This window comes from Anabrus simplex, chromosome 2 (assembly GCF_040414725.1).
Source record: "Anabrus simplex isolate iqAnaSimp1 chromosome 2, ASM4041472v1, whole genome shotgun sequence".
Classification (NCBI taxonomy): Eukaryota; Metazoa; Arthropoda; class Insecta; order Orthoptera; family Tettigoniidae; genus Anabrus; species Anabrus simplex.
This window is the reverse complement of record NC_090266.1, coordinates 360,268,486-360,412,664: the sequence shown is the minus strand read 5'-3', so window position 1 is coordinate 360,412,664 and position 144,179 is coordinate 360,268,486.

Here is a 144,179-nt window from a genome sequence, read left to right as displayed (position 1 = left end):
TAAATTTCCTGAAGAAATTCACCATACCAATGAACCTAGCAATACCTTTGATGTCCTTAGGAGGCTTGAAGTCACGGATGGCCTGTGTTCTAAAGTGATCGACTGCAACACCATCGGGCGACACAATATGCCCCAGGAATGACATAGAAGGCTTAACGAAGGCGACCTTGGACAACTTCACAGTTAACCCAGCCTTACGAAGGCGATTGAGAACTTCTCTCAGATGATCTAGGAGTTCTTCGAAGGTCTCCGAAAATAGGACGACATCATCAAGATAGTGGTACAAGTACTCTAATTTGATGTCGGAGAAGACCCTATCTAGCAGTCTCGTAAGGACAGCTGCTCCCGTGGTGAGCCCAAAAGGCAAGCGGTTGTAATCATACAAATTCCAATCCGTGGCAAACGCTGTAAGATGTTTGGACTCCTCTGCTAACGGTATCTGATTATAAGCCTGGTTAAGATCTAAGATGGTAAAGAACTTAGCCTTACGAAACCATGAAAAACAAGAGTGAAGGTCTGGGAGGGGCACAGATTGTAACACCACCTTCCGATTGAGAGCCCTATAATCAATCACAGGCCTGAAGCCACCTTGGGGTTTCGGGACTAGAAAAATAGGCGAAGAATACGCCGACTTAGAGGGCCGAATGATACCATCCTTTAGCATCTGATCGATGATTTCCTTCAAGGCCTTCATTTTAGGAGGAGACAGCCTATAAGGTGGAAAACGGACCGGAATCGAATCAGTAACCTCAATCTTGTATTCAATAAGGTCAGTAACACCAAGAGTATCAGAGAACACCTCTGGAAACGACTGACACAACTTACGAATACTGTCACCCTGCTCCTCAGGTAGATGTCTAAGGTCTAACAACATCACATCCTGGGTAGGCGAAATAGATGAACATGATACAGAACCACACTTTAACGAAGGGATTTTACAATTAGAAGCAAATTTGAATGTGCACGGCCTGCTCTGGATGTCGAGCACTAGACCCGTAGAAGACATGAAATCCGCTCCCAATATAATTGGGCAAGACAAGTGATTAGCCACAAACAATTTTATTTTCCAAGTGAATTTAGAAATACGAATTTTGGCATATAAAAAACCTAAAATTTCTAATGGAGAAGAATTAGCCGAATCATATTGAACTGAAGATGAGCAATAGTCAGGAAGTTTACAAACAGTTTTCAATTTGGAGTACCATTCAGCCGAAATAATAGAACACACACTGCCCGAATCAAGTAAAGCTGTTACAGGTTCATTATTCACCTCAATTTTGAGAAATGGAACAGGTGCGGGGCTATACGCCGCAATCCTAAGACATTCTTTAGGGCCTTCAAAAGCTAAATTCGAAAACTGAGTTTTCCTTGGGAATTCGGCAGTTTTACTTGGGGCTGAGCCTCGGAATGGAGAGTTGGTCGACTCAGCCGAAGTCACTAGTCATTTTTGATTGTTGTTGGAAGTTGCACCAGAAGTTGTGCAGGAGGCGGTGCTGTTCGAATTTGGGCAATTCTTGGCGATATGGGAAAACGCGCCGCATTCAAAACAACCTTGAGATGACCGCGCTCCATTCCTTGTCCCACTAGACTTAATCAATGGACATGTATTGCGAAGATGGTCAGGCGACCCGCAAGCGTAATATTTACGGGAAGTGACGGGTCGGCGAGGTGGAGGCCGAAAACTACTAGAGGATGGAGGGGGTTCTCTCGCGACACGCAAGGTATCGGCGTATCTAACTCCTTCGGTAGAGACAGCCATAGCCTCTAACTCAGCAAAAGTTTGCGGACGCGACGCGATACACAAGTATGATCGGTATGATGGAGAAATACCTTCCACTATGGCCTGAACAATTTGATCTTCGGGAAAATGAAGGGCAAATACCCTGATATAGAATTTGATGTCTTGTATGAAGACTGCCAGGTTTTCATCAAGTCGCTGCACTCTATAATAATACTTCTGAATTAGAGATGACCTAGCTCGAGCTGGAATAAAATTAGCTAACAGATGGGCGTGGAATTCTTCTATGGATGACTGTTCGGCAACTGCCCTAACTATTTTGTCCGATAGAACACAAATAGAATACGGGTGAATAATCTGAAGGATTTGACACGGAGAAAGAGAAAAAAACAAGGGCATGATCTTGGAACTCAACTAAAAACCTTAATAAGGCAATGACATCGGTGGTGGAGTTAACAGAAAACTTTGAAATCCCTCTGAGGAACATAGCTAATGGATGGGGTAAACTGCTGAAACTAGGTGACATAGTAGAAAGGGGTCTAAGTGGTGGAGAAGCCGATTCCGATGGTGCCCTATTTAACACAAAGGGTGGAATGGACGTGCGACAATCGGACTCAGTTTCTAATGGGGCAGATGTTCGTTGGGCAGTCGCCTCAGTACTACTTCCTTCCTTTTTAGAGGAATCCTCCACATTTACGATATTTACGACCATAGGCTGGTCGACTTTAGGAATAGCAGATCCGGATAACAAATGGCTAACTTTACTAGACATTTTAGACAAGTTTTCGGCAAGGACGCTAGCTTCTTTACCCTGAACGTCATTTAACTTCAGAAACAATAGATTACACACCCTATTATAAAAGTGGTACAACCTGGCCTGTACTCTTTTGAGTTGATTGGGAGATGGATCACTTACTTCAAAAAAACTAACTACAGATGCTAGCTCAGTAGTATTAGCATTGATCGTGGAGAGAGCATCGTCAATCTCTTTTTCTCCCAAATTCGGGATGGTAATAGGCAAATCAAGGGAATCTTTTAGCTTATTAGTGCTTATCGCAACCGTGCCTCCAGATTGAACAATTTCTAATGGTTAATTCATAAATTAATTCCTCCTTGCGCAAACAGCCGGGGTAGAGGACTTCGCGAGAGCCGGACATGATGACAAAAAATTAACAGTTTTGAAAAATCAGAAAGAAAGATCCAGCGACAGAGAAAATTGTTAGGGTTCGAAAGCAAAGCAATGTTTAGCCGTCAAAACGGGCTAAATTGAGACCCATTCAACCACGCTCTGCTACCACTAGTTCCGAGGTATCTGTGGAACAGCAGAGGTGAAAGAAGGTGTTGGTGGGAATAGGTCTCAACTTACGAAATTAAAGTTAATTTAAAACTTTAACAAAGGTTATATTTTCTTTTCAAGATAAATAAATAACAGAATATAACAGGTTCTAAGTAGCAGATCAACAAATTAAGAAAGTACAATTACAGTTTGTTACTGGATTTGGGCTTCGAGCCCCAGAATCACAATCCCTGAGCTATAAGCCCAACTTTACCTATATACAAGGTTCAACAAAGGGGCAGAAAGCCCCAATCATGCCAAGGAGCACTTGCTCCCAATTACCCAGTAAAGCCTCCTCGAGGCACACAGAAAATCCACTTTTAAGAAAGAGCAAACCCGCTCTCAAAGATCAAGCCTATTCAAAGGCCACACCAAACTCCACCTTCAATCTGCCCTCCAGGCACACAAGAACAGGGGTAATAATACCCAATCTACTGAGGCCTATTAAGTAAAGAAACAGGTCAATTACATGGCCCAAAATTCTGAGTTGACTGGAGGCGTAACTTGCACTCCTAATACATTTTTAAAACCTATTCGGCACTAGGCCGCGTATGCAAGGGCTAATCCCATACTAAAGAGGTGACTTGTATAAGAAGACTTTATTACATTAAGAAAGGAAGAAACGGTTGTGAAAACAAAGTCACCTGAAAACAATAGGAGTGGGAGCTCGAGAGGGTTTAGCACTCTCTATCCCATTTTATAGTTCAAGAGTCGAAGTTTTACCAAGTGTCTATTACATTTTAACGATAGGTTACATGAGAAAAGTTTTCGAACCTGCCCCGAGGGTTAAACTGCTGAGCTAGCAAGAAATAAAGTTATTAAACGGCCATTACCTTGTGGATGAACTGCTGCCCGAAGAAAGAGGCGCTTCCCGCCCCCTGCTACATAATCACACTAGGTGAGATGTTACTGAAGCGGCCCGGAGACCAGAAAATCAGCAGTTTATATACCCTCGTGGAAAATTCGAGACGTTTCATGAATGATTACAACCCGCCTACAAAATGTTATTGGATAAAAGCAAAAACTAATACACCAGACGAAGAAGAAACACCTTATTGGTGGAAAATTAATTACAGAAATTCCTCATTGGTCAAATTCAAAACTGGCGGAAAGAGAAGGTTTATACTGCCAACCCAAACAATGACTGAAAGAAATTTAACAAAGAACAAACTTATGTATAGCAAATTTCTTCAAAAAAAGTTCCTTCACTTCGCACTAGGGTGCACAATTGTAGTTCTTAAGTAGTGCCATCTACAGTAGAAGAGAATGTTCACACTTCTTACTACAGAGAAAACAAAAACAAATCGAAATCGATATAGTTCAGAACACTTCAAAATTTACAGTAAAGACATCTTCTGAGAAACCTTACAATTAATGTGGTTGTTAAACTTCAGGCTTTTTCCAGTAGAGGAGTTTCAACTGGCGCAATGTTTGAATTAGTGGCGTGGAGGTGTACCGCCCGGTACACTTTTTATGCGTGGTTATTCTATGTCACTAAGATCCTCATTTATATCGATCTTAAAGGATGCCGTGTTTCGGGTTTGGTCCTAAAATTGTATACTTTAACGTTCTACTGACATGGGTTTCCAGTATTTGAGTAACCTTAACTGCCAACAACTGCAACATGATTCGATCACGTATCCCCGACTAAAGGAAACGAGCACCTTACCTCCTATGTTATGCGTCGACAGTGTTTGGAATATAACACCCCAACTAGCAACAATATACACTGACTGACAGAGCAAATGCAACACCAAGGAGGAGTGGTTCGAAAGGGATGAAAGTTGGGGAAAAAACAGAGTCGGCACGGACGAATAATTGTTGTTTATTTCAAACCGATATGCAGGTTACACAATGCGCACGGCATCGACTCAGTAGGATGTAGGACCACCGCGAGCGGCGATGCACGCAGAAACACGTCGAGGTACAGAGTCAATAAGAGTGCGGATGGTGTCCTGAGGGATGGTTCTCCATTCTCTGTCAACCATTTGCCACAGTTGGTCGTCCGTACGTTGCTGGGGCAGAGTTTGCAAACGGCGTCCAATGAGATCCCACACGTGTTCGATTGGTGAGAGATCCGGAGAGTACGCTGGCCACGGAAGCATCTGTACACCTCGTAGAGCCTGTTGGGAGATGCGAGCAGTGTGTGGGCGGGCATTATCCTGCTGAAACAGAGCATTGGGCAGCCCCTGAAGGTACGGGAGTGCCACCGGCCGCAGCACATGCTGCACGTAGCGGTGGACATTTAACGTGCCTTGAATACGCACTAGAGGTGACGTGGAATCATACGCAATAGCGCCCCAAACCATGATGCCGCGTTGTCTAGCGGTAGGGCGCTCCACAGTTACTGCCGGATTTGACCTTTCTCCACGCCGACGCCACACTCGTCTGCGGTGACTATCACTGACAGAACAGAAGCGTGACTCATCGGAGAACTCGACGTTCCGCCATTCCCTCATCCAAGTCGCTCTAGCCCGGCACCATGCCAGGCGTGCACGTCTATGCTGTGGAGTCAATGGTAGTCTTCTGAGCGGACGCCGGGAGTGCAGGCCTCCTTCAACCAATCGACGGGAAATTGTTCTGGTCGATATTGGAACAGCCAGGGTGTCTTGCACATGCTGAAGAATGGCGGTTGACGTGGCGTGCGGGGCTGCCACCGCTTGGCGGCGGATGCGCCGATCCTCGCGTGCTGACGTCACTCGGGCTGCGCCTGGACCCCTCGCACGTGCCACATGTCCCTGCGCCAACCATCTTCGCCACAGGCGCTGCACCGTGGACACATCCCTATGGGTATCGGCTGCGATTTGACGAAGCGACCAACCTGCCCTTCTCAGCCCGATCACCATACCCCCCGTAAAGTCGTCTGTCTGCTGGAAATGCCTCCGTTGACGGCGGCCTGGCATTCTTAGCTATACACGTATCCTGTGGCACACGGCAACACGTTCTACAATGACTGTCGGCTGAGAAATCACGGTACGAAGTGGGCCATTCTCCAACGCCGTGTCCCATTTATCGTTCGCTACGTGCGCAGCACAGCGGCGCATTTCACATCATGAGCATACCTCAGTGACGTCAGTCTACCCTGCAATTGGCATAAATTTCTGACCACTCCTTCTTGGTGTTGCATTTGCTCTGTCAGTCAGTGTATATATTAACAATTTGCTTTACGTCGTACCGGCACACATAGGTTTTATGGTGACGATGGGATAGGAAAGCTCTAGGAGTGGGAAGGAAGCAACCCTGGCCCTTATTAAGGCACAGCTCCAGCATTTCCCTGGTGTGAAAATGGGAACCACGGAAAAGCATCTTCAGGGCTCCCGATACTGCGGTTCGAACCCACTATCTCCCGCATGCAAGCTCACAGCTGCACCCCCCTAACCGCACGACCAACTCGCCGGGTCAATTAAGGTAGAGCTCCGATACTTGCCTGATGTGAAAATGGGAAACCATGGAAAAATATTTCAGGGTTGCCGAAAGTAGGGTTCGAACCCTCTACCTCCAAACTGCAAGAGCTGGCAACTACGTGATCTAAACCACGCAACTACTCGCTCGGTGGACTAGTAACTATCCTAGCCCCTTTGACATATCTCACATATCACGTACTTATTTCATTTACCGGGCGAGTTGGCCGTGTGGTTCGAATCCCACTGTCGGGAGCCCTGAAGATGGTTTTCCGTGGTTTCCTATTTTCACACCATGCAAATGCTGGGGCTGTACCTTAATTAAGGCCACGGCCGCTTCCTTCCCACTCCTAGGCCTTTCCTATCCCATCGTCGCCATAAAACCTATCTGTCGGTGCGACGTAAAGCCACTAGCTTATTTCATTTCTTGCTTTGATTCTCCCATTTAAAAAGCGAGGTGCACAGTAAGTTGCAATGAACTGCAAAATATTATATAACATCTCGTCTGCAGAATCTCAAACTTGCTTCTATTCATAGAGATCTAACTCCGAATGAGCCAATGTTCTTATTTTATTTGTATTCTCGAGTTTAATATCTGGGAACTTAATCAAAAGTTTGTGTATAAGTCATACAAAAACAGCTGAAATGAGATGCTTGTATGAAGAAGCTTTATTAACATTTCTGTACACAAGAAGATGGTGGAATGGTAGCAGAATGCCCTTGCTTTCAAAATAACTTCAGAGAGAAATATACTGAATATGGTGTACTAAGGGATACGGTGAGAGAACTCGGGTGTTATTGAATTCCATTTGGAAGTACACTGAACGCTGATTCACGCCTACCCATCTCAGGGGCCTAATAACTAACATTGAATACCTTCAATAATAATAATAATAATAATAATAATAATAATAATAATAATAATAATAACAATAATAATAATAATAATAATTATTATAATAACGTGTTTGTTGTTTGGGTCATTAGTCCACAGACTTGATTAATTCAGCTCTCCATGCAGAGATTGATCTATAACAGAATCTCAGCTAGAGTACCTCAGCACATTCCAGTTGAAGAGGCAGGATTCAGACCTAACAGGAGCTGTTGTGATCATGTTTTGGCACCAACCAGCCATACTGAGCACGGCTTCCAAGAAGAAATGAAAACGGTTGCCGTGTTTGTGGATTTATCATCAGCCTACGATACAGTCTGGCGAAAAGGGATGATTCTGAAGTTCCTGAAAATTATCCCTTGCAAGACCCTAGCTTCCTTGCTCAACAACATGCTCTGCAATTTCCTAATTCGAGTATATCTCAATGGAAACATAAGCAGATCCTACAGATTAAATGATGGATTGCCGCAGGGTTCTGTTTTTGCTCCACTTCTCTTCAATCTCTACACAGCAGATCTGCATCTACTGCGTGCCGAAAGTTTATATAGAAGGGAATCGGGTAATATGGAATAGTCGGGCAATAAGGAATACCACAATATCTTGCCTGTAAGGTACTGCTCTCACGTGGAAACTCGTCGAATTACGGTAAATGCTTTGTTTTCAGTTTCGACATGTTCGTGAGTGAGGTTAGTGCGTGGAGCAAGAATATTTGTTTTTCATATTTGAAAAGCTTTTGCAGGTAATTCTTTTAAAGCTTGTATTAATTACCGAAACTGAGTTTAGTCCTGGGAAATCCTATGTTACATATTGTACAAGAGTTGCTTATATTGCTACACCGGTGTAACTTCCTTGTTGTGCAAAATTTAGGGCATGACGAATCCTTTAATTCAAACATGGTGTGTCGGGATATATGGAATACTGTTTTAGTTTCAAAGTAAAATGACGTTTAAAATTAATTAAAATTAATTAAAATTAATTAAAATTAATTGCATTAATCCTGGTACGTTATAACATTTAATTACCTATAGATCTCAGTTTCTGCATCTGTGACTTTTGTCACTGAATGAACAAGTGACTGTAAAAAGAAAACTCTGAATAATTAGTGTATACAGATTATCATTTAAGTTAATTACTAATTTTATTCTTTCGATTTTTAAAATTTCTGTACGTCCACCTGTAAGAACGTTCCTTAAATATAACTGAATGAATTTATTGAAGTTGTATTTTAATTTACATATTATTTACCCTACTATTCCATATTAGCCGACTATTCCGTATTACCCACCAAGTGCAACTTTTTGAAAGAAATAATTTTGACGTGAAGACATTAACAATTTACAATTTAAAAATATAGAGAATCTTGGCTAATTATTTGAATTTTCAAACCATATTTATTTATATTTCATAACTGATTTCGGTAAGAAGTTATACTGCCAAAAGTATATGGTATTCCACATTATACGACTCTCCTCTATGCTGAGCACAGACCACAGACTTTGTGACCGCTGAAGCCATTCTCACACAAGATCTCCTAAAATGGATAGATACTTCAACACCTGACGATTGAAACCCAATGTAAACAAAACAGAGATTAGTACCTTTCAGCTAGACAATAGGAGAGCCCATTACATTCCACAAGTTCCATTCAGAGGCCAACAGCTAAAATACTGTGTTCATCAAAGTACTTGGGTATTGTGCTGGATCGCTCTTTGGCTTTTAAAGAACACCTCCGCATAACAGCAGCAAAGGTTAAAACACGTAACAACATCCTTCACAAAGTCAGTGGCACTAGTTGGGTAGCAAATGCTAATGTCCTCCGAACAACAGCTCTTGCCCTAGTATAGCCAGTTGCAGAGAATTGCAGCCCTGCATGGATCAACGGCGCACACATAGGAAAAGTTGATGTCCAGCTGAATGATACCATGAGGACAGTGTCTGGCACACTCAAATCCACACCGTTTAAATGGCTGCCAGTATTAAATAACATCCATCCTCCTCACCTTAGAAGGCTAACTGTTCTGAAGAAGGAATGGTTAAAGTGTACTGCAAATACACTCTAGCCGATTCATCAGGACTCCAACCCTCAGAAGCGTGGAAGATTAAAATCTCGAAATCCATCATGGCAACTAGGAAAGAGACTGGTTGAATCACAGTACAACATGAATAATGCTTGGAGGGAAGAGTGGGCTGCTTCAAACCCTAACCAGCTAGGGATGATATCTGATCGTGCGGGAAACTTGCTGGGGTCAACTTGCCAAGAAGAATCTGGGCTTCGTTGAACAGAGTGCTGACCAGTCTTGGAAGATGCAACTTCTGGCTCCACAAGTGGGAAAAAGTTTCCAGCCCTCATTGCGACTGCAGTGACGTGGCTCAGACAGTCCACCATGTTGTAATGATGTGCCCACTTAGGAGCTTCCAGGGAAGATACCACGAACTTCATGCGGCAAGTGAAGACGCAGTGAACTGGCTAAATTCTCTGGACATTAAATTATAAGTTATATTACCATCCATTGATCATTTGTCCGATTGTTGTTCTATCTACTTTAAGTGTATAGTCCGGTTCCATGGTTAAATGGTTAGCATGCTGGCCTCTATTCACAGGGGTCCCGGGTTCGATTCCCGGCAGGGTAGTGAAATTTAACCATCATTGGTTCATTTCGCTGGCACATTACATTCCCATCACGACGCGCAAGTTGTCTACGGGCGTCAAATGAAGAGACCTGCACTAGGCGAGCCGAACTTGTCCTCGGACACTCCCGGCACTAAAAGCCATACGCCAATTCATTTTTTTCTATTTGTTTTACGTCGCACCGACACAGATATGTCTTGTGGCGACGATGGGGCAGGAAAGGCCTAGGAATTGGAAGGAAGCGACCGTGGCCTTAATTAAGGTACAGCCCCGGCATTTGCCTGGTGTGAAAATGGGAAACCACGGAAAACCATCTTCAAGGCTGCCGACAGTGGGGCTCGAACCCACTATCTCCCAATTACTGGATTCTGGCCGCACTTAAGCGACTGCAGCTATCGAGCTCGGTTTTCATTTTAAGTGTATATAGTTTAAGTGTATATAATAGACATATATATAGAGTGTCTCTGTACCCTGTATACGCCGTACGAAATAATAATAATAATAATAATAATAATAATAATAATAATAATAATAATAATAATAATAATAATAATAATAATAATAGTAATAATAATAATAATAATAATAATAATAATATATTATTACTATTATTATTATTATTATTATTATTATTATTATTATTATTATTATTATTATTATAACGGCACGCAGTCTTCGAAAACTACTTTCTAATTCCAATATCAATGTACAAATTTAGCAGATTTCTTTTCTTAAGAAATACCTTCCTTGCTTGTGCTAGTCTGCATTGTATGTCATCCTTACTTATGCCATAATTAGTTCTTCTGCTAACTAAGTAGCAATAGTTATCTACTTCCATTAAGACTTCATAACCTAATACTTCCTGCATCACCTGATTCACTCGACTGCACTCCATTACTTTTGTTTTGGATGTATTTATTTAAATCTGTATCCCTTTTTCTAGGACTTTTTCCATACCATTCAGCAATTTCTCCAAATCTTCTGCAGACTCAGATAAAATAACAATATCATAGGCAAATCTCAGAGTTTTCATTTCCTCTGTTGGACTGTGATTCCCTTTCCTAATTCCACTTTGATTTCCTTTACCGCCTGTTGTGTATACACATTATAAGGGAGAGGAGACGAAGTGGAGCCCTCGGAGACAGTCCGAGCCGGATCACGATAGACACGATGGCGAGGGGGGTATTAACCATCGCCAGGCCTGACATCGCTTTCCATCTGAGGAAAGGGCCATATACCTAACCTCTGGACCACATGGATCAGCAGCGGAAGTGTTACACAGCCTCCAGCCGGGTGCCACTTACGAAGGGATTGTGCGAGCGCTTGACAGATTGTCCAGCTGAGAAGAAGGACCAAGCTCAGGAGTTTGCAAAAGATCTGGAGCAGCAAGCCAACAAGGCGCTATATGGGCTGCCTCAGGACCACATTCAGCGGGAGGCAGCCTATACATACATTTATTGGTGGGGAACAGCGGTGCCGTCGCTATGGTTACGAGGCGTGAGAAGTGAGGACACGCCGGAAACTCGCCGGGTCATAGGGGAACGACGCACAAGACGCCGACGATCCTACGAGATCACCTGTTGGAACTGCGGCGAACGTGGCTACCTGCGGATGAACTGCCGTGTTGAGGCGTCCCCTGATATGAAAAACGAATAAGGTCGACAAAAAGAGGGATTTGTCGGCACCGTCACCACCATCACTTCACCTGTCAGCGATCAAGCTGTCGTTACGCCTCGGCGTCTCCGAAAACCGTAAAAGTATTTAGTGGGAATTAAAACCCATAATGATTATTTCGTGAATATCAATTTTAAAAATGAAGCTGTTGGCCTAAAGGAAGAGGCAACCCTCTATAGAGGCCACTTCTCTCGATAGTGAAGAATGAAATATAAAGAAAAAGCAGCCCTTGATCAGTTGTTTTGGCGCTGGTAAAGGCTTGGTCTTCGGAAACATAAGCTGGTCGTAGCGAAAGCGGTCCCACTTCTCCTGTGTGGCAATGGGCTAAGGTTTATCGGATCATGTTCTAGTAGCAAAGTGGCGTTGTACGGGCCTGACAAGTTCTCTGTAGTTATCAGACTTGAAGTTTCCTAGAATGTTCTTTACAACTTTTTTGAATGAATGCCATGCAGCTGCTTCTTGCATATTTAAGTGGTTTTCAAATTGCATATATTTCATCAGTTCTCTTATTTGAGGGCCAACAAATAATCCTTTTTTAATTTATGCATCGCTGATCCTTGGGAACTTATTTTTTAGGAAAAGAAATTCACTGACATCACGATTCAGAGCTTTCACACAATTCTTAAAGAAGCCTTGTTTGATATGTAGTGGAGGCAATAACATTTTCTCAGGTTGTACAAGTAGCAAGTGAAGAAAATTTCCATGTCCTGGATTAAGTGACTCTCTTTCTGGCCAGTTACTTTGAATATAACGATTAACTTTATCTCTGCTATTCCACTCGCAAAATCCCCACGTATCTGCAAGAAAAATCGTCATACTTAATAGCAGAAAGTAAGAGCTTCATAATAACATAATTTTGCTTCAGACCAACTGCATGGGCTAAAGGAATGGAATGCTACATATTTCCATTATGTAGTAATACTCCTTTCAAACTTGTTTTCGAGGAGTCTATGAAAAAAGGCCAATCATCAACTTTGTGCTCAACACCGAGTAGCTGGAATAAATTCTTATCATCATTGCAGAAAACTAGGTCCTCTTATTTAGAAAACACACGCTCCAATTACTTTTGGCGCTTGCGGAGAAAACTTACCTTGGCGTCAGTCTGCAGAAGCTTCCATCCTTTCAATCTTGAGGAGAGTCATTCTTCCTTGCTTTTACTTAAACCAAGATCACGAACCAAATCATTTAAATCCTCCTGTGTTACAAAGTTAGGTTCATTTATAATATCATCTTCCGCAAAATCTGGATCCTTCTGTAAATCATCCTGATGTTCGCAAAATTGTGGAGTTGGTATGGGAAGTCCTGACCCATGAGGCTGAATCCAAAGATGGATATTTAACAGTATGTCTGGACTTCCAACTTATTCCAGCTACATTTTTCAAGCCGAAGTAGAAGCCTGTCACATGATCCTTAGGTTTGCGCCATACCATAGGTATTGCAAAATGTATATGGCGGGATCCTTTCAACCAGACAGTTAATAGTGTTCCACATTTCGTACAACGTATTTATGGGGCCATGTCTTCTGGTCTATTTTGTTGTTAAAATAAAAGTGAAAAGCCCTTCTTATAAGAGGAGTAAACTTACGTCTCTGTGCTTTGAAAGTCAGTTCACCGCACAAGTAACAGGAGTTGTTTTTATCATTTATGCACTTTCGAGACATATTTATTATACACACTACAAACACAATACACTTTACACTACTCCTTATAACGTGAGACCTGTGTAGAATCTCTTTTAAAGATTTTCTATATGATGTGGAAAGTTGTTGTAGAATATTTTATTTGTTAATCTTTTAAGGAAAACTTACTGTGTGATGTGGAGTATTGTGGTCGAATATTTTATTCATATTCCATTTAGCTACCTAACCTGGATGGTGTAAAATTTGTAATATGTTTTATTTGTTATTCACCTTATCAACTTAAGTAACTACTAGTTTGTGAATTGTTGTTGTACTATAATAGCTGGAACAGTCCAGAAAGGTTGTGACGCGGACTTTTAGAACAGGGTGTGTTGACCCCTGTCAGTTGTGGATTCTAGAAATATGTCGGGAAGATTGTATAAACATCGCGACTGGAAGAGTTGTGATTGGTGAGTCTGGGTGGCGATAGGCAAACTCCTGCGTTCTGATTGGTCACTCGATAATCAGACCAAGGCCAGTCTTCCCTTTTAAGTGAGCGAGGCAGCATTGCGTGGTCTTTAATTCTCTCGTGAGTCCAGCAGTTTTGACGCATGTCAGCGTGTCCTCGCTCCCAGGATGGGCTACCTTGGGGTAAGCACGGTTAATTTCAGTCCCGTTTTAATTTGCATTTATGGTTCGTTGGTGTTATCACATAGGAGTTTGCCCTAGTCACCACTTTATTGCTCATATCTTCTGAAAGCACGTTTAGTTCACTCTGAGTTATATTTGTATCTTGTGTGCCTTGTTACCTTCAGTATCGTATTGTAGAAATTAGGTTATGCTAAGATGTTTTTGGTTAACTTCTTGGCCTAATAGGAACGCTCTTGTCAAACAACATCTAAACTTGTATTCGTAAATTATGTATCTGTATCGTGGAGGATAGATGCATTTTGTTCGAAACTCACTTTGTAATGTTCATTTTGAGAATAATATTTTGAAAACGAGACATCACCGTTGATTTTCTGTAAACCCGCAACCTTTACATTTCTATGGCCCTTGGTAGGATCCCATTCCCCGTTCCGCTTTCCTTGTTCATAGTCGTCAAGTTGTTTAACCTGATATTTGTTGATGTGTATTTGGCGCAGTTCATCGGATGTTTATTGCGTGTCTAGGGTTTAAGGTACCGTGTAATTTGATTTATTTCCCCCCCCTTTTATCTGTGTATCGTGTAACTGCTGAAGTACCGGTGACATAATGCACTACTATGGATTGTATTACACATTTCTATCACGATCCAATTGATAACGGAAGAGAGCACAGGATTCGCTTCTTCCTTTTAAGAAAGCTCCAACACGGGTTCTCTGAAATTCCGATATACTCCGCCACGCAGTGTCGGAAGATAAATTCTAACAAGCTTTCTCCCAATTTGCAAAAATTTTGGAAATACAATTGCGAATTTTGCCATTTTTCAACTCGATTCCTCTTCGAAGTTGTCTTGTTTTCAATTTGTGGACAACAAGAAAAACCTTTTCAAGTACTAATTCTGCTCCTTGTTTCCGATCGTTCGCTGTAATTTGTCTAAAATTAATGAGACTTTATAGAACTAACTTACCTCTTGGTGTACTAGACTCATTTACAATACGCTAGTTAACAATTTAAAGTACATTGCAACAACACATTCTGCTACCGTTGGGCACACTGACTCATCTGCAAACTTTACCTTAAAATCATTGTTTTTTAGGAAAATAAAACTGTTGTAACTCGCGAACTCAAGGAAACAAACACCCAACGTTATAAGTCCACTGTTGACAAAATGAAATTAAATTTAAATGTAAAATACTCCTTCTAATCAGCAACCTCTCGAACTGGTGCCGTACTTGGAAACTTATCCCCAATCCACAAAAATGCAGCCACATGACCATAACACTACATAAATCTCCTCTACCTACCGCCTCCCAACACTCTTTAACAATATTAACAGGAGACAAGAACTTGATATAGCATCAAATAAAAGTGTATTCAAAAGGTGTGTAAATAGCCTCTTAAAGATAAGTTGATGTGAAGGGATTATACCGCCATCTTGACCCACGACGACTTGGCTATGAATATGGACATTCTTATGGTTTTCGATTTGGACAGTTGTTATTAGTAGGCTGAGTACCTGATCTTGTTATATTTTGTTATGTTTGTTATATTTTATTATGAAAGTTTACGTTTGTTAAATAGTATGTTGACAGTGCAAGTGAAATTTGCTCAGTGTAGCTGTATCTTGTGCTTCGTGAATAAATAAATAAATAAAACCTATATACCTTCAATGCTAATAAACAGGAAAAACATTGTTTTCAAAATTACAAAAAAATGCTGGGTGATGGGTAATTCCTGACTACCTTTTTGGAATTATCAGATGAAATACATAAGAAACACCTGAATTTCTTTCTGTAACAAATTCATTGTCGACCAGTGTTAATAGATCACCTCGCTATAGGCCATGGAGATATCGTAATTCGCGCGGAAAGTGATTAAGTCACGTTTTCCTGTGTGGAGGCGAGGGACAGATCCGCGTATATAGCGAGCTCAACGCCAGGTATGATGCTAAATACGTTGTCACCTCTCACAAAAGTAGTCTCTTTAGAGCTTACCTCACACGATACCGCGATTCTGTTGAGATTTTGAAAACTCTCAACGCCGAGATTTACGAACAGCTTTTGATTCACTGGTTGATTCCAGCATTCATTTATTCCGAATGATGGCGTATTAGCTTCCAGCAGGGTAATCATCTAGTTCATGCCTCAAAGGCAATTCCGCGATGGTTTAGCTCACATTCAAGCGTTGGGATGATACCTTGACCTCCGAATAGCCCTGACCTGAACTCCGTGGAGAAATTCTGGAATATAATTGAGAGGACTTTGCTGGAACGCCGTCGTTGCCGGAGCTAAAAGAAAGGGCTTTGGACAATGGTGCTCAACCTTTGGGAAGAAATAGCTCTTACGAAGGGGTTCTTGCAGACCGTCCCTTCTTCTCTGCCTAATCGATTTCCAGTGGTCATCCAAAAGAGGTTCGGCAGACCCGATTGTGATTGATGTTTACATCTTTGTATCTAGTTTGTTTTCTGTTGGGAAAAATGACTTTAAGACTAACAGCATATTTTCTTTCCTTTCTTGTTTAGTCCTCGAAATCAAGGAAAGAAACTCTAGGGAACGAGTAAAAATACTTGTAATAAATACGTTACTGTCCGTGTATAGTAACATCAGCATCTCGACATTGAAAATAAAACCCATATATCTTGTTAGGAACATTTAGACCAACACCAAATCCCAATTGCCACACTGTCTTTCCCGTCTGTGCATCTACGCGCACAGCTAACGTGACTTCTGCTAACGGCGTTTCTCTGTGAACTATTCTCATTTTCTTTTATTTGAAAGGACTGAAGTTATGTCTCAGGGCACGTTTTCTAAATTTTCTTTTTTGTTTACTTCTGGCGCTCAGGACCAAAACGTAAAGGAATGAGTGATTAACCTCGCGATATACACCTATAATCCCTGACACTGCTGTAAAGTTGATCGTGTAAACCCACCTTTGGGACTTAACAAAAACAATTACGCTGGGTGCGTTCATTTATATGTTTGGGCGAATGTGCAAACCACTCGGGCGAAACTTTCGAATGCACATTCGATCTAAATTTTTCAGAGGAAGCAATTTTATTTTCCTTTTAGTTTCTCCTTTCCTCATCCTCTTTTGCAATTTTCTCTCGCTTTTTCTCTCTCCTTCTTCTGTCTTCCAGAGATTTCTTTTTAGACTGTCATTTAAATTTGGGCTTCTACCATATATTCGCATAGTTTGTCGTCCTCATCCATTTATTTTTGTACGATAATGAAGTATGAATCTTTAACTTTTTCATGCAAACAACCGGTCTATCATTTGGTCCCCAGCTGACTCGTGGAATGGGGGGTGGGATAGTGGGTTCGACCCCCCTGAAGATGGTTTCCCGTGGTTTCCCATTTTCACACTAGGCAAAATCTGGGGCTCAACCTTAAGTTAAGGACACGGCCGATTCCTTCCCACTCCTAATCCTTTCCTGTCCCATCGTAGCCAGAAGACCTATCTGTGTCGGTGCGATGTAATGCAATTTGCAAAAAAGAAAAGTCTCATGGTTCAGCGCGAATGCATTCTTCTCGATGCACTGCACATTCGAGAAATTTAAAAGACCCTATATAATCCTCTGCTTTCGTTGAACAGCCTTAATTACTATTACGACCAGGTACTACACAAGAACTAGGCATTCGTACGCCCTTAACTACGGTATAAAATTTTTTACTTATCCTTAAGTGGGAAGAATGCAACACGACCGCTCGGTTACTACTTTGAAGTGAATGGCGCAAACTGCCAATATTCACGACGTTTTGAAACTTTTCACGCCATGACCGTGAGCTACTAGGTATAAACGGCTGTAACTTATTACAACTCTTCTATAGCCTACGTAGAATATTAGAAGCGTTAACCACCGGCTCACTTTTTATTACGAATGACACGCAACAATGGCGTTGTCACCTTTATTATTCTCCAACTGTCGTCGTCTTCACTCTGTGAAGTAAAAATCGGGATGCATTATTTCAATGTTGTCTTGCTACAATGCTGTCCTCGAGAACATCGTTGTGCACTTCAGCGTTGTACCACGAATCACAGGCCTGCACATATTGATTCACAAATACACACTTAAAACCTGCAAAATTAAATGACGTAACAGCGCCTGAGACAGCAGGTACGTGCACAAGGCCCACAAGGCCAACAAGGCTCACGAAATTGGGGGAGGGGTGTGTTGGAGGCGACGTTATAGAATTGTAAAGTCGTGCTTGTTGCTGGTGAAATGGCTATGCCGGCTTGCCATTAATGTTAGATGGTAGCGCTATAACAGGGCCGGCTATACATCTGGATACTGTACTGTTGTTGGTTCAATGTACGTAACTACTGGGCAGACTTTAATATAGTTCTTGAGTACTTTTAGGTGACTGTTGATATACTGATCATAGCCATTTGATTTCGTCAATGTTGACGTCCATCATGTGTTGCTGGTAAAATAATAGTAACTTAGGCAAATTTTCTACACTTTTTCACGGGTTTTAGCTGACAATAACTGTTCCTACACGATAGAAAACGCTCGAACAATGTAATTCATTTATCATTTGAAGAGCGTACTAAGTATAATTCCATGTCCGACTCGGCTGAATGGTCATCGCACTGGCCTTCGGTTCAGAGGGTCCCGAGTTCGATTCCCGGCCGGGTCGGGGATTTTAACCTTCATTGGTTAATTCCAGTGGTCTGGGGGCTGCGTGTTTGTGCTATCCCCAACATCCCTGCAACTCACACACCACATATAACACTATCCTCCACCAGTATAACACGCAGTTACCTACTAATGCCAGATGCCGCACACCCTCATCGGAGGGTATACCTTACAAGGGCTGCACTCGGCTAGAAATAGCCACACGAAATTATAAATTATTATTTAATTCCATCACCGAGCGAGATGGCCGTGCGGTTAGGGGAGCGCAGGTGTGAGCTTGCATTCGAGAGATAGTAGGTTCGAACCCCACTGTCGGCAGCCCTGGAGGTAGTTTTCCGTGGTTTCCCATTTTATGACCAGGGAAATTCTGGAGCTATACCTTCATTAAGGCCACGGCCGCTTCCTTCCCACTCCTAGCCTTTTCCTCTCCCATCGACGCCAGAAGACCGTTCTATATCGGTGTGACGTCAAGCCAATTGTAAAAAGATTAAAAATAATATGGAGGGTGGAAAATTATTCAACTTCGTAAGTACAACGTTAACAGTGATAATCAGTTTTGATTTTCTTTGCACACTTAATGTGTAATAACATTTCTTTCTCATTTTCAGGTAAGTGTTCCTTTCCAATGAGAGAACGACTGGTCCTAAAAAAGATATGGGGCCGATAACCTTCGATGTTAGGCCCCTTTAAACAACAAGCATCATCATCATCATCAGCAAAACAGGTATGTACGCCCAAGACCAAGACCTCTTATTAAGTTACTGAAAAGGCCCATGAATCGTAATTTTCTTCTCGTCCGTTTCCTGGTTATCTGGCATCGGCACGTTCTATGGCAGGGCCATCCAAACAGCGCTTCCCGAGCGCTAGCGCTCTGGCCGTGCTCTAAGCCAGTGCTCCGAGCGCTTTGGGGAAGGTAGTTTCGGTAGTCGTGGGAGGAGCTTGGCTGGCTGAGCGAGCGGTCTGTCCGCCGTGCCGAAGCGAGCAGCCGATCTATCAGTCGCTAGTCTTGTCCAATGCACCTTGTTGACAGCGTGTAACTATATCAGTTTCGCAGTTGTCATGACTGAACGCACAAAAAAAAAAAAAAAAAGTGGTGAAGCAGCAGCCTTTAATCCAGAATGGGAAATTTCATTTTTCTGTACAGCTTATAAAGGGCATGCCAAATGTTTAGTGTGCCACCGAGATTTAATGTGTTAAAAAACACAATTAGGAACGGCACTACAGTGCCAAACACAGGGATGCTATTTTGCTTTACGTCGCACCCGCACAGATAGGTCTTATGGCGACGATGGGATAGGAAAAGCCTAGGAATGGGAAGGAAGCGCCCGTGGCCTTAATTAAGTTACAGCCCCAGCATTTTCCTGGTGTGAAAATGGGAAACCACGGAATACCATCTTCAGGGCTGCGGACAGTGGGATTCGAACCCACCATCTCGCGGATGCAAGATCACAGCTCCGTGCTCCTAACCGCATGGCCCACTCGCCCGGTAACACAGGGATGATTATGGTGATTTGACAGACGCCAGTTGCCAATCGAAGTTGGAAGAATTGAAAGGAAATTTCAAGCAGCACTGTTCTGTAAGTATTATTGTTTTAATTTTAAAATGCTTGTTTACAAACGGGAATGAAGAAATTATTGAATTATCCGAAGAACACTAAAATTGTGACTTGCCGTATTTTTGTCTGACAGGAGATTGAAGAGAGTGAGATGTATGGACTAATTTTACGAGCAAGCTACAAATGTTCACTGTGTATTGCCAAAGCTGGGAAACCCCTCACGGAAGGGAATTTAATCAAGGAGCGCCTGATAGACTCATGTATTTGTCCTATGGAGCCAGTTGAGAAATTTGACAAAATCTCTCTTTCTCCTCAAAGTGTGGCTCACAGAATAGGTGATATGGCCGTTGATATGGAACAGCAATTAATGGAGAAGGCAGCAAATTTTGTATCACTTTCCATCGCCCTCGACGAATCAACAGACACTGTGGACACAGATCAGCTCGTTGTTTTCATTCGAGGGGTGGGTGACGACCTTTTGTGACATGAAAGGGCGGCCCGAAATTCTTTTGCGTGATTCTAAGTGGGTGGCGGACTTGACATTTTTTAGTGACATTACTGCCTATCTGAATACTTTAAACACTTCGCTTCAGGGCAAATAGCACAATACCTACGATTTGGTCGAAAAAATCAAGCGTTCAAAAGAAAATTGATTTTGTGGGAAAACCAGTTGCGTGCAAGGAACACAGGAAATGTTCTATTGCTTGAAACAGTGAAAGAAGGTGTCGACTTTGATGAGTACTCGCAGGTAATTCGTCAATTACAAGAAGAGTTTGAAAATTGATTTTCAAAATTATCGGAACTCCAAGCGGTGTTAGATGTATTTGTTCCACCATTTTCTCTTAGTGCAGACAGTGCTCCACAGCTATTTCAATTAGAGTTGATTGACCTGCCGTGCAATGTTCGTCTTAATGACCGCTTTCTAATGTCACGAATTTTACAGCGGCTTTCCGCAAGAAGAATACCCCCTTTTGTATAAATGTGCATGTAAAGTTCTGTCACTATTCGGCTCAACGTACATTTTTGAGCGTTCCTTTTCGGTTCTTAAGATTACCAAAAAATAAACATCGTGCAACGATGAGCGACAGAAACTTGCGCAATTGTTTAAGAATAGATGTGACCAGAAGTATTGTATGCAGTTTGGAGAAGATTGCTCCAAAATGAAAAGCTCGTAAAAACGACTGAGCAAAAGTCGCTCAAGGTCTGTAGTAACTGTTCATATTGGTAAAATGTTGTTGAATTTTCCTCTCAAATATGTTCAAATTTCAGTTTTGAATAAATAACATTATGCTTTACTTAACACTTTATTTCGTTTCCTACATATTCCATACATCGGAGTACCTTTCGATTTGCATATGCGGTATATTTGTTATGGCAAAACAGTCCTATCAATATGATGCCAACAAAACCACAAAAGCCGTCGGCCGCACGACCGCACGTACGTATCTAGTCAGGGTGGTCCGAACATCGTCCGTCTGTCTCAGGTCTCCTCGCTGCCACATTGTAGTGGTGGTAGGGGAAGGAGCGCTAGTCTGACTGCTCAGTGCTCCCCGAGCGCGGGCGTGCTCTTGGAACGCAATGACTGGATGGCCCTGTTCTATGGCTTAAGCCTAGTTTTACGGCAGGTCACTTTTCTGACACCAACCTTATGTTGGGAGATGTACTCACTATTGCGTGTGTGTGTGTGGTGATTTGTAGTGTGATGTGTTGTGTATGCGCAGATGAAAATGTCTATCGAGGCAAACACAAATAACCAGTCCCCGAACAGAGGAAATGCCTATTCGCCGTTAAAATCCCCGACCCAGCCAGGAATCGAACGGGACTATCTCGACCGAAAATCAGTACGCTGATCATTCAGCCCAGGAGCTTGGCCGAAAAGGACCATGAATGTGCATAGGTAAAGCGGAAAGTATGAATTCTTTCATTATCCCGTAAGGGCCGCTTCACACCCAACCAGCCAGCAAGTCCCAATATTCATAACGATTTCTCAAGCAACGGAATATCTTTGATTTTCTTATACAGTAACCTTAAGAATTATATCGAATATTTACAGTGGTGTGCAAATTTGAAAAGAGCATCTCCTTCTTCCTGGCCTTTCTTTACCAATATCTTTGGTTTGGTACTTGGCGCAGATGTCGCCCCGTTTTACGACGGGGTGCCCTTCCTTACCGCAACCCTACGTGGAGAGATGTTTACACTGTTGTGTGTTACTTTGCTGGTTGGTAGAGTGCGGTGTTGTATGCAGATATGCAGATGGAGAGAAGTGTATTAGAACGAACACACACACTCAGTACCCAAGGCCAAGGTACAACATTAACCATAAGCGATTAAAATCCTCTGCCGTAAATCGAACCCGGGGCCCTCTGAACCGAAAGCTAGGACACTAATCATTCAGCCAAGGAACCAGATAGGTTTTAAAACAGTTTAAATTATGAAATTCAATGTGCCGTTTCTGAATTTTTAATAAAGTGAGCATTATTATAGACGGGAAATATAATGTATTGTGAAATGCATAATTTTGTGCCGTTATTTATGGTGACAAGTATATAAATTAAAAACCCATGATGCACCTGCCTATTAGGGCCTGCCAAGTTGACTGCTGTCCAGCCAGATGGCCTTCAGGTACTGGAGTCACCCGGTCAACGTAACGACGTCCTCAGAAGTATTGCTTGGCTTCCTTGACCGGGCCCGCTGTCTCGCGTATCGAAAGTTCCTCAGTCGATCACTTGAGTCTGAGTGGAAACCGTTGCAGACTTCAGTTTAGAAGTCAAATCCCTGGACTGGCCGGGATTTAAACCCGGAAAATCAGAGAAGGGACAGGCAGGCTTGCCTTACCCCACGAGTTTGGCGTAAAAATATACAAACTTATGATTTCTGTGAATGGAATCAAGGAGCGATTGGCTGCGTGGTTTGGATCACGTAACAGCCACCTTGCATTCGGGAGATTGTCGGTTCGATCCAAGTTCGTTGTTGAGCAACGTAATCAACGTGTATACGGGAACCCAAAAGATGGGTAATATCTTGAGCCGTAGTTCGTACCCGCAGCCGCATTGCGCTCAAAATAAATGGGTGGTTCCCTTCAAGCACCGAGCAAGTGATTTCGCCATTTGGGTCACGTAGCTCTCAGCTTGGATTCGGGAGATAGTGGGTTCGAGCCCCACTGTCGGCAGCCCAGAAGATGGTTCTCCGCGGTTTCCCATTTCCACACCAGGCAAATGTATACCTTAATTAATTAAAGCCACGGTCGCTTCCTTCCTACTTCTAGGCCTTTCCTATCCCATCTTCGCTATAAGACCTATCTGCATAAGTGCAATGTAAAGCAAATTGTGAAAGCTTCATTTCAAAGGAAAAGCAAGGATGTTTACGACAAGATTCCCCACACACTCCCATCCACAAGTTATGGATATAATTAGTAAATGAAAACCTCTATTGGCGTATTGGCGAAACCTCAATTATACTAAATATTAATAAAAGTAAGGTAATTTGTAGTATGCACAGTTGCGCTGTACATTACTATGTTTACTTACAGATCTCGTTTATTTTCTGTGTTGTTCTTTCTTCAAAGTAGCTGAAGAACTGTGTCATCATTTAAGACCACGCATTTTTCTTCTCAGTTTTGTTGTTGTTCAATTTACACATGGCTGCAATTGTTCAGTTTGATTAATTTAATCACCTGTGTCTATGAGGTCCACTTGTCTGGACAGATCATTCATGCATTTTTATCCGATGTATCAATATAATTAGAAAGAATGTGACAGCGCAAAAATACGTGTTATTATTGAAGGTAGCACGAGAAAACTGAAAATATGCATTGCAATTCCCTGGAAACCCCTGCTGTAACGCAGCTGAAGCTATGTTATGTTACGGGGTAGTCTAATATGAATACAAAGCATGTCCCATCCGGTGCTGCGAAACCTAGGTTAGCTTCTAGTAGCGGAACTGAGGTGCTTCAAGGTCAGTCGCTGGGCTTCATTTTGGAGCCAGCTACTGATTCGCCAAATGTGAAAAGTATAATTTAAAACAATAATCTACAAAATGTGAGTGGCTATCAGGTGCCTAGTGTGAAGCGGGCCTATCAAAGACACGCTGCTCACTGCAACTTGTGTGCTCGTTATATCACACAACTTAACTAGCCACCGTAACACTAATACAGCGAGTTTCTCTCACCGGTTGGCCGGCAGGCGCGCCCAGGTTATCGGCCTCCATCCACTCTCCGCTCCGCGGCATAGCAACAAGGTCAGCACTTCGCTCACTTTATCCGTGCATGACATGAGATAACAATTCAAATTAAGAAAATAAGAATTAAGGAAATAACCTCGTATTTATGACAGGAGATGTTGGAAATATTCTCCTCCTGCATCCATATATTTCTGGCATCGTCTTAGGAAACTCCGATTCACACGCGTAAGTGCGTCTTCCGTAATTGAGGCTATTTCTCTCCGGATATGTTCTTTCAATTCGTGTCCAACGTGTGAGGGTTTCTTGCATACACTTTATTTTTTAAGCTCCCCATAAATAAAAGTCACAAGCAGTTAAATCTGGTGGCCGTTGACGGTCTTCAAGAATGTCCTCAATTAAGTTTAACGTGTCATTTTAACATTTTAGTAGCCTACCACTCTGAGCTCTTCGAAACCCCGGTTTCTTGTCCAAGTCTTCTGGGGGTTTTGTAGGCGAATTTTCTAATTTTTCTGTAATTTCACTTACTTTTTCTCGTTAAGTACACGTTTTTTTAACACCTCGCTTCTCACCGAGTAAAGAACCAGTTCCACTCAATTTGTTTAAGAGTTTCCGCGTGGTATTTCCATGTGGAGGGCGTACACCAGGAGATTGTGTTACAAATCGCCTAACGACTTCCCGGCAAGACTCTGTTTTCACATAATTATCGTACATAAATACCCTTTCCTCTACTGTGTACATATGTGAAAGCACTATGAGAATTATACTCCGAAGTAACACTTCACAACTCGAGAACAGTTGGAGCGACAGATCAACACTTAACATACGTTCTAAGCACGGACCTGAACTGCGAAGTGCGGGCATTCCCGTGCTGTCGCTACGATGCGTAACGGGAAGTCATGAGTCAACGGGAAGCAGATAAGCTGGGCGCTCCTGCCGGCCAACCAATGAAATAAACTCGCTGTATTAAAGACCTACATACCGAATGAGCGGCCATTCGATGCAAAGCGTGCGGATAGTCACTGATGGATTATGCCCTTTATTAACCTTCAATCACACGCGGATAGTCTGTGAGTCCGCATCTGCAATTAACGGCTTGTAAGTTCGACAATAATGCTGACACCCATTGCCTTAGAGGAAGTGAGTGTGATGCATGAAACGAACTTGTCAGTCTCTAGTGTTTCTTGCGGTCGCACATTCTACGCACGTGCTGTTGTACGTTCTGATTTTACATAATTGATTTTTGCCTACATCATACAGAACTTTTATGAAAGTAATTGTGGATGTCCTCAATATAGTTGGAGATTGATGGTTGTTCAAAGCTTTCAGAATAAGTTTAAGTGTATTTTGTTCAACTTAAAGGTATACATGATTTCTCTCAAAAAGCCATGACTTCCTGAACTTTTGTCAAAGAAACAATCAATTTCTTTACAATTTTATTTCATTCTACAATAATCGTTAGGCAAACACTTTGTTTATAACAATAGAAAATAAAAATTATATGAATCCTGAAATATAATTTCGTAGTTGTTACAAAAATAACGCGGTCATCAATTCCGCTCGCTTGCAACTATGTTCCGATTAGAGGCGCGTGCTGAGAAAGATTAATGCGAAACAAAGCCATCTCCTTATAGGCCATGAAGACCAATAGAGTAGTTGACGGTATGTAAGCTCGACACTTAATTTAACTTTCCAGGAGATACTGGGTTCGAAACCCACTGACGAGAGCCCTGAAGATGGTTTTCCGTAGTTTCCCATTTTCATGTGAGTCAAATGCTGGGGCTGTACCTTAATTACGGACACAGCCATTTCCTTCCCACTCCTGGCCTTCCTTATCCCATCGTCGCCATAAAACCTATCTGTGTCTGTGAGACGTAAAGCTAATTGAAAAAATAACCTTCTTCATTATACACGTAATTAGCTACTGAGTCTTTTTATTGTGTGTTAAACGTCCTACATAAAGGGACGAATGACATATATTTTCCTACTGCCATGTACAACATCATGGTGGTCAAAGTTGTGTCAATGAGTAAAGCGGTAACAGACAGGATAACAGCTAGGTTGTGCATCACCATACCACTCTGCCAAATGGCGTTCTGGTAGGAGGTATCACTAAATTATTTTAATGTTCTCGTCTAGTAGAGTGCGCATTCCCGGAACATTGACCAGCTAAAATTACATTTGAGTGGTTTTGGAATCTGTTGTTGACGCTTATCTGCAGGGGCTGCCTGCCACCATTTACCAACAGGAAAACCCTCGGCCGAACTAGGCACGCGACAATTGGCAGTTCCTGAACGGGTATGTTATTTATGCTCCATTTCTTGCTCAACCACACGTTCATGTGATCTGTTACCTATTGAGCGAATCGGCTTCACGACTGCACAACGTGTGACACCACACATCATTAATGTCTACAGCAGATAACCTTTGTCAGTGTATCGAAACCGGAAGTCTGAGATCACCCAGACACAATCAACGTCTATTTCACTGTATGCCACACCTTGTAGCAGCAACTGTTGCTGCCTCCGGCGCATACACCACTGACATCTGTTCGTTCGTTACACTGAACCGAAATGTAAGATTAATTATTTATCATTTGTACTATGGCACCCCTGCATGAGGAAATTCCTCTTTTGAAACGTTAACATTGTTATAGCCATTCTAGCTAAAAGGGGGAACTCTTTCTGAGAATGTGGAAATGCAGCAGTCCGGTTCACGTTACTCACAGATTCAGTAACGTCACTAAAGTGAGTAAAACATTAGATTGTTTTTTTATAATTGGCTTTAAATCACACCGACACAGATAGGTCTTATGGTGACGATGGGATAGGAAAGGTCTAGGAGTGGGAAGGAAGCGACCGTGGCCTTGATTATGTGAAAATGGGAAACCACGTAAAATCATCTTCAGGGCTGCCGAAAGTGGGGTCCGAACCCACTCTCTCCCGGAAGCAAGTTCACAGCTGCGTGGCCCTTACCGCACGAGCAATTCGCCCGGTCAAAATTAGATTGGCAACTTCAGGAAGACGAAGGCTAATTCAGAGCTTCCCAAGAATTCGACGGGCGGTCAATGCGAAGCTTTTCTGGAATACAATAATTAACCACCACAAACACTCAGAAACGTAGTCTGAATCTACGTGTATACGCTGATATATTCTGTATCCGTCTTCATCCAGCGTACCTACAACCTTGTTCATCTGCCCAAAGAGTATTCTAACCGCTGAATATTTTGGAGGACACCTTCTCTTTATTTTAAAAGGGTTCAAATTTAATTTCAGAAAATTTTGGTTGTATTACACAACATGGCAGTTCGATCTGAACTACGCCGGTTTTGTTATAATATTTCGTAATAAAATTTTTGCTGTTTAGTTTTAAAAATTGTTACTTAATTACCGAAACAATTATTTCCTACTGAAATCACCAAATCCCCACCTCGTCAGCCTAAAATTACAAGCCAGTTTATCTGGATAATGTAACATATGAAGAAAATCGTTAGTGGTTGCTACACAAATGGTGTATTTTGAGTGCTCCAAAGACATCATTACTCCTCACGCTGAGGGGGCGGATTCCTCCGCATGGGGGCGTGGCTATGACGTTACAGGGGCTTGATTATTACGTTAACGGGATGTGTCTATGACGTCACAAACGCGGGAAGTTTGAAAAGTAGGAACCTGTGGCCTTCAGTAAGGAGCCTCGGATACGTATGGAAGCTTAACCTAACGCTAGTTAAGAGCGCAGGCATAACCAAACGGTGCGTTAACGTAATCAGTTGCCCTTCCCGACACAGCTCGCATGCTTTCGGCGCAGGTCAGGGTGACCTTCGGGCTTTAGGGCCGAGCTAGTGTGTGGGCCTCACCCCACGCCAGGTAAGAGTATAGGCTTAACCTAACGCTGACCGTGTGTTAACCTAACCGGCTGCCCTTCCTGACACCAGGTTAACCTTCCTTACACTGACTTGATCTACTAGGCAAGAGGGCAGCTACACATGGCCTATATGGAAGGTTTTATGGGCATGTTTAACCTCACGATGCCTCAACCTAACCGGCTGCCATTCCCTATTCCACCTCGTAGGCTTCTAGAGCTAGGGCTCCCGAGGCAAGATGACTGCTATATGTTGGTTATATGAGACTGACTAACCTACAGGATAGTGTGTATGGGCTTATTTTAGCTGTTTCTTCGTCCCAAGCGGATGCCCTTCCCAATCTATGAGTGGTGTAAGGGTGATGGAATACTGACGATTAAAAGGATAGCCTAAGAGTTCTAGGCTGATAACTACCGTCCTCCCAGCTGATCCTGGCATTATTTTAGTTATTTAACTTGAGAGATGTGCTTATTCCTCACTTTCTTTCCTGAGGAGGAACTGCTTTTCACTGTCTCCTGAGTAGGGACTGCTTCTAACCGCCCCCTGTGAGGAGGGACTTCTTCTCACCGCCTCCTCTGATGAATGCTTACTCCACACTGCTTCTTCTCAGGTGGGAATTTTCTCACTGCCACTTCCGAGGAGTGCCTACTCCTCATTGCCTCCTGAGGAGTACTTATTCCTCACTGTCTCCTCTGAGAAGGGACTGTTTCTCACTGCCTCCTATGAGGAGTGCCTACTTCTCTCCACTTCCTCCCAGGAATGCCTGCCCCTCACTGCCTCCTCTGAGGATTGCTTACTCCTCAGAGCTTCTCACCGCCTCCCCGAAGAGGAGCTTCTTCTAACCACCTCCTCTGGAGAGGGACTGATTCTCTCCACGTCCGCCGAGCACCTACTCCTCGTCGCCTCATGTAAGGAGCACCTGCATCCTCTCACCTCTTCTGAGTATCACCTGCTCCTCACCGTGTACTCTGAGGATTACCTACTTTAGGCGAAGATCGCACTCAAAACTTGAATTACAACTGTGTTGGGACAAGTTAGCAAGGCATATCATGTGTTAGACATGCAGAGATTACGTGAACATGTTCAGATATTTTACGCTTATGATTTATAAGAGAGAATGCCCTTTTAGACACCAGTATTCCATCACCCTCAAGCCTGCAGAAACATTAAATGCTACTCATCACCCTAAAGGACAGGAAGAGCAGTCAATTTGGTGGATAAGGCCGTCGAATTAAGCCCATATACTGGAGACTATTTGTTAATGAAGTGGAAAAATGTACAATCCAGATAAACGCTTGTTTACCTATTCAGTGAAAGTTAAACAAATAAAATAATGTCTGACTCAGCTAGGGAGACGGTGGTCGCCGACGTAGACCTCTATGATTGAGCAGTATTCCACCACCCTGACGCTTGCAGAAAAGTTACATCACCCGAAAGTTGGGTAGGGAATCCGGCTGGGAGGATGAGTCCGCTAAGTTAAGCCCATACAGAGGAAACGGCTTGTTAATGCAGTGGACAAAATCTACAACCCATCCAAACACTTGTTTTCCAGTTCATTGAAAGTTAAAAACCAAAATACTGTCAGACTCAGCTACGGAGATAGTGGTCACCGGTCTATATCTCTTAGACTGACAGTATTCCACCACACTCACGCTTACAGAAAAAATTACATCACTCCAAAGGTTATCCAGTTAGCAGGATTAAACCACCAAATTAAGCCCATACGCAGGAAACTGCTTGTTATTGCAGTAGAAAAATGTCCACCCCGCTAAACCCCCGTTTCCCCATTCAGTGAATGTTAAACAACTAAATTAATGCCAGACTCAGGTAGGGACACGATGGTCGCCGGCTCAGAGCTCTTAGACTGACCAGTATTCTACCACCCTCACGCCTGCAAACAAAGTAAATGCTACTGTTACTACAACATCTCATCTAGAACTAAAGTTGGGAAGGGCATCCAGTCAGTAACATAAGAGCATCAAATTAAGCTCTCATACACACTAGCCTATGGACGAGTTAGTTTTATGTGACTCATGTATAGCAGCCAACTTGCGTAGTTAAGTGTGACTGAAATTTTAGTCGCCAGTATTCTGCTACCCTCTCGTCTGTAAAGAAACGAAAATTCTACTGACAGTACATCACCTCACCAATTCATCGGTTAACAGGAGTGCAAAAGGTGCTCTGGGTAAAAAATTTCGATTTTAAATTTTTTATGGAAAGTTGTTGTTTGGAGTTTTCTCTTTAATTTGCAGTACAGTACATTTTATTGATTTTGGGTGACTAAGTATTTTTAATTCATTTTGAAATAATATAACGCACAAGTAGCTTATACTGGATCCACGAACACTTGTTCGGCTAAGACAAGATATCTCGGGAACTATTTGTTCTAGAAGCCGATAAATTATATTGATTTATAGTAAATATGTTGATGCATAGGTTGGCTACATTGGTGGGTGTGATATTACTTCCAGTTTGTGGTATAAATCATGGCAGCCATCTACGTTTTGTAAGACGCATTACATTTTTCGATGTGTATAGTTGGATATGTTGCTCACTGAGTTGTGTTTGTCTCTTAAATATGACTCCACAAAAGGAAATATTTAAGAGGAAAAGAAATAAGGGAAATTGATTCTACATAACATATCCTGTTGGAAGTTTACATGAGAATGAGGTTAGGGTAAGTAACAATGAACGAACTTTCTGTTCTACACCCCGAAGTGCTTCCAAGAAGAAGCTTGTGAAATGTGATAAAGTGACATTGAAGCCAGTGCCAGTGATATCAGTTTAATAATAGATTTAATTGTACTAAAACTGCATGCTGTAATTTGTGTGGTGGAGAGATAAAAATGTCTGAAAATATCGTCAAAAGGAACGGTTTAATTTCTAGTTTGGAAGTCTCTTTTTAGACATTTGAGAGTAAGAAAGAATTTTGGACATCTGAAAAATGTTAAAAGATTAACATTTTTTAGACCAACGTCAGATATTCCTATGGGCTGAGATGCATTGGTGGATGCCCTAGGGCTGGAAGAACTTTGTGTGCTCTTATGAATTTGTCATGCCCCACTACTAATATTTCAAGAACCGGGCTGAGTGGCTCAGACGGTTGAGGCTCTGGCCTTCTGACCCCAACTTGACAGGTTCGAACCTGGCTCAGTCCGGTGGTATTTCAAAGTGTTCAAATATATCAGCCTCGTGTCGGTAGATTTACTGTCACGTAAAAGAACTAGCGCGGAACTAAATTCCGACACCTCGGCGTCTCCGAAAATCGTAAGAGTAGTTACTGGGACGTAAAACAAATAACATTAATTATTAATTAATATTTCAAGATACACAGCTACTTTAGGGGAAACAGTAAACGTAATTGCTGAAGAATCAATGAAATCTGTTACAATAGAAACAGTTGAAGAAAATGATGGCAACAGTGAAATTTGCATAGCATTCGATGCGTATTGTGCAGCTGCCATGAGTATTGATACGGGGAATGTGCTTGATGTTGAAGAACGGTAAAAATATTGCCATGGATGCACAAACGTGGGAACCGATAAAGACATGAAACAATTGCATGTACACAACTGTCAGAAGACATATGAGGGTTCCAGTGGAGGAATGGCAAGTGCCGCAGCTGTGAATATCTTTCAGCGCTCTCGAAAACAACGTAGGGTTCGCTATGCTAAATTCATTGGTGATGGTGATTCCGGTTAATTCAAATCGGTAGTTGAGAGCATTATCAGGATAGGACGTTGATACTCCCCTTAAATAGTCATCGTACTGCCCTTCAGTTCAGAGAAACACGGGTTCGACTCCCAACCGGGTCAAGGATTATAATTGCTTTTGATTTTTTCTCGGGAAGTAAGTGTTCGCGTTTGCCCAAACACTCTCCTCTTCATATTCAAACAATGAGTCCTACTACCAAACTACTGCACTGCCGAGCCGAACATGTCCTTAGACACTCCCGGTACTAAAAGCCATACGCTATTTCATTTTACTATCCCTGGAGTGGTTGGAGATGTAATGAAGCCAGTACATAGAGATTTGTGACATCCAGACCTGCTTAAGGAATGCCTCACAGGAAAAACTCTAAACGTAAATGTGTCTTTCAATAATGTTGTATGGCCCAGGCTGCCCCAAAACGTATTTGTGGGTTTCAAAACACTGAAGATTGGGCTCAATGATGCTGTTATCATCTTCAATGAAGGCAATGCAGGCAGAGTAAAGGTTCTGAAATGTCTTGGAATGAAGTCTGGTTATAACACGAGAACTGGGTAGAGAGCGAGTCTCCAAGGAAGAAATTAAGGTCAAAAATACACTGACTGACAGTGACAATGCAACACCAAGGAGGAGTGGTTCGAAAGGGATGAAAGTTGGGGAAAAAACAGAGATGGCACGGATGAATAATTGATGTTTATTTCAAACCGATATGCAGGTTACACAATGCGCACGGCATCGACTCAGTAGGATGTAGGACCACCGCGAGCGGCGATGCACGCAGAAACACGTCGAGGTACAGAGTCAATAAGAGTGCGGATGGTGTCCTGAGGGATGGTTCTCCATTCTCTGTGAACCATTTGCCACAGTTGGTCGTCCGTACGAGGCTGGGGCAGAGTTTGCAAACGGCGTCCAATGAGATCCCACACGTGTTCGATTGGTGAAAGATCCGGAGAGTACGCCGGCCACGGAAGCATCTGTACACCTCGTGGAGCCTGTTGGGAGATGCGAGCAGTGTGTGGGCGGGCATTATCCTGCTGAAACAGAGCATTGGGCAGCCCCTGAAGGTACGGGAGTGCCACCGGCCGCAGCACATGCTGCACGTAGCGGTGGGCATTTAACGTGCCTTGAATACGCACTAGAGGTGACGTGGAATCATACGCAATAGCGCCCCAAACCATGATGCCGCGTTGTCTAGCGGTAGGGCGCTCCACAGTTACTGCCGGATTTGACCTTTCTCCACGCCGACGCCACACTCGTCTGCGGTGAATATCACTGACCGAACAGAAGCGTGACTCATCGGAGAACACGACGTTCCGCCATTCCCTCATCCAAGTCGCTCTAGCCCGGCACCATGCCAGGCGTGCACGTCTATGCTGTGGAGTCAATGGTAGTCTTCTGAGCGGACATTGGGCGTGCAGGCCTCCTTCTACCAATCGACGGGAAATTGTTCTGGTCGATATTGGAACAGCCAGGGTGTCTTGCACATGCTGAAGAATGGCGGTTGACGTGGCGTGCGGGGCTGCCACCGCTTGGCGGCGGATGCGCCGATCCTGGCGTGCTGACGTCACTCGGGCTGCGCCTGGACCCCTCGCACGTGCCACATGTCCCTGCGCCAACCATCTTCGCCACAGGCGCTGCACCGTGGACACATCCCTATGGGTATCGGCTGCGATTTGACGAAGCGACCAACCTGCCCTTCTCAGCCCGATCACCATACCCCTCGTAAAGTCGTCTGTCTGCTGGAAATGCCTCCGTTGACGGCGGCCTGGCGTTCTTAGCTATACACGTGTCCTGTGGCACACGACAACACGTTCTACAATGACTGTCGGCTGAGAAATCACGGTACGAAGTGGGCCATTCGCCAACGCCGTGTCCCATTTATCGTTCGCTACGTGCGCAGCACAGCGGCGCATTTCACATCATGAGCATACCTCAGTGACGTCAGTCTACCCTGCAATTGGCATAAAGTTCTGACCACTCCTTCTTGGTGTTGCATTTGCTCTGTCAGTCAGTGTATAAAGAAGCAGCATGATCCCTTAGACGGAGAAAGAGACTGCATCTGGATGAAGATAAAATTACAGAGCTAGAGAGTTTTAAGCTGTCTATATATTCATTATTTAGTTTTCCTTTATTTCATCTTTCAAATGAGATTTCTGAAAAACTACATATGTTTACAACTGTTTCCCATTTTCTAAGAGACTGCTTTAGCTAGAGATCTGAAATGTTTACCGCATATTAAGAGCAGTATAATATGTATGTAGATCTACAGTGGTAGAGATATCCCTTACAGTGTAATAATGAAATTGTTTTTTCTAAATTACATACATGTTAAGGCCTTAATTGGGATATTCATACCTTGATTCCTAACAAACGTAGGTGCAAGATTGTGGATCAGTGAATGTAAAAGATATGACTCTATATCCTTTCAGATTTCTCTTTTATTATCTTAGATTGTTCCTGAGAAAACGGGATATAAATATGTTAAATTTAACAATATCAGGATAGAACATTGGTACTCCCCTTAACTAGTCAGCGTACTGTCCTTCAGTTTAGAGAAACACGGCTTCGATTCCCAGCCTTGTCAAGGATTTTGATTGCTTCTGACTTTTGCTCAGGAAGTAAGAGTTCGCGTTTGCTCAAACACTCTCCTCTTCATATTCAAACAACGAGCCCTACTACCAAACACGCAGTAGTGATTACATCCGTCTACATCAGGTTGGCGTCAGGGAGAGTATCCGGGCGTAAAACAGGGCTAAATCTATGCAGCTTGCACCCGCAAACATACAGGTGATTGAAGAATACACCACCATACCAAAGACTAAATATTAAAATTGCAGCCTGTTAAGAAGATACAGTAAAGCTTCCAAATTTTCATGCACACTAGCTTATAGGCCAGTTAGTTTCATATAACTTATACACTGACTGACAGAGCAAATGCAACACCAAGAAGGAGTGGTCAGAACTTTATGCCAATTGCAGGGTAGACTGACGTCACTGAGGTATGCTCATGATGTGAAATGCGCCGCTGTGCTGCGCACGTAGCGAACGATAAATGGGACACGGCATTGGCGAATGGCCCACTTCGTACCGTGATTTCTCAGCCGACAGTCATTGTAGAACGTGTTGTCGTGTGCCACAGGACACGTGTATAGCTAAGAATGCCAGGCCGCCGTCAACGAATGCATTTCCAGCAGACAGACGACTTTACGAGGGGTATGGTGATCGGGCTGAGAAGGGCAGGTTGGTCGCTTCGTCAAATCGCAGCCGATACCCATAGGGATGTGTCCACGGTGCAGCGCCTGTGGCGAAGATGGTTGGCGCAGGGACATGTGGCACGTGCGAGGGGTCCAGGCGCAGCCCGAGTGACGTCAGCACGCGAGGATCGGCGCATCCGCCGCCAAGCGGTGGCAGCCCCGCACGCCACGTCAACCGCCATTCTTCAGCATGTGCAAGACACCCTGGCTGTTCCAATATCGACCAGAACAATTTCCCGTCGATTGGTTGAAGGAGGCCTGCACTCCCGGCGTCCGCTCAGAAGACTACCATTGACTCCACAGCATAGACGTGCACGCCTGGCATGGTGCCGGGCTAGAGCGACTTGGATGAGGGAATGGCAGAACGTCGAGTTCTCCGATGAGTCACGCTTCTGTTCTGTCAGTGATAGTCACCGCAGACGAGTGTGGCGTCGGCGTGGAGAAAGGTCAAATCCGGCAGTAACTGTGGAGCGCCCTACCTCTAGACAACGCGGCATCATGGTTTGGGGCGCTATTGCGTATGATTCCACGTCACCTCTAGTGCGTATTCAAGGCACGTTAAATGCCCACCGCTACGTGCAGCATGTGCTGCGGCCGGTGGCACTCCCGTACCTTCAGAGGCTGCCCAATGCTCTGTTTCAGCAGGATAATGCCCGCCCACACACTGCTCGCATCTCCCAACAGGCTCTACGAGGTGTACAGATGCTTCCGTGGCCAGCGTACTCTCCGGATCTCTCACCAATCGAACACGTGTGGGATCTCATTGGACGCCGTTTGCAAACTCTGCCCCAGCCTCGTACGGACGACTAACTGTGGCAAATGGTTGACAGAGAATGGAGAACCATCCCTCAGGACACCATCCGCACTCTTATTGACTCTGTACCTCGACGTGTTTCTGCGTGCATCGCCGCTCGCGGTGGTCCTACATCCTACTGAGTCGATGCCGTGCGCATTGTGTAACCTGCATATCGGTTTGAAATAAACATCAATTATTCATCCCTGCCGTCTCTGTTTTTTCCCCAACTTTCATCCCTTTCGAACCACTCCTCCTTGGTGTTGTATTGTCACTGTCAGTCAGTGTATATGTATATATATATCAACCATCTTGCCTAGTTTGGTTAACATGTGGTTAGTTTAACGTTACGCCAGCACACACAGTAATCGTAAGGTTAAGCCTAGACTCTAGCTCAGCTCTGAACCCTAAGGTCTCCCAGAGCCATTTAGTTTCATATAACCATTGTATATTAGCTATCCTGCATAGTTAATTACAACACCCCAAATATTGCGAAGGCAAGCCGATTAGGAAGATAAAACCACTGAATTAAGCTCATACACACTAGTCTATTAGCCAGTAAGTCTCATAAAACCAATTTATGTCAGCCAACTTGCCCACTTAGGCTAACTACATCACCTCAGCAAGAACTAAGGTGCGGATGGGTAGCCGGTTAGGAAGTTTAAACTGCTGTCTTAAGCTCACACACACTACCCTACCCTATAGGTCAGTTGGTTTCATATAACCAACATGTAACAGCTAACTTGCTTCGGAAGCCCTAGCGCCAAAAGCCTACGAGCTGGTGTAGGGAAGACCAGACGGTTAGGATAATGCACAGTCAGCATAAGAAGTCTGAATACGTCCACGTAATCTCTCCATGTCTAACACCTCATCTGCCACGCTGTCTTGCCCTAACATAACTTTAGAATAAATACCTAAATGTGATCTCCGCCTCAACCTCCACCTAAATTTGGTAATTCTCACAGGATAGGGTGAGGTGGAGGCGATCCTCAGAGGAAATGGTGAAGAGAAGATAATCCTCAAAAGAGTTGGTCAGGAGCAGGTGACCGTCAGAGGAGTTGGTGAGGAAAAGGTGTCCTCAGAGGAGTTGGTGAGGAAAAGGTGTCCTCAGAGGAGTTGGTGAGAAGCAGGTAATCTTCAGAGGAGTTGGTGAGGACCAGTTGATCCTCAGAGGATTTGGTGAAGACCCGGTGATTTTCATAAGATAATGTAACAAGCAGGTGCTATTCAGAGTGGTGGTGGTGGTGGTGGTATTCAGTCCCTCCTCACAGGAGGCGGCTAGAAGCAGTCCCTGCTCAGAGGGGGCAGTGAAGAGTAGGCACACCTCCTCCGCCTCAAGTTAAACAACTTAAAAAATGCCAGACTCAGGTAGGAGGGCGGTAGTCGTCCCATACACTACCCTTTTAGTCACAATCGTTCCACCACCCTTAAGCCACTCATCAACTTAGAGGTTAGGAAGGGCAGTAAGGAGTAGGTGCTCCTCAGAGGAGGCAGTGAGGAGCAGGTGCTCCTCAGAGGGGACGGTTAGAAGCAGTCCTTCCTCAGAGGAGGCGGTTAGAAACAGTCCCTCCTCACGAAAGGCAGCGAGGAATAAGCACTCCTCTTCCGTCCCAAGTAAAACAAGTAAAATTACACCAGACTCTGCTAGGAGGATGGTGGTCGTCAGACTAGGAAACTTAGACAACACAGTTATTCGCCAGTATTCAACCGCAATTACACCACTCATTACCGCAAAGGTTAGGCAGGGCAGCCAGCGAAAGCACTAAATTACTCGCTAATCAATCATTTCAGTTTTCACTTTGGGAAGTAATAATTTAATTATGTTGATGATCACCGTTATACAATTCACACTCTAAGAGGTCATGGTTTCTTCACGTAAAATAAAACTGTCTCTTGGATAAAATGGAATTGTCTCTTTGTGAAATAAAGTGTGACTGTATACAGAATTCTGGTTTAAAATCATGTATGTGATAACACAATCATACTATGGAGATAAGGACACGTTCCTTCAGCGGGAAGTTGGATGCTCTCGCTTCAGTGTGAGTTGCTCGGTTTGGATAGCTGCAACGCAAGCTGACCTCAGTGGTTTAGTCGTTTTTCTTTGTCTTCCAGTTCCCGAAGTAATGAGTTATATTCCGACAGAGGTTGGTGGCACTTGAGGGTGTTTAAAGGGGACAACCCCGTTTTACTGGCCTGCGCCAAGTGAAATAACTACCACTGGACAAACTCTGAAACCCAGGTACCTCTTAAAACCCATAAAATTTAAGTAATCCAGATATTGTTATTATTCATGGTGTGGGTTATTACAATCACGTCCTAAATCGTGAACCATGGGCAACGGTTGAGTGGCCTAGTAAATGTTCCTGAGAGTCGGGCTACCATTTGCTACGGAATGCTGGCAGGCATCTCGGACTAATTCTGAGTCATGGACCTCCTTGTGCTCAGGCGGCTAGGACTATACAATCCACCGTGGTCCCTAACCCGTTAGAGGAGAGATCCTCACTTGTACTATGTGTAAGTAGGGTAGCATCCTGCATCACGAGTTTACCGAGCTCAGAATATTTTAAGCAAGCCTTGGACCTATGGGAGTAACGGAGTCCCATTCCCACTTGACAGGCGAGGGACTTCTTGGAAACAACCTACGGAACGAAAAGGAATTCGATGGGGAGCTATCACTATTAATGGGGCTTATGGAAGAAAGAAAGTGGAACTGGCTGAGTCAGCAAGGATAGTGCATCTGGATATGCTAGGAGCAAATTCTATTCGGCTAAGGGGAGATAACGAGGATAAAGATGGGGATTATAAAGGGCAAATTTTGGTGTAGAGCTGTTCACAAGGAACTTAGTTACTGCTGAGCAAGTAAATGATGTGGAGAGTTTTGGCAGTTGGACTAATTAGGACGAGAAATGTCTCAGTGTAAGCAGATGAGGATAAAGTTGACAAGTTTTAAGAAGCATTGGGCGTTATCGTAGTCAGAGCCAACAGCAAGGATAGGATAGTGTTAATGGGCGATATCAATGCGAGGGTTGGAAATATAACTGAAGGATACGACAGAGTGATGTTTGGTAAGTGTTGGGAATATATGGCAGCTAATAGAATGGAAAGAATTTGCTGCACTTTTGTGCTAGTATGGGTTTAGCAGTTACGAATACATTCTTCGAGCTTAAGGATATTCACTGCTGCAAATGGGAGGTAGGGGTACGAAATCCACAAAAGACTATAACTTAACCGACTTCGAATTCATGAAATCTGTTAGGAATGTGCTGGTATTCTGGGGCTCCTTCGAAGATAAAGACAACTACTTGATATGTACTGAACTAAGTATCTATAGGCCTAGGATAGAGAAACTGAAACATGTCTGCAAACGAACAAGGGTAGAAATTCTCCAGGACGGGGAAATTAGACAGAAATACATGGATATGATTAGTGAGAAGTTCCGAATAGTGGACAGTAAGCAGGTTCAGGGTACAGAAATAGCATGGTTGGCATACAGGGATGTTGTAGTAGAGACAGCAAGGGTATGCCTATGAAAAACTCTGTGTAAAGATGTTAAAAAGCGAACATCTTGCTGGAATGATGAAGTGAGAGCAGCATGTAAACGTAAAAAGAAGGCTTATCAGAAATGACTCCAAACAAGGCCTCATTCAGACAGGGAATTGTACGTAGATGAAAGAAACAGAGTGAAGAAAATAGTTGTTGAATCCAAAAATAAGTCGTGGGAAGATTTTGATAATAATCTGGAAAGGCTAGCTCAAGCAGAAGGGAAACCATTCTGGACAGTAACATAGAATCATAGGAAGGGAGGGAAAAGGGAAATCAACGGCGGTTTGGGTAATTCAGGTGAACTCATAATAGATCCAACTGGACAGGTGGAGGGAATATTTTGAACATCTCTGCGTAAAATGAAATATTCCTGGTGATGTCGCGAACAACCGAGCTCATGGACAGGTGGAAAATGGTGTAGATGAAATTACGCTTGATGAAGTGGAAATGATGGAAAATAAACTCCAGTGTCATAAAGCAGCAGCAATAGGTGAAATTTGACCCTAAATGGTGAAGTATAGTGGGAAGGCAGGGATGACATGGCTTCATAGAAAAATAAGAATAGCATGGTGTGTTGGAAAGTACCTTCAGACTGGACAAATGCAGTAATTGCACCTATCAATAAGCAAGGGATTGTTTGCAACAACTATCGAGGTACCTCATTGATTAGTATACCAGGTTGAGAGGAATTTGGATGAAAACCAGTGTGGTTTTAGACCACAGAGGCGCTTTCAGGATCAGATTTTCAATATGCGCCAGGTAATTGAAAAATGCTACGAGAGGAATGGACATATGTGTTTAGGTCTCGTAGATCTAGAGAAATCAAATGACAGGGTACCGATGGAAAAGATGTTCACAATACTGGGGGGTCATGGAAAATAATTGTAGATTATTAAAATCAATCAAATGCATTTATGTTGACTACAATTAGGCTGCAGTGAGAATTGATGGTAGAATGAGTTCCTTGTTCAGGGTACTTACAGGGGTTAGACAAGGCTGTAATATTTCACCTTTGTTGTTCGTAGTTTACATGGATCATCTGCTGAAAGTCATTAAGTGGCGGGGAGGGATTCAGTTAGGGGGAAATCTAGTAAGAAGTCTGGCCAATGCTGAATGCTTTGTCATAATGGCAGATTGTGCCGAAACGCTGCAGTCTACAATCTTGGAACTGGAAAACAGATTCAGTGAGTATGGTATGAAAATTAGCCCTTCGAAAAATAAATTGATGTCATTAGGTAAGAAATTCAACAGAACTGAATGTCAGATTGGTGATATAAACCTGGAATAGGTATATAATTTCAATTATTTAGAATGTGTGTTCTTCCAGGATGGAAATATAGTAAGTGAGATTAAATCAAGGTGCAGTAAAGCTAATGCAGTGAGTTCGCAGTTGTGATCAACAGTATTCTGTAAAAAAGGAATCAGCTCCCGGACGAAACTATCTTTACATCGGTCTGTTTTCAGACAAACTTTTCTTTGCGGGAGCGAAAGCTGGGTGGAGTAAGGATACCTTATTCATAAGTTAGAAGTAACAGAGATGAAGGAAGCGAGAATGATTGCTGGTGCAAATAGGTTGAAACAATGGCAAGAGTGTACTCGGAGTGAGGATATAAAGGCTAAGTTACGAATGAACTCGATGGATGAAGATGTTCGCATAAACCGGCTTCGGTGGTGGGTCATGTGAGGCGAATGGAGGAGGACAGGTTACCTAGGAAAATAATGGACTCTGTTATGAAGGGTAAGAGACGTAGAGGGAGACCAGGACGACGATGGTTAGACTCAGTTTCTAACGATTTAAGGATAATAGGTATGGAACTAAATGAGGCCACAACACTAGTTGCATACAGAGGATTGTGGCCAATTTAAGTAAGTTCACAAATGCTTGCAGACTGAATACTGAAAGGCATAACTGTCTATAGTGATGCATGCATGTTATTATTATTATTATTATTATTATTATTATTATTATTATTATTATTATTATTATTATTATTATTAACGGGTGCGAGTGTATTTACAGGGTTCACCACCATGTTGAGTGAATACATTTTAGCTGGTGATAGTCTATTTTCCCTGTAATTGAAGTGCCTATTATCAAGCTGTTCAGAACAACTTCAATATCTTCGGCATTAATGTGACGAAGACCTGAACGATATTCCGGATAAAGTGGCACTCAGAATTCATTAACTTTCACCCTACTGAGACTGTTCGCAGATCACTTCGTGGAACGTACCGTGGAGAATCTCAAGACTGAAGGTCCCGAGTTTTGGTATGATAAATTGAGGATGCCTCAGTTCCTCAATTTCATCTTAAAGAAGTTCTGATTGATGCGTAGTGATAAAAAAGGAATAAATCAATTCGCGTTCTTTGTTCCTTGGCTGTGTTAACACAACTCTTATCTACTTATACACTGGCTTCAATCTTTGCCTCAAGGGTTGATAGCGTTATTTTCCCTATTGTTTGTCTTTCTGGAGAATGGAACTATAATTTTTATTTTCAAGTAAACAAACAGCCTACAGAATTCACAGAAGGTGGAGTAACTTTCCCTTGATTTCCCAGTTCTAATTTATGTCTATATTTGAAGCAACTGATAGGTCATAAATTACAAGTACCTTATCGAACTTTTACTGCAAGAAATCAGAGTTTGGGAGAGCATATTAGCACTGCATTGGCAGTGGCATTTAACGTAAAATGGTACTACAAGTTAGATCGTGAGAACGCAGTCTTGTCCGTTAAGGAGGAGGAGAGATCGTCAACACATCTTATGAGATTCAAAAAGTGTTAACTGTTACGTCGCAGCAAGCGAGTGATACTGTACGAGGGTGTCTTATTGTTAGTTCGCGTAGACAGAGCTAAAGATTAAGAGACCATTGTAAATAATCATACCTCGAGGAGGGCGATACATTGACACTCGGGTCCTGAAGTACCTTTTATTATGTGTGAAGAAGATTTGTTAGGGTATATTTTTTGTGCTTTATATATATCATATTCTCAGGTTAAGTTAAAAAAATAGAAATCATAAGGATGTGGAATTTCATGTCGGAGATATATGAAATAGAAATTATCACGTACATGTTGCGTAATTGAACAGCGGAGGCCGATGGCGAGCTGACAAATGGGGACTGGAACGAGTTAACAACTTCTGTGCCTTAAACATTCATATCATTTAGTCCCGTGTATTTTGCCATGCTAATATTTCATTATGTGTAGATATATTCGTGCATTGTTCCATTTAGTGGAAGTTTAATTCATTTTAAGCTATTTGATTGCTGATAAGGATGTGGGTGAATTGAAATATTTTCGTGTGTTAGAAATATCACTGGGTTAAGATAGAAATGGTGCTTTCTATCCCGTGTGGAAATGTTAAATCTATATATATAAAATAACTTGTCCTGACTGACTGACTGACTGACTGACTGACTGACTGACTGACTGACTGACTGACTGACTGACTGACTGACTGACTGACTGACTGATTCATCATCGCCGAGCCAAAAACTACTGGACATAAAGAAATGAAATTTAGGGGATACATTCATATTAACACGTAGGTGCTCATTAAGGGAGGATTTTTGGATTTTCCGTCACTAAAGGGTTGAAAATGGGGTTGAATATTTGAAATGGGGATATCTATACTATGACCTTCCAATGACGCGTAATTACATGTCAGGGAGTCATTGAAGGTCATAAGTATGATAGGTGCATATGGACGGCATGGATGTAAAATAAACTGTTGATGCACGGCGAATTTATATATTCGTAAGATATGAGCCGACACAACTCGCGAATTGATAGTAGATCTTATGGAAGAGAATCGATAGATCAAGCTCAAAACCCCGTGGTATACATCGGACCGCGTGAAGAACAGTGTAGTCACAAGCGGGTATCAATAAATATTTGCAGTAACAGCTGAGAAGAAGATAGGCCAGACATTACTTCTAGTATAACAGACGTCAAGGAGGCCATGGATTGAGCCGGAATTATATACAGTTAATTATCTAACAGGCGTGTGGTGTGACGTATTTCAAGTGGAGAAGAATAAACAATAGTAGCAAGTGTTCCTTTGTGAATCTCTGTGATAACGTTTTCTCAATGTCAAAACCATATGTAAAGAAGTCAGGATCGTAGTTATGTAGTTTATGGAAAGCAGCCTCGTTATTATTATTGAAATAATGAAGTTTGAATTTGTTTTAATGTCAATTCTTGAGTAGTACAAAAAGGATCGTGAAGCAAATAGAGAGCTCAGCTCTTGTATGCGAATTAAAGCTCTTAAAATTTAAGAAGTCGAGGCCGAAATAACGTTAACAAACTAAGTATAGCATTGAGCGATACAAATTTACACAGGCCAGTATTAATCTATAACAGTGGATTAATAAATCTGTACGAATTCGCTCTAAATATTCTGTTCAAGTTTCAGGTTGAACTCAAGATGTTGCCTATATTTGTGAATAAGAAAGTCCATTTAGAAGAGATGTCCGAGTAAACCAGTAGGATCCTGGTGGATCCACACTCTACCGAAATGGACGAGATGGCTGAAAAATTAACCTGACTACCAATACCTATGGAGAAGCGAAGAAGTCAGATGAGTAGTCGAACCTTGCCCTTCTTGTTTACTTGTAGATGCTTATAGTAGAAGTAGATTTTTTTAAATGTCACACAGGTGATGTAAAGTGGAATAACTTGAATGCTCTAACGTGCTAACGGTGTTGGTAACGTCATATAATGCTACTCCGTATATTAGAATAATTTTTTCCGTTGGTGAATACTAGGGTTAGGCGATCTTTCCTGCGTTGTTTTCCGTGTTAGTGGAACAGCTATGAAGCGTGTGTGATCTTGAATGCCACAGGTAAGTTTTGATGTGCTGATGTGTGAGATATTTGAAGTGGTGATCTTATAATAATGTATAATTCTGCGGAGTGTTGTGATATGTTTAGTGGATCGATTCAGTGATGGTTGTATGAATAATAGTGAAGCTCTTCAAAGATATTTAGCTCATTTATGTAGGGAATGATGATTGTTCTCATTATGTGGCGGACATTGTGTGGCGTAAAATATGTAGGGTCATCTAAAGGTATAGTTGACGGTATAAGTAGAGAATGATTTATTGAGTGGGGAATTGCGGTAGTAATTTAATTCTTTGAGATGGCCAATGGTTAGGATAGTATTATTGAGAGGTATTTCCGCCGCGTATATTTGAATTTATTAGATGAGCGTGTTTCGTAGCGTTGATTGAGTGCTTTTCGAAGAGTTTGGTTAGGCATACGAGCTGACTCGAGTTTAATTTGGTATCACATGGGTAGCGGAATGTATTTACGAATATACGAGTAGGATCTTCGACAAGCTACTCGAACGATAATTAGATTGTGAGATTATTGTCACCTGTACTGTAGATCAACTTGTGGTATTGCTAGATGTAGTAAGTTAGCGCTGTAGAAGTATTTTCAGTAGGATGGAATGGAGCCGATGCAACGCAGATCGTCTGGCATTTGATAGTTTTCTTATTTATGTCAGTAGTTAGTACCTTATTTCAGGTGCAGCCACATGATGCCGTTGGTTGGATGGAGACATGCAGTTAATTGATTATGGAACACTAATATTATTATGTATTTGATGGATTTTCGGTGTTTATCATGCGCTGTTAGAAAATTCAAGTTATTATTCAGTTAGTTAGGTAATTATAATGAAGTAATAAGAAAAGTAGAGCAGGGAGGACAGGTTCGTCTAGTAATACGTCAGAAATGAACAAACAAGATGAACGAATAGAGACTGAAATTGCTGATTTTCCATTATATTAATTTATATTTATTTAAATGAATCAGTGTTGCGTAGTGATGAGATTTTAGCTTAATGACTGACAATTATTTTCCAAGATGGACTTGTTTCTTTTAATACGGTGCGATAAGAGATGCACAAAGATAATATTTTTTTACGTTGCATATTCAGTTGTTCAATTGTAGTCAGTTAATTTCATTTTAATAAAATTATTATACTTCCAGTTTCTCATTGCAAATTTTCATTTATGCTTAATTTAAGTGAACTTATTATCTTGAAACTGATGTTAGATCATTATCAGACTAATTATTGATATGATGTGACCGCTTTCTTTCCAAAGGGCCATGCCCTGAGTGGAGGATCATGTAAACCACTGAATTCTAGTCGAGCGTATCATAAAATTTATTATCATCTCCGAATTAGGCGTCCCACGAACGGTCACAATACCTCAACAAAAGTTTACAGATGTAAAAATTGGTATTTGGAATCTTCTTTGAAAATAAAGAAACACGTATTTTGTGTTTTTAGATAATCCGATGAATAGAGGGTGAACAGGTGTAACAAATGGGGTGAATTTTTAAAAAGAGTATTTCTGCAAGTTGTCTAAGACAGGTAACATATTACAGATTTGAAAACTGGTATTTGGAATTTTGTGTAAAAGTAAAGATACATAAATATTTTTTCGGAAAATCCACTTAAGGGGAACTGAAAAAGAAAGTGAATTTTTAAAATTAGTGTATCTAGAGTATATATCAAAAACTTAACATGTTGCAGACGTGAAAATTGGTATTTGAATCTCCTTTAAAAATAAGGTAACGCATATTCATGGTTTTCGGAAAATACTCTTAAGGGGATGGGGATGAAAGGATTGAAAAATTAGTTGAATTATTTGTATGAGAATATATACATACAAAGTCTAAAGATGTTAAAAACCTGAAAACTGGTATTTGGAATCAGTTTTAAAAATAAAGAAACACGCAAACACGCATTTGCGGGGTGGGGGTGGTTGGAATCAACTTGGTAGAGGGGAATGAAAACGGAGATGAATTCCTTTTAAGAGGATACATATATCTAAAAAAATTGAAGATGTTACAGAATTGATAATTGGCATTTGGAAGCTCCTTTATAAACAAAGAAACACTTTTTTTGTTTTCGGAAAATTCACTGAAGGGGGAGGGTGAAAGGAAGTGAAAAAATTTAATTATTGTTATGGAGAAACTAATATCTCAAAAAGTTAACGTTGCACACGTGAAAATTTTTACTTGGAATTTCCTTAAAAAATAAAGTAACACGCATTTTTGGAAGGTGGGGGTGGGGAATCAACTTATCGGGCTGGGGTGAAAAAGGAGTTGAATTATTTTCATGAGGATACTTATATCTCAAAAGCTGAAGATCTTAGAGGCATGAACATTTATATTTGGAATCTTATTTCAAAGTAAAGAAACACGTGTTCTTTGTCTATGGAAAATCCACTTAAGGGGGTGAATGAGTTGAAAAATTAGTTGAATTCTTTGTGTGTGGATGCTTATATCTCAAAAAATTAAAAATATTTTCCGGCTCCATGACTAAATGGTTAGCGTGCTGGCCTTTGGTCACAGGGGTACCGGATTCGATTCCCGGCAGGGTCGGGAATTTTAACCATCATTGGTTAATTTCCCAGGCACGGGGGCTGGGTGTATGTGTTGTCTTCATCATCATTTCAGCCCCATTACGACGCGCAGGTCGCCTACGTGTGCCAAATCAAAAGACCTGCACGTAGCGAGCCGAACCCTTCCTGGGATCTCCAAACACTAAAAGCCATACGCCATTTCATTTTACATTATATGTCAAAAAGTTAACATGCTAGAGACAAGAACCTTGGTATTTGGAAGGTACTTTAAAGATACAGGAACCTGTACCTTTTTGTTTTCGAAGAGGGCACTTAACAATGGGTGAAAAGTAGTGAAAATAGTTGAATTATTTTTTATGAGCATACTCATATTTTAAAGACTGAAAATGTTACCGACGGGAGAATTGATATTTGGAATCTCCTTTAAAAATAAGGAAACATGTATTTTTGTTTCCGGAAAATACACTTAGATGGGGGTAGGGGAAGGACTGATCAAGGGGTTGAATTCTTTTTATGGGGATACTTATCTATATCTAAAAAAACTGAATATGTTAGAGATGTGGAAATAAGTATTTGGAATCTCCTTTAAAAATATTGAAACATGTATTTATTTTTTGACTTGAGAGAAGACTGTTTCTCGCATGTACAGTTCTATGTCGCATAGTAGTCTTAGCCCCAGAAGGTAATACCACATACATGGTTTACAAAGAATTTCTGGGGTAAGTGAAACTCAATTTTTCTCTTAGTACAATGCCGAGGAACGATTACTCTGATCAAATTACGAAATCCACGCGAGCGAAGCCGCGGGTAATTGCTAGTTTATTATATTTCTCAAGGGATCCGTTCAGATATATTTGGAACGTGTTTACGACAGAACAGTGAAATTTAGAGCTTCTTCCGTGTTTAATGACGTTGAGGGACTTTTATGTACGTCATTTTCGACATATCATTCCATAGTCTTAGAGCCAGTTGCGTATGCGAATTTTAAGGTCTTAGTTAATCTGTAATTATGGAGATGTCATTAATAATAATCAAGTGTAACGAAGCGCGTAATAGTTAATATCCGTGTGTGAGAATGTGGTTTGAAAAGGTCATTTTGAGATAATTTTGTCAGGAGGTAATAGTTCCCGAGTTCAGTCTATGATGTATGAGGTCAACGTTGTACGTTGCTCATGTGTTTCTGGACTGTTATACTTCCAAATGATGGATTATTGTGTAGAGGAGTTTTCGTCGCTGTCCAATCCTATATTTTTGTTCTTGTTAAAGAGGTTGTACTTTGCCAGGCAATTGTGAACCACTGCGAATCAAATAGTGAAGTATATTCCAGGTCGAGATTCCTGATGTAATTTTTTAAAATAATGCTGAGTTTTTTGTGTGAAAAGGCCCGAGGAAAATTTGTTAGGGCAGTGTGACTGGAATGTGGTGTAATGTCCGTGATTCGGATTTTAAGTAGGATGGCATGCCCGGAGGATAGTTCTTTCATCTAGTAACTCCAAGCGAAACTCAGTAAACGTGTATAATAATCCACATATCTCATTAGACGTAAGTTCATTCGTGATGGTGATGATATTGACCGGTAAATTGTTTGAGATTTTGTGCTTTTTCGGATGTAAAATTCGCGGTAGTTAAAATTGTTTGGGACGAGATTGTTCGCTCACATAAGATACGAGAATTAGCAGGTAGAAACCCTTCAACCGAGGTGATAGCTGTTCACCTTGTTACAAGGCATAGACATTCCTAGGAGCTATAGTTAATAAATATCCAGTGTTATTCATAACTTTATTGGTGTTAAAAGTCAGGGAAGGCTCCTTGAATCTTCATTTCCCTTCCAGAGTAATATTTCAGTAATATTCACAATCAATTGGCACAGTGAAGCTTATTATTCAAGAGTGACAGTTCGTCATCCAATTGAGTGTTCTAATTTATTTTAGTGGAAGTTAGGGGGGAAATCTTTATATATTAGGGAATTACTTCTCTCTATCATACCCATGTTGCTAGTCGTTAGGGATCGTCGATGGTGTCTCATTAGGTGGAAACGAATGAGTGGTTGAGGAGCACGGAATGATTCTTGGGTTCTTGTAGGGCCGAGGAAATGATGCAGGTATCACACTCCCTCTAATTGAGAGTTGTGTTTCCTAGTTTTTTACATGGATTCGTTACCACATGAGATTTCAATAGAACGTAGGAGCACTCCAGCATTAGTCCACGGGATACCTGTGATTTATGTCCACACTGTACATAAAGTATTTGTAATTGTTCATGTTTACAATTTCAGTCTCGGGTTATAGATAAGCGGATGTAGTTGGACTCGGTGGCTTGATTATATTATGTTTACACATGAGTCAAAGTTAGTTTAATATTTCATTATAGGATTTATTTATTTTATTTATTTATGCCTTTTTTACATTGGCGAAGTTAGGGCTTGATCCTCTCTTACACTTAACCACATACTAATCAAAATCTTAAATAAAATACTGATATATTTAGAATAGTTATAACTACATACATTAAGAGGATTGAAAACAAAACTTACTAACTAAAATAATATTAAAAGTAAATAATATTACAAACTCTTAATAATGACTAATCCTCAGGCGCGCACACATTCATACTGCAACCATTCAGTCAGCTATCCCCAGCAGGTTGTCTCGGCAGGTGAACTTAAATCTTGGTAAAGAGCTCGTTTCTCTGACCTGATCTGGATGGGAATTCCTTAATCTGGCGCCGGTCACCATAAACGATCTATTAATTGTATTTGTACGGTGCACTAGAATAGAAGGAAAGGATCTGGAACGTGTATTTACGTTGTGAAACGATGATAAAAAAGTACATTTAGAAGAAATATACAGTCGCTGACTTCCAGCTAACACTCTAAACACCATCGCTAAAATGTGCAGCTGACGACGTTTATCAGGCTTCAGCCTTGAGAGAGCCTGATAGTGTGGAGTGACATGAACATCGTACCCGATATTGTAAATAAATTGCATGCAAGAAATCAGCGCTCGTTGAAGTTTAAGTGTTCTTCTCTCGTCATATCAACTAAAACAACGTTACAATAATCAAGAATAGGGAGAACAAGTGTCTGTATTAATTTGACCTTTAGCTCAAATGGAAATTCATCCCTTTGCCGTTTAAGAGGGTGAAGAACTCCACTCAAGTGTTTCATTCATAATTAAGCTGAGATTTTAAATCGTTCTGCTGTAGGGAATAATGTTACCATTCAGTAGGATAGGCGGGATTGCGACATTGTTTGAGCAGTTCAGTAATATTCGTGATCCAATTATGATTGTCTGAGATTTTGTGTAGTTTAGTATAAGAGAATTTCGTTGTGCGTATATACTGAATCGTCGGAGGTCATTGCTAATATCTTGTATTGTATCACCTAAGTCTGAAATCTTGCAGTGTCAACAAATTTGAAGATCGTCAGCATAGTGGTGGTGTGTGTTATTTCCTGTAACAGATGGTATGTCATTGATATAAGTACAGAATATTAAGGGTCCTAGAATACTGCCCTGTGGGGCACCGCTAAGTTTCATTTCCCATTTAGAGGCCTTGTCGTTTACTGTGACACGCTGGTGACGGTTACTCAAACATGAACTAAAAAACTTAAGCGCAGCCAGATCGAAATTTAGCAGTTCCATTTTCTTTATCATAGTCTGAATTTCTATAGTGTCAAAGGCGCTACTGAAGTAAAGAAGGTTAAGTGTAGTGAACAGTCGTTTGTCCATAGCACTTTTAATGTCTTCAGTAACCTTCCAAAGTGCTGTCGCGATACTGTGACCCTTTTTAAATCCAGATTGCAAAGGGTGAAAAAAGAGCAATTTTATTTAGGTACTTCCAAACTTGCTCGTATACTAAACGTTCAAAGCTTTAGAAAGCGCAGGGAGTACGGGCACAGGACAATAGTCAGCGGATGATTGTGGGTCTGAACTCTTAGGTATAATATTGGCTGTTTTCCGGACAGTTGGGAAAGTTCTGTTCAGTAAACAGTAGTTCAGTATGTGTGTCAGTTTAGGCAGGACAGTACCCATAATGTTATGTATAAAAGTAATATCATCTACATATGTGGCCTTTGATTTAATCGAGTACAGAATGTTAGCATGGTGAAAAGTGTACTTGTGCCCCGAATTTCTTTTACAGGTCTTCAAGGATATGTGTTCCAATATCTGACCCCAAACAAAATGTACGACGGAATTCAATAACATTATGTTCAGTTAATTGTTGTTGTGAGTTAACCACTTTACTGAAAACCACTTATTCGATAAGAAATAACGTTTATTTGCCAATCAGGGGTTAGCCTTAATAGTGATTTAGCGTTCATTTAATGAATTAGAATCGGCATGCATGTGTTCAGTTAAAGCCAAGTCTTAATACTGAAGTTAACCTGGAAGTTTCTCACTTGTAAAGTAACCTCAATCATGTTGCCATTGATGCTTTCACGGCCCAATCATTTTAACTTACCTAATGCCACTTGACGTTTGAGCATTTGGTGTTTGTAAAATGCAGTGTTGAATTTTATTTTATTTTATTGAATCTTTATGTGAATTCATTGGCACATGAGGTGTGTGAAAATTCAGAGCCATCAGTCACGTTCACTTGACCTTAACTTCAATAAGTGATAGTGATCGGTCCAAAACTTGAATTGGATGTTACTCATATTCAATTAAGGGTCCAGATGACTCGTTCAGCGCTGATTGTCAATTGGTGTAGGCTTTAATTAAGGGAAAGGTCCTGAGATCAATTCATGATATTTAGACGTTCCAGACATCAGAAGGTTAAAACATTAATTTCATCCTTAAATGGTCCAGTCTCAGCGTTGTGTTGAGGTCATTGACCTCGATTATTACATGTGGTCAAATTCTTTCAAATGCACTCGTCATTATTTGTATGTTTTGAGTTAATAAACATAGTTAGAGCATCCGAGCCGTTAATTTCAGGTAGGTAGATACTCCTTGAATTCCGATTGTCTTGTCAGCAAGGGATGAAGAGACATTAAATACCCCTGATATGAGAGAGTCTACAGTTTTATGCAAGTCAATACAGTGCTACATGGCTACTAAGGGGTTCAATATTTATATATGTACGTATATATTAAGTTATTAATATATGCTACGTTTAGTTCCACTAAATCTAATCTGTATACTTGTTATTGCCATTGTTATATTATAAACCAACAACACGGCGTGCCTTCACACCGGAGAATTTTCTAATTAACAGCAGTAGACCTTCTAACCGAAGCCTTATATACTTCATTGTACACGACGTTATTAATTTTTCTCTCTGGCTTCAACATGAAAGGATTTCGATTCTACATGAAACATGAAAAGACCACGTGAAGTTGCCCATGAAAGGATATATTCTCGATAATGGTGAACCTAAACCACATGAAGCTTTTCTTTCTGTGCTCCATTCATCGCCATATAAAAGCAAATCGTTACCGGAAATTGGACTGGCTTTGAATTGAATGGCAAACCCGATGCTATCATCAGGATTCTCAGTGTCAAAGCTATTTCTCCAGTAGCACAGCCAGTTAAAATAGCAGCTTCACGGAAAAGATTTTCAAAGTTCTTATTTACAATAACGTCCCATGGCATAATTGTAGTGAGTTTATATTATCTAATTATAAGGGTGTTCTGAAACATATGGGAAGTAATCGGGGATGGATAGTACACCTCAGAACAGCACATGAAGTCCCTACGGTCGATCGATAATAGCTAAGTCTGTTTAAGTTATGACCTAGAATGATTTTTCCTTTTTCATAGTTTGCTTTACGTCGCACGGACACAGATAGGTCTTACGGTGACGATGGGATAGGAAAGGTTGCCATCGAATACGTTCTCTGCCTAGAGCGTTCGAACAATCAATGAGGCGGCGAGTTCATGCGTGCATTCAGGCCCATGGCGGATATATTTAGCACTTCTTGTTTTAGAATGCAGTATCCCTGCTAGTACACCAACATGCCTACAGCTGCGTGACGTGGGATTTGCCAGATATGGTTATTACCAATACCTCCCTTATAATGTTGGAAAGTCAGTAAGTTGTAAACGATCGACCGAAGGACGTATATTCTAGGACCTTCTTGTGTTGTTTCGGGGGTAGAGTAGAATAAACTATCGTATTACTTCTCTCAACTCATCGCCAAAGGACCTGTGTGCGCCGGTGCGACGTAAAGCAAATTGTAAAAAAATTCTCACGTGTTTGGAAACACCCCTGTATACTCTAATAGAAGCCCCCGTATTAAAAACTACAGTCAGGGCATTGAATTTTAAGAGCAGTAGGTCGTTAATTTTACGAACTTAGTGATCTTTAGGCGAAAAGTTTGTTCTTTCTTTAAGTCATGGAAGTGACTTCTTTGCAAGCAAGTTTATTTCCGGTAACCATTTTGTATCAATTTTTGAATGCCACTCACCAGTGAACACCACATTCAGAACCATGTCAGCTCTTATATTAGTTTCGAATACTAATTTTGTTGCATCAGTACGAATGTAAGCTCCTTTAAAAATTAATCCAATTCGTCAACCCTCGTTTTCCACAACAAAAATTATAATGTTCATCATTAATCTCCAAGGAGCAAAACCTTCCAGCTACCCATACGTGTGTTCATATTACGCATAGTTCTGTCTAGGTTTCCGACTGTTATTCTCACCGACACAGATAGGTCTTATGGCGACGATGGGATAGGAAAAGACTAGGAATTGGAAGGAAGCGGCCGTGATCTTGATTAAGGTACAGCCCCAGCATTTGCCTGGTGTGAAAATGGGAAACCATGGAAAACCATCTACAGGGCTGCTGACTGTGGGATTTGAACCTACTATCTCCTAGATGCAAGCTCACAGCCGTGCGCCCCTAACCGCACGGCCAACTCGCCCGGTAAATCGGTCTGTTTACAGACCAACTTTGGTTTACGGGAGCGAACGCTGGGTGGACTGAGGGTATCTTATTCATAAGTTAGAATTAACAGACATGAAAGTAGCGAGAATGATTGCTAGTACAAACAGGTGGGAACAATGGCAGGAGGGTGCTCAGAATGAGGAGATAAAGGCTAAGTTAGGAATGAACTTTATGAATGAAGCTGTATGCATAAACCGGCTTCGGTGGTTGGAGTCATTTCTAACGATTCAAAGATAGGAGATATGGAACTAAATGCGGCCACATCACTAGGTGCAAATAGAGGATTGTGGCGACGTTTAGTAAATTCACAGAGGCTTGCAGAATGAACGCTGAAAGGGATATCGGTCTCTAATGGTGATGTATGTATGTTTGTTAGGTTAAAGCAAAAATGTGTCTTATTCTTAAAATGTAACTGTTTTTCGAAATGTAATTTTCAGTGACGTTTGTAAAATAGTCATGAAGTATTCAGGGGCGGCCGTACCTTATGTGCTGAAGTGCTGCAGCACATTGCCAATTGGGAAAATAAATTAGTTTAAAAATATTATATACAATCAAATACAGTGCATTGAAAAAGACGTCAGCCAAAGAATAGGAAACTATTCAACTCCCCTCACAACCATGTAACTACTGGTGCCCTCCACTCCGGGTGCTGTGCGATCACAGCTCAGCGAGCTTTTAGCCAGAAACCAGGAACTTTGCCTTTTGCGCATGCGTGCCGAACGTTTCCGATACAAAGAGAATGTGTTCTGATAGGCTGTGGAAACAACAGGAAAGACATCACCTCACAGCGATTCTTCGTTCGACCACAGAGAAGCAGTACTTGCACTAGTCACACTTGCACTACGAACGATATGACAACGTGGCAGCTGGCACCCTCTTGACTAAGTGGTAGTATTTAAGAGAGGATCGCTCTAAGCAAACGGGAAAACAAAATACTATACAGCTGTTCGCGCCGGGTCTTTTAATACCAAAGAGGATAGAATACCACCAACTTGCCTATTCCATAGCCACATTTGTAAATCGATGAACTATAAAAAAATGTACTTTTTATGTTGTCAAAATAAGGACATGATATTATGATTTTCTTTAATTAAAAATGTCTAGTTCATAAATGACACTATAAAAACTTAACATATAATTTTGCATTACGACGTTGCTGGTTTTATTTCAATGATGTTGGTAAAATTGGGAAATTCTGTTTTAGCGCGCTCACACCAAGTGTTTAAGTTGGTGAATATTTTGTCATTGCAGGTGTTATTGTGTGTTTAATTCTATAGTTTTATAGTTTTTATGAGGAATATGTATATGTGTTGGGGTTGTTTGCGTGTTTGTTCAGTGTGGAAAACTCAGTGGAGAGCCTCTTGAAAACCACATACCGGTATGTTTCTAAATTTTTTTTTATTTTTTGGAGTGGGGATGGGTTACAGCACACAACTGATTTTTTGCACCAGCCGCCACTGGAATTATTCAGTCGAATGGATTTATATGTAACGCAATTTTATACCTAAATTAAGTCAAATGGGGGGGGGTCCGTAATGATTTCAGAGGAAAATAACTGGTGGCACACTAGACAGTAAAAGGTAATAAACAACACCTTAATTGACACACTAGTCGGAAAACGTTTGCTATCCCTGCCCTAGATCTTCCCGCGGACTCTCCCTGTTTGCCTGCTTAGATGTCTTCGGTACGCCATCTATACACGACTCTTCGAGTTCTTTCGAACGTGCTTACAGAAAATGGAATGCATTTTGTCCTTTATTCTTATGGTCCTTGGTTCATACTCCTGCTGGCTACATATTGTGGTCATAGCCACGGGATCTCTAGTTTTGCGTTGAATCTGAACTACAAGTACATGACATTTCATTTCAAAATTCTCACATGCATTGAGTTGATAGCCTGAGAGGCACCGCGTAAAAGAAGTCAATAATAATAATAACAATAATAATAATAATAATAATAATAATAATAATATACCGGGCGAGTTGGCCGTGCGTGTAGAGGCGCGCGGCTGTGCAGCTTGCATCCGGGAGATAGTAGGTTCGAATCCCACTATCGGCAGCCCTGAAAATGGTTTTCCGTGGTTTCCCATTTTCACACCAGGCAAATGCTGGGGCTGTACCTTAATTAAGGCCACGGCCGCTTCCTTCCAACTCCTAGCCCTTTCCTATCCCATCGTCGCCATAAGACCTATCTGTGTCGGTGCGACGTAAAGCCCATAGCAAAAAAAAAAAAATAATAATAATAATAATAATAATAATAATAATAATAATAATAATACACTGGCGGAAAAAATATCCGAACACCATGAAATAAGGCATGTACAGTAGAATACGGAAATGTTGGCAATATATTAGTCGAGGTAACATATTTAATTGATTAACGTTACAAGACTACAGGTTAGAGATAAGCCATCGCAAATGTGCCGTGCTGGTCCAATAATAACCGGTGTAATCGCCTGACTGCTGAATGCAGACATGCAAACGTGCATGCATTGTGTCGTACAGGTGCCGGATATCAGCTTGTGGGATGGAGTTCCATGCCTGATGCACTTGGTCGGTCAATACAGGGACGGTTAATGCCGGTTGTGGATGACGCTGGAGTTGTCGTCCAATGGTGTCCCATACGTGCTCGATTGGGGACAGATCGGGGATTGAGCAATCCAAGGCAACAACTCGACACTCTGTAGAGCCCGTTGGATTACAAAAATATCATGAGGGCGTATATTATCCTGTTGGAAAACACTCCCGGGTATGCTATTCATGAATGACAGCACAACAGGTTGAATCACCAGACGGACGTACGCATCTGCAGTTATTGTGCGTGGGATAACCACGAGAGTGCTCCTGCTGTCGTAGGAAATTGCTCCCCAGACCAGAACTCCCGGTGTAGGTCCAGTGTGTTGATGCCACACACAGGTGGAATGCAGGCGCTCACCTGGCCTCCTTCTAACAAACACACGGCCATCACTGGCACCAAGGCGGAACCAGCATTCACTGGAAAACACAATGGACCTCCACTCTATCCTCCAATGACCTCTCGCTTGACACCACTGAAGTCGCAGATGGCGGTGGTTTGGGGTAAGTGGATTGCACGCCGCAGGGCGTCTGGCTCGGAGCTGTCCTTCAAGTAACCGATTTCGAACAGTTTATAGTGTCACTGTGGTGCCAACTGCCACTCGAAATGCTGCTGCAGACGCAGTCCTCTGCGCCACAGTCATACGCCAAAAACGGCGGTCCTCCCACGGGGACGTCCGGAGCCTGGTCTTCATGCGAGCGTACCTTCTCATGACCACTGCTGCAAGCACTCATGCACAGTGGAGACATTCCTGCCAGGTCGTTCTGCAATAGCACGGAAGGAAAATCCACTTTCACGTAGCCCGTTCAGCCAGGCCTCGTTCAGCCCTAGTGAGCTATTGATACTGCCCTCTTCATCGTCGTGATGGCATTCTTGACCCACTCACAGTCACTCCGTCCATTCCAACGGGTAACTAACGCTCTCATACAGTACAGCCCTTATTTAAAGCAAACGTGATGTTCAACGTCATGCGGACGCTACTAGCGCCACGCTAATGCGATTTGCGGGAAATTTGAAGCAACACTATCCTTCAGATACGTAAACACGCCTACCAACGTTCGTTAATCCAACACAACCCATTCTTGGTGTTTGGATAATTTGTCCGCCAATGTAATAATAATAATAATAATAATAATAATAATAATAATAATAATAATAATAATAATAATAATAGAGATAGGGAACAATGCTGAAGCCCACTTGATAAGGGAACTAAAAGGTAGAAATAATTAGATGAAGCACATGGCAACCAAGGATTTTGAGATCGGAGAGATATAACAACACTGCTAAACTGCAGATCTGGAAGCACCAAGCATTGATCGCACACACAATTATTACTACAAGAAATGTACGTGTGCTGATTTCCAGAAATATGTAGACAATGTCTACACAAACTTCAGCAGCAATCAGATACTGGATAAGTTAACCCTTCACCCGGTATCTACTGGCAGTAAAGTAGCCGACCTTAGATTCCTATGTAACGCTCTTAACGGTTTACTTCGTTTTCCTCAACCTGCATCGTTCCTTTCACTACATGTCCCAACTCGCAAAGCCAGGATAAATCCACCGCTTCGTATTCCTTATTGCCACCTCTCCCTTCTTCAAGGAACTTTATTTATCCACATTACAACCCTCCTTAACTCTTGATCCTCTCATAGGAACTTGGACGTTTCTTCTTCGTATGCCTCCTTTAATCGATTCTTCGATAACTTAGCCAAGCTCATTTCCTTCATATTCCTTTTTTCTCTTCCCATTTCTGTCCCCTCTATTGTACATAATTTATTATTTACTTTTTACTGTACTACACCGTTACTTAAGTGTCATACCTGTATTTATCATGCTGTGCCTAGCTATAAGTTCTTCTCTTCGCTTTACTTTCACTCTCTATTTTTCCTCGTCCTCTTCTTTTGCCTTAATGTTTTATTGTTAATTGTTGTGTCTTTATAGATATTTTGTTAGTTTTCAATTTTATTTCCACAACTTTTGTCATTAGATGCTTTTTCATCATTGCTGTTACTTATATTTTTATGTTTGCATTGTGTTGGATGTGCTACGAGCAAGTGTTATTCGGGTAAGGGGAGGTAACGAGGAAGAGATAGAAAATTATAAAGTGTACACGACGTGTGTTAAAAAGGGAAGGGCAGAGTCTCGGTATGGATGTTCATCAGAAATACTATTGCAGGCAACATTGTTTCTGTTATGCACGAAAACGAGCGAATGATGTGGGTAGATTTGGCTGTTGGAGGAATTAGGATGAGAACTGACTCAGTGTACTCACCATGTGAGGGTGCAGATGAGGATGAAATTCACAAGTTTTATGAAGCATTGAGTGACATCGTAATGGCGGTCAAGGACAAGGATAGGATAGTGCTAATGGGCAATTTCACTGCGAGAGTTGGAAATAGTACTGAAGGATACGAAAGGGTGATTGCTCAATGTGGGGAAGGTATGGAAGCTGATAGGAATAGGAAGCATCTGTTGGACTCCTCTGCTAGTATGGGTTTAGCAGTTGGGAATACATTCGTCAAGCATAAGGCTATTCACCTCTACACATGGGAATCTAGGGGTACAAGATCAATAATAGACTATATCTTAACCGATTTCGAATTCACGAAATCTGTTAGGAATGTACGGAGGTTTCGGGTATTTTTCGATGAAATAGACCACTATCTGATCTGTAGTGAACTAAGTATCCCTAGGCCTAGGATAGAGAGAGTGAAATCTGTCTGTGATCGAATAATGATAGTAAAACTCCAGGAAGAGGAAATTAGACAGAAATACATGGATATGTTATGTGAGAAGTTCCGAACAGTGGACAGTAATCAGGTTCAAGGTATACAGGGAGAATGGGTGGCATACAGAGATGTTTTAGTAGAAACAGCAAGGGAATGCCTATGAACAACTGTGTGTAAAGCTGGGAAAAAACGAACATCTTGGTGGAATGATGAATTGAGAGCTGCTTGTAAACGTAAATGGAAGGCTTAGAAGAAATGACTCCAAACAAGGCCTGATGCAGACAGGGAATTGTACGTAGATGAAAGAAACAGAGCGAAACAAATAGTTGTTGAATCCAAAAAGAAGTCGTGGGAAGATTTTGATAGTAACCTGGAGAGCCTAGGTCAAGCTGCAGGGAAACCATTCTTGACAGTAACAAAGAATCTTAGGAAGGGAGGGAAAAAGTAAATGAACAGTGTTTTGGCTAATTCAGATGAACGCATAAGAGATTCCATGGAATCTCCGGACAGGTGGAGGGAATATTTTGAAAATATTCTCAAGGCAAAAGGAAATCTTCTCGCTGGTGTCGCAAACAACGGAGCTCATGGGGAGGACGAAAATGATGTTCGTGAAATTACGCTTGAGGAAGTGGAATGGATGGTAAATAGACTCCATTATCGTAAAGGAGCAGGAATAGATGAAATTAGACCTGAAATGGTGATGTATAGTGGGAAGGCAGGGATGACATGGCTTCATAGAATAATAATATTAGCATGGAGTGTTGGTGAGGCACCTGCAGTTTGGACAAGAACAGTAATTGCACCTATATATAAGCAAGGGAACAGGAAGGATTGCAATAACTATCGAGGTATCTCATTGATTGGTATACCAGGTAAGGTATTTACTGGCATCTTGGAAGGGAGTGTGCAAACCCCCACGAAATGGATCGGCCTGATATCCACAAACCTGCGTCGCACGCTCAGCTGACCTACCCTGGTCTTTTCCTAGAAGCAGAAGGATTTGTTTTGGACATCCAAAACCAAGTAATTGCTACAGGGAACAACCGTAGATCAATTACTAATGATGAAACAGAACAGGTTGTCACAGACAACTGCCACCCCCGTTCCAGAAATGCAGAGAGCATACAGCAAGACATCTCTGGCTGCCCAAACTTAGCCAACACTGATTATAAGCACGGACATGTTCAGGTAGCTAAACTTATACACCAAAATCCTTCTGTGAAATGTGGATGTCTTCAGTTTTCAACTACATATTGGAAATACACACCTCCACTCGTTCTTGGAAACTCTTCGTACAAGCTTCTGTGGGACTTAGTTGTCATAACAGATGTTACGCTCGACAACAATAGTCCAAATATTATTCTAATAATAATAATAATAATAATAATAATAATAATAATAATAATAATAATAATAATAATAATAATAATAATAATAATGCTATTCGCTTTACGTCCCACTCACTACTTTCACGGTTTTCGGAGAATCCGAGGTGCCGGAATTTCGTCTCGCAGGAGTTCTTTTACGCGCCAGTAAATTTACCGACCCGAGGCTGAATTTTTGGGCACTTTCAAATACCACCGGACTGAGTCAGGATCGAACCTACAATGTTGGAGCCAGAAGGCCAGTGCTTCATCCGTCTGAACAACTCAGCCTGGCAGATATTATTCTAATTCCCGAGAAAGTAGCCGTGCGTTTAGCGTCGCCCATCTATGAGCTTCCATTCGGGAAATGGAGTGGGTTCGAACCCCACATCGGCAGCCCTGAAGATGGTTTTCCGTGGTTTCCCACTTTCACACCGCAGTTTTCCTTAATTAAGGCCACGGGCGCTTCCTTCCCTGTCCTAGCCCTTTACTATCCTTCCGTCACTATAAGACCTATGTGTGTCGGTGCGACGTAAAGCAAATTGTAGGCAACTCAACTAACGCGTGTATCATAGTCATCCGAAAAACATTAGTGCCTGCTTCTTTATATCCTTAGTTCAACTACACTGCTTATATAATGCTCGCGAATATGGCATAAATTATTAGCGGCAGTATTATTTCTATTATTTAAACTATAAGGAATATATAAAGCGATCACAGCTGCGAATAACACTATCTTACGTTTGGACAGGAAGTGTTCATAAGGACTACAACGTGCTTGCTGCGTACTACGGCTCGCAGTAGGTAAGGTGGCTAAATCACGCATTACTCCTATTGCATCAGCCAAGCTGTCAAGTAGTAGTTCGGTTCACAGGTTGGTACACTCTTTTTTTTTTTGTGTGTGTTAACGCCGTTTACAGTGACTGTAATACGGCCGCATATCATTCTGTCCACCTCTGCGGTGTAGTAGATAGCGTGATTAGCTGCCACCCTCGGAGGCCCGGCTTCGATTCCCGGCTCTGCCATGAAATTTGAACAAGTGATATGTGGGCTGGAACGGGGCCCACTCAGCCTCGGGAGGTCATCTGAGTAGAGGTGTGTTGGATTCTCTCCTCATCCATCCTCAAAGTGGTTTTCCGTGGTATCCCACCTCTCCTCCAGAAAAATGCCGGGATGGTACCAAACTTGAGGCCACGGCCGCTTCCTTCCCTCTTCCTTGTCTATCACTTACAGTTTTCCCTCCCCCCACAAGGCCCCCTGTTCAACATAGCAGGTGAGGACGCCTGGGGAAGGTACTGGCCCTCCTACCAAGTTGTATCCCCAACCCAAAAGTCTCACGCTCTAGGGCACTGCCCTTGAAGCGGTAGAGGTGCGATCCCTCGCTGAGTCCGAAGGAAAATCCAATCCTGGAGGGTAAACAGATTATGGAAGGAAGAAAACCATTCTGTTCCAAAGGGTGAATTTTTATTTGGTCCTGAACAGCACCGTTTTTATCCGATGTTACGTAGCGAGGTTGGACTACGACATGATGTTGTAGATAGGAAGTAGGGTACTCTGCATATTCAGTGTAACAAGTGTTCAGAATTTTGACCAACTTGTTTCATGCAGATTTCGGCTGACGAATTAAAGACATTCTTGCACGTTGTAACATGTCAGGTGTAACAGCTTGGCATGCCTCAGTGATTAGTTGCCAAAGGTGACCAGCATTTGTTTCGGGCTCCTGTGCATGCACTACCTGCTTTAAGTGACCCATAGGAAGAAATCAAGTGGCGTTAGATTGGGTGATCTGGCGGACTGGAGAATGGGTCTTCCGCTTCCTATCCAATTATTTGAGATGAAGCATGAAGATGGTTCCAGCAGACTACTGATCCGTGAAGTGGAGCCCCGTCCTGTTAACCACATTCGTAATCGCTCGTGCAGTGCCACATTCGCCAGCAACTGTGAGAGTTTATATTGAAGAAAATAAAGGTAGCGTGCTCCCACTAGATGTCCTTCGAGAAATACAGTATGGTCCGATGGGATAGTTACCCAAGATCCCACACAAGACAGATATTTACTCCCAACTACACTTGAAATGGGCCCTGTCTTACCCAGTGGGGATTCTCCGCGCTCCAATAGCGCATATTGAATATTCACGACGCCATTGATGTGAAATCGTTATTTGTCTGAAAACAGGACTCTTGATAAGAAGGCTGCATTATTCGTCACACTGAATGATGTCCATGGAAAAAATGTTACTCCGTAGAGTGCTGGTGTAACTACAGATGGTATGGGTGAAATTTATTTTTACGCTGTATACACATGAATGATGACCGGCTGATGTTAGTTTGTTGTGCAAGTGTTGAGAAGAAATCAGACACTGAATTCCAAAACTTCACATTCTGCACAACAATCTACCATGCAGCCCATCAACACGGCTTGCTTACTCAATACACCAACTGCCAAATTATCCGCTTAAGCTGATACAGTGTTTAGTCGACTCTTCTTCCAGAGAGTATCAACTACACATTTTGTTACTCAGACAAATTACATACCTGTATATTTTTATACAATGTGTCAGTTTACTTTGTGTTCTTTCTTATTGCCATAGCACTCGGTCTACAACCGTTATGTATCACCAGGACCTACTGAATTCCATGAGTCTATACATTTTAACTACACAGAGCACCTATTTGCACTTTTGTTCCAGAATTCTTAGCATGTATAATGTATTTGTATTAATTATTACTCACCTACATCACACGTAATATTTCATTTTCATTTGCAACATTTCAACGACACTTTATATTGTAAAACTAGCAAGATACCCGTGCTTCGCTACGGTATTATACTGAAATTTATAATTGAATGTTGTTTTAGATATATAATCAGCCGAAATTCGCGATCTGAATCGTTTTCTGCGAGAATCCGCCAAAATTTGCGATCTGACTCGTTTTCTAATAGATTACGGCAAGTTTCCTCCCATTTTTCAATCTTTCTTTCCAGCAATCGATTTCGTACTTCGCGGGCTAGGTCCAGGTATTCCACCCGGTCAGTTGGGTCCCTAAATCTATGCCATCTTTTCTTATAAGCATTTATAATATGGATCAAATCCTTCAGGTGATCCGGCGCGGTGTCGGTTTGGGTGCCTTGGCGGTACATAACCTGCGGCCGGACTGCATTCTTAATCATTACCCGTCCAGGACCCGTTTCCACCGCGGTCCGCACATTTGACGACGGTTCAAAACATTTTTTATTATTATTAATATTATTATTATTATTATTATTATTATTATTATTATTTGCTAGGCGCTTTACGTCGCACCGACACAGATATGTCTGATGGCAACGATGGGATAGGAAAGGCGTAGGAGTTGGAAGGAAGCAGCCGTGGCCTTACTTAAGGTACAGCCCCAACATTTGCCTGATGTGAAAATGGGAAACCACGGAAAACCATTTTCAGGGCTGCCGATAGTGGGATTCGAACCTACTATCTCCCGGATGCAAGCTCACAGCCGCGCGCCTCTACGCGCACGGCCAACTCGCCCGGTATTATTATAATTATTGTTATAATTATTATTATTATTACTATCATTATTATTATTATTATTATTATTATTATTATTATTATTATTATTATTATTATTATTATTATTATTATTATTATTATTATATAGATGTTCTGGACCCCACAGCAAGATGCAAGACCGCTACTTGGCGGTAAATTACATCTGCTGCCATTGTCATTGTTGACAATGTGACCAGCACCATTGTCACGCTTAGGCAAGTGTGCGGGATTTCTGGCGATACGAATGACATACTTCCATGCATTATTGACCTTATTATAGAGGTGAACAATTGGACGGTCAATCTCATTCCTACCGTTTATTTCAAATGTGTTTAAATTTTTATTCATATGCCAGGAGAATCTACTGTAATATAAGAACGTTCTCCGAAGGAAAAGATGGCTGTTGAAAACGAACCCAGGAAAGATTAAAAATGATCGGTTTATGATCAGAAGAAGTACATCGAAAATATACAGCCGTTTTCCAGTCATTCGACAGGGTCAGGAATGGAATGAATAAAGACCCCATCTAGCAGCGACAGTAGGAATTGTGTCGGCTGCCGAAGCACCCCTCTGGGGCAATGATCGATGAATGACAAATGAAGTGAATTATTGGACAGTGTTGCTGGAATGAATGATGACAGGGAAAACTGAAGTATCCGGAGAAAAACCTGTCCCGCATCCGTTTTGTCCAGCACGAATGTCATATGGAGTAACCGGAATTTGAACCACGGAACCCAGCTGTGAGAGGCCGGCGCGCTGCCGCCTGAGCAACGGAGGCTCCTTATAAGTACATTATGAACAGCAAAATCAATTGGTCTCACCTCTTTTTACACCCCACCGCCGTTAAGTTTATTTACCCCACCCCCACAAAAAAAATTAAAAGAAGGCGTGATTCTTTATGTTTAAAGGAGATTCCAAACCCCAATGTTCACGTCTATTACCTTCAGTTTTGAGATATAAGTATCCCCATAATAATAATTCACTTTTTTCACTTCCTTTCACACTCCTCCCCCTCACCCCCACCTTAAGTGAATTTTCCGGCAAAAAATACTTGTTTCTTTAACAGTAAAGGATCTTCTAAATAGCAATTATCGTGACTCTAACTTCTCAGTTTTTGATTTATGTGTTCTCATGAAAGGAATTCAACTCCTTTACACTCCCGCCCCACAAGATGGTTCCCGCCCCCCCCCCCAAACGCGTTTTGCTTTGTTTTTAAAGGAGATCAAAATACCAATTTTCACGTCCGTAACAACTTTAGGTTTTATTAGATGTATGTATTCTCATACAATTAAGTCAATTAATTTTTTAATTCTTTCACCCCCAACCCCCCCCTTCATTGGATTTTCCGAGAATACGCGTTTCTTTATTTTTAAGGGAGATCCCATATACAAATTTTCAGTTCTGTAATAAATTCAGTTTCTGAGATATGTGTATCCTCTTTAAAGGCATTCAACCCACTATTCACCCTTTTACACCCCTCCTGTAGGGATTTACAGAAAACGAAAAAATGTGTTCCTTTATTTTTAAAGGAGATTCTAAATACCAATTTTTACATCTGTAAACTTTTAAAATTTCATGATATAGACACACTCATTTTAAAAATTCCCCCCCCCCCCTTTTCACCCCCCCCCATTATTTGGATTTTCGAAAAACGAAAAAATACGTGTTTCCTTATTTTTAAAGTGGATCCCCAATATCAATTTTCAGGTCTGTAATATCTTCAGGTTCTCAAATATAAGTAGCCTCATTAAAGGCATTCAACCATTTTTTCACCCTTTTCCACCCTTCCTATCGGGATTTTCCGAAAACAAAAAAATACGTGTTTCTTTATTTTTAAAGGAGATTCTAAATACCATATTTTACATCTATAAACTTTAAATGTTTTGAGATATAGATACACTCATTTTAAAAATTCACCCCCTTTTCACTCCCGGCATTAATTGGATTTTCCAAAAACAAAAAAAATACGTGTTTCCTTATTTTTGAAGGAGATCCCAAACACCAAAATTCAGGTATGTAATATCTTCAGTTTCTGAGATATAGGTATCCTCATTAAAGGCATTCAACCCATTTTTCACCCCTTTTCACTCCTTCTATTGGGACTTTTCCGAAAACAAAAAATACGTGATTCTGTATTTTTAATGAAGATTCTAAATACCAATTTTTATATCTGTCAACTTTAAAAGTTTTGAGATATAGATGCTCTCATTTTAAAAATTCACCCACCTTTTCACCCTCCCATTAATTGGATTTTCCAAAAACAAAAAAATACGTGTTTCTTTGTTTTTAAAAGAGATCAAAAGTACCAATTTTCAGATCTGTAATATCTTCAGTTTCTGAGATATAATTACCGGTATCCTGATTAAAGGCATTCAACCACTTTTTCACCCTTTTTCACCCCTCCTATTGGGATTTTCCGAAAACAAAAAAAATACGTGTTTCGTTATTTTTAAAGAAGATTCTAAATACCAATTTTTACACGTGTATTCTTTTAAAGTTTTGAGATATAGATACACTCATTTTAAAATTTCACCCCCCTTTTTCACCCCCTTAGCGACGGAATATCCAAAAGTCCTCTCTTAGCGAGCACCTACGTCTTAATATAAATGTATCCCCAAAGTTTCATTTCTGTATGTCCAACAGTTTTGGCTCGGCGATGATGAATCAGTCAGTCAGTCAGTCAGGACAAGTTATTTTATATATATAGATCATATTTTTCATGAGACTCTTGCTGCTAGAAAACATGTTTTAGGATTTCGCCATATATTTTATGTATGTTTTAATATGGCTGATGATGACCCAGAGTAGGGTTTAAACTAGTCTCATGTAATGTAAATACTGTAAATACAACTTAGTATTGAATAGGTGGAAAACTCTACTGTGCATTATTTATATGTTATCTCAGTTCAATACTGACCAACAATACGAAGTTCATAACCCTTAATGAAGAGGAAGGAAGCGGCCGTGGTCTTAAGTTAGGTACCATCCGGGCATTTGCCTGGAGGAGAAGTGGGAAACCACGGAAAACCACTTCCAGGATGGCTAAGGTGGGGATCGAAACCACCTCTACTCAGTTGACCTCCCGAGGCAGAGTGGACCCCATTCCTGCCCTCGTAACACTTTTGAAATTTCGTGGCGGAGCCGGGAATCGAACCCGGGCCTCCGGGTGTGGCAGCCAATCACACTAACCACTACACCACAGAGGCGGACTCAAAATAAAATTCTGCGGAGTGAAATATGCTTCTGCCGAGCTCGATAGCTGCAGTCGCTTAATTGCGGCCAGTATCCAGTATTCGGGAGATAGCGGGTTCGAACCCCACTGTCGGCAGCCCTGAAGTTGGTTTTCCGTGGTTTCCCATTTTTACACAAGGGAAATGCTGGGGCTGTACCTTAATTAAGGCCACGGACTCTTCCTTCCCACTCCTATCCCTTTCCTGCCCCATCGTCGCCATAAGACCTATCTGTGTCGATGCGACGTAAAGCAACTAGCAACAAAACAAATGTGTTTCTATAAAGTTACTCTGTAGGGAATGTTTCGTGGCATATTTAAAGAACGTTTCTCTCTGCAATGGAACGTTAACTGCAATGTAGGCAGAAACATATCAGAGCGTGCGTCATGTTATTGGGCTCGTAATCGGAGTAAATTAGTTACGTATTTTAAAGTAGCAAGTGTCTTTCTTCTATTTCTCTGCATATATCGGCGACGTGAACAAAGATCCATTACAGTATTATACTTTTGAAATGAAGAGAAAAATCGCGAGTTTCATAAAAGGCGCCAGTCACGAAGTGACGCCATTTGAACAGAACAATAGTCGATAGACCGGGAGGCTAATTCAGGTGTTCGAGGCTGTTTTTGTATTATTATAAAGTTGTAGCGGAAACTCTTTATACGCCGTATCCCTTTGCTCCTGTTCAGCATTTGTAATGCCTCTTGAATGAATCTCATCCATCAACCTGAAGACTGTGTAGCCCTTTCAACTAAATCTTTTTCATGGACTTAGAGATGTTTTCTTTTCTAATTCGTTTAGCCTCCGTGGTTTGTTTTTCCCCGGACTCAACTCTACCGCCTGAAGAGCAGTGTCCTGAGAGCGAGATATTTGGTCGGGTATACAACTTGAGAGGAGGACCAGTACCTCGCCCAGGCGGCCTCACCTGATATGCTGAACAGGGACGTTGTAGGTGATGGGGAGATTGGAAGGGATAGGCCAGGAAGAGGGAAGGAAGCGGTCATGGCTTTAAGTTAGGTTCAATCCCAGCATTTGCCTAAAGAAGTGGGGAAACGACTTCGAGGATGGTTGTGGTGGGAATCGAATCCCGTCTACTAAATTTTCCTACCGAGGCTGAGTGGACCCCGTTCCAGTCCTCGTACAACTTTTCAAATTTCGTGGCAGAACCGGGAATTGAATCCGGGCCTTCGGCGGTGGCAGCTAATCACACTTACCACTTCACCACAGGGGCGGACGCCTTACAGGAATTATCTGTAAATCCGCCGAACAAGACTTCATGCATTGGACAAGTACATACCCGCTAATTAAGAACAAATAATAATCCGTGGAAAATTAAATGGTGTGAACGGAATAAAACAATGGAATTCGAAAACGTTTTACAGAAATCAGTAGGTACAAGTTCACAATACCACCATTCTGCATGTGGTTGATGAAAACCTTCATCCCAGTGACCGATGACCTTTTAAGAAGTAACTACTCAAGAAAGAACTGAGAAACATTTCGCATTGAGGTACCTATTTTAAGTGAACAAATGAGGGGTTGCCAGCAAGAACCCCACGAGTCGGGAAAACAAGGAAAACAGCATATCCTCGTCCCAGAAATAGCTATTTTTTTTTGTCTAAATACTCTGTAGGCATCATGGATGTTAGCATTGAGCATTGAGTGCTACCAAATGATATCCTCTGGGCGTGAAGAAGGAAAATGGATTGGACTAGTGGTATTTTTGTAGAATTCAATACAACACCATTAAGATAATACCTACCGATAATAATATTATATTTATTTACCATACAAATATAAATGATTATTTATTAAATAAAGAGGAGGAAAATGTGATATGCAGCATACGATGACAACTCAAAACATGAACCTTCACATCCATCACTATTGTCATCATTGTCTGTTTCATAGTCACAACTGGTTGTAGGTACATCCACTGATGCAGCTGTGCCAAAGGGTCTTGAGTAGTACTCTTTGCTTGCAGGATTTGCGAGGTATTCGGAAAGTTTTAATATGTTCTTAGCCTTCGCAAGTTTCACTGCAGGAGGGGATGGGAAAGCTCCTGGTAAGTTGATTGTGTCAGGAGTTTTGAACTTCGGATCTGTGATGATGTGACGGCTCCTAGGACCACGGTACGTTTACCGCAAATATATTTGAAGTCACACCGCATAGATCGAACACTCCGAAGCCTGAATGATGGCTTTGGTTCTTTTACAAAACTGTCAGTTGATTTTTAAAATCCTTGAAATCATTGTGGGTGAATATCTCCAAACCAATGGAGATGGACGCGTTCGGGCCTTAAAAATCCTTTCATCCCAGTCTTCAGGAAGTTCGGCGATGGTAGTCTTCCTGCGTCGAGCAGAAAAAAGTGAAAAGTCCTGGTCGTTTGGTAGGTAGCTGTGACCACGAATGGGAAAAGGTATGTAGCCCTTTTAAAAAGTTTGAGAAGAGGAAGTAAACCATTGTTTTATTTTTGTTTTGCCCAGGACAGCTGTCACTTATTAAAACCAGCTCATTCGTTAACTCGGAGTGTGGGATGCTATTTATGAAATGTAGCACCATTGAGATAACCTCATTGGACCATTTGTGTCCATATTAACGTAAAACCTTGGAGAACAGGAGTACAACCTGGAGGAATGCGGACAGTTGTAAACAAAAGTGCAGCTTATGAGTGGTTTATCGGGAATTGGACAGAGCGCTCTCGCAGCACCTGCCTGAAGCACCACTGACTAGTGGTGCTCTCGCTAGCAATAGTCCAGACTTGTGTTTTTTTTGTCGAATCGCCGTATGTTTAGAGGCTAATACAGTACAACTTAAGGTGTTTTAACAGAATCGGTTGTGTAATCACGTGCGTAATGCTCTACATTACAAGATGGCGCCTATAACTCCTTTTTTGTTTTGTTTGACTAGTGGGGTTCTCATCAACAACCCCTCAATTATTGTTGTCATTGTGACGAAAATTGGAACATTTGGATGTCTTTTAGGAAAACTTTGTCGGTAAAGAGGTCATGGGCATATACTGTCAGCTCTTATTCCGTCGTAAATTAATAACATCTCACACATCTTATGGTTCGAGAAGCCTACCATAATGTTCATTCACTGGCTCACTGTGTTCGTACCTGAACTGTACTGAACGGTACCGGTGTTTTAGTTAGATACGTCAGAACGTAGTTCAAAATTATTGTAGTGTACTGTACAATAGTATACGAGTAATATATTATTAGAAATTAGCATGCATATTTTATTATTGTAGAATAATTGTGTAGTATAGTAGAGGTATCCGTGGAAACTCTCCTACTAGAATTCTGTTGTTGTAATTAGGATAGGCCTAACTGTAGTTTAGAATTGTGTAATTCCTGTGTATTCCTTTCGGTATTCAGTAATTAACAGAAGTTTACATCCTGTTAGGGTGTTGTAGGATAAAAATAGAGTACGACTAAGCAGTATTGTAGTGTAGTAGTATGTGTTCTTCGAGTACTATTCTAGACAATATATCCTTCCGTTCATTTCGTTTGAACATAAGTTATTTTTATTTTCATTTTTTTCGTAGATAATGGCTAAGGAGTCCAACTGTGGGTGTGGCGAGGCATTGGGGGTATTAGGAAGGAGTTGGAGAGTTTGAGGGAGATAATTATTGTTCTCACAGAAGACAGGAAGGAAGGTAGACCTCCCTGAAACTATGTACAGGTTACAGTAGGTGTAAAAGGGGTTGGGAAGGAAAGGGAGAATTGTATAAGACAGGTGGTCTAATGTTCTAAGGGGAAGGAGGTTGCAGGGTAAGGGCTGTATTCAGCATCAGAATTCAGGACAAGTGTCTGTGAGAAATCGGTATGAGTCACTACAGGTAGAACAGCAGAGTGAAGATGAGGAACAGGGAACTGTTGCTGAGATGTGAGGAAGTAGCAGGAAGGGAAAAGGTAGGAGAGGGGAATGCAGAGTAGAGGATAGGAAAAGACAGGTGAAACAGGGTTATGAGTGGGAGAAAAGGGAGGAGGAAATAGCTTTTGCGGCTATCAGGAAAGATAGGGCTGAGCAAGAGGGGAGGGGTTCCAATGAGGTGGGCTGGGTTGAGGCTCACGTCATTCCATTGTTAAATATGTGGGGAAAGTGTATGGAGGAAAGGGAACCAGGGTAGAGTGTTATCCAGGAATTAGGTTGAGGCAGATGTTGATGAAAGTAGAAGAGAAAGAGGAGTGGAAGGAGAAGGTGGTATAGGTACCATCATAGTTGGGGATGCGTGGGATCTGGTAAATGCAGCAAGGGTGAAGCATAAGGAAGTTGAAATTGTTATCAGTGGAATACCGTGTAGGAGGGATACTGACTGGAGGGTGATTGTGGATTTAAATGAGACTATGGACTGGATTGTGGGAAACTGGGAGTGAAATTTCTAGATCCTAATGGGTGGGTAGGAGATAGGGATCTGCGCTCGGATGGCCTTCACATAAACCGCAGTGGTACGTATAAGTTAGGAAATTCGTTTGGAAGGGTAATAGGGAGGTACATTCAGGGAATCAGAGTGCTCTAGGGGGCGGCGATAAGGGTACAGACATCTGGAAGTCAAGCAGGGATGACATAAAAGTGATAGTGTTGAAGTGTAGAAGTGTTGTAAAGAAAGTAATGTAATTAAGTAATTTAATGCATATATATACACTGACTGACAGAGCAAATGCAACACCAAGAAGGAGTAGTAAGAACTTTATGCCAATTGCAGGGTAGACTGACGTCACTGAGGTATGCTCATGATGTGAAATGCGCCGCTGTGCTGCGCACGTAGCGAACGATAAATGGGACACGGCGTTGGCGAATGGCCCACTTCGTACCGTGATTTCTCAGCCGACAGTCATTGTAGAACGTGTTGTCGTGTGCCACAGGACACGTGTATAGCTAGGAATGCCAGGCCGCCGTCAACGGAGGCATTTCCAGCAGACAGACGACTTTACGAGGGGTATGGTGATCGGGCTGAGAAGGGCAGGTTGGTCGCTTCGTTAAATCGCAGCCGATACCCATAGGGATGTGTCCACGGTGCAGCGCCTGTGGCGAAGATGGTTGGCGCAGGGACATGTGGCACGTGCGAGGGGTCCAGGCGCAGCCCGAGTGACGTCAGCACGCGAGGATCGGCGCATCCACCGCCAAGCGGTGGCAGCCCCGCACGCCACGTCAACCGCCATTCTTCAGCATGTGCAAGACACCCTGGCTGTTCCAATATCGACCAGAACAATTTCCCGTCGATTGGTTGAAGGAGGCCTGCACTCCCGGCGTCCACTCAGAAGACTACCATTGACTCCACAGCATAGACGTGCACGCCTGGCATGGTGCCGGGCTAGAGCCACTTGGATGAGAGAATGGCGGAACGTCGTGTTCTCCGATGAGTCACGCTTCTGTTCTGTCAGTGATAGTCACCGCAGACGAGTGTGGCGTCGGCGTTGAGAACGGTCAAATCCGGCAGTAACTGTTGAGCGCCCTACCGCCAGACAACGCGGCATCATGGTTTGGGGCGCTATTGCGTATGATTCCACGTCACCTCTAGTGCGTATTCAAGGCACGTTAAATGCCCACCGCTACGTGCAGCATGTGCTGCGGCCGGTGGCACTCCCGTACCATCAGGGGCTGCCCAATGCTCTGTTTCAGCAGGATAATGCCCGCCCACACACTGCTCGCATCTCCCAACAGGCTCTACGAGGTGTACAGATGCTTCCGTGGCCAGCGTACTCTCCGGATCTCTCACCAATCGAACACGTGTGGGATCTCATTGGACGCCGTTTGCAAACACTGCCCCAGCCTCGTACGGACGACCAACTGTGGCAAATGGTTGACAGAGAATGGAGAACCATCCCTCAGAACACCATCCGCACTCTTATTGACTCTGTACCTCGACGTGTTTCTGCGTGCATCGCCGCTCGCGGTGGTCCTACATCCTACTGAGTCGATGCCGTGCGCATTGTGTAACCTGCATATCGGTTTGAAATAAACATCAATTATTCGTCCGTGCCGTCTCTGTTTTTTCCCCAACTTTCATCCCTTTCGAACCACTCCTCCTTGGTGTTGCATTTCCTCTGTCAGTCAGTGTACATACGTACCAGATATTGCAATAGGAGTTGAAACATGGCTGAGAGATGATATACAGTAATGGATGCAGAAAGTTTCTCACGGAATTGGAGTGTGTATCTTAGAGAAAGGATAGGAATGGGGGGGGGGGAGTATTCATTCTGGTGAAAGAAGAATATGTAAGCTACGAAAAGGTAAGGATAAATAACATGAAATTCTATGGGTAAGGCTCATTTCTAATGGTAATAGGCAACTTGCTATCCTTGGAGTGTACAGACCGGGAAACGGTAGCGATGGCACGGATGCAGAATTATTCGATAAGATAATCAGCTATGTGGGAAACGACATGGAAAGGGATGAGATCTAAATTTACCAAATGTCAATTGGAAGGAAATGCGGACGACAGGAAGCATGACCAACAAATGGCAAGAAAGCTAATATGGGAAGGACAGCTGATTCAGAAAGCGATGGAACCAAACAACAACGCATCGTGCTGCTATCTTTACAGCACTAAACCTTATGGTTGCTACCTTAGGCATGTAGTGGCGGCAATTTAAAAAATTCCACGTGCTTTTTGACAGCTGTCAGTCACTATCTTTAACTACATGCACATGGCTTACTGCTATCTTGATGTAAGTAAACTTTACACCGCGGGACTTAGCCACGCCGCAAGCAAGCAAGCAAGCAAGCCGCCCTTCTCAATTTACTACGATCTTATAGCAAGCTGCCCCCTTCTCAAAATACGTAACGAGCTGCCCTTCTCAACATACTATTATCTTAGTTTCTTAAACCAAGATAATGTTAGAGATGCTGACTGTGGGTTATTGCACATATTGGCGGCTATACACAGGCTCTTATGGAGAAAGCTAGCTTAGAGGCTACTGCACTAAATGGCGGCTATACAATAGGTTGTTATGAAGAAAGCTAGTTTAGAGGCTACTGCACAAGATGGCGGCTATACATAGGCTGTTATGGCCTTCTCCTCTGTTAAGGCATAGCTCTATCTAACATGCATCGCGAAGGTAAGAGTGTGCACGTGTTGCAGCGACGACGTCATCATAGTTGTGCATGTTTAAATTTGCAGATGACAAAAGAAGCGAATGAAAACAACAAAACTAGAATCGAACACTGTACTCGATGTCGTTAACTTTAACATGCGTTCAGAACATTGTTTGATGTGTTCAGATCACTAAATAAGTGATTAAAACATAACAAGACTAGAAATGAACACTGTACTCGATACAACATGTGTTTAGATCATGTTAGGGGATACCTTTTATCTAAGAAGATCAGATAACAAAAGAAGTGATTGAAACATAACAAGACTAGAATCGAACACTGTACTCGATGTCGTTAACGTCAGCATGCGATCAGAACATTGTTTGATGTGTTCAGAACACTAAATAAGTGATTATAACATATCAAGACTAGAATCGAACACTGTAATCGATGTACCGGATGCCCTGGTGAAACCAGTGCCGGCACATAGCTTACTCCTGTCGAATAGCACCAAGGGGCCTGCACAAGGCTTAACGTCCCCATCCGACAGATGAACCACCATCAACAGCGTTATATGCTCTCACTCTTTTGGAATTTAACACAGGCTTTTGGCACACACTCTAGTCATTATAAATTGTATACCACCACCTCCCCTACCCTGCCGGTTAACATTCTGATGTTTCAATCAACAGGACTCGAACCGGCTAACATCTTTGTCAGAGCGTTAACGTCCCCATCCGACGGATGAATCACTATCAACAGCTTTATATCTGCATGCATTACGTTTTAGTGTTGCTAGTATTCGGGAGATAGCGGGTTCGAAACCCCACTGTCAGCATCCCTGAAGATGGCAAATGCTAGGGGGTGGCTGGCCGCTTCCTTCCATTCCTAGCCCTTTCCTGCGCGATCGTCGGTTTTCCTGACAACAACGCTAAGATGTAATTACCAGAAATATAAGGATCTGTTTTATAGCTGGATGACCTTCCCGACGCAGAAGGTATAAGGGCGTTAAGTTACCGGGATTTGAATCGCAGCATCCATCATTTAATTTCAAACTAAATATAAGTGTCTGACTTGTGTATGCAGGAACAACGTAATGTGTATTTTTGCTGAGATAACATCTCACTTCCGTTCACGTTTTCGCAGCAGTAGCAGAAACTCACAGTCCTGCTCCCATTTGGTTTCATAACTTGGAAGACACAACATGCATACAAAATATTTGTGATTTATTCTTTTTCCCCCTCCCTTTTTACACGTAAGTATCTTAGGTAATTCAATATATATGTGTGTGTGTGTATAATTAGTATCTCGGAACATTCTTGTCCGTTTGTTCCGTTTATTGAGAGAAAGAGTGACATGTATGTGTATATCAGTGTTCTGGACGATAACCCGTGTTGTGATTTATTTGCAATTACTGAGCGTGTTAGCTGTGCGGTTTGTGTAACTACGCAGTATGGTTTTCTGTAGTTTTTGATTTTCGCATGACGTGCATGTGTATATCAGTGTTCTGGTCGATAACCCGTGTTGTGATGTATTTGCAATTACTGAGCGTGTTAGCTGTGCGGTATGTATGACCGAGGGAGTCGGATACCCAGTATGGTTCTTTCTAGTTTTTTTATTTTCGCACAAGACAAGGCAAATCAATTGAAGTTGTATGTTCGATATATTCATATTATCGTTTACCGAACGAGTTGGCTTTCGGTTACGCAGTATGGTTTTTCCATAGTTTTTGATTTTCGCACTAGGCAAATCATTGAAGTTGTACTTTTGCTGTATACATACTATCGTTTACTGAGCGATTAGCTACGCGATATGTGCACAATGTGTTTCCTTAGTCTTTTATTTTCGCACTAAGCAAATCATTGAAGTTGTACTTTTGCTGTATACATATTACCGTTTACCGAGCGAGTTAGCTACCCGATGTGTGCACAGTGTGTTTCTGTAGTTTTTCATTTTCCCACTAGGCAAATCATTGAAGTTGCACTTTTGCTGGATACATATTTTCGTTTACTGAGCGAATTGGCTACGCGATATGTGCACTGCCTTATGCATAACATCGCTTGTTATAGTAATGCATGTTCGATAGAGATATAAAGTAATGCCTTGACAGAGCAGGTAGAGGAGAAGGAAGTTATAACAGTCTATGTATAGCCGCTATCTTGCGCAAGCTGTTTAGAATTCTAGTCTTATAATTTTTCTCTTAGAACAAAGGAATCCCCTGACATGTTCTGAACACATGTTGTATCGTGTATCGTGTTCTATTCTAGTCTTGTGTTTTAATCACTTATTTAGTGTTTGACCACATCAATCAATGTTCCGATCACATGTTGAAGTTAGCGATATCGAGTACAGGGTTCGATTCTAGCCTTGTTACGTTTCAATCACTTCTTTTGAGATCTGATCTTAGAACAAAGGTATCCCTTGCTAACCAGTAAACATGTTCTGAACACATGTTGTAAGTAACGACATCCAGTACAGTGTTCGATTCTAGTCTTGATATGTTTTAATCACTTATTTAATGTTCTGAACACATCAAACAATGTTCTGATCATATGTTGAAGTTAACGACATCGAGTGCAATGTTCGATTCTAGTCTCGTTATGTTTCAATCACTTTTTTTGTAATCTGATCTTCTTAGAAGAAAAGTATCCCCTGACATGTTCTAAACATATGTTGTATCGAGTACAGTGTTCGATTCTAGTCTTGTTATGCTTTAATCACTTATTTGGTGTTCTGAACACATCAAACAATGTTCTGAACCCATGTTGAAGTTAACGACATCGAGTATAGTGTTCGATTCTAATCTTGTTATGTTTCAATCACTTCATTTGTAATCTGATCTTCTTAGAACAAAGGTATCTCCTAACATGTTATAAACACATACTGTGTCGAGTACAGTGCTCGATTCTAGTAACAAATTTTATCCGTGCGATATGTAATAACACCAGGGTCTCCACGATCTGATGTTGACGCTTCAGGAATATTTTATCAATGGATATTGCACAAACAGGTCAATAAAGCAGTCAGTTTCCCACGAACATCATTCAAGGCATGTTGGCTGTCCCATGGATTCACTTGTCATACAGGCGTTGCGACAGCAATGACCTTTCTCACGTATCACCACAGATGAATAACATGACAACTTATTCGTGCCGGGATACGTCGCTAGAGTAGGTTAGTGAAAACAATCATGCTCGTTTTCACTTCACGAGTGAACAAACAAACTTTGGGTAGCGACCATTTTTTATAGGTATAGTGTTCAGACAGTATATACTGTGTGCTTAACATAACATTGTCTTGTCGTGTCAAAGGAGACACATCCTTCCGTGCATGGCTGTGTACCTCAGACGGTAGAACGCTGGCCTTCTGAGCCCATCTAGTTAGGTTCGATCCTGGCCCAGTTCCATGGTATTTTAAGGTGCCCAGATACGTCAGCCTCGTGTTAATAGATGAAATATCATGTTAATGAAATCTATGTAGTTATTTATTTATTTAGCACGCTACAGGACCGTTGTCCCAATTACAGTGACTACTACATTGTATGGACAAAACCCATAAACAATTAAAATCGTGCATAAAATAATAGAGTACACCCTAAAGGATCGTAGGTATTTGGTGTTTGCCATTAGTCGCAAGGTTGCTCACAACATAACGAAATTTAGAATTTATAAGAGTAATAGCTCCCGCCAGTGGTGTTAACCGCTGGCGAGAGGAAATCCATTATAGTTAGGGACAAGATGAAGTATCTAATATGGTAAGAGTGGTTATCATGAATCGAGAAGCTACTCCTGATTTCGAAGGTATGAGGAAACTCAAGGTGGAATAAGTAGCACAGCATTATGCAGACTAATGACTATCGCTTGCTCATCTGTTTTGTGCGTGGTGCCAGCCGACCTAGTATCGTGAAGTACCACTATCGCTTGGCCCCGATAGCACGGAACCTTGTGCCGTGTAAGCTAGTCCCTTTTCTCTTTTTTGCTGACTCCAGTCTGCCTCCTAACAATTTAAACACCGATTTCTTTGATCACTTCCATCATCACTACTTACAACTGCGCAACCTTCTGAATACACTTTCTTTTCACACAGATACCTCACGGCACTTGGATATTTGTTCAAGTAGTTTTCACTGTTCCACTCCTTGATTAACCAAGCAGTTGCTCTTGGATTATCCTTCTGCTTGCACAACGCTATTTGTTTTTCACTTAAAAACTTTCCCATAACCTCCGTTTTCTCACATTCCCCAATCAGATATAGATCGTCCATCTTCTTTTCACATAGAATACATACTGAAACATCTTTTCTCTTGATCCACCCTTATTCTGATGCAGCCCCACTAACCACCAAATCAATCCCCCTTTCCATCTATTATTTCCAAAGAGACTTGGAGTACCTTGTAAAATACGCTCAGAGAAGCTCTCTTGCCGCATTTCTTTAACAACCCTTGGGTTACGATGTCCTTAATTCTGGCTATCGTCACTCTCTGGCCTCTGGTGCTCCCTTTCCCCTTCCATGTCTCCGTCCAGATATAACCTAACCCTATCCCCTCCACGTAGGTTTTAATTAACATCAACCAAATCTCTGTGTACATACTCTTTTCCTGCTGCTTAAAGGCTTCCTGGACCACTGCGCCACCCTGTCCTCTCCTCAATCTCATCAGATAGCTTAGAACCCTCCGAGCGCAATCCACTTCTATGTATTCACCACATAATAATGCCACCTCCACATTCGCGGTGCATTGAGGTAACCTCACACATATTTCACTAATCTTATAAGAAACCTGGTTTAACAAATCCCTTTTACCCATCCCCCAAATTTCTGCCCCATACAGTACTTTACTCATCACTATCGTTTTGTACACCAGTCTCAATATCCTATAGCTTATCCCCGAGAATTTTGAAATTAAGATGTTAACCACATAAAGTGCTGCCACCCCTGTCCACTTTGCCTTCTCGATATGATCTTCCCCCTTCTGTTCAGTATCACTCCTAAGTATTCTATCTTGTCTACTTCTTCTATGTATTCTCCCTGTAAATTCCCTCCCAGCCCTTTGTGTTTATCTGTACATATTGTTAAATCTCTTCGTTCCAAGTTGGCAAGAGTTACAAGTGACAAAACAAATTCCTCTGACGTCACTAGTCAATTTCAACAGCTACCTTATGTCGCCTCAAACCAGCTACCCTCTCCCGTTCCTCCGCTGTCCCCACTTCCCTCACCCTCCAGCGCAAACCTTGACAAAAGTACCGCTAGTATCCTCAAGAATACCGTCTCGCAACATCCCAGCGCCCTGCACGTCTGCCATATAAACGCGCAAGGTATATTAGGAGCCAACCGAGTGGACGAGATAGTAGAAATATTCACTCCACCTGTTTTCCATATCCTGCTAGTGTCTGAGTCATGGTTAACAGATAATAGTCAGTCTTCTTTGTGTCATCTTGAAGGCTACTCGCTTCTGAGAAATGACCGCACTCACAAACGGGGTGGAGGGGTAGGTGGCTATTTCCTAATCAGTGTCAAATCTAAGTTGTTAGGTCATTCACCAGGCAAGTATGAGAGGAAACCCGAATACATGTTGGTAGAAATAACAACGAACGGGATTAAAGCCCTTGTAGGAGTAGTTAACAAACCTCCGAATACAGGTCACTTAGAAGATCTTGAAGCTGACTTAACTAAACTACTGCCAGACTATCCTCACACAATAATTATGGGAGACTTCAATACGGACTTAACTGACGCAACTTCTTCGGAATCCACACGACTCGAAACATTGTTTCAAGGCTATAATATGGAAATCTTACCTCTCTCTCTGACTCACCATACATCTCATTTGCACACACTATTTGATCTTAGAGTTACCAGCAACTCAGACAGAGTTCTCAATGTAGGTCAAACCTCTGTACCTGGTATATCTGCACACGACGCAATATACATCTCGTATAACCCCCGGCCACCGAAACCTTCACAAAAATGTATCACCTATCGACCATTGAAAAATATAAATAAAGATAGACTTTTATAGGACGCAGGCAAAATACCCTGGCATGACATAACGTACTATAACAATCTAGACGACAAAGTTGACTTCTTTAATAGCAAAGTAACGGAACTATTTGACAAGCATGCCCCAAAGCGACGAGCGAGAATATCGAAAGGAGCCTCCCCATGGTTAAATGACGAAATTAGACAATTAATTAAACAAAGATACTGCTCTCACAGATAGTACAGAAATGACCCTATCGTACAAAACTTTGACGATTGTAGGAAGTTACGAAATAAGACAACACAACAAATACGAAATGCTAAACTGCGACACGCTTACAGTTTAATTACGCCTGACGGTAGAACAGTGATGACATTTTGGAAATCTATTAACAAGCTTGGACTTACGAAGAACAAGACCAGAGAAGAAATTACAGTACATCTCGAGACTCTTGACGAGTACTTGACTGCTAATTGCTCCGCAGTACGACCTGACGACAAACAGAGACTTATGAATTATTACGGTACACAACCTACCCCTGACAGAGAGAAAATCTATTTCAGTCACGTGACGCCCATCCAAGTCAGAAAAGCAGTCCTCAGAATAAGCACGAAAGGAAAAGGAATTGATGACATTGGGACTGGCAAGCTCAAACTAATTCTTGATTATATATTACCAACCTTAACTCATATAATCAATTTCTCTCTTCTACACTCCATATATCCAACTCTCTGGAAGAAGGCTAATGTGCTACCTCTTCCGAAAAGGCAAGCGCCTTCGAACGAGGGAGACTATCATCCAATCTGTATTTTATCAGCTTTATCTAAAATCTCAGAACATGTAGTCCATACACAAATGTCTGAGTACCTTCGAACGCACAATCTCCTTAATCTTCTCCAGTCCGGTTTCCGACAAGGACATAGTACAACTACAGCCTTACTTAAAGTGACTGCGGATGTTAGACAAGCAGTAGACAGAAGACGATTCACAGTTCTGGTACTGCTAGATTACAGTAAAGCTTTCGACAGCGTAGATATTGACATTTTACTTGTAAAACTGAAGGCTCTATGTTTTTCTCAGAGTACGATTGCTTGGATGCATTATTATCTTCACGGACGTCAACAATGTGTGAAAGGTAATAATGGAATCGTTTCCTCGTGGCGCCACGTGAACAGAGGAGTCCTTCAAAGCTCTGTACTTGGTCCTCTTCTTTTCGCACTCTATGTGAATGACATATCATCGAATTTAAGACACTGCAAATACCATATGTACCCTGACGATTTTCAACTCTACACAGACTCTACAGCACGAGACCTTCAGGAAAATATCGACTTACTAAACATTGACTTACAGATTGTTAGTGATTGGTCGACTGCGCACGGCCTGAAATTGAACCCTACAAAGTCGCAAGTAATCCTTCTTGTCCATCAAAGTCAAATAACAAGTATAAGTAAACGTCCGTCGCCAAGAGTAATCCTTCAGGATGTTCCAATTCCTTTTGTATCACAAGTAAAGTACCTCGGTGTTATCATGGACGAACGCATGACTTGGTCTGCACATGTCTTACATATCTGTCAAAAGGTTTACTCAGCTTTACATTCGTTATATACACTGAAGAAACTGGAAATTGCAACACCCAGAAGGAGTGGTGCTACATTACTGCAATTGAACATGCAGACGAGTGTTCGGTTGTGTTTCGATGATTATACTTTCAGGTCCCTCTGACCGCAAGTTTGGACAACAATCAATACAGGATGTGCCCACCTCGAACTGCAATACATTGATGAATTCGTCGAGGCATGGAGTCAACAAGGCCCTGGATCGCTTCCTGAGTAATTGTGGCCCATGCTTGCTGCACTGCACGGGTCAGTTGTTCCAGAGTTTTGGGTGGCTGAGGACGGTTGGCCAGTTGTCGACCCATCAGATCCCACACATACTCAATAGGACTGAGGTCCGTGGATCTGGCGGGCCATTCTAAGGTTGTGATGTCGTGGAGAGCTTCTTTGGAGATGCGTGCAGTGTGAACCCGGGCATTGTCCTGCTGAAACATCCCATTAGCTATGTTCGCCATCATAGGGACAACCACTGGATTGAGTACCCTATCAACGTACTATCGAGCAGTCATAGTGCCCTCAACAAGCACTCATTGGATTTCATATTAAAGCCAATAGCTCCCCAGACCATAATACTTGGTGTTGGCCCTGTGTGCCTCTCGACAATAAGATCTGGGCGGCCCCTCTCCCCGGTTCGTCGGCGCAGACGATTTCGGCGATCACTGCGGGCAAGACAGAAGCGCGATTCATCACTAAAGGCAGCCCTATGCCATTCGTCGACCCACGTCGATCTTTCTCGACACCAGGCCAGCCTTACACATCGCTGTCGTGGGGTCAATGGAACACCTTCTGCAGGGACACGGGCTCGTAAGTCAGCTGCGCGCAAGCAGTTAGCAACTGATTGTTATGTAACGCGGGGTACCACAGCTGCTCGAATTTGCGCTGCTGTTGCATGGGGTTCCATCCGGGCCATCCGAATGATGCGGCGATCCTCTCTCACAGTTGTCCGTCGCGCTGGGCCTGTGCTAGGTCTACGAGTGTGGGTACCTTCATTTGACCACTGCTGCCATACACGTTGTACCGTAGATGCCTGTCGGCCAACACCTGCAGCGACAGTCCTTAGCGATAATCCAGCCTCACACAGCCCAATAATCCGAGCCCTCTCAACAGGCGACAGTTGTTGTTTTCTGTCGTCGAGGCATGTTTGAGGGGAACACTTCACCGCACAGACTGCAAGTCAACTACGCTACACCAGAGTCCGCATACTGGAGTTGATTCCTCCGCGACCAATCATGTGGGGAGACCTGTAGCAACAATCCAATGGGTCTGAAACTTTGATCGTTTACATGCCTACATGGCATCGTTCCATATCTTGAAAATCAACACAAACGACCAATGCGTTCATGGTGTTGCAATTTCCATTTTCTTAAGTGTAAATATAAACATATATTTCCAATAAAGCTTAAACAGGGATTAACTGAAGCTCTTGTAATGCCACATTTTGATTATTGTGATGTTGTTTTCAATGACGTGAGGCCGCAATTTTCCCTAAGGCTACAGCGCGCTCAAAATGCATGTGTGAGATATATATGCAATTTAAGAAAATATGACCACGTCTCACCATCTTTCCTAAAATTAGAGTGGTCGCGACTCCATGTTCGTCGTAACCATCATACGTTGTCTCTCCTCCATCGAGTTCTTACTACATCTTCCCCATCTTACCTTTCTTCGCGTTTCCATTACTTCTCAAATGTTCATGACAGACATACCAGGGTTCAAACATCCAACCTGCTCACCATCCCTCACCATCGGACTGCCGCATATAACAGCTCATTCTCGGTGTTTGCCGTACGAGAATGGAATCGTTTACCGGACGACGTCAGAGGAATACCAACTATAGTGTCATTTAAAAGAGCGTTAAGAGGTACAGGAGAATGCGAGTGACCTGTGCATTTCTGGCCTTTCAGTGATCGTGCTACTACAATATCATTACAAGCTATTATTTTCTTTTTTTGCTAGGGGCTTTACGTCGCACCGACACAGATAGGTCTTATGGCGACGATGGGATAGGAAAGGCCTACGAGTTGGAAGGAAGCGGCCGTGGCCTTAATTAAGGTACAGCCCCAGCATTTGCCTGGTGTAAAAATGGGAAACCACGGAAAACCATCTTCAGGGCTGCCGATAGCGGGATTCGAACCTACTATCTCCCGGATGCAAGCTCACAGCCGCGCGCCTCTACGGGCACGGCCAACCCGCCCTGTCAAGCTATTATTATTATTATTATTATTATTATTATTATTATTATTATTATTATTATTATTATTATTATTATTGCTGTTGTATGTATGTCTCACTGTGGTGGAATTTTATTTCAGTTATATTTTCATTGTGTTTAAATTGTGTCTTCTAGTATTAATTACGGTAGTATTATTTATGACTTTAATGTATACTAATTGGTTTAGTGTAAGAGAAGGCCCAATGGCCTTAACTACGCCAATAAAGACATTTGTTTATCTATCTATCTATCTATCTATCTATCTATCTATCTATCTATTTCCTTTTCACTTTTCGCCTCTTGACTTTGCTTATAGTGAGTACCTTAAATTTGTTGCAGTTAACTCTCAATGCCCACTTCTTTGCGAATTCCGATATCTTGTCCAAACTCTTTTGGGGGCGCCCCTTGTCAAAGCCATCATTATGACAACATCTGCAAAAATCAAGCCCGGTACCTCTAGATTGTTCATGACCGGCACCCCCCATTTTTTCTCTACCATGCCCTTCCAAAATGTCGTTAATGAACAGTAGGAATAGCAGCGGCGAAAGTTTACAACCTTGTTTAAGCCCCGTCTTGCAGTCTATGGGCTGACTGATTAAATTATCTTTTATCTTGACTCTCGCTCGTACCATTTTTCTTGAGACAGCTAACCTACCTATTTTTCTACCAGTGCTTTTCTGCTAACCGTACCGAAGGCTTTTTCGAAGTCAATGGCCGCTAGGTACACGTAGTCTATGGTTTGTCTTCCCTTTCGGAATCCTCCTTGGAATATTGATGTTATTGATAGTCTTTCTGCCCAGCTCGCTAACCTATTAGCCAAAACCCCTGCATGAATCTTACTCAGCCAGTCCAGTAACGTTATTCCTCGATAGCTACTTGGTATATTCTTGCTTCCTTTCTTTCTGTAAATTGGGCAGATGATTCTGCCTTCCCATTCTGTTAGTATGATGCCACTATCAAGGATCCTGTTGAATAATTTAACTATTCCCTCCTTAATTTGCCTGTAATTCCATACTTTTTCCAACATAAATTATTTATTCCGTTCCTTCCCTCCGCCGATTTGTTCTTAAGTTTACCTAATACCTCTTGTATTTATTCTAAAGAGATCTCTTTGTCTGGTTCGTATATACTACTTCCTATATTACTCCATATGTTCGTCATCCCGTCCTCACATTTCCATCTATCCCTGGCGCCTAACAAGACCTTGAAGTGGGTTACCCATTGGTCATAGCCGATTACAGCTTTCTCAAAGCTTTACCCTCCTCTGTTAATTCTGTTCAGTCTTTCCCATACTCTCTCTGCTTGATTTAATTTGCAATCCCTGTTAATTGCCTCTGTTTGTTCTGGAATCCATGACTTCATGCTCTCATCAACTTTTATTGTATTATTTCCTTAACCAACAGAAAGCATCCCTATCCTCTCTATCTCCAGTTAGCCTATATTTTTTAAAGCCTTTAGGACTTGGCTCCTTAGTACCTTGCAATCTTTATCGTACCACCCATCCACTCCATTCTTCCTCCCACCCCTTCCTTTCTCCATCTATGCCGCCCTCCTTATAGGCTACTCAATTATGTCTAATGATCTATATTATTTTCCTCTAACGCCGCTTCCCACCCACATTATTAGCTGCATCTCCTGCTTCGCAAAGTCCTCTAAATCTCTATGTGACTTCTCTGTCCGTATATACTTAGAATAGCTTCTACCCCTCTCTTCAACACTGTCTTTTGTTCTCCTATATTCCTTTCTAACCATACCCCTACCGGTGCGTGGTGTGACTCTATCCAGTCTGCAATTTCAATCCTTCTAATTTTCCTCAGTATATCTCCCGAACACAACACTAAGTCAATCACACTTCCCCTTTATCTGTTATATATGTCAGTCTTCCTTCTTTGTCCCCCACCCAAAACCCATTTAGTATACAGAATTTTCCTGCCTCACAGAACTGAAGTAGCAACTCTCCATAACTATTCCTTTTCTTACCCTTGCTTCTTCTTTCAACCCTTAAATCAACATCCTCTTCTTTGTAGAACATTGGGAATAGTTCCCCTATCCTGGCGTTCTAGTCACCCAGCAGTAATATCCCATCTTCCTCGAACTTCTCCCTGGAGTAGCTCCTCCAGCAGTTTATCATTCGCGTACGGAGATCAATTGGAGTGACAATATACACACGCTATACATATCTTCCTTTCTTTTCCCTCCTCTCTTCCTATATTACATCTTAACCATAACATTTCATCTAGATCATTCTCAATTTCTTCCACCAACTCCTTGATTTCTTCTTTAATTAACACTACAATTCCCCCAGGCGCTCGACCCTAATCCTTATGTTTTTCCTTGCTTTACATTTAACTGTGAAGCTCTCCCCCAAATTATCTCCGTACCCGGTTGTATCCTAGTCTCCAGTAATGCTACAATGTCATAACTTTCAACTACCTTTAGCACCTCATTATTGTTTTTTTGCCTAACAGGCCTTCTATATTTATGAATCCTACTTTCCATTCTAGTTATAGCTTACTCTCACTTCCTACTACATTACTCTCCTTATTCTTACTTCTCGTCATCCTTAGCCTCTCGCTGTCTTCCTCTCCCCCTTCATATCTTGACGATTTAGGGCGCTCTTTCTTATCTATTTTCTCCGTACCCTTGTTTTTATTCCCCCACAGATCTTTTAAAGGGGCTGCCTGGCCGAGGCGGTAAAGGCGTACTCGGTTCGCCCGGAAAGACGTGGGTTCGAATCTCCGTCAGGAAGTCGTAAAATTTAAGAAACGAGATTTCCACTTCCGAAGGTACATATGGCCCTGAGGTTCACTCAGCCTACACAAAAAATGAGTACAGGTTAATTCCTGGGGGCAAAGGCGGCCGGGCGTAGAGCTAACCACTCTATCCCATTACGTGCCGAGGTTAAATATGGTGGAAGCCTTTACCTTCCACTCCTCCAAGGGCCTTCATGGCCTCTGCGAAGGTGACTTAAATAAATAAATAAACAGACCTTTTAAACTCCTACTTCTTCCCTTCGACAGCATGTCTCTCCCAGTTGTATCATCCTTCGAACCACTTCTTTCATTAATATGACTCTGCCCCCTTTGTTCTGAATCAAGAGTATTTTTAGTAGTGTCATCTGCCGCACCTACCATCTGTGAACATATCATTCGTTCCATGCTGCACTGCACACTTACCCCTTCGTTGGATTCACTTCTTGTCTCGCTCCCTTGCTCCTCTCGATCAGCCGCTTGTCTTCTGTTTTGTCTTGAACCCAGTTCCTCTTCATTCAGATTCTCTTCCATAACTTTCAGCTCTTTTACGGTCCAGGAACGCCTCCAATTTCTGTCGGACACCAACAGCCGTTGTCTACTAATATATGCCTTCAAGCCCTGCGCTCTTCCTCTTCCTTGATGCCTCCTCAAAATTCTTAGGATTTCACTGCCCTCTCTCCCCATGTCTCTCTTAATCCAAATATTCTTTCCTTGCAGATTGCTCGCGTTTCTTAGTATTATGTCCGCCATTGTGGTAGATATCAGTTGCACTTTTATTGGCCTCCTACCCTTCACTTTCCCTACTCTTCCCACGTCATCGATATCTACCTCACTGAAGTTAATTTTCATAATGTTTTGTACAATGTCCACGACTTTGTAGATTGTCTGTATCTTCGTTTTTGCCCCCTCATCTTGCACTCCATATATGAAGACACATTTCTTACTCCTCTCTGATTTATGCCCACTACCTCTCTCTTCAGTAGTCATCATCATCATCTGTTTACCCTCCAGGGTCGGCTTTTCCCTCGGACACAGCGAGGGATCCCACCTCTACCACCTCAAGGACAGTGTCCTGGAGCTTCAGACTCTTGGTCGGGGATACAACTGGGGAGAATGACCAGTACCTCGCCCAGGCGGCCTCACCTGCTATGCTGAACAGGGGCCTTGTGGAGGGATGGGAAGATTGGAAGGGATAGGCAAGGAAGAGGGAAGGAAGCGGCCGTGGCCTTATGTTAGGTACCATCCCGGCATTCGCCTGGAGGAGAAGTGGGAAACCACGGAAAACCACTTCCAGGATGGCTGAGGTGGGAATCGAACCCACCTCTACTCAGTTGACCTCCCGAGGCTGAGTGGACCCCGTTCCAGCCCTCATACCACTTTTCAAATTTCGTGGCAGACCCGGGAATCGAACCCGGGCCTCCAGGGGTGGCAGCTAATCACGCTAACCACTACACCACAGAGGCGGCTCTCTTCAGTAGTACCACCTCTTATTCAAGACTTGTGACTTTTTCTTTTAGCCCCTGGATCTCTTTCTCGTTTCTTCCTGTCCTCGCCTCCTCTTCTGCCTTGGTGCTTTTCATCCAATCTCTAAGTTCCTCGTGTCCCTTACTCATAACCTCCAAATTCTTCATTACATTTTCCATTAAATGTCTTTTCAACGCCTCCCGAATCTTCTCTATATCTTCCCAGTTCAGACTGCCGTTCGTTCCGTGGTTCAATTCTATTCCCCCTATCACCAGAAGCACTGCTATCACCGCCGCAAACATTAGTGCTTCTCCAAACTTCCCTTTTACCTCGTTACTTGCCGTCTTCCTCGTAGCTGTCTTCCATCTTCCCAGCCAGCTCCCTATAGTCGCTCGGTACTGCTCTACTCCCACCATGTCTCACCGCACTCCTCACCTCAAACGTCTGCACTCGTTGCTGGTTGACATAAGACTGTTGTTAGTGAACTCCTGCGGGACTAAATTTGGCAACTCGGCGTCTCTGGTAAACCATAAGAGTAGTTAGTTGGATGTTAAAAAATCAATAATATTATTACATTCTGCCGTACATAGAACCAATTAATTTTTTGAATACGTTCTTAAATATGTGGATGAGACACGGTTCGAACCATGGATTCATGTACAGAAGCCTAGGACACTGCTGATTCATCCACAGCGACGACGCGCTCCTAGCTCGCAGGAAACATGCTGCTAATGCATGCCCTTTCACCTCGACATCATTAATTACAGCGTCCATTTAGCGTTCTATTGCAACAGATTACTTCACACAACCTACTAACTAGATCGTTTCAAGGGGTACAATAAAATTACGAGCGCGCCATGTAGCCTACAGGATGTTTACACACTGGCGCTTTCCTTTTGGCGTGACGATTGCTTTTAATGCGAAAATTTGGCTCGTTTCACGTTGCTCAAGTACAGGTAATAGACAGAGCAATATCGTCCTTAAGGACTAACAGTGTTAGATAGGTTACTTATTTTCATGAATTCTAAGGGGCTGGTGGAGCTTTGATATTCGGAATTTGTGTAGCACGTAGACTGAGTTGACCTCGATCCAGCCCTCAGATTCAGGTTAAAATCCCTGACCTGGTCGGGAGTCGAACCCAGGGCCTCCGGGTAAAATGCATGCACGCTAACCCTACACCGTGGGGTCGGCTGTACATTGAGTAGCGTAATAACACCAACGAACCGAATGTTATTACCAATCTTTATCCAATGTTTACTTTCCATTCACCTCATAACAGACACGACAGTCAGACAGGTTATTACAATCTGCACGAAACTAATGGGGCTCTTTTCCTTAATATATATCCCAAAGGTCCGCCTCGGTGGTACAGTGGTCAGCGTGGTTACCTGCCATCCCCGGAGGCCCGGGTTCCATTCCCGGCTCTGTCACGAAATTTGAAAAGTGGTACGAAGGCTGGAACGGCGTCCACTCAGCCTTGGGAGGTCAACTGAGTATAGGTGGGTTCGATTCCCACCTCAGCCATCCTGGAAATGTTTTTCCGTGGTTTCCCACTTCTCCTTCGGGCAAATGCCGGGATGGTACCCGACTTAAGGCCACGGCCGCTTCCGTCCCTCTTCCTTGTCTATCCCTTCCAATCTTCCCATCCCCCGCAGGGCCCCTATTCAGCATAGCAGGTAAGGCCGCTTTGGCGAGGTACTGGTCATCCTCCCCAGTTATATCCCCTGACCCAATGTCTCACGCTCCAGGACACTGCCCTTGAGGAGGTAGAGGTGGGATCTCTCGCAGAGTCCGAGGGAAAACTGACCCTGGAGGGTAAACCGATTAAGAAGAAGGAGAGGAAAAGGAAGATCTATCACAAAGAGACCTACCTGCATTTAAATAGAAGAAAGGAAAGGAAACTTATTGGGAGACGTACAGCAAATTGTGGCTTATATTCGAGTCGATTCACTATAGATCCGCCTCTGTGGTGTAGTGGTTAGTGTGATCAGCTGCCACTCCCGGAGTCCCGGGGTCAAATTTTGGCTCGATTCCCGCCTCTGACACGAAATTTGAAAAGTAGTACGAGGGCTCGAACGGGGTCTACTCAGCTTCGGAAGGTCAACTGAGTGGAGGGAGGTACGATTCCTAACTCAGCCACCCTCGAAGTTGTTTTTCGTGGTTTCCCACTTCTCCAGAAAAATGCCGGTATTGTACCTCATTTAAGGCCACGGCCGTTTCCTTCCCTCTTCCTTGAATATTCCTTCCAAACTTCCCATTCCCGCAGAAGGCCCCTTTTCAGAATAGCAGGTGAGGCCTTCTAGGAGAGTTACTGGTCCTCCTACCCAGTTTCATCCCGCCAACCCAAAGTCTCACGCTCCAGGCTGTAGAGGTTGGATCCGTCGCTGAGTCCGACGAAATATCCAACCCTGGAGGGTAAACGGATTAAGAAGAAGTAGTAGAGGAAGAATATTCTCAACACATTCAAGAGGAGCAGGTAGCAAGCAGAGCAATTGTATTCCGTTACTTTGACACAAAGTAGCTTATGGTTTCAACGAAATTACGCATTGAATATTCTAAGAAAGAAACTTACAATATCTTGGAGTTTTACGCACACACATCTTTCATTAAATGCTGAGGACTGAACCTTATTTAAGGCCATGGCCGTTTCCTTCGCACTCATAACTTAGCCTTTTCCTATCCTATCATCGCCATAATACCTATCTGTGTCGGTGCGAGGGAAGGCAGAGAGTAAACATCTTTAATCACATTTTGTTCAGCTGAATAGTGTTACATCAATGCTGCCTGATTCATTTTATTAAATTTATACTCTATAATTTGATTACTTGGCACTTCCGGAAACTTTTAATTTGTCCGTCTTTACAGAGAAATTAATATAGAAAGATTGGTGATTTTTTTCGATAACCTGCTCCAGTTCTTGCAAATAATTGAAATTGGACATTGTGATCCGTAGTTGTGCAATGTACAATCTGTGTCGATAACCAAACGGAGAACTAATTCTCCTCCGCTCCGACAGTTCTTTCCACTCTACTGTGTGTTGCGGTTTATAATGCATCCTTCAATCAGCCGAAAACTGCAGTTGGCAGATATCTGTCACTATTGTGTCGTAATTTTCTTTCAGGCCGTAACGATGTCAGGTTTAATTTGTTCTCAGAATCCTTGAAGAAACTCGAGTCGATAATTTTCACGTAATATGGAATCTTGGATTTGGTTTCTCTCATTCTGGCTATGTAATCCATTGGTGAATTAATTGGCGGAGATAAGTAGCGCTATAGAATAGCATGAACACTATCAGGCTCTATCATAGAGAGGCCCTATTCCAGATTAAGTTGTTCAACAGTGATGTTCTCAGATCTAACGGTATTACTTGGGGCGCTACCCAAAGATTTCTTCCTATTCTAATAATTGCAGCCGTCAGAAATTCAAGTAACCGTATTGACTGTCGCTGGGCAATTATCGAAAAAATGAACTATAAAACCAAACCAAACCAAACCCCATGGCGCAAGAGCCCTTGAAGGGCCTTGGTCTACCAAGCGACCGCTGCACAGCCCGAAGGCTTGAAGATTACGAGGTGTCGTGTGGTCTGCACGGCGAATCCTCTCGGCTCTCTTGGCTTTCAAGACCGGGGCCGCTACCTCACTGTCAGATAGCTCCCCTGTTGTAATCACGCAGGCTGAGTGGACCTCGAACCAGCCCTCAGATCGGGTAAATATCCCTGGCCTGGCCGGGAATCGAACCCGGGGCCTCCGGGTAAAAAATGAACGATGCAGGATATAAATTCATTTACACTTACACCACCTCTGCCCTCGTGCCATGTATAAAGTTTTACATTACCGTTGCGTAGATCATACATTGATAAATATTGTACTTGAAGATTCCGTTTATAGTATGTCTTGAATTCTGGCAACTTAGGGCACAAAAAGATCTTGAAGGTACATAGTAACCACGACATGATCATCAGTATCGGCTTTTCTAGTTTTATATTCGCTTCTTGAGCCTTGTCTTTCCTCAGGAGGTGTCTTTGAAATCCCTTATCTACTAATTGACCAACTTCATATGCACAGCGAATATCACATTTGTCTCTTCTTATCAGACGTATGCCAATTTTGTCCTCTTCTAACGTATCCGTGAAAAGGGTTCTGCAGTTTAACGATTTGTTGCTTTGTTGTTGAAGACAAGTGTAATTTGCACGGGAAGTTAACTCAACTTATATAATTTGTGTATATTTTCAACAACAGTGGTTGGAACTTTCGGTAAAACTGCAAGCCAGTCACGAATTGTCTCCTTGTCTAATATTTTATTTTTCTTCCTGATGTACAAAGGTACACCCTGCTTCTCCTGGGTACGTTTCTGCCTTGGCAACCGGCGTCTGAATTATCTGCTTCCTTGTCAGTAGATGTCATTTTTGATGTTTTTTGTATTGGTCCATTTCCTGTAGGCCTAGCTGTTCTCATCGATTCCCGAAGTGCTTATGAAAAATGTTCGGCAAACACGCACACGGTTTACTCAAATATAAATCATGGCGTGAGTTCTTTCTCTTGATGTCACTGTTGTTGTGTCCTTCGCCTGGAAGCATGCAACCCGTTCACTCAATGAGTCTTCGGGAATGTACGTGGTATATCCAGCCGGCGCGCCGACGCAGTGTGTGTGGCGTCAGCCACATAGTACAGGGTGGGGCAGAGTGGACTCCCTAGTTTCAATAAATCACTGAAGAGCGTGCACGTGAGTAAGCGGAGTGGGAGTAGTAGCATTTGGTGGGAGGAAAGACGCCATTTTAGTAGTCACCATGCCGTGGACAGGCGAGCATCGTTGTTTTGTAGTCGAAACGTTTTTAAAAATAACGATAGTGTGGTGGCGACGCAGAGGGCATTTCGTAGGCGGTTTGGTAGCAAAATTTTCGTTACTGGGCAGCTGAAAACCCACGCAATCTTCACCAAAGACCTCTTCATTCACCAAAAGTGACTGTGTGGTGTGCTGTGTCCTCCATAGGCATTATTGGCCCCTGCTTTTTTGAATCGGAAGATGCAACCGTTACTGTGTACACTGTGCGCTATTGTGAGATGTTGGAGAACTTTTTCTTCCCCAAAATGGAAGAGTATGGTGAGGAAATGGAAATGGAAGCCTTTTGGTTTCAACAGGATGGTGCCACTGCTCATATCGCCCGTCGCTCTCGCCAACTTCTGCAAGAACAGTTTCCCGGCCGCGTGATCTCATTACGAGGGGATGTTTCATGGCCCCCTCGATCCCCCGATTTAAGCCCATGCGATTATTTTCTTTGGGGATACCTCAAATCTGAGGTTTATAAAGTTCGACCAAGGACCGTGGAAGCCCTTAAGGAAGCAATTGCTGATGTCATCGCTGGAATAACGCCAGATATGCTGCGCAGAGTTTTTGAAAACTTTATTGAACGGCTGAATATGTGCGTCGTTCGTCAAGGTCGTCACCTGCACGATATAATTTTTAGAACCAAATGAAAAAATGGCATTGTATGTAGATTTCAGAAATAAAAAGCTCTTGTAATAATCTTGTACGGTTTTTATACAGTTAACCCATCAAATCAGGGAGCCCACTCTGCCCCACCCTGTATATATACAGGGCTGGATATGAAGAAATGACAGACAGCGGGCAGTCAGCTGTACTCCAACGACCAGCTCTACGCCGTAGGTCAGCCATTGAGGTACCCTCCAGAAAATGTGGACTGGATAGGCGGACCGAACGCTGATCGGGAGGTATCACCTCAGGACTCGCTACAGCCTCATTTGATCTCTCCTTCCTTATAACTTAGCCAAATCAGATAGCATTCATCTATGATGAAATATTGTATAGTATTCAAGCTAGGATTATATTCAAGAACCTAGAGCCCTTAGCTATCAGTAGTCATTCTATTATTTCGCCTTTTTTCAAACGACTAGGATTTCAGATAGTAGACAGCCATCAGCTATTATAGTCGTTCACACGTTCTTTACGTCTTACATTGTTAATGTAAATAAGTTTGTACTTAGTAGGGTAAATCTGTATAAATATACATACCTCTCAGTACAACATCAAGCTTACTCACTGTGTACTTTAATGTGTACTCAGAATATGAAGCAAGTTGAAAGACAATTTGTTCTAATGTATCGTATGAAAGATCTCACAAAAACTAAACGTTTAGGTTGTGTTTGTATATTGTGCTTCTTGTATACAGCAGTCACCTACGGTGTATTTGCGCCTCCTAAAAACATCGTAATAGCGAGCCCTGTGATATATGGCTGATTAATCACCTTCTGCAGTATTTCTAATGCCATTTTTAAATTCTTTCCATGTGCAAACATTTTTAAGCACGACTCTTCACAAATATTTCCTGCAGCAACAATATAGCTGTGACAGATAAAGACCACACGTCTACTTGGTCAATATGGCGCCATACAGTGCATAAAAGCCTTATAAGTTCTTCATTGTTGAGCAGAAGCCGCGAAAGTATAACACTAACGTATTCGACTCAGCACATAGGAGATATTTTCTGATAGCGTGAACAGTGTGTAGTGTTTTATTGGACTCCTATGTGTACACTTCAAACATATTGGAGACTTTTGCCATCAATAAAATTGCTACGTCACATAGGAGGTACAACATTTTGTGGGATTTAACCCATTTAATATTTTTCCACACATAGGAGAACTTGTCATTTCGTAGATTTTGTCACTGCCATTCTGAAACTCTCAACACTAAATTCTCAATTTTATAAATTCTGACACATAGGAGGTTTGTTCCCGGCAATGGCAATATCACGATACTACGCAATAATAATAATAATTATATACTGTACATACTTAACATAACATTGTCTTCGGTGGATTGAGTATTTTCATGAATTATAAGGGGCTGGTGGATCATTCTGTATATCCTATGTCATCAGTAATATAATTGCTAAATACAGTATATGAGTCTGTATCTCTGAAACTTCTTCAGTGAGAATTTCTAAATATTCAGACCTATTTTGGCATCTCTCGTAAGTACACCAGAACTAAGTGATATTTTTTTCTTTTGGTCAAGTAAAATGTATTACCTCCGTTCACTCAAAACCACTTTTTAATGTAACGAATATTATGCAATTCTTTCTTATTCAGATAATGAAAACCAGTTTTTAATTACGATTTGGTTCAATGACTTTTTCTAGTTATATGAAATTGGCGAAAATTTTAATACTATCCGTTGGGTAGTTTGGCAGATGGAGGTTCACATTGTGATGAAAATGTGAAAGAAACATTCTCCACGTGCTTACGGAAACCTAAGATGTCTGTATCAGTCGGTCTAGGAAAGGGAAAGGTTTCAATGAAACGTCGTGAAATACGGTATTTTGTACTAAAAATTAGTAAATTTTAGAAACACGTTTCTAAAGTGAGTGTCATAACAAATGAGGCCAATTGCATCATGAAATTTTGAATTATTCCGTAGCATGAAAACCTAAACACGATCTAAGTTTTCTATTTTCTTCCTCCGAAATATCTTACGTCCAGAAAGTTCTTTTGCGATGGCCTACACTCAATTGTCCCTCTTTCTTTCAATCCCGCTATACTAAAGTGACTGCGTGACGTTTCAGTTTGTAAGTAGTTGCTGACCAAACATAGATATTATCGTAAGCATGGAAGCGATGATTCTAGATACATAGAATTATTTTGTCTATAATCGTTGGCTTTTACTGTCGGAAGTTTTCAGCGATTGGTGGCATCGGAATGTGTACATTTTTCAAATGTTTATCTGGTTGTAAACCGCATTTCTTAATAAAGTACACAAAACATAGATGTGCGGTGACAAAGGGGCATCTTATTTTAATTTCTCTAGTGGTTTAAAGTCGCACTAACATATCGAATGTTTCCGGTGACGGAATTATGGAGAAGACATAGGATTGGGAAGGTAGTGACCATAGCCTTGACTGATGTACAGTCCTGGTATTTACCTAGTATGAAAATGGGAACGCACAGAAAGCAATCTTCAGGGCTGCCAACGGTGGGATTCGAACCCGGCATCTTCCGAATGCAAGCTCATAGCTACACGACCCTAACCCCACGGCCAAATGAGGCATCTTCCTCTACTGAATAAATGAAGAAAAAAAATAAGAAGTCATATAGAGTCATTTAAGTGCAAGTTAAAAAGGTTAATATGAATATTCAAAAATTTGTCGTTTCATCTTCTGTCCTCTTTTCTGCAAATGTCCTAGGTTTTTCCCTAAACTTGTTTTTAAATGTCTCCTTTTAATAATATGAAACCTTACCTTAATATTACTTTACAGTTTGTGCACAAACACTGAAATTCAGCATCCGTGATTATTGTTTGAAACTCAGTTCTGATGTATATTAGTGGACAGAATTGTTAGTCTGCAGTCATGACTCATTTTTCAACAATAAAACTTTGAAAAGAATAGTGACTTGCATAATTCACGGTAATATAACTCAAGACGAACAGTGGTAACATGAATGGATAAAGAATATAAACTGAACCATAACAAGTCGTCGGGTACAATACAGTCTCACTTCGCAGTCCACTCCTCAATTACTTTGTGAGATTACTATCGAGTGGCGCAAGAACTGATTGTTTGTTACATAACTCCCTCGCACTAACATATTTATATTCTAATTGAAGGTTTCGTGACAACTGGGATTCAGAACAGCAGAATATAAACTGTTCTAGTGAAATTTTCACTTGAAACCATTTTAAAGCTCGGTGTTATAAGTAGAAATAATCGAGTGACGACTTTGTGCCTGGTTACCATGGTTACCTTATTTGCTTACCTGTAGCTAAACTCCGTGGAGGAATCTGGGCTATACCACATCAAAGACATCAGGAGGCTTCAAAGAAGTGAAAATAGAAAGATAATTATTTTTTGTCGTTGTTGGACGAGGTTAAGGTCTCAGGAAATCTCTGATTACCAACGCTGTGTGTAGGAACACTCTGTTAACTTGTTTCTTGTGAGGCCTTATCAGGGAATGGAATTTTTTTTTGCTAGTGGCTTTACGTCCAATCGACACAGATAGGTCTTATGGCGACGATGGGATAGGAAAGGCCTAGGAGTTGGAAGGAAGCGGCCGTGGCCTTAATTATTAATGTACAGCCCCAGCATTTGCCTGGTGTGAAAATGGGAAACAACGGAAAACCATCTTCAGGGCTGCCGACAGTGGGGTTCGAACCCATTATCTCCCGCATGCAAGCTCACAACCTTCTGCCTCTAACCGCACGGCCAACTCGCCCGGTGAGAATGGAATTAATAATTTGGGACAACGAGTGTGTCTGATAGACATGTCCTGCTTCCCCAGTCACTAAATCTAGCATAGATGATTGATTTAGGTGAAACCTTGGTGTATGGCTAGAGTGAGTTACAAAATCCGGACGCAAATCGGTCGGAGATAAGCACCGTAAGTTCAGGCATACAAATCCTCGGCGTGGTGGTGAATATTGTTTTAAAAGGAAGTAAAAATAGATAATCATCCTCTATTAAAACTAATCAAGGGGAAAATGGAAGGGGTTCGATCCTTTGAAAAATAAAGGTATCGGCGGAAGAAAGACAAGGGCCACGAAGGGCATGAATATGAAAGACTCCCTAGGATTCTTAAACCTAATACCGTCGTGGTCCGAAAAGAACAAGAGTTGACCAAGGAGGTTGGATAGGATAAATGAAAGTGAGGAGCCTTTCACAAGTAAGCAAATCCTCAGAGCACCATAGGGTGTAATTTTGCCGTCCTTCTACTGAGAACATTCACTCACAGTTTATGAGAGGATTATTACGGACCTTTTTATTGAATGGGAAATCTGTTTGATACTTCGTGTTATTACAGTGTGTGCCTTGGTATGTGTCCTGTGGACTGAGCAGGGGAATGTGAAAGTAATATTATAGACTTGCAACATTTCATCATCCACCAACTTGAAGAACACTCTAGATCAGGCGTCATCACGTAGTTGCTCTAGGGAGCCGGTGCTACTTGCTCCGCTCAGGACGTGTGTTTGTCACGTGACAAGAGAGCAGCAGTCAGGCGGGTTGCATACCGTGGCCGTACTATACTTGCGCCACTGGCCTTCAGTACATACTACGTCATGCACTTCCCCTACTTCTTCCCGTAGTTACTCGCTAAGCTGCTCTCGTTCCTCGAGAGCGGGGAGCAAACTGGCTCCGAAGGCATTTCGCTCTCGATTGACGATGCCTGCTCTAAATAAATTACAGAAACAACAGCTAGAGCAGCCTATGGAAATCACAAGTGATCTATAAATACTGATATTTTTTTCTGTACGAGATGCGAACGTTAATGACATACGCAGGCGATGTAAATAACTCAAGGTTAACACCAAGAAGGTAAGATCTTTATCTGCTTGATTTTTAATTGTGTTTTTAAGAGCTTAATTCACGCGTGAATACGTTTGCCTATCTAATAGGGTAACACCGTTCTGCACAGGCTACTTTTCATACGGCACTAACTAATAGAGGAATAAGTTACGCTAACTTACGTTAGTTGATCAAATAAACTAACCCGTGGCACATACAGCTAATTTAGAGACTTAGCCTGCCTAGACAATGCTGTCAAGCCAGATGGCTTCATATTGGAGCGCCACGTCGTCAGCGTGACGCATCGTTAGCCGTATTTCTTAGTTTCCGAGACAGGATCCACTGCTCCTCAGGCGGCTCCTCGTTTGGTCTCACATGGCTGAGGGAAGCCATTCCAGCCTACAGTCCAGAATTAAAATTCTTGGGTGGCCGGGATTCAAAAACACAACCACCGAGTTAGAGGCTGGCATGCTACTCTACACCACGGGACTGGCTCAATGTTAGTTAGCCTAATAAAGCTAAGGTATAATCTAGGCACATTGGATATCCCTACCAACAATTGTAACGCAGGTAATGAAGTAAAGGATAATAAATATGTTTATAGTTCACTAACATAACAAGCTTGATACATATATGGTCATCAGCCACACGTTCTCTTACATATTTTTAAACAGTATTTAACAGTAATAACTCTGGACTATGCTTGGAATAAGCACCAGGACATCTCACCTAGGACTCAAGACCACAATTTTTATCGACTGGATACAAATACCCGAAGTAAAGCCACACTAATCATAAACACCAAATGTTGCGATTACTGAACATCGAAGTATAGAAATTCCCCAGCTCGCATGGCTACATTAGGATATACTGTATGCTTCACCATAAATTAGTACTGTGTATTACATTCAATGTTAGCAGGGGTAGAAGAAAACAGAAATAATTCAGTAGCCAGCCTCTTTTTATCAGGAGCCAGCATATTTTTTTACATGATGAAAACCACAGGTTAGACTAGAATAAAGCTACGTATTGTTTATGAAATGTGACCTTAAAGTAGTATAGTCTCAGTTCATATAAGAATGGAAATTTATATTTTAAGAGGTACCCAAATAATCACGTCACCTTCAAGGTCAGCGTCTTTTAAAATTACACTACTCGTGCCTGTTTGATTTCCCACCAAAACACCAACGATCAATACATTTTGTCGCATCAAATTCCTTTAAAGGTATTATCATGAGATCACACAAGTTTTTCTCGGCAAGCTTGGTTCGCAGTTTGTGTTTAATCATGTTCATCGTGCTGAACCCTCGCTCACGTGATGAGTCGATACAGGAGTTGTTGCCACTATATACTAAGCTATTTGTTATTTGTTTTACGTCGCACCGACACAGATAGGTCTTATGGTTACGATGGGATAGGAAAGGCCCAGGATTGGGAAGGACGCGGCCATGGTCTTAATTAAAGAACAGCCCCAGCATTTGCCTGGTGTGAAAGGAGGTTTCTTAAAATCGGAAATCGTCCTTTCACAATCCGCGATTTTTCAAGTAGATCATTCAGTGGAAGACCTTTCTCCACTACTTTGAACTCGTACCACTCGCTCAGTATGTCTTCTACGTTGTTCTCCTCAATTTGAAGGTGTTTTGAAACATGAATGGCAAGAAGCTGTATTTCACTATTGCCATAATTTTCCAGTTGCTTTCCTGATTGCCAGAAATATGTGTCAGTAAGACCAGTGGAAATTTGTATGTCCTCATTTTGAAGAAATGTGTCTTTCAGAAAGGTAACTCCACTTGCAAAAGTATGTTCCTTGTCGCTCGTGAAATTCTTATTCGACACACCCGATAGCTGTATTCCACTGAAAACTCCTGAAAGTATTATAGCAGAAAAAATGTTCTGCCATTGGGCCCTTGGTGTTGTGAAGTTACTGCAATGAATTGCATTATTTGCATGCACTCTTATGTGACTTAAAATCAGAACATGCCTCAGAAATACAAGTGAAAGTCTTTTGAATATACTCAGAAGTCACACAAGAAGTGAATTATGACGACAAATTTGAAGTCCTTGATCTTCTTTAGAAGACCTTTAGCCGTGATTCCGTCTTCACCTTTCCTTTCAGAAATACTCTCTAAATACACCACTAACCATTCCCAGTCTTTGACAACTGCATGCAAAGCATTTAATTTGCTTGCTACCCATCTAACTTGGTGTAGGTATACTCCAATTTAGATATTACACATTTCAGCAACTCCTAAATTTCCTTCACTTCGCGAAGTCGTTTTGGCGAATGTCGATAAAACATATAGTTTCCTGAGTATAGAATCAATTTCATCAAAGATTTTTAAGTTTCAAATTTTTCAGTGAGTGAAGAACAATGACTTGGTGTTGATGTGCAACACAGTGAACGTTTTACCAAGTTCTCAATTTTTTCAGATATTTTTGTAACCATATCATTATGGACACCACTCACACATGGTGTTCCATCAGACCCTATACCTATTAGTTTTGTACCGTGAAGAGTTCTCCAAGCCCTAACTGAAGCAATTCTGTTTCTAGAGCCTCCATATAGCTATTGCTTGTTGCATTCTCTTATGACACAATAGAAAGTCACCTTATTTAAAAGAAAAGAATGTGAAGTATCAGCTCCTCATCATCAGATTTTTCTGTTGATCCATCGAGTAAGATACTGACATGAATTTTCCTTAATGCCACATATAAAATCTTCACGAAGTTCTGAGGCAATGTATGAAATAAATTCTCTGCATTGCGTATCATTCACATACTTCTCAAAATCAGTACCATTCAACTTGCGTAACAATGTAACCAAACCTTCAAAATCAGCGTAGGGTCTGCTATTTTTTGCAATATGATAAGATGCCATTAACAATGCATTCATATGCTGTAACATATTAATATTAATTTTCTTTACGCACTTCGCTAAAACTAGTGAAATTTCCGTTTGCCTGAAAATTGAAATTTTGAAGTATTTTTAATGTTTGACCTATCATTGTCTTGAACACCATAACACTACAGTCGGCACTTCCATCAAGTGTTTTCTCACATTCGCTCGCTTCTGTATCACTTAGTGTTACATTTGCGGGCCCTACTGAAAGAGTACACTGTTCTTTACTCGCATCAGTCAATTTGTGCGGCTTTGTTCCTTTCATTTTGCCGATTTTCTCAAGTATAACACAGGAACGTAACACATATCAGTGTTAAATGGCTTCCGAGTTCGCGGGCTTCGATGTCTGATGCTACGTTGCCAGTTTTCCATAAACGCACAGGAATAAAAACAACCGTATTTATAAAGTGCAAACCGTTCAATACCAAGATTCTGTAATTAAATTAAAAGCATAAATATTGTTCGGTGAAAATACAATAATTGATAAACACATCATTCCGTATGTTCTAAATGCAAAGAATGAATTCCACGGGAATTTATCAGTACTGCTTTGGCGGCAATAGCTTGGGAACGGCTAGTCACGGGAAGGAAGGCGGTAATGTAGTGTTTGTGGAATTATTTAACGTAGTAGTTCTCTGCATTTCTCCACAACTCTGGTCTGATCTTTGTACTCGGCTACCGACAGCTGATCATCTGTAATGGTACTCGATGTGTTACGATATGTCCACATGAAAGGATTCTTGTTTGACGGGTTACAACGATGTCTCCCATGACCGCTAGGCAGCTCCCGCGCAGAACTGAAACGTCCAGTTCCAAGGTACGAAGAGCAATTACAGAATTCAAGACTCTGCCAAAAGCACTGAAAATGATTATTGCGAATATTAGAATATATGAGCTACAGGAAAAAACGTGAAACACCACACGACTTGTTACTTTATAAAGTGTCGGGAACGTACATGTAAGGGAACTCCGCATTTCAAAAAATAAATTTTCAAAACCGAATTTGAAAATTCAGGCGCCAGGTAAAAATTTCCAGGCCCCACGGCGACTGGGCGCCCGGTATTTTTCGACCGCTGAGTGTTAGCCTTCGATTTCTTTCTCTCATTCTTAGCCTTTTCTCAATTATCTGAGGTCGACGCTAAGTGAACTAAGCCCATTTTCACGGCTGTATGCCCTTCCTTAAGCTAATCCCATGTGGAGGGATATGTTCACTACGGCGTGTTTCTTTGCTGGCTGGTATTATGATATGTTCCATATACATGAAGGTATGTATTAAGACGATCAAAAAATCCAACTCCCATTCCACTGGAATTAATAAAATGCGAGCGAGCGGGTTGGCCGTGCGCGTAGAGGCGCGCGGCTGTGAGCTTGCATCCGGGAGATAGTGGGTTCGAATCCCACTGTCGGCAGCCCTGAAGATGGTTTTCCGTGGTTTCCTATTTTCACACCAGGCAAATGCTGGGGCTGTACCATAATTAAGGCCACAGCCGCTTCCTTCCAACTCCTAGGCCTTTCCTATCCCTTTGTCGCCATAAGACCTATCTGTGCCGGTGCGACGTAAAACCACTAGCAAAAAATAATAATAATAAAATGCGGATAAAATTCCTAGCCGGCTGGGAATCGAACTCGTGGTCCATTCGGCCAAGGAATCACATTTCACTTCTTACTCTTAATTTGTCATTAATATTATTACCAAACTGGAATACATGTTTATTTTTATAAGGAAACATTAAATGGATAAAACTGTAGTAAAGCGAATGCTGTGAGCTCACAGTTGCGATTAAAGGTATTCTGTAAAAATTCTCGGATGAAATTTTCATTACATCGGACTCAGGATTTTGATCCGTACTTTAAGTGTAAGTCCAGATAAGTGTGTCAGCGAACTTCCATTAATAATAATATTAAAAAAGGTAATAATACGCTTAGGGATTGAGTATTATCTTCTTTGGAAACACAATTTTGTCGTCGCCATAAGACCTATCTGTGCCGGTGCGACGTAATGCAAATTGTAAAAAAAGCACACTTTATTTCATCCAACATATTTAGAAATACAGTACATCTTTCAGTATATTATTTGAATTACCCTAGTTTGAACAACGGAGTAAATATTGCCTTCGAAGTTGTATGGAGAGTTTACCTGTTTTGTTGAGTTTGCCGAGCAGGAAATATTACTGTCATTTACAACAGGGTAGTAGAACATGTCCGCTGAAGGTGGTATTATCTCCTGGAAATTTATTACATCTGTGGTGCAGTGAGTGGGCCGAAACCAAGCGGATTACTCCTGAAAGTTATCGAACAGCCTTTAGAGCTAGGCTCAACGTAGACATGTGTTAGTCCTTGAATAGGAATATGTAACCTCATTCATTTCTCTATTGTTCATCTCTCTGTATCGGGATCCATTTGACGAGCCTCTTAATCATGATTAACCTTTCATGCCACGTAGGCCTATCCTTGCTCACTACAAAAATTTGCAACCGTTGTATGGATAGTCTGCGTTCAATACAATTAAGGTTGTAATAGTAAGCATACGCAAAAGTGATAGAAGCAAAATCGATATAAGTTAATAATAATAATAGTAGTAGTTCGGCTCCTTGGCTGAATGATCAGCGTAGTGCCCTCCGGATCAAAGGACCGTGAGTTCGATTCCCGGCCAGGCCAGAGATTTAAGCCACCCCTGGTTAATTCTTCTAGCTCGGAGTTGAATGCCTGCGTTCGTCGTTTATGCACATTTTCATGTAAACACAAAATATACCACTACCAACCACCACAGAAACACTTAGTAGCGGATAACCCCTCAACGCTGTTTTTCTATTTTCTGCAAAACAGCTTCACGTCGCACCGACACAGATAGGTCTTATGGCTACGATGGGGCAGGAATGGTAAGGAAGCGGTCGTGGCCTTCATTAAGGTACAAACCCAGCATTTGCCTGGTTTGAAAATGGGAAACCAAGGAAAACCATTTTCAGGGCTGCTCCCCAATATTGGATACTGACCGCACTTAAGCGACTGCAGCTATGGAGTCCGGTGTTGGGTTTTTGTCAGGAAAGGAATCCGCCTGTAAAACTGGGCTTAATCCACTTGCACATATCCGAAGTAATAGGCAAATAATAATAATAATAATAATAATAATAATAATAATAATAATAATAATAATAATAATAGACAGACCCCGTCGAAATCATCGAATGTTTTTTATTTGTTTAGAAATGAACATTACACATCATAACATTTATATTGATATCAATAATTCACAGTAGTTATTTTTCTGTAAATTATAGGGACGGATCTCGTATTCATTGCATTCATTGTCCTTTTTAAAATCACTTGCTTTATAACAAATCGAGATCAGCATAATCCTTAGGTAGCGTTTGTACTTTCAAATTATTGAAGGATCGCACGCAACATATAGTTTGGCCAAGGGCAAATACTGGCTGGGGTACAGATATCAACACAATCTAAAGTTTGCACTTGTACTTTATTAATCGCCATGCAAAAAGCATGAAATAGGAAACTGTATTTTGAACGAAAAGGAAGTGTTTTGAGGAATGTTAGATTATTACTTGGAATCAGAGTTCTTTCACCTATCCTTTCACAGGTAATGAATTATGCTCTAGACAGTTTTCATTCTGGGGACAAGAGTGGTAAATTTAGAAAGAAACAATACCTCATTCGAAGATTTAAATTCTCTGCCAGAAATGTCTGAACCAACCTCCTTACGCTATTTTCCTGGATGGAAAATGTACAACGGCGGAGAATTCTGAAGGTTCGTCGTTTAAGTGACCGTAATAACCATTGCCAAGTTCAAGTAAGAAATCAGAGAATTCAAATTCTTCTAATTTTATCTGCATGTTTTAATGCAACTGTAATACCTGAAATTCTGACCAAAGTGGAAAAAAATACAATGTCAAATTACTCTATATTTACAGGTATGTAAAAGTACCGGCAGGAGATGTCTCGAAATCACCTATTAGTTCTAATACTTTTCCTCCGAAAGGACTGGTACTATCCAGAAGGTCTCTGAGAAGTCTATCAAAGCACAGTGATTCATATACATTTCCCATGGGAGCTTCATCTTATATTTTATTAGTCCTTCGGGTTTGATGTCAGTTGAAGCGTTGCTATTGATTTTAAAAGATGACTCAGGAGTTTCATATCGACTAATCGGTGGTTTGAGCAAAGACGTACAATGCGCTCATATTACAAAAAGAAATGTAATATCAATAAAAATGTAAAGTTTTGATGATACATTTGCAGGTAAATATTTAATAAAAAGAAGAGAAATACGTAAATCAATTTAGTTGAAGCTGAAGGGGGATTTCCTAAAAGAGCCTTTTGTTTTCAAGAAAAAAACTGCTAGTGGTCTGAACAGAAGTCGTTAAGTCGTAATTTTGACCTAAACCGGTCTTATGAATATCTCAATAAATATACTGACACAGTTTTCTGACATCTAAGAACTTTTAAATGACAACTGGCTCTGCTAGGGAAACGGAGTGCAATTGCCCATGAGCTAGGCAATGCAAATGGGCAGCAGATATCTTTCTGACTGAGCCCAGTGGTCAGGGAACACGCTCGCGACACCGCTATACTCTCAAGTCACTGCGTAGCCGAATATCTTGCACATGTTTTCATATATTACTGCGCCGTCAGGCAACGAACAGAAGAGAGCACGCGTTCCAATAATAATTCGTCATGCAGCGTGATGCCGATCCCGTACGGGAATGTGAAGTGGTTCTTCCTCAAACAGCTGACGGCATCCTAGATGCGCCAGGAAAGATTGAGAGGAAGTAAGACAGGTGTCTAAAGCAAGGGTTTCCAATTTGTAAGGGCTCGAGGGCCATTTTGGAAACCTTAGGCATGTTCACGGGCCGCACTTGAATAGGCCAATTTTCGTAAGATTCCGCAAATAGTACAGAAGCACCATTATGAAATTAAATGCATAGTTGAATTGAAAGGACGGTTTGATAATGTTAATTGCTTAAAACATTATTTTAAAATTGCATAAAGGAGTGAAATTTGGAGCCGGGCTGAGTGGCTGAGACGGTTGAGGCGCTGGTCTTCTGACCCAAGCTTGGCATGTTCGATTCTGGCTCATTCTGGTGGTATTTGAAGGTGCTCAAATACGTCCGCCTCGTGTCGGTAGATTTACTGGCACTTGAAAGAACTCCTGCGGAACATAATTTCGACACCTCGGCGTCTCCGAAAACCATCAAAAGTAGTCAGTGGGATGCAAAAATAGCAACATTATTACTTGAAATTTGGATTTTAAATGTTTTAAAATCAAATATAATCTATTGGGAACAAGTGAATACTTGAAAAGAGGAGCTAGTGTTAAAGAATAATTTGTTTTGTTTTGGTGTATAAAAATTAATACGGTTTGAACAAGCGATTAAATATTTCTTGTGACTTTGCTTCACATTATTTCTTACAGTGCTCTCGCGGGCCGCAAAAATGGCTTCGCGGGCCACATGCGGCCCGCGGACCGCCTTTTGGAAACCCCTGTCTAAAGAGAACATTTTTCAGCGAATAAGACCACTATTTACTTCAAGCATCATAGTGGAACCCATGAATTCTTAGTAAGTTACTAATTTTCTCGAGTTTGCTGGCGAGATCTAGTGTTTAAAGTGCACTATGTCTTGTGGTATGGGCTACAGAAATGTTGTTACTTTCATCGATCTGTCTCAGTCTTATCCATGGCGTTGACAATATAAAAGTGACTGATGTATGAGCGAGGCTAATAATGCCATTCCTTATGCAGCATGTCCCTGCTATGGATGGTGTGAAAATACTGCTCATGGGGTCGATTGGAGCATCCATTTACTGGGCTTGGCAGACTGACATGTAATAGCAACATCTCGCCCAGTGAGGAAAGCAACGGTATATCCCGAGTACGACTCTTCAGTGATGCCTAGGCCATCTATAACAGCTGAAGGTAGAGCTTTTGAGGATTCAACCAGCCTTAGTGCTAGAGGCTGAACACACACATCCGTACACAATCTGCAAGTGCGTACTGAAAACGGGATCGTTTGTGGTGAAGCGGTCGTCAATAAAACATTCTGCGTTGTTTTCAGTTCACCAACGCGTATCTTACGAACTGAATTTAAATCGTAATATCTTCTATGGTCCGCCTTTGTGGTGTGGTGGTTAATGTGATTAGCTGCCACCCCCGAAGGCCCGCGTTCGATTCCCAGCTCTGCCACAAAATTTGAAAAGTGGTCCGAGGGATGGAACGGGGTCCAGTCAGCCTCGGGAGGTCACTGATTAGAGGGGGTTCAATTCCCACCTCAGCCATCCTAGAACAGATTTTCCGTGGTTTCCCACTTCTCCTCCATGGAAATGCCGGGATGGTACCTAATTTAAAGCCAGGGCCGCTTCCTTCCCTCTTCCTCGTCTACCCCTTCCAATCTTCCCATCCCCCACCAAGGCCCCTGTTCCGCATAGCAGGTGAGGCCACCTGGGCGAGGTACTGGTCATCCTCCCTAGTTGTATCACCCGACCCAATGTCTCACGCTCCAGAATAGTGCCCTTGAGGCGGTAGAGGTGGGATCCCTCGCTGAGTCCGAGGGAAAAACCAACCCTGGATGTTAAACAGATTAAGAGGAAGAATATCTTCTATGATAAACTTCTTCAGGTCCTCAAATGACGGATAAGTACTTGTCTGAAGGCTGCAGGGAGCCCTTCGTGACCAGAGTTTTGTTGCCCTGTTGGGCCGAGACTCTGTGTCCTGTTCAACATGGATGTCATTTGATGGCGCTGGATTACTTTATTTTGATGGACAGTTACAGTTACCCTACAATGGACCAAAATTTGCATATATTTGCCACTATTGCGCTTCCGTGTGTAAGGACGTTTTCCGGATGAATTAACTCACTTCCAGCAGGACAACATCAGCCCGTCTAGGTAAATCACCGATGTTGTTTTATGCAAACCGCAGTTTTAAGTACGTCCTGAAAGTACCTGTCCTTCCGGTACACACAGTAAACACATTAAAATGGATATCTTTGCATTTACAGCCTACAAAAAAGTAGGAAGCCGTTATGCCAAGGTATTATTCAATAATAGAATCCACGAGTGCGCTCTGTTAATGATCTGATATGTAAATGAAACGTCTGTGAAGCACGACGTGGACATTGCGACCGTGTCAAAATTATCACATTAGCTATAATCTACACGCCATGTGCCGCGGTGCAGTGTAGCGTTCATGGTAAGAGCAAGTCGAATGTACCAGCCTTACATGTGATGTGTCCGGGTCCGGGGAAGAGAAACTCCTTTACTTGGATTTATTTAGTTTTACCAACTCTTATCGTACGTGAAATATTCTCTTTATGCAAGTTTTCAATGATTATATTTGTATGTGATCCTACAGTTTGCTTTACGTCGCACCGATACAGGTAACTCTTATGGCGACGATAGTATAGGAAAGAGCTAGGAGTGGGAAGGAAGCGGCCATGGCCTTAATTAAGGTACAGCCCCAGCATTTGCCTGGTGTAAAAATGGGAAAACACGGAAAACCATCTTCAGGGCTGTCGACGGATGGGTTCGAACCCACTATCTTCCGGATGCAAGCTTACAGCTGTGGCCCCTAACTGTACCGTCAACTCGCCCGGTATGCGACCCTATAAAGGGTCAGTATGTCTTCAGGGTCGGACGAAGATGTTACAGGGGATCCAATCTTCACCAACAATGGCTAGTGCCGTTAGAAAGTGCTAGAAGTGACGTGCTTGGTTTACGTACATTCGTGCATGCCGTTGAATGGCTATTCTAGTGCGCTGTAGGAAAGCTGGCATTATTGATCTGCAGGTATTGACGGTGAGTTGTCGAAGACGCTCGGGATGTTCTGGCTCAGTGTAAACACTTTGTTCAAAATATTCCCACACGAAGAATTCCAATGGCATTAAATCCGGTGATCTGGCGACAAAGAGACAGGTCCTCGTCTTCGTACCCATTTTCCTGGATTTGTCTCATTCAGGTGGTTCAAGACGACTAACGTCCAATGTGGTGGAACTCCATCCTTCTGAAATCACATTGTTTAACTTTCTCTAAGCAGAATACTGTCAAGCAGAAGTGGGATTTCATAGCATAGATAAAGTGCAGGTAGCGTACGCCTGTTAAATGGCCCTCAAAGAAATACGGTCCAATGAGGTGACCACCTAAGAGTCCATACTATACATTCATCCCCCGTTGCAATTGATTGGATGCCTGTCGCACCCAGTGTGGATTGTCAGCACCCCCATAGTGCATATTGCTGCGGTTGACGGTACCATTATTGTAGATCGCTATTTGTCCGAGAAAATAATTTTCGACAGGAATGCCGCATCCTTTTCCAGGTTTCCTAACAACCACTGACAGAAATCCATTCGAGTTCGGAAATCATGCCCGTGGAGTTCCTGGTGTAGCTGCGGTGTATAGGGGTGACATTTATGCGCATGCAGTATTATTAGTGCGGAATCCTGGCTGAGGTTCATCAGCTGGGTAATTACCCGAGTAATCGCGTGTGGGTTATTGCGAACTATGTCAAGAAGAGCCTGTCATTCTCACTAGACCTTACAGTCTTCTCTCCGGCAGTTGTTACCAAATGAGGAAAGGTACTGTAGCTCAGCGCTTTTCTTTTGGATATGGAGGCACCCGTAGCCCGCTCCCCCGCCCTGGCAATCGACTCAATCTACATTGCCTCCCACATGCTATAAGTTTCTAAGTGGAAAGAGATAGCAAGGAAGAGTGGGAAGTGACACAAGGAGTATCTGCCGGTTTCCGAGTTAGACTCGCTACCACGGCAAAGTTTGTGTTGATAGGGTAGTGTTAAGGTGTGGTATTGAAGGGTCAGGGAAAAACCACGTAGGCAGAAAAGCGAAAGAGCCTACGTGTAAAACCTGGCATATTTTGATAGCACATGCAAGGATGTGGTCTGGAAAAGTCCAGAGGTGGTGTTAGTTAGGAATATGTGTCATGCAATCATAACAATTTTCTTGCCGTTGTCTGTTATTATGGAGATCAGTCTTTCTTGTCACTGCCGGGTCGGCTCGGGTCCACTAGCGTCTGGACTCTGGGCTAGAGGTTCTTCCCTTTGCCCAGCAGCCAGTGGTCCCTGGTGCCAAGTCTCCGTTTGAAGAGGGGGATTAAGAGCCAAGCCTTACTTGGTGCAAGGGGCTGTCTTCTTCTTCCGCCTGGCGGTGTCCCTCCGTGCGGTGTTGTTGGAACACACTTGTCGCTGCAGATCTGCAAATATGCTAGGTTTATTTGTAGCAGTAAATATATATATATATGTATACAGGTGCTCGTTGGAGTGCCGGCTTGCTTTCCTGCTCTCATGTCCAGTGTTCTACCTAAATAATAGTGAAATAACCCAAGCAAATAAATAACTTATATTAGTACGGCTGTCTTCGTTATAGGGCGCGGGCTGGTGTTCCGCTCCCGTGTCTCTTTCGGGGGCGGAGGTAGATTGATTAGTCCTTGGCCGCCTGGCTGAGTTGCCGTCGTCTTCTCGTGTTGTGGTTCTTATCAACCTTTCCTCGCCTGGTCCCTGGGATAAAGACAGCTGTAATCAAAGGAGCATATTTACATATTTGCACAGGTACATGTTGTCTGCAGTGTGTGGGTATAGGTGTTGTCTTGGGGTGTCAGCTTGGGGAGGGGGCCAGCTATTGGCTCCTCGTCCCCTCAATCCTGTGGCTGAACATAATGTGTTCTGGTGTGGGGTACTTTTTGTAAAGATCGACGTCGTAGCGTCCGATCCCAATTACTAGCGGGTTGATCTTATTACCCCCATGACTTTGTGTACATTCTTAGTGTTTGTTTACGTATGTGGTGCTTTTTCGAGCTGACTTTCGCAATATCGCGTAGTTGGCGTATTGGTGTGTCGAGAGGGAGTCTGGCCGAAAATCGAATGCATTTATTTTGTATTCGTTTTAGCTTATCCAGGTTCGTCTTTGCAGTGAACTCCCACGCTGGGGCTGCGTACATGATTATTGGCCTAATTAAGGCCTTATTCATGTTTTTGGCTACGTTTGTGTTTGTACTGGACTTTTTGTTCAGTATAGGGTAAAGCTGGCTGAGTCCGATGTGAGCTTTCCTTTGGATATCTTTGATGTGATGTAGTATGGCGAGCTTTCGGTCTAGGGCTACTCCTAAGTATTTGGCTTTGTCATGCCATGATTGACAAGCTTTAGTGGTTTAGGCTAATGTTGGCTGGTCTGCGTGTGCGTCTGTTCTTCCTAGTGAACAGCACGGCATGGCACTTGTCAACATTGACCTTGATGCGCCATTTCGTTAGCCATGGCTCGAGTGTTCGTAGCGCTACTTGTAGCCTCTTCCGAGTGCACGCTAGTTGTGGGTGTTGGACTGTGATAGCAGTGTCATCAGCGTAGAGGTGTGTGGTAGTAACTTCCGTAGTAGGCATGTCGTTTGTATATACGACGAAGAGGATTGGGCCAATAAGTGACCCTTGGGCTACGCCCGCTCTAATCCTTTGCGTGCTTGACAGCGTGTTGTGTACGTCAACTTGGAACTCTCGGCCCTCCAGATAGGATTTGATTGGCCTTATATAGCCTGGGTGGAATTTGAGGTCTATTAGTTTCGCTAGTAGGCCTGCGAGCCAGACTTTGTTAAATGCTTTCCGTATATCAAGGAAAACCGAACCCGTGTCCCTTCGTTTATTGAAACCTATGGTAGCTTGTTCTATGAATCGCGTGAGTAGTTGTGGGGCAGAATGCCCGTTCCTGAAGCCAAATTGCTCGTTACGAATTATTCCTTTTTCCTTGATATGCCCATTTCAGCAGCATTTTCTCGAATGCTTTACTGAGGGCGTCCAGGAGGCTGATAGGCCTGTAATTGTTAGGGTCAGACTTGCCTTTGCCTGGTTTTCCAAATACGAGTATCCTAGCCTTTTTCATTGTTCAGGGTAGTATTGGAGTCTGAACATTGCAATGAAGATGCTGGCAAGTAGTGCTAGGGCTTTGTGTGTTAATTTCTTAATTATAATATTCTGTACCTCGTCTGGGCCAGGCGCCTTCTTGGGGTTAAGATGACCTATAATCCACTTAATTTCGTGTGTATTTGTCCTCTTAACCTCCGGGTAGCTCAGCGCTGAGAGCGGAGCCAGTAATACCGATGACTAATCCGGTTTTAGCGGTAGAGCGCACCACCATACCTCTTCTTTTACAACTGCACGTATACGTACTCGCGGAGGACCAGAGCGTAGTGTAGCGCACGACACATGTTTAACAAGGGGAGACCACGACGTTCGGATTACGGATTATCTAGCTTTTTGCTATTTGGTTTACGTCGCACCGACACAGATAGGTCTTATGCCTACCATGGGACAGGAAAGGGCTAGGAATGCGATGGCCTTAATTAAGGGTACAGCCCCAGCATTTGCCTGGTGTGAAAATTGGAAACCACGGAAAACCATCTTCAGGGCTGCCGACAATGAGGTTCGAACCCACGATCTCCCGGATGCGAGCACACAGCTGCGAGCTCCTAACCGCACGGCCAACTCGCCCGGTACGGATTATCTTCAAACTTTGTACACTTTTAGTAGTCCATTAGGGCAAGATAATGTTCAAATAGTAAGGCGTACTACCTAGGCGTTTTCGAGAAAATCGCAAGAGAATTTTCGTGTCGAATATGTACAGGTGCGTTGCGGTCACGAGCACGATATGGCGGCGGTCGAGTGATTAGTGTTCAAGCTCCGTAATCGCTGGATCACTGGATCGAGTCCCGATCATCGCTTTTTTGTTTTTCAACGCTGGTCATGACCGCCTCTGTGGTGTAGTGGTTAGTGTGATTAGCTGCCACCCCCGGAGGCCCGGGTTCGACTCCCGGCACTGTCACGAAATTTGAAAAGTGGTACGTGAGCTGGAACGAGGTCCACTTAGCCTCGGGAGATCAACTGAGTAGGGGACGGGGGTTCGATTCCCTCCTCAGCCATCCTCGAAATGGTTTTCCGTGGTTTCCCATTTATCCTCCGGGCAAATGCCGGGATGTAGGCCCTTGCCTAACGTAAGGCCACGGCCGCTTCCTTCCCTCTTCCTTGCCTATCCCTTCCAATCTTACCATCCCTCCACAAGGCCCGTGACCAGCATAGCAGGTGAGGCCGCCTGGGCGAGGTACTGGTCATCCTTCCCAGTTGTATCCCAGTCCCAAAGTCTCGCGTTCCAGGACACTGCCCTTGAGGTGGTAGAGGTAGTATCCCTCGCTGAGTCCGAGGAAAAAACCGACCCTGGAGGGTAAACAGATTAAGAAAGAAGAAAGATGCGTATTATTTGTAATGATAAACATTAGTGAAGTGCCAAATAGTCCGCCTCTGTGGTGTAGTGGTTAGTGTGATTAGATGCCACCCCCGGAGGCACGGATTCGATTCCCGGCTCTGCCACGTAATTTGAAAAGTGGTACGAGGGCTGGAACGGGGTCCACTCAACCTCGGGAGGTCAACTGAGTAGAGGGGGTTCGATTTCCTCCTCAGCCGTCCTCAAAGTGGTTTTCCGTGGTTTCCCACTTCTCCTCCAGGCAAATTCAGGGATGGTACCTAACTTAAGGCCACGGCCGCTTCCTTCCCTCTTCCTTGCCTATCCCTTCCAGTCTTCCTATACACTCACAAGGCCCCTGTTCAGCATAGCAGGTGAAGCCGCCTGGGCAAGATACTGGTCAAACTCCCCAGTTGTATCCGACCCAAAGTCTCAAGCTCCAGGACACTGCCCTGAGGCGGTAGAGGTGGAATCCCTCGCTGATTCCGACGGAAAAACCAACCCTGGAGAGTAAGCGGATTAAGAAAAGAAGAAAGAGCCAAAAAGCATTGGAAATCCAATAAAAGTTGAAGCAAATAAACCTTTTTTCTTAATATTTCCTTTGAAAAATGAAAATAAAAATACACAGCCTGTTTCCAGTCATTCGACCGAGTCAGGAATGAATGATTGAAACCCCCATCTGCCGGCGAGGATAGGAAATGTGCCGGCTGCCGAAGCCTGTCGCACTCCTCTTGGGCAATGGTTAATGAATGACACATGAAGTGAAATGTTATTGGGAATGAAATATCACAGGGAAAACCGGAGTACCCGGAGAAAAACTACTCCTGCCTCCGCTTTGTCCAGCACAAATCTCACATGGAGTGACTCAGATTTGAACCACGCAACCCAACGGTGAGAGGCCGGCGCGCTGCCGCCTGAGCCACGGAGGCTCTATATTACCTTTGAATTGTAATATACAGTATATGAAAGAATATGGCCAGCGTTGAAAGCAAAGCGACAAGCGGGACTCGATCCAGCGAGCCAGCGATTACATAGCTTGAACGCTAACCACTCGACCACCGCCGTTTGGTTCTAAACCAAACCCCACGGCACTTAACGCCCTTAAAAGTGCTTTGGCCTGTCCAGCGACCGCTGCTCAGCCCGAAGGCCTGCAGATTATGAGGGGCCTTGTGGTCAGAACGACGCATCCTCTCGGCCGTTATTCTGGGCTTTCGAGACCGGGGCCGCTATCTCACCGTCAGATAGCTCCTCAATTTTAATCACGTAGGCTGAGTTGACCTCGAACGAGCCCTCAGGTCGAGAGAAAAATCCCTGTCCTGACCGGGAATCGAACGCGTGCCTCCCGGCGAGAGGCGGGCACGCTACCCCTACACGACGGGGAGGGCTTTAGAGGGTTCTAGTGTATCTAAATCACCCGATCCCGGTACGTTTACGTTTTTGCCCGGTAAACCTTATTGATAGAGGATTTAAGAACACACATGCCCCTACAGCAAACTCCGGGTTGCGAGGAACTTCTACAAGAACTACGAGAGAAAAGGAAAGCTTTTACAGTACAGACGCACTGATAAATAAGGATTGGATGAAAGAGGAATGAGATATTTATTTGGTGACACGCTTTGCAATACGCCACTTTCACCACGTTATCTGTGGCAAGAAATCCTACCACCAGGCCAATGTGTATTGTGCAATGCACAGTGTGATACACATCACCTAATGAAGTGCAAGTATAGAACAGTCTCTTTGACTCAGTTTTGCTCTGAAAATGTTGCCCTAGAGTGAAATGTAATTTACTTGATGTAATATGCAAATTTTGCACATTTTGCGAGCAATAAAATTTATTATTATAACCACTATTACTACCCTGAGAATGTAAATTCCGAAAATGTGTCTTCCTCTCTGCATATGTACTTTTAGAAATGAGAGTGTGAATACAACTAACGAAATGTAAAACTTGAAGATCTGCAATAAAACTGTTATTAACGGCTAAACGACATGTTTTGTTCAATTAAGGAGAAATCTTCTAATTTTCGTGCTTGACATTTCTCATCCATCGTAGATAGATGAAAGCAAAAGTGTCACCAAGGTGGTTTGGAATTTCTATAGAAGCCAACTGAAGTGATTGTGTTAGACAGCGCAGTCATCTAACACTAAGGGTACGAACATACCGAAGATGCATCGCATCTCGCGGTCGCGGTCACGGTTTACATTGCGGTCGATGGAGTGTGAACATACCGGAGAGGTTTACCTTTCAGTGTTCTGAGATGTGTTTACAGTAAGTGGACGTAATATTTAGATCTCCACGTTCAAGTTAAAGATATTTTATCCTCTATTGCTGAGCTTTAACAAGTATAGAGTATGTATTCAAGTGACAGTGGAGATAGTGATTCATTGTGCAGTCCGGCTCCATGGCTAAATGGTTAGCGTGTTGGCCTTTGGCCACAGGGGTCCCGGGTTCGAATCCCGGTAGGGTCAGGAATTTTTACCATAATTGGTTAATTTCGCTGGTACGAGGGCTGGGTGTATGTGTCGTCTTCATCATCATTTCATCCTCATCACGACGCGCAGGTCGCCTACGGGAGTCAAATCAAAAGACCTGCATCTGGCGAGCCGAACTTGTCCTCGGACACTCTCGGCACTAAAAGCCATACGCCATTTCATTTTTTTTTCCATTGTGCATAAGCACACGATGGTGGCTACTTTCAAATCAGTCAGCCTGCCAGTGGAATGCTCATCCTATAAATCAAAGAAGGCAGGCGCTGGGGGAATGTCACAACTTATTTGAAGAACTGAAACACCACCCGGACAGATTCCATTCATACATGAGAATGTCACTAGGGACCTTCCAATACATATACAACAATGTGGAATCAAAAATTACCGAGCTCGATAGCTGCAGTCGCTTAAATGCGGCCAGTATCCAGTATTCGGGAGATAGTAGGTTCGAACCCCACTGTCGGCAGCCCTGAAAATGGTTTTCCGTGGTTTCCCATTTTCACACCAGGCAAATGCTGGGGCTGTACCTTAATTAAGGCCACGGCCGCTTCCTTCCAACTCCTAGCTCTTTCCTGTCCCATCGTCGCCATAAGACCTATCTGTGTCGGTGCGACGTAAAGCAACTAGCAAAAAAAGAATCAAAAATTGATAGTTAAATACAATAACTACCACACAAATACACACGCGGGCTCTGTGAACACCTGGATCAAGGGCACAGTAGAACGGGGGGGATATATCACGTAATCTCAATCCGGACAAGCCAATCAGGAACAAGCTACATCGATGCCTCCAGTTCTACAGCGATGGGAACACAAACTTTCTTGTCATCGCGCTAGACCTCCTGGTAAATCGCGATGCTGAATGGAAGCGAGCATCTTTGACATGGACTGTTCCATTTAAAACTGTGTGTTTGTGTTACCAGGAGCTGCGATGCATCTTCGGTATGTTCGTACCCTAAGTAGTACGATCTAGTCCAGTTGTGCACAATGAAAGACCATGCAACAGGAACTACGGAATGACCTAGGAACTGCAGCAACTTACCCAACGTAGTCACACATAACATACTTATTTTGTAACATTTAGCTTGGAACTACTTAACGTCGTATTTTCTTTCACAGCAGCGGGAAATTTACAGTACGTAAACTCGTGTGGACATAGAAGAGTTAATTTATTTTGATTTGATGTGAATCTGAAAACGCCCTCTTGATTCAGGGTAAGATATCATTCTCCTTTTAGTACTTTCTCCATTTCAGCTCTTCTGCTTTTTTATATTAGAAAGGCCGTTTGAACTACACTGTTAACAGGACTATACTCTAAAGCGTGACTTTTAACCGAACAGATTTCTCCTAAGAAATTCGGTAATATTAGTTCGTGTAACAACGTAAGTGCTGTACACAAAACACTTCTGAGGAATTTCCCTTAACAGCTTGTAGAATTTCTTAAAGACTTCTGCACATTTTAAAGGTTTTGTGTGAAGTGTACACGTTTGTCTATACATTCCATGATAAAGCAAAGGAGACCGGTTTTAGGATCTAGTGATTGGAAATACATGGTACTGGTTGCTAGCTGCTACTACGCATAGCGGTGGTCGGCATGAACCTCTTTCAAAACATTAATCATGTATAGATGTCCTAGAAAGGATGCACTTGTATACGATGTATAGCTCAATATACTAGGGCAATTGTTTGCAGTAACTGTGAAAATTTCAAGAACATATCCGAATAGCATGGAATGTCACCTAGAACCTAAGCAACTGTCCTGTAAAGTCAATGAATTTCTGTCTAAACACTTGCATTTAGTTTCGTATATTTTGCCTGTTATCACTGAGCTGAAACAGGTAAGGCCATAAGAGTTATGACTTTTTTAATATTTGAAAACAATACAAAAATATCGCACTTTCAGACAAGTAACGCATTTTGTGCTGTAAGTCGTTCCAAGTGTTTCCACCATCAGATTTTTCACAAAATGTACAAATAATATCAATGATGGCCTCATGCTCATTGTCCTAACGTGTTAATGAAAGAATGCGTTAAATAAGGTGCTATGGGCACATGAGTGTTATTCAGTCACTCCTTAAAAGTAAGAGGAAAATTAGTCCATATTGCTGAGTCCAGACCTTTAGTTCCAATAACGAATGGAATAAATCCTCTGGTTCCTGCATTATTTGGAACAGGGGTGACCAAATTGGAAAATTTTAGGAAAACACGAAATTGCACCGGAAACTTTACATGAAAACTCTGGTAATGAAAAGTGGCTTATAAGTTCGCCTGATTTGTTAACTCTGCCTGAATACGGCACAAACCTTTTGGGTCTATTACTAGGTCATAATATAATGACATATTTTGATTCCGAATAAGCTTAAGTAATTTCACGGCTTTTGCAGACTTCCTTTCACGATAGCCATAAGTGTACCTCTAATTTTAACACGCGAAAGATGCCCATGCAACTGGTAGTGAGTAGTACGCATAGGAATTTCCATACCATTTCTTTGATATGTGTTTACTTGTTTCATAAACATAATATTATCAATGTGAATCTTTATTACAGGCTGCTATGCATTTCAGCGTTCAGTCTGCAATTTCCTGGAAATTAAGCCCATCTATAATCCTCTCTTTGCAACTAACTCGTGGTCCCATTTTGTTCCACACATCGTCTTTTCTCCCTCTACTCCTCCTATCCTACATATCCAAATCAATTATTTTCCAAGATAACGTATCCTCTTCCACTTCGCTCACATGAATCCACCACAACAATCGATTCATGTACACAGCTTAATCCATCCTGTTCATTCCTGACTTAGGCTCTATCTCATCATTCCGAGTGTATTTCTGCTAGTATTCCCAACTGCATAGGCTATACGTGTTTTTTGTTTTATAAGTAATAATAATAATAATAATAATAATAATAATAATAATAATAATAATAATAATAATAATAATAACAACACGGAGACATCACTGTTTGAATGGGTAGGTCGTTTTACATCAACACCCTCACTTAGTTCCAATTTTCTTCCGATGACGCTTATTACAGCTTCCTTTCTAAGAATCATTTCCAACTCAATGAACTGCTCATTTCATCAAGCTCCTAATGTTCTGAAATTACGGTGCGCAGTGCCCTATTGTTATTTTTCCACACATTGTCTTCTAGTAATTGACGCTGTCTTGTTGCTCGTCATCAGGTTGTTAGCAATATTGAACAAAAGGTTGGGGGTGGGAGAGCAGAATAACGGCGAGGAAAACGAATGGTACAAAAGACAGAGTGTAACACGGAGCAGCAGGAAATAGCTCGTTTGAAATACGCTTTACAACAGCAATACCGGTTATAAGTTCTAGAAAAACATATAAAATTACATACATTTTCTTTGCCCAATATTTAATACCATAATGTTCTGTAGCGTACTTTTATAAAAAAATAAGTAAATAAATAATGATGGTGTTTATTGTGTAAAGGGGCATAAAAGCTAGGACATCAGTCCCTAATGATACGAGGTGCAACGATCTGAAACGATAATTAAAACTTCAAAACATATCCACTGACTAGAACCTAAACGAATGATAATTGAAAAAAAAAAAAAAAAAACATGAATCCAAAACACTCAGTGGATCCGATTCACAATGGATGACGTTTGTTGCCCAAAAGGGTCCAAAATCCAGGTCACCGGCCCCTTAAAATAGTAGCAACGACTGGTAAAGGAGAACCATGATGCTTCTCCTATAGTACTACTAATCACAGGTAACAAAGATTCATGGTGTTTCTCCCACGGTGGTATTAATCACAGGTGATGTAGACCAAGGGTATGTCAAACATAACGGCAATACTCACAGACAACACAGAACCAGATCCCTGGTGTTTCTCATATATTGGTACTAATCGCAAAACACGCTCCCCCATGGTGTAGCTCATATATTGGTACTCATCACAGGCTACTTATACTCATGGTGTTGCTCACATAGTGGTACTCATCACAGGCTACTTATACTCATGGTGTTGCTCGCACAGTGGTACTCATCACAGGCTACTTATACTCATGGTGTTGCTCACATAGTGGTACTCATCACAGGCTACTTATTCTCATGGTGTTGCTCACATAGTGATACTCATCACAGGCTACGTATACTCATGGTGTTGCTCGCACAGTGGTACTCATCACAGGCTACGTATACTCATGGTGTTGCTCGCACAGTGGTACTCATCACAGGCTACGTATACTCATGGTGTTGCTTACATAGTGATACTCATCACAGGCTACGTATACTCATGGTGTTGCTTACATAGTGATACTCATCACAGGCTACGTATACTCATGGTGTTGGTCGCACAGTGGTACTCATCACAGGCTACGTATACTCATGGTGTTGCTCGCACAGTGGTACTCATCACAGGCTACGTATACTCATGGTGTTGCTTACATAGTGATACTCATCACAGGCTACGTATACTCATGGTGTTGCTTACATAGTGATACTCATCACAGGCTACGTATACTCATGGTGTTGCTTACATAGTGATACTCATCACAGGCTACGTATACTCATGGTGTTGCTTACATAGTGATACTCATCACAGGCTACGTATACTCATGGTGTTGCTTACATAGTGATACTCATCACAGGCTACGTATACTCATGGTGTTGCTCACATAGTGATACTCATCACAGGCTACGTATACTCATGGTGTTGCTCGCACAGTGGTACTCATCACAGGCTACGTATACTCATAGTGTTGCTCGCACAGTGGTACTCATCACAGGCTACGTATACTCATGGTGTTGCTTACATAGTGATACTCATCACAGGCTACGTATAGTCATGGTGTTGCTTACATAGTGATACTCATCACAGGCTACGTATACTCATGGTGTTGCTCGCACAGTGGTACTCATCCCAGACTACGTATACTCATGGTGTTGCTTACATAGTGATACTCATCACAGGCTACGTATAGTCATGGTGTTGCTTACATAGTGATACTCATCGCAGGCTACGTATACTCATGGTGTTGCTCGCACAGTGGTACTCATCACAGGCTACGTATGCTCATGGTGTTGCTCACATAGTGGTACTCATCACAGGCTACTTATTCTCATGGTGTTGCTCACATAGTGATACTCATCACAGGCTACGTATACTCATGGTGTTGCTCGCACAGTGGTACTCATCACAGGCTACGTATGCTCATGGTGTTGCTCACATAGTGGTACTAATCATAGGCAATTTACGCCCAAGATGTATCACACGTTATGGCAGCACCCACAGGCAACACAGACCCATGCTTTTCTTCATGTAATTATACTACTCCCATGTTAATCCTCCCCCGATGATAATAATCACAGACCCAGCTGGAGGCAGTAGCGGTACGAGTTCCTCAGGTAGTAGCAATTATTACTCTAAGAGGGACCACAACCAGGCACATGTAGTAGTACTACAATTGCAAGTACACTCCACCAATGGTGTTCATCGTGTAAAGGTACTAATCACAGATTGTCTCATGGTTCCAAAATTATCATCCCTTGGTCACCCTTTTTATTCGCCTCTTACAACAGGTAGTGAATACCGTGGGTACATTCTTCCACTGCGTTTTCCACCCAGAGGTGTAGAAAAATGGTCCGACACTTCGAAAAACGAAGTACCGTAGAAAGAAATACAAGAGCCGCGGAGGGCAAGAAAATGAAATACTCCCTAGGCTTCGAATGCTCTAATACCGTCGGGGTCAGAAAAGAACAAGAGTTGACCAAGGGAGGTCGGACATGATAGATGAAAGTGAGGAGCCTGGCACAAGTAAGTGGAAGCAATGCCAGGACTCAGCTAAGGGCTCCGTGGTCGCAACCCACGCTCCTAAGTTGAGAGTTCCAGGGGCCCTTTTAGTCGCACTTTACAACAGGCAGAGGGTACCGTAGGTGTATTCTTTGTCTGCGTTCCCCATCCACAGGAATAAATAAATAAATAAATAAATAAATAAATAAATAAATAAATAAATAAATAAATAAATATATATAAAATAACTTGTCCTGACTGACTGACTAACTAACTGACTGACTGACTGACTGACTGACTGACTGACTGACTGACTGACTGACTGATTCATCATCGCCGAGCCAAAACTACTGGACATAAAGAAATGAAATTTTGGGAATACATTCATATTAACATGTAGGTGCTCGCTAAGAGAGGATTTTTGGTTATTCCTTCGCTAAGGGGGTCAAAAGGGGGTTGAAATTTTAAAATGAGTGTATCTATATCTCAAATCATTAAAAGTTTACAGATGTAAAAATTGGAATTTAGGATCTTCTTTAAAAATAAGGAAACACGTATTTTTTTGTTTTCAGAAAATCCCAATAGGAGGGGTGAAAAACGTTGAAAAAGGGGTTGAATGCCTTTAATCAGGATACCGGTACTTATATCTCAGAAACTGAAGATATTACAGACCTGAAAATTGGTACACTTGATATCATTTAAAAATAAAGAAACAGGTATTTTTTTGTTTTTGGAAAATCCAATTAATGGGAGGGGAAAAAGAGGAATGAATTATTAAAATGAGTGTATCAATATCTCAAAACTTTGAAAGTTTACAGATGTAAAAATTGGCATTTAGAATTTTCGTTATAAATAAAGAAACACATTTTTTTGTTTTCGGAAAATCCCAATAGGAGGGGTGAAAAGGGCAGAAAAATGGGTTGAATGCCTTCAATGACGATACTTATATCTCAGAAACTGAAAATATTACAGACCTGAAAATTAGTGTTTGGGATCACCTTTAACAATAAAGAAACACGTATTCTTTTGTTTTTGGTAAATCCAATTATGGGGGGGGTGAAAGGGGGGTGAATTTTGAAAATGAGTGTATCTATATCTCAAAACTTTTAAAGTTTAGAGATGTAAAAATTAGTATTTGGAATCTCCTTTAAAAATAAAGAAACACGTAATTTTTTGTTTTCGGAAAATCCCAATAGGAAGGGTGGAAAATGGGTTGAATGCCTTTAATGAGGCTACTTATATTTCAGAACCTGAAAATATTACAGACCTAAAAATTGGTATTTGGGATCTACTTTAAAAATAAAGAAACAGGTATTTTTTGTTTTTGGAAAATCCAAATAATGGGGGTGAAAAAGGGGGGGGGGATTTTAAAATGAGTACGTCTACATCTTAAAACTTTGAAAGTTTGCACATGTAAAAATTGGTATTTAGAATCTCCTTTAAAAATAAATAAACATGTATTTTTTGTTTTCGGAAAATCCTAATACGAGGGGTGAAAGGGGGTTGAATGCCTTTAATGAGGGTACTTATATCTCAGAAACTGATGATATTACAGACCTGAAAAAAGTATTTGGGATCTCCTTTAAAAATAAAGAAACATGTACTTTTTGCTTTTGGAAAATCCAAATAGTGGAGGGTTGAAAGGGGGGTGAATTTTTAAAATGAGTGTATCTATATCTCAAAACTTTCAAAGTTTACATATGTCAAAATTGGTATTTAGAATCTGCTTTCAAAATAAAGAAACACACATTTTTTTGTGTTCGGAAAATCCCAATAGGAGGGGTGAAAATGGGTGAAAAATAGTTTAATGCCTTTAATAAGGATCCTTATTTTTCAGAAACTGAAGATGTTACAGACCTGAAAATCGGTATTTGGGATCTCTTTTATAAATAAAGAAACATGTATTTTTTGTTTTTAAAAAATCCAAGTTGTGGGGGGGGGGGGATGAAAGGAGGCTGTATTTTAAAAATGAGTGTATCTATATCTCAAAACTTCGAAAGTTTGCAGATGTAAAAATTGATATTTAGAATCTCCTTTAAAAGTAAAAGAACACGTATTTTTTGTTTTCGGAAAATCCCAATAGGAGGGGTGAAAAGTGTGAATAAGGGGTTGAATGTCTTTAATGAGGATACTTATATCTCAGAAACTGAAGATATTACAGACCAGACAGTTAGTATTGAACCCGAGTGACTTAGGCCCAAAGTCAATCATGAGTTGATTGATAAAATAATATATGGTACATTTATTGAAATACAGAAGTGTAGTTGAAAATATTTCATCTGTGTCGAAAGATGAGCGAAGGAAGGACGACAGACTGGAGCCTGACGGATTAGCTCGACACACCAACATTTAGCTACTTCACAGCAGGGGATCTCATTAGTTGGCGAACAAGAAAATACAAGTCTACAAATAAGTCTTGGTCAGAAAGAGAAAGGGATAGTTTGACAAAGGAAGCTCGCTACAAGAGTAATACGTTGGGATATTTTTGGCGGACGGAAATTCCGTGACGTCATGGAAAGCTACAGCGGCTGCGAGGACATTCGCTAGCCTAGGTTCGGGCAGGTGGAGATTTAAATCACGTGACCGCTTGCCGGCCAATCGTAAAAATTTGATGGAAGACTCAGGGATACATCTTAAGGAATGATGGATGAGATATTCTCGTAACTTCAAAATTAATCAGTAATAAATTATTGTGAGTACACGGATCGATGTAATGAATTTATTAGATGTCACGCATGGAAAAACAATCAATAATTATTGGCAAATTAAATAAATTGAAGGCTGGATTTCTTGGAAACCAGACAGCTTGAATCTCATTGGCTGGACGAAGACCACGTTGTAAGGGACGCTTCCGAAGGCGCGAAATGTGAGGAGCTAAATCCACCCGTATCTCCTAAATCTGTGATCACCAGGAGTTCATATTTAATCCAGCAGATATGCTAGCGGAGTAGATTAATTTGATGTAAATGTTAACGTCCAATTCGGAGTGCAAGTACCGATATTAAAAATCCACCCCCTCCCTCAGGGGTATGACGTCAATGAATCCGCGGGGGAAAGCTTCATCCATATATACGGGACAAGGGATCCTCGCCAACACACTTGAACTGAATCTCCGGAGCTGAACTGTCGGTCGCAGCTAACTTCGAATTTTACGGGCATACAGTAACTCAACATTTAATGGCGCGAGCATCCGCCAGTGTTTATAAGATGTGATCGCGCTCAAGCAACATGAACTGGAAATAGTTAACGTAGGACAGTGTTTGTCAGTTATAAATATCAGTGAAGTAAATTAATTGCACTGCAAGAGAGTAATATAAATTGTACCACAATAAGTACGTAAATAATCTACTGTGTGACGAACAGTACTTTAAGGGAATAATAGCCTGTACTTTGCAATATCGAACCGCTATCATGAACACTTCAAGAGTGCCGTATGAAACGGGCGTATCGCGTCGGACGACATAAATCGCGACGGGCGTAAAATTTGACACCTCGTCGTACGTGTCCAGGTCCATTGTGCGGTAATTGGACGAAGATTAAAATAGTGTAAATATTAAATTTTTGGCTCTAGGATATTAATTTGTTGTATAAAAGTTAAAGTATTCAGTGTTAACGTTGTCAATGGTGAAGTTTTGGTGATAATTAAGGTATTAGTGTAAAATGGTAATGTGCCAGGAAATCTTTTGTGGAACTACGCCATCAAGAATGGAGGAGTAAAATGCAGAGAGGGGCCGAAAGGAGCCTCTCATCTGCAAAGCTGTAATGGAATACCGAGAAACTAAGATGAGTACATAATGTATATAATATTTGGGAAATGTTAGCGTGATTGGGAAAAATGGGAATAATTTGATTAGACTTGGTTACCTTCTGTAACAAGATGAGTCGCTTAACGACCCCATCCTAAATTTGTAGCACGGACAGTAGTAAATATAACAATGTAAATAATCGGGTCTTTTATGTATTCAGTTTGTTGTAGATGTAAATTTTGTAGATATAGGGTAGTACGTTAAGTCGTGCATGCATTCATATTTCTTTGTAGTCAATAATTTTCTTTCATTTGATTTTGGTTATGATAGTTAAATAAGACCCGATATGTGCTTTTCTGTTTTGTCATTTTAACGAGCTATGTAATGACACTGAAGGAAAATCCAGCTTCGCCATACCAGTTGTGTTTTGTTGTGATTAGTATGTTCATATTTTCAAAGTGAAGTTGTTAAATTTGTGAGAAGCGATTATAATAATAATAATATTCCAAGTAAATCGTATCTGGATTGATTAGTGCCAGAATAAATCGAAATTGTAAAAGGTGTTATGCGTTAAACATATTAAGAGTGGACTACCCTGTAACAGGCGAAAATTAATTTTTTTAAAATTAATAATAATAATAATAAATACAAATAAAACTACATTTTTAGAAGAATTTTTTTTAATATAATTTGGAAATAATAATAATTCATGAGATATTGGAATTTTTAGTGAGCCGTGCGTAATAATAAAATTTAAGTGATCAGGTGTTGATTTTGTCAGGAGTCATTTAATGACGGGATGTCGTTTTTAATTCGGAATTAAAGTGTGTGGTAATTTAACTTGATAAATTAATAATATTGAAAAGTAGATCGGTGCTAATAATCCGTACATGTTAATGAACGTGTGGTTTAAATTACGGTCCAATATATTTTTTTACGTATAAATGTCGTGTCTTAAATTTGCAATTCAGTAGCCGGAACACGTAGGACTAATATTACGAAACCATGATTGTCAAATTTTGGTAAATATAATTTCAAGATGTTACGATTATTTGTGGAGAACGAACTAAGGCGTAGATCAAAATGAGATAGAAAATGTTAAAGAATCTGCAGTCAGATAATAAAAGGTCGTACGATGTCAAAAGTGGAATGAATAAGTCAGTTGATAATTCTGTGAGCAATAAATGAATCAAGGAATATTGAGATAGAAAAGGAAATAAATTCCGTACGAGAGACGCTTAGGATATTGAAATGAGTGTAAAATGTACGGGCAGTGTCACAGAGAAATACTGAGTTACGTAGCGGGTAGAATTCGAACCCGTGACCGCATGTACGAAATAAATAGACTGCACCGCTATTCGTCGAGATACTACGGATCTAAGGATAATGAGAGTTCAGATTCCACATAAATGATCGTATATTATAATCATTGTAATGACGAGCGATGACAATCATGATGTCGTGATAATAATAATAATAATAAATATTGCAGATAAATGATTGGACCGCCTTAAGTAATTGAGCGTTGATAAAGATGTTAAACGGGAATCTAAATGATAATATGCAACCGATAATAATAATAACAATGTAAGGACGATGTTAAATCATCGCGGTCAGCTTAATAATAATTGTCATAATTATAACAGTAATGATGCCGTTGGTTGATCAGTGAAATAATTATAATTGCGACCGATATCTTAATATATTTTGGCGGAAGTGACCGGTTCATAAATAATAATAACCTCTTGAGTGGCGTGAATAATAATAATAAAATCTGGAGTCACCTATTTAATAATAATAATAATAATAACCACAAGAGGGATATACTAATAATAATAACAGTAATAACCATCTGTGTTTGCGTCCCGCATAATAATGACGATATTAATCAAACGTGACAGTGCCAGGAACCGTTGAGTAATAATAATAATAATAATAATAATAATAATAATAATAATAATAATAATAATAATAATAATAATAATGATTTCGAGGATGATAATTTCATGGATAAATGAATATTTCTGACGATAGTTAATTAATTAATTGGTGACAACATCCCTTGATTCGTATGTTTGAATAATAAGAATGATAAATATTAGTCATTTGTGACCTCGTTATCGTACGGTTTCCGCACGGTATTTCCCACCGCTTCTCGTTATCTCGTCTGTGGCAGTAGTCTACTGAGGCTACTTTGTAACAGTTCAGATCATGTGTAAATAAAATGTAAATGCTAATTCAGTGGTATGGCATCAGCTGGACATCGTAAGATAGGAACTGTCCGTGTAATCCATTTTTCGTAATTCACGAGAAACATTACCCAGTCCGAGTACCGGTCTCGGAAAAATGTATATAGCCGGAGTACATCATCTTAGTTAAATCGAGAAGCCGACCGTAACATGGGTTATGCTCGGGCTCCCGATAGAAGGAAGCTATATCCTTGAACAACGGTTCGATTCAAATGGAATCGATCCGTAAATTATACCTCAAAATGTCATTTTATTTCAGAAGCAACCCAGCACGATATTGATACCACTTGCGGTATAGCAAGTGGTTTGTTTATGTAACATGTGTGGAAAATTTAAATATCGTTGCCAAATGTATCAAAGTTTCGTACGTCGGATGGCGTAATAAACTGCTCTTTCTGGCAATTATTTCAAAGGAAACCATTCTCATAATCTTTTTATTGTAGTTTGATGATGCCCTTTTTAAAGTTAACAGTCACTTCCTAGTCCTATCATGGAGTCCTTAAATTCAAGTTTACAATCGAGCCTTCCCCATTTTTAATTTTAAATTGCTCCGTTCATTCCCGTGTTCATTTATGCCGCTATAGTTATATTTGATGACTTAAATAATGAACCGACACCCCTGAGATAAATGCTAGTCTGGGACTCGGGAGGTGGACGGGTGCAGTATATGGAATCTCCTTTAAAAATACAGAAACATATGTTTTTTTGTTTTCGGAAAATCTAATTAATGGGGGTTAAACAGGTGTGACAAATTGGGGTGAAGTTTTTGGGAAGACTATATCTACGGTATATCTCAGAAACGTAAAATGTTGCAGACGTAAAAATTGGTATTTGGAATCTCCTGTTAAAGTAAAGAAACTGGTATTCTCGGAAAATCCAATGAAGGTTGGGGGGGGGGTGAAAAATTGAAAAATTTATTGAATTAATTGTGTGAGGATACTTACATCTAATAAAAACTAAAATTGTTACAGACGTGAAAATAGGTATTTAGATCTCCTTTAAAAATAAAACGACGCGTTTTGTGGAGGGGGCGGAGAATCATTTTTGGAGGCGAGTGTGAAAAGTAGTTGAATTCGTTTCATGAGGGCACATATCTCAAAAACTGAAGATAATCGGTATTTAGAAGATCCTTTACTATTAAAGAAACAAGTATTTTTTGCCGGAAAATTCACTTAAGGGGGCGGGGAGTGTGAAAGTAAGGGAAAAAAGTGAATTATTTTTATGGGAATACTTATATCTCAAAACTGAAGGTAACACACGTGAACATTGGTATTTGGAATCTCCTTTAAACATAAAGGAACACGTTTCCTTTTTTTTTTTTTGTCGGGGAGGTAAATCAACTTAACCGCGGTGGGGTGAAAACGGAGGTGAGACCAATTGATTTTACTGTTCCTAATGTACTTATCAGAAGCCTCCGTGGCTCAGGCGGCAGCGCGCTGGCTTCTCACCGCTAGGTTTCGTGATTCAAATCCCGGTCACTCCATGTGAGATTTGTGCTGGACAAAGCGGAGGCGGGACATGTTTTTCTCAGGGTACTCCGGTTTTCCCCGTCATCATTCATTCCAGCAACACTCTCCAATATCATTTCATTTCATTTTTCATTCATTTAATCATTGCCCCAGTTTAGTGCGACAGGCTTCGGCAGGGTTTATTCATTCCATTCCTGACCCGGTTGAATGACTGGAAACAGGCTGTGGATTTTCAATGTACTTATTCTGATCATAAACCGATCATTTTTAATCTCTCCTGGGTTCGTTTTCAAGAGCCATCTTTTCCTTTGGAGAACCTTCTTAGATTACAGTAGATTCTTCTGGCATATAAACAAAAATTTAAACATATTTGAAATAAACGATAGATATATGATTGACCGTGGAATTGTTCACCTCTGTAATAATGTCAATAATGCACGGAAGTATGTCATTCGTATCGCCAGAAGTCCTGCGCACTTGCCTGCAAGCGACAATGGTGCTGGTCATACTGTCATCAATGACAACGGCAGCAGATGTAATTTACCACCAAGTAGAGGTTCAGTACCGCCAAGGCACCCAAGACGACACCACGCCGGATCTCCTGAAGGATTTGATCCATATTAAAAATGCTTATAGGAAAAGATGGCAAAGATTTAGGGACCCAACCGACCGGGTGGAATACCTGGACCTATCCCGGGAAGTACGAAATCGATTGCTGGAGAGAAGATTGAAAAATGGGAGGAACGTTGCCGTAATCTGTCAGAAAACGAGTCAGATCGCTTCCCTGGCGAATTCTCTCAGAAAACGAGTCAGATCGCGATTATCTGTGGGTTATATATAAAACGATAAGCATTCAATTATAAATTTCAGTACAATACCGTAGCGAGGCACGGGTATCTTGCTAGTAAATAAATAAATAAATAAATAAATAAATAAATAAATAAATAAATAAATAAATAAATAAATAAATAAATAAATAAATAAATAAATAGATCACAACAATGGTTCAATCTTGGCGCGGAGACATGTGCAGGCCGAGTTATTAAGTACATTTTATTTACTTATTGCGTTCCCAATGCATGATTTATTCACACTTTATTACACCAGGTATCGCGTGTTTATATGTGTGTTGCTATGAAGCTTGATGCAGTACAAAGTAAAATACACTGATCAGCCAGAATATTATGGCCACCTACCTACTATTGATATAAACCCGTCCAGGCGATAGCAGCGTCGCCTGACGAGGAATGACTTCTAGTCAGACACACGCACGGTGCGTGTAGTATCATTGTGGGTGCTGTTCGTGTGTAGAATGGGAAGACGCGCGGTCTATCTGAGTATGACCGAGGGCAGATTGCAATAGCCGGGAGGCTCGGCATGATAATTTCGGAAACTGCACGACTTGACGGGTGTTCGAGGAGTGCTGTGGTGATTGTCTTCAACAAGTGGTGAAACCAAGGTGAAACCAAGTCCAAACGTCGAGGGGTTGGGCGCCCACCCCTCATTAAAGATGTCGGACTTTGTAGGCTGGGCAGACTGATAAAAAAAGACAGGAGGCGAACTGTGGCGGACGTAACATCAGATTTTATTGCTGGGCAGAGTGCAAGTTTGTCTGAACACACACTGCACCGAACACTCCTAAGAATGATCCTCCGCAGTCGACGACCCATGCATGTCCCAATGTTAACACCACGACATCGTCAACTGTGACGGAAATGGGCGCGTGACCATCGTCACTGGACGTTGGAGCAGTGGCAGAGAGTTGCATGGTCTGATGAATCCCGATACCTTCATTATCATGCTGATGGGAGTGAGCGAATCCGTCGTCTTCCAGAGGAACAGCTCCTTGACACCTATACTGCGGGGCGCAGACAAGCTGGCGACGGCTCAGTTATGCTCTGGGGAACATTCACGTAGGCATTAATGGGTCCAGTGAAGCTCATGCAAGGCACCACGTCGGCCGAGATGTATCGTATACTGGTTGGAGACCACCCACACCCGTTCACGACGATCATGTTTCCCAACGGCAGTGGCATTTTTCAACAAGATAAAGCGCCATGTCACATGGTCAGCAGTGTGATGGAGTGGTTCGAGGAACACAGTGGTGAGTTGCAATTAATGTGCTGGCACCCATCTCGCCAGATCTTAACCCCATCGAACATATCTGGGATGTGATTGAAGGTGGCGTCAGAGCTCATCGCCCCCTGCCCGGAATTTACGACAATTAGGTGAGTTGTGTGTGCAGATGTGGTGCCAGCTCCCTTCAGGCCCCATTGCTTCCATGCCAAGACGCGTCACCACTGTTATCCGTGCCAAATGTGGACATACCGGCTATTAGGTAGGTCGTAATAATATTCTGGCTGATCAGTGTTAATGCTGAGTAACCCAATATGGAATGACCACGGTCATGCATATACAGTATATCTGTGCCTCCTCTCTCCATATCTCCCTCTTGTTTCGCACACTTTCAGTTGCTCATTTCCTCGCTTTTCTTTGCTAATTGAGTTCGTTCCACTCTTAATGATATATCACAATTAATTCTCTGTATTTGCATTCCAGTTAATACAGAATGCTATTTAATAAGTTTACCCCAGCTTACGGTGTATTTTCAAAACTGCATAAATCTTCCACAATCATCTACACGTGTAGCTTTCGCAATGTCAAGTTACCAACTGGCTGTATAAAGTGATTGTTGTTGTTGCTGCTGTTGTTGTTTCATGTTAGAGATTTGGAATATCATGGACAACAGCACATGCAAATTTGCGTATATGGTCTGATTAATATTTTGTCTTCCTCTCCTGTTTATGAAGTCCGTGAGAATGACGTTGTGGGTGAATGTGTAGCGGGGAATTGTTGTGATTCTGAAGGTACAGTGCGAGTACGGGGATGAAACCCGGTGATTACAGTCACTACGCATGGAGCTGGAGGGAGAATCGTTGTAGATATACTGACTGATTTATTCCCTGTTTCATATACTGTTTCATCCGCAAAAAATTTAAGTATATTTCATTCAAAGTTAAGGGAGTAGTCAAGAGTTAAATGATACAGTCTGAAAATAGAGGCCTTGAATAAATATACATTATGATACACAGTTCAAAAAATTAGTTGAACATGTTTTGTAACGTCTGGTATGTGAACGTTAGTTTGGTAGATGGGTTCCAATGGTCGTACAGCATACCTTGAGACGTTAGCTACTCGGGGTATGTTCGATGGAAGTTATATTCCACCTGTAGGCGTAGCCATACATTGAACTGTCGGACTGTCGCTAGCTCCTTTACTTCCTTTACCAGTCCGTGATTTAATGATCTTTGAAAGCCTCTTAGAAAACGAAGACGCTATTTTAGAATCATTTGTTTCTCCTTCAGTTCCCTTCGGTATCATAGACAACAGTACTGTGTTAATGGATGACGTGTGCAAAAAAATAGGTTAGCATGCTGACCTATAGTCATTGAAGTCCCGAGTTCGATACCCGACAGTGTCTAGAATTTTAACAAATGCATACAGCAAAAAAAATTGTGTTCTAAACACTAAACACCTGTTGTGTCAACTAAAAGAAAACCAGGAGGGTCTCCGAATACTGAATGTTTGATTGTAACATTTCAAGCTTTTAGATTTTAACACTTGAGATATTTAATTGTCTACTGTAATATTCACATCACTAGAATCGAACACTATAGTAAAGCGATGTGAGTATCTGACAATATTGATCCCGTCTTCTTGGTAAAATAGTTAGTGACGTTACGGACATGTAATATTGTAAGAATAAAGAAATGGAGAAGTACAGTTGTCTGATAACTTGGCTAGGAATCGAACCCAACCGGTCTAGTAAATAAGAGTTGTAAGGATTTATCATGCTGACCACACATTACCTCACAATTTGCAGGCTTTCGGGGCTGAGCATGTACCTTCTGAGCAGCGGTCGCTAGCGTATATATGGATAGTTTTCCGTTGTGCAGCTTACGTACTAGATAGTAGGTTCGAATCCCACTGTTGCTAGCACTGAAGACAGATTTCCTTGGTTTCACTTCTTTTGTTATTATTGTTATTGTTATTATCTGAGGTGTTTCTCTTTCTGCTTGATTACCAGCACAAGAGTATGCTACACAGCTATACAATTATCCCCGATCTTCATCACGACACGCTACACGTGTATAACCGCACGGGGAACTTGCTTGTCGATTGACTATTAATTTCGTAAAGCCGGGCGAGTTGGCTGTACGGTTAGGAGCTTACGGCTTGTAAGCTTGCATTCGGAAAATAGTAGGTTTGAATCCTACTGTCAGCAACTCAGAAAAGTGTATGTGTTCAGACCATTTGTCAAAAAATCGTTCAACCTCACTGCGTAAGAGGCAGGCATTATTATGTGTGGCTTACAGCCCCGAAGGGACACAGTCTACCAAGCGACTGCTGCTCTGAACTTCAGTGCGTCGGGGTTAGCGACAATAGACATTCACATTAACTACTACACTACAATGGCAAAAAAATAATCGATGCAGTCGTAGCATTTGCTTAGTATTTTCTATTAGCTAGAGGAATAGGCAGTTATGTTTATGTTTCGTAGATCTAGCGAAAGCATATGACAGGGTGCCAAGGGAAAAGTTATTCGCCATACTGAGGGACTGTGGAATTAAACGTAGATTATTAAAATCAATCAAAGGCATTTATGTTGACTATTGGGCTTCAGTGAGAAAAGATCGTAGAATGAGTTATTGGTTCAGGGTACTTACAGAGGTTAGTCAAGGCTGTAATCTATCACCTTTGCTGTTCGTAGTTTACATGGATCATCTGCTGAAAAGTATAAAATGGCAGGGAGGGATTCAGTCAGCTGGAAATGTAGTAAGCAGTCTGGCCTATGTTGACGTCTTGGTCTTAGTGGCAGATTGTGCCGAAAGCCTGCAGTCTAATATGTATCATGGAACTTGAAAATAGGTGCAATGAGTATGGCATGAAAATTAGCTTTTCGAAGACTAAATTGATGTCAGTAGGTAAGAAATTCAACAGGACTGAATGTCAGATTGGTGATACAAGGCTAGAACAGATTGATAATTTCAAGTATTTAGGTTGTGTGTTCTCCCAGGATGGTAATATAGTAAATGAGATTGAATCAAGGTGTAGTAAAGCTAATTCAGTGAGCTCGCAGTTGCGATCAACAGTAATCTGTAAGAAAGAAGTCATCTCCCAGACGAAACTATCCTACATCGGTCTGTTTTCAGACCAGCTTTGCTTTACGGAAGTGGAAGCTGGGTGGACACATTATATCTTATTAATAAGTTAGAAGTAACAAACATGAAAGAAGCGAGAATGATTGCTGGTAAATACAGACGGGAACAATGGCAGGGGGGTAATCGGAATGAGATAAAGGCTAATTTAGGAATGAGCTCGATGGATGAAGCTGTACGCATAAACCGGTTTCGGTGGTGGGGTCATGTGAGGCGAATGGAGGAGGATAGGTTACCTAGGAGAATAATGGACTCTATTATGGAGGGTAAGAGAAGTAGAGGTATACCAAGACGCTGGTGGTTCGACTCAGTTTCTAAAAATTTAAGGATAAGGGGTATAGAACTAAATGGGGCCACGGCACTAGTTGCAAGTAGAGTATTATGGTGACGTTTAGTAAATTCACAGAGGCTTGCAGACTGAACGCTGAAAGGCAAAACAGTCGATAATGATAATGTATGTAACTTATGTAGTTCATGAGGCTGGGCGGACATTGCTCTGTGTTTGTATGTGCAGGACAACGTCACTGGAATTACAAAGCAGGTGGACCCAGTTTTGAGAAATTGTAGTTAAGCGCTATCTCCAGAAGATCAGTTATTTACTGTATTATGACAGCAATTACAGAGAGGAAAATAACTGAAAGTTTATTCATGTTGCAATAAATCTCTTAGATCCACGATATAAGAGACTGGTCTTAGTGTGGAAGACGAAGGCCACGAGTTGCAGTCTATTCGTTTTTTCAACCAGTTGTTGGGGAATGCAAGAGGACGCATAATAGGTAATATCGCTGAATTCCGAACATGAGACGGATTTCTTCTCCTCTGGTAGTTTTTGGGACGCTGTGTAACATGTTTCACTTTGTACATGGTGGAAAGGATTGTGTGGAATTCAGCCACTGAGCTTTCTGCCTGAAAGCTTCTGAATACACCATCATCTGCAGCTGAAAGCGAATGCAATCGGTCAGTTCATGGGTAAATCCACAGTCAAGTTAGAGAAAGGTTTTGTTCTGCGATGGCGCAAAAGTTTGTTTAGGTGCAGTTAAATTTACGTTATGTGGATAATCTTACCTATATTATTTCATAAACACTGGGAAACTTCACTGAGTGTACCGCACGATGAATCTCAGGTGAAGAATCTCTTAACGACAAACATTGTTTCGTATCACAAAAGTCAACTAATTAAAATGAAATAAGGTTCATTTTGATCAACAAATTAAACGTGTTGAAATCATTTTTAACTACACAAATAATATAAACATTAATAATGATATGATAATTATTATGTGTGTGTGTATGAATTGAACTTCAATCACAACTACGAAATTTGATCAATTAGTGAAAATACAGTATTTTGTTAACCACTTTACTGCTGTTAGCCACTGTGGTGGATTACGCAGTTTGTATTGTCGGTTGTACGCACCATTCTACTGGCTTGGAATCTTTCGGTGCTTACTTCTATGAGCCAACATAGTGGAACGGAGATAACATGTCCTTCATGCTGAAAGCCACTATGTGAGTTTCAATTATTTTCGGTTCATTTGCTGTAAACAGTGGAGCTCAGTTGTTGCGTTTAGTTTAGTAAATAAAACTCTATTGCTTGTAGTTACTTCTATGATGCCACACGACTGTTTTCTCACTTCTTTGTGCCCATGGTTATGAGAGCATTGTGTGTTTGTATATTCATTAATTTATGAGTTTGAATATGTGTTGTTTTACGTCGTATCTCTGAGTTCAAAACAAGAAGTGAATTCACACGTTTACACTTAGGACGATGTGAGAGATGTGCTCGTGAACAGTGGTCTTTAGGACAGACATGATGGAACTAATGGAAATGATGTTGTTGTTGATAGTACTGGGATGCCACTTTAATGTCTGTAGCAGGGAGTACAACCGAAGCATCTGTTATTAGTGAATATATTTTCGAGGGAAGCAACTAGAACAGTAGTGAGATTGATGCCAAGGAAAAAGTAAAGGCAACAATGGATTTGTCTTCTCAAAAAGGTAGTTCACCCTAGGTATTTCTATTTGCCAAAACATGTGCCGGTAGCTTTCCCAGTTTCCTTCAGTTACTCCATGCAGGATTGTTCTGCATATCTATATGTATTCACCACAGCGTCCCCTTGATCATTCCTACCCATTTGCAAGTAGCGGGAGGTTAGTTTCTGAGAGCAGAGCACTACTGATTATGGTACCCGGCTGACTCTTCAGCAATTTTTTTTTTGCTAGGGGCTTTACGTCGCACCGACACAGATAGGTCTTATGGCGACGATGGGATAGGAAAGGCCTAGGAGTTGGAAGGAAGCGGCCGTGGCCTTAATTAAGGTACAGCCCCAGCATTTGCCTGGTGTGAAAATTGGAAACCACGGAAAACCATTTTCAGGGCTGCCGATAGTGGGATTCGAACCTACTATCTCCCGGATGCATGCTCACAGCCACGCGCCTCTACGCGCACGGCCAACTCGCCCGGTCTTCAGCAATGATAAGGTTAACTGTAACTATAAACATAAACCCTATTGGAATAACGTACCAAACAACGTACCATTTCCGAAGAGAAGTAAAGAAGTAATTATAAAAAGAAAGATGTCAGCTCCCACTCCCTGCCTTACACGGCCTTTACGATTATATTTTTATCACTACTAATAATATTATCACGAATTATACCATTTGTTAGCCCGTTTTTGTTTTCATCTCAAACTACTGAACCGTTAGAAGTAGAGAGTGCAACTGTAGCTGTACCTTAATTAAAGCCACGGCCTATTCCTTACTAGTACTAGCCCTTTCCTAAAACTCAGTCGCTGAGAAAATGTGTGAGTTTGTGGGACGTTAAACTGCTAATAAAGGAAGGAACATTTACGAGAGGCTATTCGTGAGAACATTTCATTTTTATTTCGAACATTGACAATAGTATTTCACCACTATTAACAGTCCCTTTGGCTTGAAACATTGGAAACAACGACTTACTTGGAATCTCAGCGTAACTTAGTTAACAAGATTAGCAAAGAATTAATATCTTCGGGAAGATAGACTAATTTCGTGACCGACGCAAGATTAATACAAAAAATATGTATTCTCTGCAACTCTTCAACATTTTCAAGTAAAAAACACAAATATCCTATGGGACGTAAATCACCAGTTTTAAATTCCTTGTCATTTTGAAATATACCATACGTGCTGAGATTTCAAATTCATAAAGGTACAGGGGAGTTTGCTGATTTAGAAATCACACTGGGAACATATAGTAAAGTATGTTTTATCTCATGTGATTTGATGAGGCTCGCGTAAGTTTAGGTTCCATTTGTAGTCTTCCGTGTTTGCAAAGTAATCCTGCTGCGCTCTTGTGACAGGAATATCAATGAAGTTTAGTAAGTTCATGTGTAATAACAATCTCTTTTCAAATGTAACTGGCTGACACACACCAGACGTGTTTCTTTTGGATTACACCACTTCGTTGTACATAGTAATATTAAAACACGGCGCCACACCTATAATGATTATATCACTGCAAAATCCAGCTATAATATTAAGGATATGATAAACAGAGTTTTAAGAGGGAGAGGTCCACCTTTGGGTGGTCAAATTTCTTTTTTTTTTAATTCATTAATTTTTCTTCATATAATACACTTTCCTCTTTATTCCAATGAAAAGGAAATGATTATCTCAGCTACGTCTACATGTATGTTTGTAAATGTTTATGTATGTCCCTTACTTCAATGACTCTCTCATTAGGGTTGCCATATTTCCATATAGCAACTAAGAAACAGCCAGCGCCTCAACCGTCTGAGCCACTCAGCCCAACACCGCCGGGCTGAGTGGCTCAGACGGTTGAGGCGTTGGCCTTCTGACCCCAACTTGGCACGTTCTATCCTGACTCAGTCCCGTGGTATTTGAAGGTGCTCAAATACGTCAGCTAGTGTCGGTAGATTTACGGGCACGTAAAATAACTCCTGTGGGACTAAATTCCGGTATCTCGGCGTCTCCGAAAACCGAGAAAGTTGTTAGTGGGACGTAGAGCAAATAACATTAATTAATTAACTAAGAAACAGTTTGATTTCTTGACCTTATGGCGCGAAAAGGAAACACGGACCCGTTTAATGAATGAAAGAAGAGATCAAGAATTGACGCCGTATTGGTGAGCTGCGCGTCTGTGAGGATGAGGATGAGGTCCCACCGAGGATGATTGGTAATGATGAAGATGGCAAAAAAAAAACACACACACACACACACTAAAGTGTTGATAATGTTTTTTTCTGAAGGTGTAATAGAGAGTAGATAGGGACCGTGTACTTTGTGGAAGTGACATATTCAGATGCTGGGGAACGAGAGCATATCCGTGGATGGTACAAAGGGAGAAGATTTAAATAGCAATAAGTACGAGTAGTTTGGAAAATACAAGTACACTAGGGGACCAACAAGAAATGCCACCTTCGGTTGAACAAAATAGATGTAATCTCACATAAACACAGCCAGTAAGCAAGTAAAAATAAAAAGAAATGGCGTTTGGCTTTTAGTGGCGGGAGTGTCCGAGGACAAGTTCGGCTCGCCAGGTGCAGGTCTTTCAATTTGACTCCCGTCGACAACCTGCGTGTCGTGATGAGGATGAAATGATGATGAAGACAACACATGTACCCAGCCCCCCTGCCAGCGAAATTAACCAATGATGGTTAAAATTCCCGAACTTGCCGGGAATCGAACCCGGGCCCCCTGTGACCAAAGGCCAGCACGCTAACAATTTAGCCATGGAGCCGGACAGTCAGCAAGTAAAGCACCAGAAAGGAATAGAAGGATTACGTCTCGTTTCACAACAGATGAGAAAGACATTTTACAACAAACTGGATTTTATCTGAATAAAATTAACAAATACATGCATTTAACAACTCATACTTATACCAACTGCACAAAGAGTAATAAGAGAAAGGTAGGATAATAATAAAGCAGTAAAATTGAGGAATCAATCAAAGCACGACATTTTAAATTACAAATTCCGGACACATACCATAAAAACAGACCTAACTAGAAGATATGCGATATTGCGAATAACAAATTCAAGGAAATACTCGATGCACCACATATGCATTTGTCCCAGTAGAATGAAATTACCAGTCCACAAGTTGAGTATAAGAGATCTTCAAAGTAGAGACATATTTACAGCACAGAATTACAAAAGGTTTTCGAATGTATTGACAAAACAACGTTCATCTCCACATACATTCCAACAGCGTACATTGTAGTTAAAGGAATTATAGATCCACGTGCACTCTTATCGATAATGATCGAGTACAACTACTCGAAACCGTAGTCATGCGAAATTTACAAACGTGAGATTTACAATAACTTATGGTCGAATAGTAAATTCCCATACTGAGGGGAAAATTTACACCACCGTAGCGAAATGATGTTCCCCTCTCCCCAACAGCCGAAGAACGCCTCCAATTGGAAGGCAAACAGAGCCAGTTATATAGAGAAGTTGGAGAGGGGAGGTACAGGGGAAGTCATGCCACACGCAATTCTCGCTCCTCTCAATGTGATTAAGGGTTCGTTTCGTCAATCTGCTCTTATCCATCCTCATTATGTGACCAAAACATTTAATTCTCCTCTTTCTGATCGTGTCTTATATCCTGTTGTTTCCTTGGACCTGTTTTCACAGAGAACATGCATTCTGTGGCCTTCAGACACTCTGGTTTGACTACTGGATTGTAGTGTTTGATTCCAGTTTTTCTTCCTTCCTTCCTTCCTTCCTTCCTTCCTTCCTTCCTTTCAGTTATTCTTATTGTATGTGTCTTTAGTTAGTTGGTATACTAGTTTCAGTTTTCTTGCTCTTGATATGTTTGCTTCCTTATCGGATCCATTAATCTGAATTATTTGACCTAGTTATTTAAATTTTTAACATTGTTGATTTTCCCGAAATTGTTCTTAGTGCGGTGCGTAAATCTCTAATATTGCTCATGAATTTAGTCGTCTCAAAAGATATCTGAAATCCAACGTTTCCAGCTTCTTCTTTCAGAAAGTTGATTTGCTCTAAGACTATGTCCTCAGCGAAGGCCAAATCCTTTATACCAAACCCTTTGTGCTTTAAACTTAATCTCATCTCATGATGGAGTGCCTATTTTTGGAGATTTCCTTCCCATACTCTTATTACCGTTTCCAGGACTGTATTCAAAAAATCGGGGAAAGCTCGTCTCTCTGCCAGACACCGATTTTAATTTCGAATTAATTTGAAATCTCTCCCATGAATTTCACCTCGGATTTGGTTTCAATAAGAGTTTGAATAATTATGTTGACTGATTTTGTGTCAACTCCAAAATCCTCTAAAATGTTCAGTAGTGACACCCTATCTCTTAAATCGTATCCTTTCTTGAAGTCCACAAAGACTATGATATTGCTTTTTTTTTGTAGCCGGGCTGAGTGGCTCAGACGGTTGAGGCGCTGGCCTTCTGACCCCAATGTGGCAGGTTCGATCCTGGCTCAGTCCGGTGGTATTTGAAGGTGCTCAAATGTCAGCCTCGTGTCGGTAGATTTACTGGCACGTAAAAGAACTCCTGCGGGACTAAATTCCAGCACCTCGGCGTCTCCGAAAACCATAAAAGAGTAGTTAGTGGGACGTAAAGCAAAATAGCATTATTATTATTATTTTTATTTGTATCTCTGTCTCTTATTATAATTTTCAAGTTTATAATCTGTACTGCACACGATCTACATTTTCTGAACCGACTTTGGTACATTCCGATTTTCTTGCCTATTATTGGTTCAATTCTATTATAAAGAACTTTTGACACTATTTTATACGTCACTGCTACTAGGAAGATTCCTCTGTAATAACTGTTCACACCTGTTTTTTTTTTTTTCACCGTTTTTATGTAATGGGTGTAACGTGTGCATCAGTGTGTTCTTCTAGTCAGGGATTCTCTCCGTTCACCAAATTTCTTGCATTAGGTTTATCAGTTCCTGTCTTGCCTGACTGCCTGCTTTTTGTTTTCAATAATTCTGCAACAATAAAATCTTCTCCTACAGCCTTATTGCTTTTTCAGACTTTGGATTATGTCATATCATTCCTCCTTATCTGGTGAGTCCGAAGGTTTAATTTTTGTTTAATTTTGTTTCTGTGGTTGACTGAATTCTATTCTTTCATCAGGTTCTTCGCAGTCGAGTAGTTTTTCAAAATAACGTGCTAAAACTTCAAAATTTTCTTCGTTGTTTCGTTTGAATTTTACATTTGTATCTATAAATCTCAGACTGAGTGCTTGATAACTTGTTGTTTCCTCTTTGAATGCTTTATATACAATTATTGTATTATGTTCAGTCTTCAATTTGCGCGAGTTGACTTCTTTCATACTTTTTCTTTACATTTTTTCTAGTTTTAGAAGTTTCTTTTCGCTCTCTCTCTCTCTCTCTCTCTCTCTCTCTCTCTCTCTATCTCTCTCTTGAAAGTACTCTCAAACCACTGATCGCACCCTCCTTTCCAAGATGCCAGTGAGCACCTTGCCTGGTATATTGATCAATGAGGTAACTCGATATATGTTGCAATCCTTCCTGTTCTCTTCCTTATAGCTAGGTGCAATTACTGCTCTTGTCAATTCTGAAGGTATCTTACTAATACTCCATGCTAATCAATGAAGCCATTTCATCTCTGCCTTCCCACTATGCTTCACCACTTCAGGTCTAATTTCATCTATTCGTGCTGCCTTATGAAAATGGATTTTATTTACGATACTGTCCACTTCCTTAAGCGCAATTTCACCAACATCATTGTCTTCCTCCCCAAGAGCTCGGTTGTTCGCAACGTTACCAGAAAGATTTCCTTTTACATTGAGGTGATTTTCAAACTACTCCTTCCCACTTCTCTAGAGATTCCCTGGAATCTATTATGGGTCCACCTGATCTACCCAGAAACTATTCATTTCCTCTTTGCCTCCTTTCCTAAGTTTCTTTATTAGTGTCCAGAAAGGTTTTGCCTGATGCTTGACCTAGTCTTTCTAGTTTTTTCAAAAATCTTCCCACGACTTCTCCTTGGGTTCAACAACTACATCTTTCGCTCTGTTTCTTTCCTCTCGGTACAATTCCCTCTCTGCATCAGTCCTTGTGTGCAGCAATTAGTTTTAAGTCTTCTTTTTACGTTTGCAAGTTGCTCTCAATTTATCAATCCACCAAGATGTTTTTTTTGCTAGTTGCTTAACGTCGCACCGACAAGACCGGCAGCTTAAAGGCATAACAGTCTATAATGGCGACGAATGTATGTATAAACATATGAGTTGAATTTACTTGCATGCTAAATCGTCTCAAGATTCAAAACATTTGATACTTCGTACATTCCCGCAGGCTGAATCTAGCAAATAATTCACCCAAATTCGCCATTATACGAACCCTGCCCTTTCGAATTTGGAGTCAAATGGCTGGACAACTGCACTAGAGCATACTTTTAGAAAATTAATATTACTAAAGTAATATTACTAAAGTAACACGATTTTTTGGAAATGTAAGTGGGAATTGTAGCTTTAACCATTGTAGCAGTATGAAATAGAGACAATAAAACTAACTCCTCATCAGAATGAATTTTTGTCTCCACATTTGGATCCCTTCACATCGTTCAACTCAAGTACATATCATGGTTATTGACACAATTTTACTGACACTTGTGATATGCACCTAACCCTCAATCACATGTAGCACCCCTCACTGGTAGAGTCATTGTTGTTTTCGCCAATCGATTTAACATCAACATTTCTGCGCGCCTTTGTTAAGAAGTGATGTGTGTTCAGTTAATGTGAAATGGACCTATTGTCCTCCACTGCGTTATGTGGACCCTGAACTAGTTCCGCGAATCCGTATCAGTTCTCCAATACATTAATCCCAACTAAACCAACGCTTGCCATGTTTTAGCCACCCAATCACAATGAATTGGATTTTATGAAACCCCTGTCGCAAGATGCAACGAACTCGAATGTCGGCATCTATGACGAGCTACTGAAAAAATAAGTTTATTATAATTATGAACCTGATGTTGAACGAGCTCAGTCGAAAAATCGTAGCTGTAGTCATAACACTCTGTTCTCTAATATTAACGAATGACTGTCTCTGGAGAGAGTCACACTCATTTTCCTTGTGGGTGCTTATGAATGATAGATGCTTATTAAGACTCTAACTTGTTCAGCAGAAAGAGTCCCTTATTATGCTCATCCAAATAATAATAATAATAATAATAATAATAATAATAATAATAATAATAATAATAATAATAATAATAATAATAATAATAATAATAATAATAATAATATATCATCAACCCCCTTTAAAAGCTGACACCGGGTGGGGCAAATATGGTTCGCCTTCACCTCATACTGTCTCTCCACGATTTCTCATCCAGCAATGTGTGCCAGACCAGGTTCCGTTATCCTATGCTGTTCTTCACAAAATCCATCCATCGTAATCATGGTCTCCCTTGCCCTTTCTTCCCTGTCATCTGCCTTTCCATTTCTTGTCTTGACATTCATTCTTCATTCATTGACTTGAGATATCAAGACCACCTAAATATCTTCTGTTCCCGTTTATCAATTAGTTTTTGCACACTTACTTCTTTTCG